General features: G+C 37.4%; 4 protein-coding genes, 1 long non-coding RNA gene, 2 other non-coding genes and 1 pseudogene across 12 annotated transcripts in view; 4 read left to right on the plus strand and 4 right to left on the minus strand.

Annotated features, from left to right (window-relative positions):
- The first annotated feature begins 627 nt into the window (after positions 1-627).
- Positions 628-700, plus strand: TRNAG-CCC (transfer RNA glycine (anticodon CCC)). The gene has a single exon. It is a non-coding gene; the product is annotated as a tRNA-Gly (tRNA).
- A 6,867-nt stretch (positions 701-7,567) lies between these two features.
- Positions 7,568-44,845, plus strand: MCMDC2 (minichromosome maintenance domain containing 2). 2 transcript variants are annotated; one of them, XM_060127813.1, is made up of 13 exons: positions 7,568-7,702; positions 7,790-7,920; positions 9,895-10,090; positions 10,701-10,823; positions 10,944-11,048; positions 15,551-15,676; positions 17,650-17,887; positions 24,279-24,484; positions 30,643-30,809; positions 31,324-31,503; positions 34,659-34,801; positions 38,447-38,556; positions 44,282-44,845. In XM_060127813.1, the coding sequence occupies exons 1-13, from the start codon at positions 7,609-7,611 to the stop codon at positions 44,446-44,448; spliced, it is 1,986 nt and encodes a 661-aa protein (XP_059983796.1). In that variant the 5' UTR covers positions 7,568-7,608; the 3' UTR covers positions 44,449-44,845. The 2 variants fall into 2 exon arrangements, with proteins under 2 accessions (XP_059983796.1, XP_059983797.1); XM_060127814.1 differs by lacking the exons at positions 38,447-38,556; positions 44,282-44,845 and adding an exon at positions 7,996-8,055 and having other exon boundaries at positions 34,659-34,805.
- Positions 44,846-44,978: 133 nt separating this feature from the next.
- On the plus strand, positions 44,979-47,876 carry LOC132508129 (large ribosomal subunit protein uL15-like; annotated as a pseudogene).
- Positions 47,877-47,959, minus strand: LOC132508473 (small nucleolar RNA SNORD87). Its single transcript, XR_009536608.1, has one exon. It is a non-coding gene; the product is annotated as a small nucleolar RNA SNORD87 (small nucleolar RNA).
- A 15,577-nt stretch (positions 47,960-63,536) lies between these two features.
- Positions 63,537-73,158, minus strand: TCF24 (transcription factor 24). Of its 4 annotated transcripts, XM_060127853.1 has the most exons (5): positions 72,875-73,158; positions 71,859-72,271; positions 68,316-68,366; positions 65,958-65,997; positions 63,537-64,501 (listed from the first exon to the last, which is right to left on the minus strand). In XM_060127853.1, the coding sequence occupies exons 2-5, from the start codon at positions 72,246-72,248 to the stop codon at positions 64,398-64,400; spliced, it is 585 nt and encodes a 194-aa protein (XP_059983836.1). In that variant the 5' UTR covers positions 72,249-72,271; positions 72,875-73,158; the 3' UTR covers positions 63,537-64,397. The 4 variants fall into 4 exon arrangements, with proteins under 4 accessions (XP_059983836.1, XP_059983838.1, XP_059983837.1 ...); XM_060127855.1 differs by lacking the exon at positions 68,316-68,366; XM_060127854.1 differs by lacking the exon at positions 63,537-64,501 and having other exon boundaries at positions 65,712-65,997.
- Positions 73,159-73,273: 115 nt separating this feature from the next.
- Positions 73,274-81,980, plus strand: LOC132508041 (uncharacterized). The gene is made up of 3 exons (XR_009536394.1): positions 73,274-73,541; positions 79,479-79,539; positions 80,825-81,980. It is a non-coding gene; the product is annotated as an uncharacterized LOC132508041 (long non-coding RNA).
- On the minus strand, positions 74,614-111,949 carry PPP1R42 (protein phosphatase 1 regulatory subunit 42). The gene is made up of 8 exons (XM_060127852.1): positions 111,821-111,949; positions 109,718-109,884; positions 108,182-108,320; positions 106,209-106,325; positions 90,062-90,179; positions 88,052-88,183; positions 81,207-81,366; positions 74,614-74,725 (listed from the first exon to the last, which is right to left on the minus strand). Exons 1-8 carry the CDS (start codon positions 111,947-111,949, stop codon positions 74,614-74,616), a joined length of 1,074 nt encoding a protein of 357 aa, XP_059983835.1.
- Positions 111,950-136,329: 24,380 nt separating this feature from the next.
- Positions 136,330-144,179, minus strand: part of COPS5 (COP9 signalosome subunit 5) — a 16,152-nt gene continuing 8,302 nt past the window's right edge. For both annotated transcript variants that reach the window (XM_060127850.1, XM_060127851.1), the window contains exons 6-8: positions 141,917-142,028; positions 138,263-138,411; positions 136,330-136,569 (exon numbers count right to left, since the gene is read on the minus strand). In XM_060127850.1, the coding sequence (XP_059983833.1) occupies positions 136,485-136,569; positions 138,263-138,411; positions 141,917-142,028 (346 nt within the window). In that variant the 3' untranslated portion in view covers positions 136,330-136,484. The remainder of the gene's footprint in view (positions 136,570-138,262; positions 138,412-141,916; positions 142,029-144,179) is intronic.

Genomic DNA, 144,179 nt, shown 5'->3' on the forward strand with positions numbered 1-144,179 from the left:
GCTTATGCTTTTACGTAAGTAAAACAAATGACCATGATACAAGGAATGAGGAAGAGGAAGTAAGATTATTTTGTTATTATAAGGTATTCACACTAAGGTACTTCACTATACTATGAAACAGTGTCGTTTGAAAGTGGGCCTTCACTAGTTGTAAATGTATATTTACAGTCTAGGACAATCAGTTTGAAAAAGGAGAAAAAAAATAACTGACAGCTGAGAAAGGAGAGAAAATGGAATGAATTAAAATCACAAAAGGCAGAAAAAGAAGAGGACAAAAATAAGAATGAGTAAAAAGGCAACAAATGGAAAGCAGTAACAAATATGGTAGATATTAATACAACTATATCAATAATCAATAATAATATCTGAACATCAGTGGTCTAAATGCACCAATTAAAAGACAGATTTTTCAGAGTGGATCAAAAAACAAGCCCCAACGACATGTTGTTGTCTATAAGAAATCCACTTTAAATATAAAGACATACAGATTAAAAGTAAATGGATGGAGAAAATAATATAGCATGCTTATATTAATCAAAAGAAAGGAGGAGTAACTATATTGATTTCAGACAGAGTAGACTTCAGTGAAAGGAAGGTTATCAGGAATGAAGAAGGACATTAGGGACTTCCTTGGTGGTCCAGTGGTTAAGACTCTGCACTCCCAATGCAGGAGGCCCAGGTTCGATCCCTGGTCAGGGAACTAGATCCCTCATGCCACAGCAAAGATCCCGCATGCCACGACGAAGATCCCACATGTTGCAACTAAGACCTGGCACAGATAGATAGATAAAACAAACATAATTATAAAGGAGTCAATTCTCCAAGACATAACTATCTTTAATATGTATGCGCCTAACAACAGGGTATATAAAGCTACGTTAGGCATGCTTCAACACCCGTCTCTCAGAAATGGACAGATCCAGCAGGCAGAAAATCAGCGAGGACCTAGTTGAACTCAACAACACCGTCAATCAACTGGATAGAAGTGACTTCTGTAGACTGCTTCATCCAAAAACAGCAGATAACACATTCTTCTCAAGTTCACATGGAACACTCACCAAGATAGATCAAATTCTGGGCCATAAAAAACACAGTTTACCAAATTTAAAAGTGTAGAAATCATATAATGTCTGCTCTAAAACCACAATGGAATTAAACTAGAAATCAATAACAAAAAATAACTGGAAAGTCCCAGTTATATACATGAAGATTAAACAACATACTTAAAAATAATACATGGATCAAAGAAGAAATATCAAGAGAAATTTTAAAATGCTTTGAACTAAATGAATGAAAACAAAATATCAAAATTTGTGGATACAAAGAAAGTAGTGCTTAGAGGGAGATTTATAGCATTGAATGCATATATTAGAAAGGAAGAAAGATCTAAAATCAGTAAGTTTCTACCTTAGGAAACTAGAAAAAGAAGGGAAGGCAGAGGGAACTCTGTAACTTTTACTCAGTTTTGCTGTGAACCTAAAAACTGCTCTAAAAAAATTAAAAGCATGAGAGCAGGTCCTGTGTAGCTGCTGAAAAAGAAAAATGGGAGAGGGGATGAGAATGGAAAGGGAAAGGACTTTGATTTGCATAAAGCAGTCCTCTTCCACACCACCACCCCCAAGTTAAAAAATTAAAATGAACCTATCACTTATGAAGTATTCATCTTTATGAATCTGCCTAACAAATGCCCTATATGAGTGTACCTAAAAATAACTGTTGCTTCTTGCATAAGTTACTAGTTTTACACATGGGATATCTACTTTAAAATTTAAAATTTTAACCTATTGGGGGGGCTTCTAATTCTCAACCTGCCACTGAAAATTTGTGATGTTCAGTGATATTCTGTAATAATAAAATGCTGAGTATTTACAGCAGTGTATCAATAAGTTTTGGTTAATCAGTTAACCATAACAATTCATTTCCATGCCAAAGTAATAATGGAGTTTTAAATCAACCAAGTCCAGTAGAATCTTCTAATAGGTTTTTATGTTTTTAGTAATACTTTAAAATATGTTAGACATAAGAAAAGCACTTAAATTTTTTTTTGCACTTAAATTTTTAAGTATTCAGTCCACTACTGCACATTGCAAACTCTCTGAAAATGATAGTGATATCTAGAATCAAAATTTCAGTGCTTCTTATTTGACTGGTAGGGGAGAAAAGAGAAGACTCCTCAGGGTTTCCAAGGAGGACTGGAGCGGCTGCTTTCCTTATTAAAAACAGATTGGCGGGACTTCCCTTGTGGAGCAGTGGTTAAGAACCCGCCTGCCAATGCAGGGGACACGGGTTCCCCTGCAAAACTTTAAACTATATATGAATGCCTTTTTGAAGAATTGATTCTACCATAAAACACAAGATCCATCAGCAGACCATAGCCTAGTTCTTCTCATCTAAAATATCAATAGTGTTCATGACCACAGAATTGTAGTACGAGACAGTTTTAACAGCCCTTTGCTGTTGCAAATTGATTTCTAGTTCAGCAAAATATTTTCCTCACCTCGTCACTCATATAGATTATATTCCCCCCAGAGAAACAAATTCTGTGGTGTTCTGTCAACCCTGTTAAATACTGAAGGGGTGGCTTCAATTACTTTTCCATGGCATGTGGTCCAACCTTCCACCTCCTGATGCCCCACCCCCATGCATAACCGCACCAAGAAATACTAACGGGGGAGGACTCAGCACAAGTTTTGGTTTTTTGCTAACAGCTTTATTGATATTTAATTCACATACCTTAGAATTAACCCATTTGAAGTGTCAAATCCACTGGCTTTTGGTTTCTTCAGAGTTGAGCAACTATCACCACAATCAATTTTGAACGTTTTCATCACCTTGAAAAGAAACCGTGTGTGGGTGGATAAACAAAATGTGGTATATACATAAAATGGAATATTATTCGGCCTTTAAGAGGAAGTACTGACGTGTTATGACATGGATGAACCTTGAAACATTTTGTCAAGTGAAATAAGTCAGTCACAAAGGACAGGTACTGTATGATGCCACTTCCATGAGGTACCTAGAGTAGTCAAATTCACAGAGACAGACCATAGCATGCTGGTTGTCAGGGGCAGGTGGGAGAGTGGGGAGCCTGGAAATGGGGAGTTATTGTTTAACGGGGGCCAAGTTTCCATTTGGGAAGATGAAAAAGTTCTGGAGGTGGATCGTGGTGAGGTTTCACAATGTGGATGTACTTAACATCGCTGAACTGTACACTTAAAAATGGTTAAAGTGGGGCTTCCCTGGTGGCGCAGTGGTTGGGAGTCCGCCTGCCGATGCGGGGGACGCGGGTTCGTTCCCCGGTCCGGGAGGATCCCGCCTGCGTCGGAGCAGCTGCGCCCGTGGGCCATGGCCGCTGGGCCTGCGCGTCCAGAGCCTGTGCTCCGCAACGGGAGGGGCCGCGGCGGTGAGAGGCCCGCGTACCACACACAAAAAAAATGGTTAAAGTGATGTTGTTTTTTTTTTAATTAATTTTTCTTGTATTTATCTATTCGTTTTATTTATTTTATTTTTGGCTGCTTTGTGTCTTCATTGCTATGTGCAGGCTTTCTCTAGTTGGGTCGAGCAGGGGCTACTCTTTTTTTTTTTTTTTTTTTGCGGTATGTGGGCCTCTCACTGTTGTGGCCTCTCCCGTTGCGGAGCACAGGCTCCGGACGCGCAGGCTCCGGACGCGCAGGCTCAGCTGCCATGGCTCACGGGCCCAGCCGCTCCGCGGCATGTGGGATCTTCCCGGACCGGGGCACGAGCCCGTGTCCCCTGCATTGGCAGGCGAACTCTCAACCACTGCGCCACTAGAGAAGCCCCCATGGGGGCTACTCTTCGTTGCGGTGCGTGGGCCTCTCATTGCGGTGGCTTCTCTTGTTGCAGAGCACGGGCTCTAGGCACGCAGGCTCAGTAGTTGTGGCTTGCAGGCTCTAGCGAGCGTACTCAGTAGTTGTGGCGCTCGGGCCTAACTGCTTCACGGCATGTGGGATCTAACCGGACCAGGGGTCGAACCCGTGTCCCCTGCATTGACAGGATTCTTTTTTTTTTTTTTTTTTTTTTTGTGGTACGTGGGCCTCTCACTGTTGTGACCTCTTCCGTTGCGGAGCACAGGGTCCGGACGCGCAGGCTCAGCGGCCATGGCTCACGGGCCCAGCCGCTCCGTGGCATATGGGATCTTCGCGGACCGGGACACGAACCCGTGTCCCCTGCATCGGCAGGCGGACTCTCAACCACTGCGCCACCAGGGAAGCCCGACAGGCGGATTCTTAACCTAAACTGGTAAGTTTTATGTATATTAAAGAAAAAATTTTTTTAATTAAAAAAAAAACAACATACCCAATAGCAGTCACTCTCCACCCCTTAAGCCCCAGGCAACCACTGATTTATTTTCGCTCTCTCAGATTTGTCTATTTGGGACATTGCACATAAGCAGAATCATACAATATTTGGCCTTTCCTATCTAGCTAAATCTTTTGCTTTACATAGTATTTCCAAGGGTCATCCATGTTGTAGCACATTATTAGGACCTCATTCCTTTTTATGGCCAAATAACATTACGTTGTATGGATATACCACATTTTATTTACCTATTTATCAGTTGTTTCCACTTTTTGGCTATTATAATACTATAAACATCAATACTCTAAAAATTCACATATAAGTACTTGTGTCAACATATGTTCTATATTCCCTCTCATATTATCTATGTATAATATGTAATATGTGACATGTAATTGTTGGGTCATATAAAGAACTCTGTGGTTCTTTATCAGGGAAAGTTTTCCAAACTGTCTCCACCGTTTTGCATTCCCACCAGGAGAGTTTTTAGTAAGTTTTTTTTAAACAAACAGGGACACCCTTGGCCTGCGATAACAACGAAAACCGAGGGTCTCTATCTTTCTTTCTATCCTTTGCCTGCAGGGAGGAAGCACGAGCGACTCTATTAATAAAGAGGGTGGAGGGCATGTCAGGGTAGTTGCCTTGGTGACCGGAAGGGGCGGTCCCGGAAGGCTCCACGCAGCCAACGGCCGGGAGGTGCGCGCATGCGCGCGTGGGCCTGCTGGTTCCCGGGCTCGGGCTCGAGGTGGCGCGCGACGGGCGAAGCTCGGTGGGTGCGAGAGTCGGGGGGCGGGGGGGGGTGGTCAGACACTGATGGGTTGGGGTCCGCAGTGCTGGAGGTTGCTTCTGAGGGTGGGACGGGCCCTGGAGCCCAGGGTGTGAGGCCGGATTCGCTTTCCATCCACTTTGGTTGTGAGGTGGTTTCCTGCTGCCGCGGCCCTCAGAGAAGACACGCCCCCGCGTCTGTTTCAAGGGAACCAACACTTGGGTTCTTTAGGCTGTGGGAAGACCTGCAGAATTTTATCCCGGTTCGCTTATTGGGTGCTTTTCCAAAGGCGTCCATGTCTTTTCCTCCACTTTCCCATACCTTGGAAATGCATCCCCTCCCAGGACGACGCCCGCTTTACCCAGGTGATGCCCAGAGCAGCGTTCTCTCTAGCCTTTTTTAAGTTCCTGAACGCTAGGCCCTGGTTTATGTCGCCCCAGTGCTTCTATTTGGATGTCCCAGGAGCCCGTCAGAGTCAGCATATTTCAAAGGAGCTTTACCTTATTATTTCCCTCGTCTTCTCCTGGCTTCCGTATTTCCATTAGAGCGGCATCATCCACCCACCCTCACAGACCGGGTACCATGTCCAGGGTGAAATCTTTAAAAAAAAAAATGTCCGGAATCCAGCTCCTCCATTCCATTTCACCCCTAATGCCCTAGATTGGGCCATCCATCTCCCAGGCCTATTTTCAATACTTAGAAACTGATTATTGACACTTCTTCCTCTATTCCAACCCACTTTCCGCACTGGCGGCAAGTACTGATTTACAAAATAAAAATCTGACCATATTACTCACCTGTTAAAAACTTTGATGGTTTCCCTTTGTCTGTATAATCATCGTGGACTTCAAAATTTTTCAATCTGGTTGAGCTCCACCCAGCCATTTCCTTTTTAGCAGCCTCCCTTCATTCGGCCCCGGAAACCTTATGTTCTCATGAAGCACAGATGGAACGTTCTGAACACAGCACACACTTTAAGATGGTTGAACTTAGGGCCACAGAGAAATAAACTCCGAAGTTTCTCTCCCCGCTCCCTCCCCCCGTGCGTCCCTCCACCCCTCCCCACCCCCCGCCATATAATAGGGAGAAGGACAGTCTCGATTACTTTTCTTTGGAAAGTGACCTGAACTCCAAGGAGCAGGGGTATGGATTCAACAGTGTGGGTCTGAAAATTAGGGGAAGGGGGATTACCTCTCTCCTTGGAAAACTCTCTTCCTCTCTTCACCTCTCCTTCAATTAGTGACATCTTACCTATCAAATGTCACCTTTAAAGTAGAATTTATCACTTCATGTCTATGTCCCCACTGTATTAAATCAAAATGTCCTAAAACAATAGAAAATATTATGACCCCTACACGAGGATGACCCCAAATTTTGTGAGCTGTTTCGTGTATGTTGTTCCTTCTGTGCTCTCTAGTACATTAATATTTCTTTAATAGCACGTAAGTTGTACAGAATTATAATTTTTTACATATCTATTTTCCCTCACTGTACTCTCTGAACAGTAGGGACTATATTTTACTGATCTTTGTATCCCCAGTGCCTAGGACAGTCTGATACCCAATAAATAGTAAATGCCCAATAAATACTTGATAATGAATACATGTGATAGTCATTATTTCTGACTCCTCTAAATTGGCAGCCATTGAAAGCAGGATTCAATTTTATTCATTTTATCCCTAGACCCTAATACAATGTTTGGCATATATTGTTTCCAATTGGTGTTTGCTGTCTTTAAATGAATTTTATGTATTCCACTCTCATTACTATGGTTTAGTGTTTTATGTTGGTCACTGATAGAAAATTTAAAGCCAGAAGAGGCCTTATCATCTAATACAACCCCTTAATTTCCTACAGATGAACCAAGAGAGGTTGGGTGATTTACCCATAGCAACTAGCAAATGCTGGATCTAGATCCAGGTTTTCAGACTTCTTAGGCTAGCTATACTTTGTTACTTATATTGAATTTGTGAAACAGATTTTACCACTTTCATTTTTTTAAACAACGCCTGCAAGGGGACCTCATTATCCAATATTAGTTTCAACAAGCATTTTTGGTATACCTACTCTGTAGAGAGACATTTGAGGCTCCTGTTCTTAAATTTGAAATCTTATGGAGAGGCTCATAACCTAGTGTTGATAAAAATATCATTTGGCAAGAGAAACCAGTTTTGTTTCTCTTTGAGTAGGAAATTTTTGTGTGTGCACCGCACGGCTTACCAGATCTCAGTTCCCGGACCAGGGATTGAACCCAGGCCATGGCAGTGAAAGCCCGGAATCGTAACCACTAGGACACCAGGGAACTCACAGGAATTTTTTAAGTTGGAAATTTTACCTCATTTTATTTCACCCTCAATTTTACATTTAATAGTTTAAACAGTTTTATTATAGATCCTTAAATGTAACTTTTATTTTATTTCTAGGTGTTCCTGTCTTTTCTATGAATTTCACTCTCTGTAGTCTTCACCAGCAGCTGTGATTTAATCATTCAGTAAAAGAGAAGAATCATTAACTAGGAGAAAATGTCAAATCTAAAAATGAAAGAGGCAGCCCTTATCTATCTTGACAGAAGTGGAGGCCTCCAAAAGTTCATAGACAGTTGCAAATCCTACAGTGGTATGTTCAGCAAAGTTGACTTTATTTTAGAAACTTTAAAGTCCTACGTATAACTGTCCTCATTTTTATACTTGTGTATTTTTACAGATTCAAAACAAAGTTATGCTGTCTATCGATTCAGTATTTTAATAAATCCCTCTGATATTATTGAGTTGGATGCTGAACTTGGAAATCATATTTTACACCAGCCTTTAAAAGCTGCTCAAGTTTTTCAATCAGTAAGTTAAAGAAAGATAATTTTATGCCACATGGAATTTTTGCTAACTTCTTTGATTTTTTGTTTGAAATCACAGGTCTGTTTTATTGCTGTTAAGACTCTCTCATTAATTGAACAATTACAGACTGAAGCTCAAGTAAGTTTTAGTTAAATTTAACAAAGAAAACTAAGGCACAATACTTTCATGATACCTTGTAAATAAATATTTTTATATTCATATATATTTTTTGTTTAAACATATTTTCAAAGTTTAATAAATTATCTTACATATGCATCTTTACTTCCTGTTTTATCACTTATAACATTAAACATTTTTATAATAAAACATTTCAAACATACCCCCAAATAATGAGAATAATACAGTGAACCTCCATATATCTATCACGCAGATTTAATCGTTTGCAATATTTTGCCATACTGGCATCATCACTTTTTTTCTGAAATGTTTTAAAGCAAATCTTTAAAATACATTCTGTATTTCACCCCTACATACTTCGGTATGTATCAACCTCTAAAAATTGTGGACATTTTTGTTATATAACCACAATGCCATTATTACCATTTACAAAAAAAATAATAATTCCTTGGTATCATCTAATATCCAGTCCATATTGAAATTTACCCAGTCGGGGTCTCAAGGCTGTCTCACAATTGATGTGTTCAAGTCAGAACTAAAACAAGGTACACACATTATAACTGGTTCTTACATCTCCCTAAGTCTCTTTTAATCTAGAGCCATTTCCTCCCCCTCCTTTTTTACGCCATTGAATTTTTGAAGAAGCTAGTTAATTGTCCTGTAAAATGTCTCATCTGGACTTGTCTGATTATGTTCTTGTAGTATTTAACTTATACCCCTAGACACCAAATTTCTGGAAAAAAAATTGGCTCTAAAGACTTGCTTAGATTCAAATTCAACTCATTTTGATGAGAATATATCATAGTGTCATGTGTTTCATACTGCCCTACATTAGGAGAACTGTCCTATTTGTTATCCCACTTTTAGCAATGCCACAATTGAGCAGTGGGTGCAGATGATGTCAGTCTGATTCCTCCAATATACAGTCTCCCATCAACTGTCACCTAATGGTTTTCGCAGCTATTGATAGTCACTGCCTAGATTCCATTATTTCATTAGGAGTTTCAAAATTGTGATTTTCCTAATTTTAGCAAACTTTCTATATTTACTGGCTGAAACTATCCTGTAAGAGAGGTTTTTCCTCTCATCAACTATTTGGTTACCCTGCAATACAATTTGTACAGGAAAAGTAGAAGGAATGTTTGATTCTTTCCAATCTATAAATTTTCATAGTGATGAGTTGAAATATAACAGCCTCCAATGATGACCAATATTTTTTGTTTGTTTTTCCTTTTTTAAATTATGAGGAATTACATGAATTTTTAAATATATCTGATAGGTTTCAATGAATCTTTGTCATTCTTTTTGATGCCTATATTATCTAACTTTGGTCATTGGGAGCTCCTTAAAGTTTCTTCTTATGTCCTTTTGACACATTTCATTAGTTTTTAAGCCCCCCTGGTTTCTATCACAAGGAGATGTACAAGGAGGTCCATCTGGTGTATTTTCTGCCCCATGGAATCAGCCATTTCCCCTAAGGAGCTCTGGTTCCTTTTCATGAGAAATTATATTTAGAGATCTGGGCACTAGAAGTGTTTGTTGCTATTGAGTTGTCATTGTTTTATAAATAACTCTTTTCAGTGAATATAGCGAGAAATGTGTATTTTTAAAGAAAAATGAGTTCATAATGATATTTTCAATTAAAATATCAGATTATAAGGATTTTGCATCTTTAATTTTATATCTAAATCACTTTTCTCTTAATGCTCAAAAGATTGTTTCCTAATACTACTAACAAATTATCTGTTTGATTTAACCTACAAATATACTTACTATATTGTAATGTAAGTCCAATTGGATCTGCAATTTTTATTAATACTATTTTTGTGTTCTTATTAGATTAATATACTGCTGAAGTTAACACATTTACCTCCTCTGCCAAGTTATAGTCTTGATCTTTGTGAGTTTCCGCTTGATTATACATCTCAAAGATTTTATATGATGCAAGGAATTGTGATTGCAATGACAACTGTAACCAAGTATACACAAGGTGCAAGATTTCTATGTTCAGATGAAGCATGCCCTCTTTCAAAAGGTAAATATTAAAATGTAAAATCAAAGCAATTTATTGTTTAATCTTAAATCATGTTTACAATTAGTTAAAAAACATTCACAGCATAGAAAGAATGGAGTAAAATTAGGTGTCTCCTAATGTTTACAAGTCTGCTTTGCATAATCTTGAAATTCGTTCTTTCTTCCACACCTCTCCCCTATAATTTAACAGATGCTCTTGTGTTGCTGAAGTACTTGTTTTTCTCACACGCTGTTTCATGACTGTTCATGCTGTTCCCTCTCCATGTAATGTCCTCTCTCAACCCTTTGGCTTAACTTCCAGGACACCTTTTCCATTCATCCCCACCTCTTATTGGGTTGGATGCCTCTCCTCTCTTCTCTCTGAACACTTTGTATATGAATACTGCATATTGAAATTATCTGTTTCTTATTGCCACCTATTGAAATTGTGTGCTTAAGTATCCATATCACCAGTGCCTGGCAAGAAATAGCCATGCAATAAATGTTAATTGAACTGCTATGAACCCACATGCAAAACTGATTTAATTGTATGTTGAATTAGATTCATTTTAAAGGATTGAAAATGGAAAGCTAAATCTGAAGGCAAATTTAGCTTAACTGTTTTCTTTCAGGATTTCAGTATATAAGAGTGCATGTACCTGGTGCTACAGAGTCTGCAACAATAAGAAATGACTTTTTGTGTAATCTATGTTCATCTTCACTTCAAGAAGACAGAAAATTTAGAGTACTTGGTGGTAAAAAATGCATTTACGTTTTACAATTACAATTTTTAAAATAATGTCTGATATTTTAATGTGGAAATTAAATTGAATATATATTCTAATAACTGATTCTTTTTTACTCTTTGCCTTAAGATAAACAGATAGTTGAAATAATTACCACAAAGGCACTTCGTGCTTTTCAAGGATATTCTAACAACCAGCCATTTAGGTTTCAATCTCTCACAGTCTTCCTCAGAGGTAAGTTCTATTTGCACTAAAATATATAAACTATATAATTGACTTGTTTATGCTTATATATTATAAATGGTACTTCAAAGCTTGAAAATAATAGGTCTTCTCTTTCTTGAGTATTTTAAAGACTCATATTTAGCTAATGTAGCAATTATTCATTCAGTCATACAACATTCACTTAAGATATTAGCACCTGCTATGTCTCAAGCACTATGCTAAGTCTCAGGGTCACAATTATTTACAGTAATAATCTCCCATTATTGTATGTGTATGTCTTATATAAATATTGGAGTTATTGTTTTAAACTATAAGCTTCAGGAGGGTAGGGACTTAGGTTTTTTACTGCACATAGTAAAAACTCAATAAATGTTTGTTAAATCAATGAATGAGCATTGACATATGATTAACTGTTGAGAACTGCATGGGTAAAGACCTGTGAGTAGACAGATTCTGCCATAAAGGAGGAAATCATTATCAGTATCAATCACCCATGGAAGAGTGAGTCATAGTTGAGAAGCCAGAACTGTGAAAATGAGGATGGGGTTCAGTCTCTTTTCTTGGGCTAAAATTGGAAGAATTAAACTTTTCGTAAAGAGAGATCTTGAATGTCAACCATGTGTAGGAAACTCAAGGGTTAGAAAGCAGAGACTCAAACAAGAAGTCTTTTTACCATGGCCTGGCAAGGACAAGGCAGGCGTGTAAGCCCAGATGATAATAGGTAATTTTTAATATCAATTACTATGTGCCAGGCACTTTTACATATATTAACTCATTTAGTCACAGCAACTCTTTCAAGTAGGTTCTATTGTTATCTCCATTTTACAGTGTAGAAATGGACACACAGAGAAGTTAAGTAACTTTTCCAAGGTTACACAGCTAGTACATGGCACAGCCATGATTCAAACTCAGGCATTCTAGCTTCAAAGTCTATGATTTTAACTACTTAATTCTATTATATACAAACCATACATTACAATATAGAAATTTAAGTGACTATCCAACTTATATTTTAGTAGAAAACCCTTTCTTCTAATAAACTCTTAATAGGACCCAAATACATTTTTAAAAGTTAAATTAATAAAAGCAGGCCTTTGGGGGTTCTCAGCAGAGATACCCAGACTTCCCAGCCTCCTAGCCTTCTTCTTGACCCTTTCTTGACTTCAGGACACATCCACGATTCCAAGGAACAGTTGAAAAATGATTTGCTTTAATTTTCTCCTTGTAATTCATACTGTATCCTTCATGGGTTTTTTGGGGGGTGGGACAGGGGGAATGTTTGTTTATTTGGTTTGGGGTTTTTATTTTCTCAAATCTTGGGGCTGATTCTTCCCATCTAGTTCTACAGGGTATATCAATATGCTCTCCGGCTCTAAAAGAGACAGAGAGACACAGAGAGAGAAACAGAGAGGAGGAAAGAAATGGAGATCAGTGTTTGATCACAGAGGGAAGTTAATCCTTGCTCCTCCTTGTAAGCCTTTCTTTCATAGTTTTACAACCATCCAAATTCTAACTGTATAATGGAGGCTCAAGATTTTTAGCGTATGTTTTTTAGAATAAATTTTGAACTTGTGCAAAAGCTTTGCTCAGTCTGTAGAGGTGAGAGAGGAACCTAGTAAATTGTCTTTTGGGTAGACTTTATTTATTTATTTATTTTGATTCAAAAGAGTTTATTTGTATTACAAATGGATACATTTTCATTGACGGTATTTGTTTTTCTTTTTTTTTTAATTAATTTTTTTGGAGCATAGTTGCTTTACAATGTTGTGTTAGTTTCTACTGTACAGCAAAATGAATCAGCTATACATATACATGTATCCCCTCTTTTTTGGATTTCCTTCCCACTTAGGTCACCACAGTGCATTAAGTAGAGTTCCCTGTGCTGGGTAGACTTTAGACATGGGCAGACCCAGATGGGAATTTCAGTTCTGCTACTTAACTACTTAGCCTGGTGCAAATCACTCTCAGTTTCTTCATATATAAAGTGGGGATAACAATATCTGTCTTATAGTTTACAATTAGATAATGTGTATAAAAGTGACTTGCCTATATTACAGACTGTGAATAATACTTTTTAAAATGATTTTCTTCCCAAATAAAATTATTACTTATAAGGTCATTTTTATTAACATCTCTTGTCATTTAATGGAAAGATGTTTAATTTTAAACACAATGATCTTATTTTGCCTTTTGACTATTATAGGACACTATCTAGTTGCTATGTCACATGCTTCTTGAAGTTAATTCATCACCTATAAGTATCAAAATTTATCAGCAACAAAATTTTCTCAATTTATATTAATAATGCCACTCAATATGCGTAGTATACTAAACAAAAGTAACTACTTAGCAACTAACTGAACTACTAAATTGTTGCTGGTTTTATTTGTTTTTAATTTTTAATTTTATATTGGAGTATAGTTGATTAACAATGTTGTGATAGTTGCAGGTGTACAGCAAAGTGATTCTGCTATACATACACATGTATCTATTCTTTTTCAAATTCTTTTCCCATTTAGGTTGTTACATAGTATTAAGCAGAGTTCCCTGTGTTATACAGTAGGTCCTTGTTGGTTATCCATTTTAAATACAGCAGTGTGTACATGTCAATCCCACACTCCCTAACTATCCCTTCTCCCCCCACGTCCCCCCTGGTAGCCATAAGTTCGTTCTCTAAGTCTGTGAGTCTGTTTCTGTTTTGTAAATAAATTCATTAGTATCATTTCTTTTTAGATTCCACATATAAGCAATATCATATGATAGTTCCCTTTCTCTGTCAGACTTACTTCATTCAGTATGACAATCTCCATGTCCATCCATGTTGCTGCAAATGGCATTATTTCACTCTTTTTAATGGCTGAGTAATATTCCATTGTATATATGTACCACATCTTCTTTATCCATTCCTCTGTCGATGGACATTTAGGTTGCTTCCGTGTCTTGGCTATTGTAAACAGTGCTGCAATGAACATTGGAGTGCATGCATCCTTTCGGACCATGTTTCTCTCCAGATATATGCCCAGGAGTGGGATTGCAGGATCATATGGTAGTCCTATTATTAGTTTTTTAGGGAACCTCCATACTGTTCTCCATTGTGGTTGTATCAATTTACATTCCCACCAGCAGTGTAGGAGGGGTCCATTCTCTCCACACCCTCTCCAGCATTTGTTGTTTGTGGATTTTTTTGATGATAGGCATTCAGACTGGTATGAGGTGGTATCTCATTGTAGTTTTGATTTGCATTTCTCTAATAATTAGCAATGTTGAACATCTTTTCATGTGCTTCTTGGCCATCTGTATGTCTTCTTTGAAGAAATGTCTATTTAGGTCTTCTGCACATTTTTTGATTGGGTTGTTTGTTTTGATGATATTAAGCTGCATGAGCTGTTTGTAAATTTTGGAGGCTAATCCCTTGTCAGTCACATCATTTGCAAATATTTTCTCCCATTCTGTGGGTTGTCTTTTCATTTTGTTTATGGTTTCTTTTGCTGTGCAAAAGCTTTTGAGTTTAATTAGGTCCCATTTGTTTATTTTTGTTTTTATTTCCATTACTCTGGGAGATGGATCGAAAAAGATATTGCTGTGATTTATGCCAGAGAGTGTTCTGCCTATGTTCTCCTTTAAGAGTTTTATAGTGTCCAGTCTCACATTTAGGTCTTTAATCCGTTCTGAGTTTATTTTTGTGTATGGTGTTAAAGAATGTTCTAGGGCTTCCCTGGTGGCGCAGTGGTTGAGAGTCCGCCTGCCGATGCAGGGGACACGGGTTCATGCCACGGTCCGGGAAGATCCCACATGCCGCGGAGCGGCTGTGCCCGTGAGCCATGGCCGCTGAGCCTGCGCATCCGGAGCCTGTTGCTCCACAATGGGAGAGGCCACAACAGTGACAGGCCTGCGTAACGCAAAAAAAAAAAAAAAAAAAAAAAGAATGTTCTAATTTCATTTATGTATATGTAGCTGTCCAGTTTTTCTAGCATCATTTACTGAAAAGACTGTCTTTCCTCCATTGTATAGTCTTATCTCCTTGGTCATATATTAAGTGACCATAGGTGCATGGGTTTATTTCTGGGCTTTCTATCCTGTTCCATTGATCTATATTTCTATTTTTGTGCCAGTACCATACTGTTTTGATGACTAGAGCTTTGTAGTATAGTCTGAAGTCAGGAAGCCTGATTCCCCCAGCTCTGTTTTTCTTTCTCAAGATTGCTTTGGCTATTTGGGGTCTTCTGTGTCTCCATACAAATTTTAAGATTTTTTGTTCTAGTTCTGTGAAAAATGCCACTGGTAATTTTATAGAGATTGCATGGAATCTGTAGATTGCCTTGGTTAGTATAGTCACTTTGACAGTATTGATATTAATGCCACTCAATATGCATATTATACTAAACAAAAGTAAATACTTAGCAACTCATTGAACTACTGAATTGTTACTGGTTTTAGATCTTTGAACCATATGATCATGTAAAAGTTTTGTTTAGTAAATAGTTATTTTCTTTTGTGTTTAACAATTTTAGATGAATTAGTGAATGAAATGAATATAGGAAATGAGTATAAGATTATTGGAATTCCAACCTGTGTAAAAACATCACAAACTGCTCTCTGTATAGAGGCAAATAGTATCACTTTTTTCAATCCAAAAGGTAAGAAAAATGTTAGTATCATATATTAACAAATATTTAAATTTAAATCCATTTGTTCAGGAAATAAGTATTGGTTGCCTATGTGCTGGACACTCTTCAAAGCACTAGGGATACAGTTGTGATGAGGACAGTCAGGGTTCCTACTCTTAAATCATATGGTAGACAGTCAATAAATCTGTAAACTAATTAATAAGACAATTTTAGATAATAAATGCTGCAAAGGAAATAAAGCAAGATAATGTGAAACCTTGCCCACAGGAAGGACTCCTTTCTTTTGGCTAAACCTTATTTTGATTTTTTTTTTTTTTTTTGGTGGTACGCAGGCCTCTCACTGCTGTGGCCTCTCCCATTGCGGAGCACAGGCTCCAGACGCGCAGGCTCAGCGGCCATGGCTCACAGCCCCAGCCGCTCCACGGCATGTGGGATCTTCCCAGACCAGGGCACGAACCTGTGTCCCCTGCATCGACAGATGGACTCTCAACCAGTACGCCACCAGGGAAGCCCCTAGATTTTTTTTTTTTTTTTAATAATTACCAACAAGGAAAATGTTTTAAGATGCCAAGAGTTAGAGATTAGTTAGAAGGTTTTTCTATCCAGCCCTTTGTTTTCTAACTAAGTAACTGTTGTGGTCTGAGAAAAAGAGCCGAATAAAATGGCATCCTTTTCCTCAGCTGAGTTTTGAACCAATTGAGAAATAAGACAAAAGAGAAAGGCAGTTGGTCCCCAAAATATCACCCTTATTACTGATAATTTCCTTGCAACCTAATTAAGAATTAAGTAAACAAAAGCGGAGAGCAGACCTACTCTTAACTTGGCACACAAATATCTAAATATAGGACAGGCTATTTAAATCTTAAATAATGAAGTTAGATTTTTTTTTCTATTCCCTAGATAACCATCTGCAATAACAGAGGCCCAAGTTGAATTTAAATGCAATGGATTCTAGATATCTCTGCTTATTTTGAAGAGAAAGCTTTATTTATTTATTTATTTTTTGGCTGCGATGTGTGGTTTGTGGGAATCTTAGTTCCCCGACCAGGGATCGGGCCCATGCCCCCTGCATTGGAAGCACAGAGTCCTAACCACTGGACAACCAGGGAATTCCTGAGAAAAACTTCTTAAAAGAATAAAAATATTGAAGAAAGAAACTACTAATGAACAATAGGCATTTTAAAGATATTTAAAATATTTTCTGCTGTGAAGTGCTTTAAGATTTACTGATTTGGTGGCAGAACATGATATATATGTAGGTGAAGTGTACTTTCTCCTGCTGAACTCCAGAATTAGGCAGATTTAACCACCCAAATGTGGCAAGAGCTACACTAATGTAGGCCTCCCTTGGTCCATGGGCATCGATGAGTAGAAGAAATCATTGCCCTGTGATGACAGCCTAAGAGGAAGGAGAAAGGGACTGGGTTACATGTGCGCAGCTGTTTCTCCCAAACTGACCAACTGGATTAAAACACTCATCTCTTTCAGGAGTTGGACAGAATAAGGTAGTGGAGAAGGTCTAGAATGTTACAGTATATGTTGAAGTAGTAGAGTATAAATCTCCCCTTTTAACAGCAATAATCAAATATTTCCCATTCTGCTTTTTAGACCTCACTAAAGGTGATAATATTTCAAACATAGATATGTAGAAGCAAACACTGCAGTACAAGAACCCCATGATCTGGCTTTGCTCACATAGGTCTTACTTAAAAGGAAAAAAATGAGAGATTTGCTTGCAACCCTCAGCCAGTCTATGTGGGCACAAAGGTTGACTGCTTCTTCTCACTGCATTCCTTGGGATAGAAATGATAGACCAGAGTGACCTCTCATCATAATTTAATATCATTGTAATAATTTGAATGTGGCATCATTAAAAGAACTGCAATTTGATAATATTTTAGATAAATGGAATTAGATGTCTATAATATCATTTTCTTGTTTTAAAAAACTCTTTTTAACATATATGTAATATTTACTTTCAGTTCCTTCAGGAATTAGCGACAATTTCAGGTGTCTCCTCTCTTTGACTTCCAGCTCGTACTGGAAGTTTACAGCAATACTTGCCAATGTCTTTGCATCACAAATTGTTCCTCCTGGGACTTACAATTTGCTCAAGCTCTGTTTGTTGATGAGTCTAGTACAGACAAGTGACCGTAACAAGGAACTGGAAGATTGCCTGGATCTTTTAATTATAACAAGTGATATTCTACTCGTAGACAGGTAAAATATATGACATTATGAATTGGTCACAGATTTGCATACATCTTTTCCATGAGCATTATTACAAGACAAATATTTGGAATTTATCTGAGCAGTATAAATATTTAAATAAACTTTTATCAATGAAGTTCAAAACTTTTTAAAACATGAATTGAGAAATGGGATATTTGCTTTCAACATTTTGAGAATCTAACCACTCGAAGTTTCAACTTGTTTCCCCACTCAGACCTTTTTAAATAAATGGCTCCTTTGCAGGCTTCCTTGTCCTCCATTCCCTAGATCAGTGTTCTGCTTTTGTACTTTGTTTTCACTTCAAAATAATCTCCCCGCTAGAGCTAACAAGCTGTTTTCTTCTTTTTCTTCAAGATTCCATTCAATAGTATTGATTCATTGTGCCCAAATAAGGCTGTTAAAAGTGGCAAAATTACTGTTTTGGGGGTGTCACTCTAACCTTGGAGTAAGCCTCTACTCAGCATATTGGGGCTCCCCACTAGCAAGTACCCTTTTTAAAAAGTTACTTAAATGTGCAAAAAGCTAGGAATAAGCTTCATATATTAAAATCATGTATGCAAATATAAAGCAAAAACAAATTTATAGAATGAATTTTAAATTAAAAAAATAAAATTCAAATTAGCTCTAACTTAATTGGACAGATGATGTTTTGCTAAAATTAAAATTAAATCACAATGTAAGTATAGTGCTAACTGCTACAGATTGCACCAATTTAATCTTACACTAATGAGCATGAGAATATTTGTTTCCTAACAGCCTCACCAACACTGGGTATTATCAAACTTTAAAATTTTGCCATTTGATGGATGGAAAGTGGTATTTTATTTTAATTTGCATTTCTTTAACTAGAAGTAAGTTTTAGCATCATTTAGAATTTGTTAAACACTTTTTATTATTTTTCTATGAACTCCTTGACCATTGTCCATTTTTTAAATTAAGTTGTTTATTTCTTACTGATTTGTGATAGCTCTTGTAAATTAAAGCCTTTGTCTCTTTTTCTGTTTGTCATTAATCTTTTCCTGTGGTATTTGGGGCTGTATGAGAGATTTGGTGTTTTGTTTTGTTTTTTAGGTAAAATTTACATAAATAAAGTGAAGTAATCAGATCTTAGGTATACAATTCGATGAGTCTTGACAGATGACATACACTCCTATAGCCATCACCTCAATAAGATATGGAACATTTCCATTTTCCTTTACCTTGGAAAGGTCCTTCATTCTCTCTTCCAATTAGTTCCTATTTCCACGGGTGATTTCTGTCACCATAGGTTAATCTTCCTGTTCTTGAACTTCGTATAACTAGGATCATACAGTGCACACTCTTTTGGGTCTAGCTTCTTTCGCTTAACATGTTTTTTGTTTTTTGTTTTGTGATACGCGGGCCTCTCACTGTTGTGGCCTCTCCCGTTGCGGAGCACAGGCTCCGGACGCGCAGGCTCAGCGGCCATGGCTCACGGGCCCAGCCGCTCCGCAGCATGTGGGATCTTCCCGGACCAGGGCACGAACCGGCGTCCCCTGCATCGGCAGGCGGACTCTCAACCACTGTGCCACCAGGGAAGCCCCGCTTAACATGTTTTTGAGATTGGCCCTGTTGTGTGTATCAGAAGTTCATTGTTTTTATTGATGAGTAGTGTTCCATTATATGAATATACCAGAATTTGTTTATCTGTTCTCCTCGTGATAGACATTTGGGTTTTGCATGTTTTGTTTTGTTTTTTTTTTTCATTATTAAAGCAAAGTCCTAGGACAGGGCATGGCACACAGAAGATGATCAATTGCTATTTGATGAATGAATCAATGAATGGATTTGTGGGGGTTTTTTGGCTGCGTTTTGGGTCTTCATTGCTGCGCGTGGGCTCTCTCTAGTTGCAGCGAGCAGGGGCTACTCTTAGTTGCGGTGTGCGGGCTTCTCATTGCAGTGGCCTCTCTTGTTGCAGAGCATGGGCTCCAGTAGTTGTGCCCATGGGCTCAGTAGTTGTGGCTCGCAGGCTCCAGAGTCCAGGCTCAGTAGTTGTGGCGCACGGGCTTAGTTGCTCCAAGGCATGTGGGATCTTCCTGGACCAGGGCTTGAACCCATGTCCCCTGCATTGGAAGGCGGATTCTTAACCACTGCGCCACCAGGGAAGCCCTGGGTTTTGCATGTTTTGACTATATAAGTAAGGCTGCTATAAACATCTCTTGTATAAGTCTTTTTGTAGACTTAGGTTTTTATTATCTTGGGTAAATACCTAGGAGTGGAATTATTGTGTCATAAGGTAGGTTTATATAACTTTATAAGAAACTGGCAAACAGTTTTTTAAAGTGGTTTTACAATTTTACATTCCTAAGGTTCCAGTTGTTTCTATCCTCACCAACATCCAGTGTGGTCAGTCTTTCTCAATTTAGCCATTGTAGTATATGTGAAATGGTGTCTCACTACAGTTCTAAGTTGCATTTCCTTGATGACTACTGATTCAAGCTCTTTTTCATGTGCTTATTAGTTACTCATGTATCTCCTTTTCTGAAGTGTCAGGTCCTTTGTTCACTTTTAAATGGGGCTCTTCCAGATGCACATCCATTATCACATATGTATCATGAAATTTTTCTCCCAGTCTAAAGCTTGAGTTATTTTCTTAAAGATATCTTTGATGAGCAGTCCTTTTAGTTTAGGTTATTATTTTCTTTTATGTTTAGTGTTTTCTGGGTTCTGTTTAAGAAATCTTTGTCTACCCCAAGGTCATGAAAATATTCTTTTATGTTTTCTTCTAGAAGTATTTGTTTTTACATTGGTCTGTTTTCTATTACAAGTCAATTTTTGTATGTGTTACAAGGTAGGAGCCAAGATTAATATTTTTCCTATGCATTTATCTAATTTTTCCATACCATTTGTTTAAAAGACTTTCCTTTCCCCATTGAATTGCTTTGCTACCAATGTTGCAAATTAGTTGAACTGGTTATAAACAGTGGTTATAAACTGGTTATAAACAATTTTAGGTGTAAAATTGAACTGGGTATATATCTATTTAAACGTTCTTTTCTGTTATTTTGACCTTTATGTCTATAATTATGCCTCACATTCTTGATTATTGTAGCTCTATATTAAGTTTTGAATCAGGTAGTGCAACTTTATTCTTCATTTTTAAGATTTGTTTGCACTATTTTAGGTCATTTACATTTTCTTATAAAGTTTAGAATCACTTCCCTGGTGGCACAGTGGTTGAGAGTCTGCGTGCCGATGCAGGGGACACAGGTTCATGCCCCGGTCTGGGAAGATCCCACATGCCGCGGAGTGGCTGGGCCCATGAGCCATGGCCGCTGAGCCTGCACGTCCGGAGCCTGTGCTCCGCAATGGGAGAGGCCACAACGCGTACCGTAAAAAAAAAAAAAGTTTAGAATCTATATGTTAATACCAGCCTCCATCCCCATCACCCCAAAAGAGCCTTTAAGGATTTTGATGGAACTGCATTTAACTTATAAATCAATTTGGGAAGAATTTACATCTTAACAATGTTGAGTCTTCCAATCTGTGAATATGGTATATATCTCCATTTATTTAAATCTTAATTTCTTTCAGCAATGTTTTGTAAAGGTCATGCACATAATTTAAGTTGATTTCTAAGTATTTGGTATTTTTGATGCTATGAAAAATGGCAGTGTTTTATTAATTTTATTTTTCAAATATTTGCTGTGAGTATATAGAGATACAATTGATTTTTGTATTTGGATCTTTTACTCTGTGACCTTGTATCAGTAGTTCAAAAAATTCCTCAGCTGATTCCAATGATTAGCCAAGTTTGAGGCCCATTGTTCTATATAACTAGGTTCTCAGCCTGACTGCATGTTAGAATCATCTGGGATAATATTAAAAAAAAATTTATGGGGCTTCCCTGGTGGCGCAGTGGTTAAGAATCCGCCTGCCAATGCAGGGGACACGGCTTCGAGCCCTGGTCTGGGAAGATCCCACATGCCGCGGAGCAACAAAGCCTGTGCGCCACAACTACTGAGCCTGTGCTCTAGAGCCTGCGAGCCACAACTACTGAGCCCGCAGTTCGCAACAAGAGAAGCCACGACAATGAGAAGCCCACGCACCACAACGAAGCGTGGCCCCCACTCACCACAACTAGAGAAAGCCCATGCACAGCAACGAAGACCCAACACAGCCAAAAATAAATAAATTTATTAAAAAAAAATTATGACTGTGGCTCACCCCTAGAGATTCTAATTTACATAATTTGGGATGGGGCTTGGCGTTAGAATTTTTTAAAAACCCCAGGCAATTTTTTTTTGTTAAAAAGTATAATTGACATGCAATATCATGTTCGTGTACATCATAGTGATTCAATATTTATATACATTTCAAAATGGTCACCACAATAAGTCTAGTTACCATCTGTCACCATACAAAGTTATTACAATATTATTGACCATATTCTCTATGCTGTACCTTACATCCTCGTGACATTTATTTTATAACTAGAAGTTTGTACCTCTTAATCCCTTTTACTTATTTCACTTTCCCAATCCCCCTCCCATCTGGCAACAACAAGTTTGTTTTCTATATCTATTCTGTCTTGTTTTGTTTGTTCTTTTTTTTTTTAGATTCCACATATAAGTGAAATCATATATAACAATTATCTTTTTCTATCTGACTTACTTTACTTAGCATAATACCCTCTAGGCCCGTCCATGTTGTCACAAATGTCAAGATTTCATACTTTTTATTGCTGAATAATATTCCATTATATATATACCACATCTTCTTTATCAATTCATCTATTCATAGACACTTAGCTTGTTTCCATATCTTGGCTATTGTAAATAATGCTGCAATGAACATAGGGGAGCATATATCTTTTCTAATTAGTGTTTTTGTTTTCTTTGGATTAATACCTAGGAGTGGGATTGCTGGATCATATGGTAACTCTATTTTTAGTTTTTTGAGGAACCTCCTTACTGTTTTCCACAGTGGCTGCAACAATTTACATTCCCACCAACAGTGTATAAGTAGTCCCTTTTCTCCACATTCTTGCCAACGCTTGGGTTGTTTTTTGTTGTTTTTTTTGTCTTTTTGATAACAGCCATTCTGACAGGTGTGATGTGATATCTCATCATGGTGTTGATTTGCATTCCCCTGATAAGTAGTGATTTGACCGTCTTTTCATGTGCCTGTTGATTCCCCAGGTAATTTTAATGTGAGCTAGGGTTGAGAACCACTGCTCTATAGGCTTGCAAATTTTCTTTCTAAATCTTACTCACCCATATTGTATATCTTCAAATTAGCATCTAAATTCTTTGGAATGACACATACACTAGACATTTTATAGCATCTACCTATCCACATTTAAGAGATACTGCTTCACCCTCTTTGGACCATGTCTCTACTCATCATAGTAGATTGCACCAGCAAGCTATGATTTCTGTGGCAAGGATTTAAAAGCTAAGCTAAGATAATCATATTCCTTTCTTATAATTTAAATTTGAGAAATGAAGAGGTTGAGGCAATTGGCAAAGAGATTAGAAAGCAAAAGGATGTATCAAGAGTTATCTTGATACATAGGTAACGGGTAGTCATGATGAACTATTGGCAAGCGTAAATGCAAAAATTTTGAATAAACGAAAGAAAGCAATTCATAAAAAAAGGAAGTCCCCGTTCAAATGTCATTTCTCTATAGCTTTCTCTGACTTCCATCCAGGAGGAAATAATGATCTTTTATGGATGTCCTCATGACATTATTTTAATACTTATCACATCGTGTTTTAGTTTTTTGTTTACATCTCTCTAGGCTGTGAGCTTTCCAAGTTAAGGACCAAATCTCATATATATATATTGTTAATAACCTGAGACAATACATAGCAGAGACAAATTCTTTTTTTTAAAATTAATTAATTATTTTTTGCTGCATTGGGTCTTCATTGCTGCGTGTGGGCTTTCTCTAGTTGCAGCAAGCAAGGGCTACTCTTCGTTGCAGTGAGCGAGGGCTACTCTTCATTGCAGTGCATGGGCTTCTCATTGCGGTGGCTTCTCTTGTTGTGGAGCACAGGCTCTAGGCGTGTGGGCTTCAGTAGTTGTGGCATGTGGGCTCAGTAGTTGTGGCTCACAGGCTCTAGAGCACAGGATCAGTAGTTGTGGCACACAGGCTTAGTTGCTCCGCGGCATGTGGGATCCTCCTGGATCAGGGCTCGAACCCGTGTCCCCTGCATTGGCAGGAGGATTCTTAACCACTGCACCACCAGGGAAGTCCTACATATACGTTTTTATCCATAACACTAGTGCTCAATAGACATTGAATCAAATTAAATCTAATTGTATAGCTATTATATATTATGACTTCTGAAAATCAAATATTAAATAAGTAATATTTGTAATGAATAAGTAATGAATAATTTATTTTTTCCCTTAGGCTTTTGAATTTTAGTATAAACCTTGTGCCCCGTGGTATACGTCATCCAGTCTCTACTGAAATTTTTCCTACTCTATCCAGGAATAAGTATGGAACTGGAGCAGTTAGCATTCAAGGTGGCAGTGCTTTGCTAGCTAAAGGTGGTATCTGCTTTATAGGAGACTTGGCTTCACAGAAAAAAGATAAACTTGAACAGCTTCAATCAGGTAAACAGTATTTTTTCAAATTAATTTTCACCTGTTTAACTTATAGTCATATCAGTGTCAAGGAGTTACTTAACAATTAAGATTGTATTGTACACGTTTTAGGAATAGAGAAATTATATTAAATGACATTTCTCATTTTACCTTTATAAATAAAAACAGAGGAATTTAATGTGCAAATGCATTGTTTTAGGCTTTGCTCTCAGTTGTGCTAACAGATGAGTTTGTATTAGACCAGATTTATTTCCTTTTCTTGTCTTATTGCATTAGCTAGGACTTCCAATATGATGTTGAAAAACAGTGGTGAGAAGGAACATCCTGATCTTGTCTTGCTCCTGATCTTAACAGGAAAGTTTCACGTTTCTCACCATTGAGTATGATGTTAGCTGTAGGTTTTTTGTAGAAGTTCTCTTGCAAGTTGAAGGAATTTCACTCTATTCTTAATCTACTAAGAGTTTTTAAATAATGCATTGGTGCTGAATTTTATCAAGTGCTTTTTCTACACCTATTGATATGATAATGTGATTTTTCAATCACATATTGAAAAATGTGATATGCCTGTTGATAAATGGATGCCTGTTGATATTATGGATTACATTAATTGATTTTCAAATGTTGAACCAGCTTTGCATACCTAACATAAACTCTACCTGGCTGTGGTGTATAATTCTTTTTATACATTGTTGGACTTGATTTGCTGTTATTTTGTTGAGGATTTTTGCCTGTATATTCACAAGAGATATTGGTCTGTAGTTTTCCTATAATATCTTTTGTCTGGTTTTAGTATTAGGATAATGCTTCTTGGGCCAGATTTATAACTAACAAGGATATGGACAGATAAGTATCGGGCCAAGAGAAGTTAGGGCCTTACACTCTTAGCATACCGGCAAGAATGTGCAGCAATACTCAGGGCACATAGTATATTGCCTCTCCCTACAAGAGAATGCAGAAATAGACCCACACTAGTATGCTTACTTGATTTTTTTTTAATTCATGTATTTAATTTACTTATTTTTGGCTGTGTTGGGTCTTTGTTGCTGTGCGTCGGCTTTCTCTTGTAGCGGCGAGCAGGGGCTACTCTTTGTTGCAGTGCAAAGCCTTCTCATTGTGGTGGCTTCTCTCGTTGCGGAGCACAGGTTCTAGGTGTGCGGGCTCAGTAGTTGTGGCTCATGGGCTCTAGAGCACAGGTTCAGTAGTTATGGCTCGCGGGCTCTAGAGTGCAGGCTCAGTTGCGGCACACGGGCTTAGTTGCTCTGCGGCATGTGGGATCTTCCTGGACCAGGGCTCAAAGCCGTGTCTCCTGCATTGGCAGGCGGATTCTTAACCACTGCGCCACCAGGGAAGCCCTGCTTACTTGATTTTTGGCCACAGCATCAAAGCAAGAAAATGGACAAAGGAAAGTTTTTTCAACAAATGATAGTGGAACATCTGGCTATATATATGGAAAAAATTAATATTGGCTCATACCTCACAACTGTATACAATAATTAATTAAAGATGGATCATAAACCTAAATGTAAAAACTAAAATTATATAGCTACTAGAAGAAAACATGGGAAATCTTCATGACCTTAGGGTAGGCAAAGATTTTTTAGACAAAACTCAGAAAGCAATAAACAGAAAATAATTGATGAATTGGACTTCATCAAAACTAAAAAGTTATACACATCAAAAAGGCCATTTAAAAAGTGAATAGGCAAGCAAAGAAAAAGAAAATAATTGCAATACATATATTTGACATAGGACATACACCTAGAACATAGAAACAATTCTAACAAGTCAGTAATTTGAAAAACAAAGAACCAGACAGCCTACAGAATGGGAGAAAATATTTGCAAAGGATGTGACTGACAAGGCTTAATCTCCAAAATATACTACAAACAGCTCATACAACTCAACAACAAAAAAACAAACAATCCAATCAAAAAATGCGCTGAAGACCTCAATAGACATTTCTCCAAAGAAGACATACATGGTCAACAGGCAGATGGAAAGATGCTCAACATCACTAATTATTAGAGAAATGCAAATCAAAACTACAATGAGATACCGCCTCACACCAGTCAGAATGGCCATCGTTAAAAAGTCTACAAATAACAAATGCTGGAGAGGGTGTGGAAAAAACAGAACCCTCCTACAGAGTTGGTGGGAATGTAAGTTGGTGCAGCCACTATGGAAAACAGTATGGAGGTTCCTCAAAAAACTAAAAATAGAGTTGCCATATGATCCAGCAATCCCACTCCTGGGCATATATCCAGACAAAATTATAATTCAAAAAGGTATTTGCATCCCTATGTTCATAGCAGCACTGTTCACAATAGCCAAGACATGGAAACAGCCTAAATGTCCCTTGACAGATGTATGGATAAAGAAGATGTACTTTGTCAATACTACTCAGCCATAAAAAAGAATGAAATAATGCCATTTGCAGCAACAGGGATGGACCTAGAGATTGTCATACTAAGGGAAGTAAGGCAGACAGAGAAAGACAAATATCATATGATATCACTTATATGTGGAATCTAAAGTATGATACAAACGAACTTACCTACAAAACAGAAACAGACTCATAGACTTAGAGATAAACCATAATGGAAAAGAATATAAAAAAGAATGTATATTTATGTATATATTTCTGTACAGCAGAAATTAACACAACATTGTAAATCAAACATTCTTCAACTTAAAAACACATACACACAAAGGACCCAGCAAAAAAATGGTCTAAAGACTTAGTGACTTCACAAAGGAATGTATACAAAATGACAAATAAGTGCATGAAATAGTGCTTAATATCATTAGTTGGATATTGGGGAAATGAAAAATAAACCACAATGAGATACCACTACTTACACATACTAGCAGGTGCTGCTTCATGGGTGGGGAATAAGTATAGCTCCCCCTAGAAGAGCCTGGCACTTGGTTAAAACTCTACTGTCACCATCTTCAAATTTTAAATGATTTTAGGGCTTCCCTGGTGGCTCAATGGTTAAGAATCCGCCTGCCAATGCAGGGGACACGGGTTCGAGCCCTGGTCCAGGAAGATCCCACATGCCACGTAGCAACTAAGCCCATGTGTCACAACTACTGAGCCTGCGCTCTAGAGCCCATGAGCCACAACTGCTGAAGCCCGCGCACCTAGAGCCCGTGCTCCGCAACAAGAGAAGCCACCACAATGAGAAGCCCGTGCACCCCAACGAAGAGTAGCCCCCACTCGCCACACCTAGAGAAAGCCCGCGCACAGCAATGAAGACCCAACACAGTCAAAAATAAATAAATAAATAAAATAAATTTGTATAAAAAGAAAATTTTAATGATTTTATCTTTGAAGTTGTTTTGTAAGGAAGACAGTGGAGCTTCAACGTGAGCAGAGGGGATACATCCATGCCTGTGTCCATCATGCCTTGCTGCCCTATTTCAAATAGCATTTGTGATCACTATGAGGCTTGTTAACACAATTTGTAATCAGTTTGATTCTTGCTGGACTCTCATGCATTGTGACTACACTGCAATTCAGTGCCCATGTTCCATTTCAAAACATCTTCCGCTGAGTGAGATGGGGAGCTGATAGCCCCAAGGAGGCCAAGCTTTCCATTTGAATCAGACTTGCTTCTGTAATAGGCAGTTGCATTCTAAGAAACACAAATGACCGAGGAACCCCATCATATCCTTTCTTACTTGGCTACTTCCCTGTATTTGCCAACCTCTTACACTGAAAATGATAATATAGGAGGGAAGGGAAAGATAGGGCAACCCGTTGTTCCTTTTCCTTTTAGTCCTTCCTTACTCATCAGTAGAGAGTGCTGGTGAAATGTGTGAATATCAAGAAACAAATTAAAAACAGTTTTGTGCAAAATAAAAATATTTCCCCTGTTCTGATAAGAACAAAAATACATAACTGTGTATTAATACTTCCTACAAAATACTGATGATGCTGCATATGAGTTAAATGCTCAAATATTTGACTGGAATTGTACAATATAAATGGTAAAATTCGTGTCAATAATTTAAAATTTTAGTATTAGACTGACAGCTACTTCTATTACATTTTCTGGTAATAGCTTTATTGAAGTATAACTTGCACACCATAAAATTCACCCACCTAAAATTTACAGTTCAGTGGCTTTTTGAATATTCACAGAGTTGTACAACCATCACCACTATCTGTTACACTTTCAGAACATTTTCATTACCCCAAAGGAAACCCTGTACTCATTAGCAGTCACCCCCCCATGCCCCCTCTCCCCAGAGTTCCCGGAAACCTAATCTGCTTTCTGTCTCTATGGATTTGCCTATTCTGGACATTTCATATAAATGGAATCATACAATTTGTGGTCTTTTATTACTGGCTTCTTTCACTTAGCATAATGTTTTTGAGGTTCATCCATGTTGTAGCATGTATCACTTCATTCCTTTTTAAAAAAATATTGATAAAATACACAATGTAAAATTGACCATTTTAACCATTTTCCAATGTACAGTTCAGTGGCATTAAGTACATTCACAATGTTACACAATCATCACCACTATCCATTTCTAGAACTTTTTCATAATCCCCAACAGAAAATCTGTACTCATTAAACAATAACTCTCTATTCCCCCCTATCTCTAGCCCCTGGAAACCTCTATTTGACTTTCTGTCTCTGTGAATTTGCCTCTTCACAGAATCTCATTCCTTTTTATGGCTGAATAATATTCCAATATATATAAGGGATTATATATATATATTTATATAATCACTTAAAAAATCATTCATCTGTTAATGGACCCTTGGGTTGTTTCTACCTTTTGGCTATTATAATGCTGCTATGAACATTGGTGTAAAAGTATCTGTTTAAGTGCCTGCTTTCAACTCTTTTGCATGTACACCTATAAGTGGAATTGCTGGATCATGTGGTAATTCTATGTTTAACTTTATGAGGATCCACCAAACTGCTTTCCACAGTGGCCACACCATTTTACATTCCCACCAGTAATGCACAAGGGTTCTGATCTCTCCACATCACCCCTATTACATTTTATAAGTAATAAAATATTCTTAAAAGAAAAAGCTGTATATAAAAAAAAGCATTTTCCCCTGCTTTTTGAATAAGAGGCCCATATTTTTATTTTACATTGGACCCTACAAATTATGTGGCTGGCCCTGGCTACTAGAATGACAAAAATTAAAAAGACCGACAACAACGGATGTTACCAAGGATGTAGAGAAGTTGGAGTTCTCATATATTGTTGATGAGAGTATAGAATAGTACAACCATTTTGCAAACTGCTCTGGCAGTTTCTATATAGTTAAATATATATTTACCTTATGATCCAAAAGAAAAATAAACATGTATACAAAAAACTCTTATCGTGAACGGAGAGAAGACTAATTTGAGAAATATTTGGGAGATAGCATCCTAGGAATAGAAATGAATCCATAGATTGAATGCTTATAAGGAATAAGGGGAGGATAGAAAGGAGAATGGGATGTTTCCACATTTTTTGTTTGGGTTTTAAGTGGATCAGTGGTGATTCTCCTAATTGTGAGTAATGCACAAGAGCCATTTGAGGAGGAGAAATGATAAATTTGGTTTCTCACATGTTGAATTTGAGATATATTTTCTCCTAGTCACTCCTACTTAGATGGCCCACTTTCTATTATTTGTTTTGGCACATAAAAGAACATTGTTGGGGACTTCCCTGGCAGTCCAGTAGTTAAGACTCCACGCTCCCAATGCAGGGGGCGTGGGTTCGATCCCTGGGCAGGGAACTAAGGTCCCACATGCCGCATGACACAGCCAAACAAAACAAAACAAAACAAAAAAACCCCCAGAACATTGTTTAATTTCAGCCTCCCTTGTAAGCCTGCACTACCTGCACTATATGACCATTCTCCTTACTCTCTGCCTATTCCTCCCAATTCACGATTCTAGCTACATGCTTTGGACTGATGATACTCATCGTCAGGGGACACATAAACATTCAAATGTTTTTCTTTCCTTCTTCTTTTTTATGGCAGATCCTCTAATTTAGCCATATCTTGTAAAACAATCAAATTTACTTGTGTTTTTACTATCCAAATTTAGACTGTAAAATTCTGTATAATAATATTTATTAATTTATAGACATATAGACCAAAGTGAACTTAAATAACAAATGGATAATGTCTTTTGACTTAGCTGTGGAAAGTAGAAGCATCACAGTATACATCTCGGGAAAGAAGTTTGGGGATGATATGGATCAGCAAATGACTTTTCCAGTTCAGTGCAGTTTTTGGTCTTTTGTTGATATGGATTCATCTTCAAGAAGAAATGTACAGAAAACCAATACTCTAATTGGTCAGATGGTAAAGTATATGTGTATCTTATTGTTAGAGTGTTGTTCAGGGAATTTAGTCACAGATTTTAATCTTAATGTTTTTATTGTTCTTAATGTTTTATTATTATTTCTGTGCTTAATTTCTATACTTAATTGGGTACTAGAACTAAATAATGACACAATTGTTTGAAAATTTTCAGTTTTTAGTCATGCAAAGCAGGTGTCTGCTCACTAGAAATTATTATTTGAATAGGTAGTGGGAGAGGCTTTAATGAATAATGTGTAAGAAGGTACTCAGTAAAAAGCATTTTAGAAAAATTTATTATCACAAAGTTCCCATGCTATTTGAGAATCACTTTAAATAATAATTAATAATAACAAATAATAAAATAATTATTACAATTATAGTTTCATAATTTAATTAATATTATAATAATATAATTCTAATAATTTAAATAATAATTCTAAATAATAGTTAATTTGAAGTGTTTATGAAAATGCCAGTGTTTAATATTTGCCTTTTACATTTTTGTTTGACGTAGGATTGCAGTTTGATTCCAGCTAATCTCATAGAGGCATTTGGATTATTGATTAACTGCAATGAGTCATCTCCTTGCCACCCACTTCTTCCTACTGTGCAACATACTTTAAAGAAAGCCATTGATCCTGAAGGGCTGCTTTATGTAGCTTCTAAACAGTTCACAACTGAAGATTTTGAAAAGGTAAAAGTATGTGCTGATGTTTCTCAATGTAAATAAAACTCCCTTTGAACATTTAATTTTCCTTATTTAGAATTCTTTTATTCTAATTTGCTTCCAGCTTTTAAGCATTTTAAGGACATTGTATAGAAAAAATTTAGGTTTATAATTAAACTAGAAACTGTAAGGACATAGGGACTTCCCTGGCCGTCCAGTGGGTAAGACTCCATCCTCCCAGTGCAGGGGGCCCGGGTTCGACCCCTGGTCGGGGAATTAGATCCCACATGCATGCTGCAACTAAGACCCAGTGCAACCAAAAATAAATAAATAAATAAATATTTTTTAAAAACTATAAGGACAAGAAGACATTATAACTAAAAGTAGAAGATTATACTTCTAGAGAGAGAGGACTATACTCCGACAGATAGAAGAAAATACTCCTAGACATAGAAGACTTTACAGCTAGGGATAAAAGATTATACTTCTAGTGATACAAGTATATACACCTAGAGATACAAGAGTATACTCCTAGTGATAGAAGACTTTACAACTATAGAGATAAAATTATACTTGAAGAGATAGAAGACTGTACACCCAGAGATAGAAGAGTATACTCCTAGAGATAGAAGATTTTACACCTAGAGATAGAAGAAAAAAAAAAAAACAACTATAAGGACATAGATATTAAAACATTGAGTTTATTCTTTGAACCACTGAGCAAATCACCATAGCTTAAAGCATTTCCATGAAAAGATTCAAAATAGAATATTTCTATAAAACATTATGTTGAGAGGCTTTATAAGTATACAGCTTTCTACATTTTACAGACTATTCAAAGGGAAACTTTATATGAATGCCTGCAGAGTTCTGACTATAGGGGATATCTCTCATGACTCACAAACCCATTTATTTTAATGTCCTGACCTGAAAACACGTGTGGTATGTTCAGAGAACCTGAGAGTAGATGATGCAAATTTAGTAATGCTTCTCATAGCTATTAAAGGTAGTCAGGTATTTACAAGTGAAGCCCTTTTAATATTAACTATTCAGAAATCTGTCCACAGTAGAGTTAAAGTATCTGTGTAGGATAGCTAAAAGGCATGGAATGTTGGGAAGTGGGAATCCATGGGTCATTAAATATTTGTTCATACCTGCCTTCCTTGTAGCCCAAATTGCATGGATAAAAGGTTGAAAGGTGAGGTGGATTTAAAAATGAAATATAAGCATGATTTATTCACATAAATTAGAACAGAAAAAGAATAATATTTTTGATAAGGTCTTTTTGTTTGTTTTAGTATATGAAAAAAAGTAGTCTCTAGGAATTGGGATACTAAATAATATAGACACGCTAATGACCTGGAGAAATTTTTGCCCAGTTTTTCCCTGAAAGACAAACAAAAAAAATCTATGGATTTATTAGTCAAGCATTTACTGAATACTTTATATATTTGAGCCTCTTTCTGTTCTTTTATATTCTCTAAGAAATGTACATTTTTCTTCCTTAAATAGTTTATTATTTAATTGAGATATGAAACAATTAGGGACAACTTAAGTGCTAAGCTGGGTGGTGCTGACTATAAGTATTTCATGAATTCAGAAAGAAAGATATCAAGTAGAATGCAAGAATTAGGAAGACTTCAGGAGGCGGTGAGATTTTAGTTGGGCCTTAAGAAAAGGTAAGATTTAGATGACAGGAAGGATGGGCATTCAAAAAATAAAAATAGGAGCAAAGACATAAAGTAGAGATGAGTATAAATGGAAAACTGTGAGAAAACCTGCCCGACTGGAGCAAAAATTGTATTATGAAGTCATCGAGGTAGGTAGTTCTTGCAGAAGTTGACAACTGGAGGCTAATGCTAACTGCCAGTGCTGCACTCTCAGTAGCAGGGACAACGGGTCCTTTACTGAAAGGGGATATAGATGGCATATCACTGTGCCCCCATAGCATAAAATCTAGAGAGAGCTACCAATGTTATTAATAGTTTTATTATTATCCAGTTCTGAAGGCCTGGAGGGAATTGTGGAGTATAAGGAGAATAAAGACAGGACATATCCAACCCAGGACATATCCAGATCTTTTTAAAAGGTTATATTTAAAATATAGATATTGGGACTTACCTGGTGGTGCAGTGGTTAAGAATCCGCCTGCCAATGCAGGGGACATGGGTTTGAGCCCTGGTCTGGGGAGATCCCACATGCCACGGAGCAACTAAGCCCGTGCACCACAACTACTGAGCCTGTGCTCTAGAGCCCATGAGCCACAACTACTGAGCCTGTGTACCACAGCTACTGAAGTCCACACGCCTAGAGCCAGTGTTCCGCAACAAGAGAAGCCACCGCCATGAGAAGCCCGCCCACCGCACCGAAGAGTAGCCCCTGCTCGCTGCAGCTAGAGAAAGCCCGCGCGCAGCAACGAAGACCCAATGCAGCCAAAACTAAATAAAAATTTATAAAATATAGATATAATAGTTAATAGCAACATTTTATTTTGGGTGATTTTTCCTTTTGGTTCTATGACTTGACAAACCAGAAAACAACACAGATGGTGAAAAGTCTGGAAATGATGTCATAGAATAAGGACTTAAGGAACTAGGAATCACTCAGAAAGAAAAAAGCACAAACCTCAGAGAAAACAGTGATAATCATTAAGTTGAAGACTTATTCTCTACCCAAAATCTTACTGAATCTCTAAGACCTACCTTCATAGTAGTTAACACAGTACATTTCTAGTGTTTGGTTGTGTTCTTTAAAAGGAAGGGAAGGAAGGAGGGCATGCAGCTCTAGGGCCAATGAGAGATAGTCTGATGGAAGTAAACTGTCAGAGAATTAAGGCTATTCAAAGGGAAATGAGATTCTGAGGGAAGCTCTCTCCCACTAAAAGGCTGTAAGTGAGCCTTTGTTCCACTGGAAGCAAAGATCTGATCGTCATTCAAGTACATTGCACAGAATATTTCTGTACTAAAAGGGAGGAAGAGATTATTCTGGGTAAACTGTGATATTCTTTATAAGACTATGATTTAAAGTGCTCAGTGACTTTGGGATGGCCCCAGATATTTAATCAATTTTGTTGTAAATAAAATATGCAAACTTTAAAAAAAATGACAGTATACTTTGGATTTTTGTAATATAGGTTCTATAATAAAGTTTGAATCTCTTAAATTTTCACACTTTCAATTTAGCTGCTTGCTTTTGCAAAGAATTTGAATGTCGAATTCAGCTTGGAGGCAGAAAGAATGATTCATGGCTATTACCTAGCAAGTCGCAGAATCAGAACAGATTCTATATGTGGATCAAAGCTGTCAGCATCTGCATTAAAATATTTGTAGGTATTCAATTTTAAAACCATTATTGACCTTTAAATGATGTGTTTTATTAACTGTCTCACTTGTTTTTTTTGTTTGTTTGTTTGATTGCTGGTTGGTTGGTTTATAATATACCTTGTTCCAAAAGAATTTAAGGTGACAATAATTCCTTCTGTTGTAGTATTGCATCATTTGAACCTCCAGCAGTTTGTTTTCACTAAATTAATTTTTATTGGATACCCTGTATCAGATATGTCTGAGAAAAATGCACTGAATTCAAATGAAAATGACTTTTTTAAAATGGGGCTGTTTACATTCTAGATATTTTGTAGTTGAACCTAGAAAAAAAGTTAAGTATATTGTTCCTTGTACTCTTATTATTTTTTAAGTGTTAACATCTGTAACACCTTTTTAAATTTTTAATTTATTTTAATTATTTATTTATTTGGTTGCACCAGGTTTTAGCTGTGGCAGGCGGGCTCCTTAGTTGAAGCTCATGGGCTCCTTAGTTGTGGCATGCGTATGGGACCTAGTTCCCTCACCAGGGATCAAACTGGGGTCCCCTGCATAGAGAGCTCAAAGTCTTAACCACTTTGCCACCAGGGAAGTCCCCTGTTCCTTGTACTTTTAAATACTTTAGTACACTCATGTATTATTGTTCCTTGAAAGGATTTTTTTAAACTAATTTTTATTGTAAAAGTAAAGTACAGACGTACTGAAAGAAAAGTCTAAAATAATGAGTAAAGTGCCCTGCTAACCCTACCTATTACTATTCCACTCCCTAGAGATAATCACTGGCAAGAGTTTTTGTGTATCCTTCCAGATATTATTCATTCAAATACTAGCGTATACAAATATGTAATTTAAATATGTGATGTATATCAAATACATATTTTATTTGACTATGTTATATATTTTAGATGAATATGTTATTTAAATATATTATATAAAAATATTTTTTATAATATATAAATCGGTATATACCTATATGGATAGATATTCTCTTTTTGCCCAAATGGAATCATGCAGGTATACATATCATGATGTCATACTATCAGCACATAAAGAATTACCTCATACTGTTTTAATAGCTGCATTACAGTTTTACTATGTTGTCATATGGCTGTACCATAATTTAAACAGCCCCCTGTTGATAGACCATTACTTCATTTAATATAGATTAACGTATAATCTCAACCAAATTATGAAGTAGGACCAGGGGTAAAATAATCCATTAAATAAATAAATAAATATCTTTTTATGACTGCAATACAAAATAAGACAAGTGAAGGACTGATAGGATGTGACAAGTATAAGACTATAAGAGATAAATATGTTCAGTTAATTTCTCCAACTGTATATTTATCTTCATAGAGCTAAAAAATTGCTAAAGATAGGGCAAGGAAGAAATTAATTGTGACGTTTTAAAATGGTAAACAGAATTGTATAATGCTTTCCATTTTCTGAAGTAATATTTCAAATATTCAATACTCAAAGCTTAAAAGGTTTGAAAGTCCTATTTTCTCATAATGCTTTTTCTCTGTAGTGAAAAGATATTTTTTATTTAAACTCACATAGCCTCAGTTTACATTTGACTATACTGATCCAAGAATAAAGCAGAGTTAATTTTAATATGACAACTCTACTTTTTCCTATTTTAGAAATAAACATTAGAGATGCAGATGGGTTTTATGAAATAGCAAAGTAAATGAAGCACTACTCAGAAGAGTCATAAACCTTGACTTTTTCTCCTCCTTCTGTAGACAGGTACCTAATAACACCAGCCTTGCTTTTCTAGAGAAGTGGAGCTGAACAATGCTCTTTTCTTTCCTTGAAAGGCTGTATTCATATTCTGTCCTGGTCAACAATTTTAGAAGAAGCTTGGGTGAGGACATCAGGAACATGATAATCAAATTTGTAAATAAACAACTCTGGAGAGATCTTCACAGGCTCAAATTATGATTTTAGTCTAGCAAGAAGAAAATTAATAGGACAAATGTAATGTCTTTTTTTTTTTTTTTTTTTTTTTTTTTTACTTTTGGCCTTGCTGTGTGTTTGTTGCAGCGTGCGGGCTTCTCTAGTTGCAGCTCACAGGCTCTGGAGCATGCGGGCTCAGTAGTTGAGGCATGTAGGCTTAGTTGTGGTATGTGGGACCTTAGTTCCCCGACCAGGAATTGAACCCGGACCCCCTGCATTGGGAGCTTGGAGTCTTAACCACTGGACCACCAGGGAAGTCCCTGTAATGTCTTTAATTAGGTCCCAACCTCCCTGGTATAAGTGTGAATACATTGGAAAGGGGTGATCTGGCTTAATATGAAGAAGATTTGAGATTTCATTATTTTTACATATAATATGAGTAAGCAAGGTAATATGGCTGTAAATAATACTGTGATTTGGGGTTGTAGTAATAGAACATAGTATCAAGAGTGAGAAGATGCTAATTCTGCCCCACCTGTACCCTGCTGATCAAATCACACCTGTAGCACTGTACTGAAAAGGAATATTAACCAAATCTGGTCACAAGGAGAATAGCCAAGATGACAAGGGGCTTGAAAATTATGTCACATGACATATTAAAAGAACTAGGAGGAACTTTTCTGGCGGTCCAGTGGTTATGACTCCGCGCTTCCAAAGCAGGGGGCACGGGTTCCATCCCTGGTTGGGGGAACCAAGATCATATGCTGCGTGGTGCAGCCCCCGCACCAAAAAAAAAAAAAGAACTAGGAATATTTATTTTGGAGAAAATAAAGCATGGAGCAACTAGAAAAGCTGTCTTTGAATATTTGAAGACCTGTCACATTTAAGAAGTATTAGACGTGTTTTGTAATCCCAGAAGACAAAACAGGGACCAGTTGGTATACATTGCAGTGAAACCAATTTCAGCTTACATTTATATAATTTTGTGGGTGAGTCCCAAAATTTTCAAATACCTTATTTGAAATCACAATAACCCTATTAATTAGTATTATCCCCATTTTATAGCAGAGCTTCAAAAAATCTCAGAAGTTAAATGATTTATACAAACTCACACAGCTAGTAAATTCTAGAGACATAACCCAGGTTTTCTGATTCCCACATCCAGCAATCATTCAAGTACATTAAAGCTAGCTTAAAAATAAAAAATAAAGGAATGGATTGCCTCATGATTCCTAGTGAATCCTAGGTGAAGTTCAAAAGGGACCGAATAATAAGTAGCCTGGGATGTTGTAGAGAAAATTCAGTTACATGATGGGATTTGAAATTTGCTCTCTAAAATGTCTTCCAACACTGAAATTTCAAGATTCTATGAGGACTTCAAATGGATTAAGAACTAGGAGAAAACACGAAGGATGTGTCTGTAAGAGATATTTAGTTAGGTTAATTTTTCCAACTGTGTATTTAACTGAACAGAACTTGGGGAGGGCGGGGTGTAGAATAATAAAGAAAAGCCAGGATAGAAACCAATTCTTTGATAATAAGTCAGGATACTTCCTTGTTCTGCAACAGTCTATTCAACTTGGTAGGAAAAAATGCTTTGAAAAGAAACTAAAATTTTTTAAAAATAAGAATATGCTGATATTTAAGGTGTGGCTTATGCTCACACATATCTTGGGTTGTTCCTGCCAAAATATATATTATCTTTATAATATCAACATATTTTGATTGGCATCAGTTTTCTTTTTTAGAGTTTCCCTATCTGAAGCCCATGCTCGACTGAACCTAAGGAATAAAGTGCTTAAAGAAGATGTACTTATTGCAGCCTTATTATTTGAAACATCTCTAACATTGAAATATGGTAATCTATTAAGTTATTAGTGATCACTACAAATAATTATATTTAAATTTGAATATTCTTAATCTGGTAAATTAAGATGTTACATATATTTTAAACAATATTTTAAAGAATAATAAATTTCTACCACGTAAGTCCTGTTTGAATTTAAACATTTAGTAATTATTTACAGGTAGTATCATTATCTGGTATCAAGTTCCTAATTGTGCATGATTGTTTCTATGCTTGAACTTTTGCATTGCTTAGAGAATTCTGAAAAAAAAGTATGACACATGAAATGATTTAAAATTTATCTTCCTTTTAAAATAGCATGCAACATTTAATTGTCAAGCAATCCCCCGGAGTGGAGTTAGACACATAGCCAAAGAAAATGTGATCATCTTGCATCACCACCTTCTCTCAATTGCTAGTTATAATACTGTGACTATAGCATTTAATTATTTGAAATCAAAGGAGCTTATCATGGTTTTGCTAATAAAAACATAAAGGGGCTCTTAAAGGTAAGAGTAAAGAGAATTATCCTCACAAAGTTCTTTTTGAATTATATGAGACATTAATTTCGATGAGATTTACCATCCTTCAAACCAAACTTTGGTTCTGCTAACCTAAAACAATAAAACAGCCAGTTATTTTATCAGCAAAACAGTTTTATTCAGGAACAGGAAAGAATTGCAATTCTGGACATTGCAACTATGGTAAATCACATGCAAGTCTGGTAAAGCAAAGAAGAAACTCTTCTGTAGAGGAGAAGTGGAGTTGGGAGGGTTGTTATAACAGAAAGTCCATTGGAGGAAACTGGGAGTTCCAAGTATAGTGGCTTTTCATTGGCTGCGTTGTGACAGTCTCTCTTTAGTGGCGCTATTGCCGGGCAAGAAGAAAATCTTTCTTCCTCCTGCTGGTGGTAGTAAAGTAGTGTGCAAAAACCAATAGTTACCTCCTACTGGAGATGCAGGGTATGTCTCTTCCTGTTGAGATCTGTATTGATGTTGAGAGGTACATGCATGAGAGCTCCCCCTTCTGGCCTCCCGACTCTATTTTAGTGAGATTTTTACTTTATTTCAGTTCCAACCCTGGGAGTGAAAGGATGTATTAACACTGACTTTCCTGTATGTATATGTTTAGTGTTTAAATTTGCTTCAAATTCAATTTATATTGTAATAACTTTTCACAGAGATACATTAGAACATTAGAACTTTGTTCTATAATTATCTAAATCAAGAATTCTTAACCTAGGATCCATGGATACTGAGAGAGTCCTAGGGGCTTGTGAATCCCTAAATTATATGTAAATTTGTATATGCATGTGCTTTCTACCTTTTTGCTTAGGGAGAGGAATCATAAGGTTTTTTTTATTTTTATTTTTTTATAAGCAGGTTCTTATTAGTTACCCATTTTATACATATTAGTGTGTACATGTCAATCCCAATCTCCCAGTTCATCCCACCACCACCACCCCTGCCACTTTCCCCCAATCATAAGTTTTTTGAAGTATGTTTTAGAGTTTCATAACCCCCAGAAAAGGTTAATTATCATCCTGAATTAGTTTTACCTACCAAAAGAGAAAATCGCTTGTTCTCAACCAGTATTAAATAAGAAGGATAGGGATTTTTGTTTTTTACTTGCTTTATCTTTATCTTCTTATTCTATATTTTAAAATATACTTGATAAAATCTAAGACATTATTTTACATACCATGAAGAAAAAATGCTGCCAATTTTACTGTGACATGCTATCACCATCAAAATTGTTAAGATACAACTAGATTTCAGTAAGAAGACAAAAATGTGTGTCTTTGAACTTAGAAACTGTGGTATTATAATATTAAGGACTCCTGTGACTGAATATGGCTATTTTCACTTGATAACTATTTTGTCAGGACTTTTTTGAAGCATATAAGAAAGCTTTTGTTGAGAGAAATAAAACTATATGAAGTTTTTATTCCTTTAGTTACTTTTTGTTTTCATAATAAGTTGCAGTTAGGTATATTCTTTTTCAAGTCTTAGCAAAACAATGTTAAGAGCTCCTTAAATTTTACTTTAAACATAGCAAGAAAATAATCCCTACTCAGGGACATTTTTCTTGGATGCAAAAACCAATAGTTACATTTATGAACTAGATTTAGGAGTTGGGCGGTGGGGAGAGGGAAGAATTAAGGAAACTCTCAGGTTTCTGCCTTGAGCAACTGAGTGGATCATGGTGCCATTTACCAAGACTAGGAAGAAAGAGAAAAAGGTTTGGGCTGGGGCGGGGATCAAATTATAGATATAAGTTTGAGACATCCTGCAGAGATATCAATAGACAGATATAATAATCTGGAGTTTAGAAGAGAGTTCTAACCTAGAAATACAATTTAGGGATCATCAGCACAGAGATGGTACTCAAAGCCATGGAATGGATGAAATCACAGAGAGAGAGACTATACGGAGAACCCCAGGACTGCCTTTGAAGAATTCCAGTACTTAGAAGTGGAGTTGAGGAGGAGGAACTAACAAATGAGACCGAGAAGCAGTTGTATTATAGAAGCCAAGAAAGAGAGTGTTTCAAGAAAGGAGTGTAGTGGTCAACTGTATCATGTGTTGCGAGTTTGAATAAGATTAGATTTGGCCATCTAGAGCTTGTAGGTGGTCGTGATTAGAGCTATTTCAATGGAGTGGAGATTCAGGTGGGGTAGAAAGTGAAGATATGGAGACAGCACATATAGACAACTTTGAGAAGTTTGACTATGAAGATGAGGAAAGAAATAGGGTATTAGCTGGAGAAGGATGCGTGTTCCAGGAAGGGATTTTTTTTTTTAAGATAGAAGATAATAGCTCATATGATGTGCATAGAAAGTAAACTAATGAAACTACAGAAAGAGGGGAAGATCAAAGGTGTAAAGTCCTTAAAAAGGTGAGAGGGGATGGGATCCAGAGCACATGTGAAGGTAAAGGCCTCTTATAGAAGAGTCACTTCATTTTATAGGAGGGAAAACAATGGATACAGAATCAGGTAGGTCTGTAGATTTGGTCTTTTACTCTCCACAAGGTCAACAAGGTCATCAGCTAAAAATGTAAGGTTTGAGGAGAAAAGAATGGAATGTAATAGTCATTGCGGGGTGGGGTGCGGGGGGGAAAGAAGAGCAAATGTGTTAGAGAAACTCAACAGGGTTGTCAGGCAGTACAACTGACCATCTCAGGTTTCTGTGATTCATTTAAAGTGAAACCAAGCAATGCCAATTATGTGTTTTTCTGCCTAGCAGCCTGAATGCAGGCACAAGGTAAATGGTTGGGTTCATGCAGAGTTGAGGTTTTGATAGATGAGTGTGGCAGAGTGTTGCAAGGGGGGCAAGGGAGTGTGGGGACTGGCAAGGGAGGGACTCAAATTGGCTAAAAGAGGGAAGTGAATTGAAGGAAGCAGATTGGAGGTCTCTGAGATAGAAGACCTGGAAGCATAGGAGGTAGCATAGAGAAGAGGGACATTTGAACTCATGGTTTTGAAGTAAGTTTCTGGAGATATTAGTTTCCTCTGATTCTGGGAATGTGTGGTGGAGGTAGAGGGAAAAGGTCAGGACACTTGGAGATTGGCAGTTAAATGGGTCATTCACATGGAAATCGCTGAATGGCAGGTATTAGGGAACAGAGGAAGATTGTGAGCCAAGTACTGAGAGCTGATTGTTGACTTCACTGTGGAAGGGGAAAGGATGATACAGCCCAGGTGGCACTGGGCATCAAAGGAAGAAAGATTTTTAACAAGAGGAAAGAACGGTCTGGAAGCCGCAAAGGTGCAGCAATTTAGGCACTGACTCTTTCTTGTGACACTAAGGTATGTGGGGTGTTTGAGAGCCACAAGGAAAGCAGTGTTCTCAAGGGACAGCAAGGTTTCAGGTAAGGTAAAGCAGTACAGGGAGCAGTCACAGAAGTCTGAGGCTACTTGTGTTTACTAATGACAGACAGCTCTAGGAAGGTAGGCACTGTCTGCTTGGCCAGCAGTTGTACTCCCAGCCAGTTACATTTAGATACTCATTTAGTGAATCAATGAAATAGAATTTAAGAGCTTAACTTCTGCAATATGAGTCAAAGGTTTTGTTTTGTTTTTTCAATTGTGGTAAAATAGACATAAAATTTACCTTCTTAACCATTTTTAAGTATACAGTTTATTGGTGTAAGGGACATTCACACCAACTCCATAACCTTTTCATTTTCCCAAACTGAAACTCCATACCCATTAAACAATAACTCTCTATTCTCCCCTTCCCCCAGCTCCTGGCAAGCACTATTCTACTTTCTGTCTGTCTGGACTTGACTTCTCTAGGTACCTCATCTAAGTGGAATCATATGTTTGTCCTATTTTGTCTGGCTAATTTCACATAGTATCATGTCCTTAAGGTTCATCCACGTTGTAGCATGCATTAGAATTTCGTTTCTAAGATTGAAGAATATTCCGTTGTCTCTCTCTCTATATATACATATACCACATTTTGTTAATCTCTTCACCCATCGATGGACACTTAGGTTGCTTCTGCCTTTGGCTATTGTGAATAATGCTGCTAATGAACATGAGTGTGCAAATATCTCTTTGAGACCTTGCTTTCAATTCTTTTGGGTGTATACCCAGAAGTCAAATTGCAGGATCTGTAATTCTGTTTAATTTTCTGATGAACTGCCATACTGTTTTCCTTAGGGGTTGCACCATTTTACATTTCCACTAACAGTGCACAAGGGTTCCAATTTCTCCACATCCTTGCCAAGACTTGTTACTTTCTTCTGTTTTATTTTGGTTTTGATAGTAGCCATTCTTACTGGTGTGAAGTGGTATCTCATTGTGGTTTTCATTTGCATTTTTCTAATGATTACTGATGTTGAGTATCTTTTCATGTACTTATTGGCCATTTGTATATCTTCTTTGGTGAAATGTCTATTCAAGTCTTTTGCCCATTTTTTAATCAGGCTGTTTTCTTGTTCAGTTGTAGACCCCCTATCTGATACATGGCTTGCAAATATTTTCTCCCATTCTGTGAGTTGCCTTTTCACTTTGTTGATTGTAACTTTTGATGCACAAAAGTTTTTAATTTTGATGTGGCCTATTTTATCTATTCTCTTTCATTGCCTATGCTTTTGGTGTTATATCATAGAAAACATTGCCAAATTCAATGTCATAAAGCATTTCCCCAGTGTGTTTTTCTAAGAGTTTTATAGTCTTAGTTCTTACATGTAGGTCTTTGATTTACTGAGCTAATTTTTATGATGTAAGGTAAGGAACCAACTTCATTCTTTTGCACATGGATATCACTTTCACAGCACCATTTGTTGGAAAGACCATCTTTTCCCCATTGAATGGTCTTGACACCCTTGTCAAAAATCATTTAAATATATATGCAAGGTTATTTCTCTTCTATTCCATAGATTTTTTATTGTTTCTCTACCTTCCAATACCTTCTCTCCTTACTTCTTCCACCTCCTCACATCACTATTCAGCTTCAGAACACTAATGGCTATTTCAATGGATGACAAATTTCTAGTTTCCAAACTTTAAAATTTAAATATCAATGTTTCTTCCATTGGCCCTGGTACCAGTTTGTGCATTTACTGAAACTGTTTCCTGGGTCTCAAAATTTTTTTTTAAATAATAGCTATTGAAATACTCTATTAGATAGATCAGAACTTAATTGTAAAACTTTCACTATTTTGTTGAAAATATGATTTCATATTTAGAATTTTTTCTCATTTATACTTTTTCCTTCTTCACTTAGGGGCCGCTGTACTTTGTGTTGCTCCAAATGCAGTATTTCCATTTGAACTGTATAATGAAGAATATTTAGAGCAAAGGGATATCTATCTGACTGAGTGCCAACAACAGCTCCAACAGTTTATTGCCACATATGGACCTGGGACAGCTATCTTTGCTAGCGATGAATAGGCAATCTGAGGAAATTTTTCCTTCATTCCTTTTTAAGCAGTGGAAAAAAGTGTGAGTGATTTTCAAGTAATGCTTCAGGTAATCTTGTGTGTAGGCGTACATTAGAATGCCACCTTAAAAAATATAAAATATGATTTCTTCAAATTAATTGCTAATGGAATAAACACTAATACAAATCTCAAAGCCAACAGCAGAAATTTATAATTTAGGATAATCTTATTAAAAAAACTTCTGGTTAGCCCAGTGTACCAGTGGTCCACAGATTAAAATATAAAGAATGTTGCAAACTAAGCAATGGAAAAAAAATAGTAACTTTTGTGTAGTTCCCTCTATTTGTCACAAGATGGCAATAACACTTTAAATATTTACTTACAAAGTAAAACGATTTTTTTCTTCATTTGTGAACCTGAAAAATTGATGAGTAAATAACAGCATTTATATAACCAGAAGCCTTCAATGTAAGGACTTTTCATGCTAGATACTGACATGTCTATTATGTTGTTTTAGAAGCCCTAATTATGGGATCAGGAAAAGCCCTGGAAATTTTCCATTTTTAAACCAGGTTAAATGAAAAGAAGTTCCATTGAATCAAGGAGCAGTAATTGGCTCCTTAAACCTAACTAGTTACAAGAAAGGTACCAAAAGCCAAAGAAACCAATTTGCAAACCGTCTTCATTTTTGGAGGGAAGATATTTGCTCTGAAAAGGTAGGAACACCGTGCAAAAATATACTTATCTTGTAAAATCCCCAAATCCTTGTTTTTATTTTCCAAAGTTTTAATTAAAAAGACAGTTCTACTCACTAATAGGAAAATGTCATCACAAAATTGCCACCTTATTAACCAAGACACTGTCATGCATCAATTCTTTAGAAATAGGTACTTCATGGAGTTTAACTGTGAAGGCAGACAGCTCTCTCACTCTCTAGAGGACTTTTTAACAAGTCACTTACTACTTTCTTTCCTTGCAGTTCATTCAACAGTATTTACTGAATATCCACTGGTGCCAGAGACTTTACAGTGTTGTTTTCAGAAGGCAAACCTAGTCTAAAAAAAAAATCATATATTACAAATTAAAGACCTTATTTTGTGGCTTCTTATATACTATATTTCAGTTTTTTGTTCTCTATGGGGTGAAGTCAAAACATGTTTTATAAAACTAGGATCCATAAAATAGCCCCCATTTTACACTTAATTGTGCAGTGTTCAGATTCTGTTGATGAAATGAAAGGACTAGTATCAAACACTGGGGAGGAAAATGGTTTTCAAATGTTAGGCAAACACTGTAAGCACCCAGGAGGCTGCAGTAATGCTGGTGGCATGCATCACCACAGGAACAATTTCGACAAATATCACCCAGGATACTTTGGGAAAGTTGGTATGAGGCATTACCACTTAAAGAGGAACCAGAGCTTCTGCCCAACTGTCAACCTTGATAAATTGTGGACCTTGGTCAGTGAGCAGACAGGGGTAAATGCTGCCAAGAACAAGATTGGAGCTGCTCCTATCATTGATGTGGTGCAATCAGTTACTACAAAGTTCTGGGGAAGGGAAAGCTCCCGAAGCAGCCTGTCATCATGAAGGCCAAATTCTTCAGCAGAAGAGCTGAGATTAAGGGTGTTGGTGGGGCTTGTTTCCTGGTAGCTTGAAGCAACATGGTGGGAGATTCATTATATAAGTGCTTTTCAAAAAAAAATGTTGCCTTTGATGGGAAGTGATATTGCTGTACAATTTATACTGTTTGACTTACCATATTGAAATTATAACCTTGATAAAAGCAAGGAATTTATGTACTGTGGGACTCAACAGGGGAAAAGCAAGATTTAGCTAAATTTAAATCTTCACCTGGCTAGGATTTCAGTTGTTTTTGAATTCTTGTAAATTTGCATGCCCTGGACAGATTGGACTGTCCAGTCATTATTTGCCTTAATCTAGATTATTACTAATACTAGGATTAGGACAAATCCTAATTTGTCCTAAATTAATTCCCAAATCCTTTTTTCTTCACAAATGTAAAAGCAAACAAAGAATAAAATTAAAAAATCTGTAGGTCATAGGTGAAACCTTTACTTATAATGGGTAATTTGAGAAAATTTCAACTAGTTAACCCTTGAACACAGCTTTGAACTGCATGGGGCCACATAAAGGGTGGATTTTTTTTATCAATACATACATACTACACTATACAATCTGCAGCTGACTGAATCAGAGGATGTGGAACCTTGGATACAATGGGTGGACTATAAAGCTATACTTGGATTTTGACTTTAGGGAGTGTTGGCGCCCCTAAGGGTCAAGGGTCAACTAATGCTTGTTTTTCAGGAACAACAGCAGGTTCTAAAGGGGAGGCCCTCATAGTTATTTAGTACGCAGTGATTAGCACCTCTCCAGAAACCCAGTAAAGCAAGAAAGGGTACGAGAACTGGATGTACTAAAAAGTCTCCCCAGCTGCCCACCACCTGACACTTCAAAGAGAATCACTATCCACAGAGAAGCTAGTTACTGACAAGAATATACTATCCCTAAAGTATGTTAAAAACAAGTCTGACTACTAACTATGAAAATGAAGCTGTTTAGGGGCTTCTCTGGTGGCGCAATGGTTAAGAATCCGCCTGCCAATGCAGGGGACACAGGTTTGAGCCCTGGTCCGGGAAGATCCCACATGCTGCAGAGCAACTAAGCCCGTGTGCCACAACTAAGCCTGTGCTCTAGAGCCCCCACGCCTAGAGCCTGTGCTCCGCAACGAGAGAAGCCACCACAATGAGAAGGCTGCGCACCGCAACAAAAGTAGCCCCTGCTCGCCACTACAAGAGAAAGCCCATGCACAGCAACAAAGACCCAACGCAGCCAAAAATAAATAAATAAATTTGTAAAATAAACTTATAAAAAAATCTAAAAAAAAAGAGAAAATGAAGCTGTTTAAAGACCTGATATATTTTAAAGAAAAGAGACTTTATTGCCCAGCAATTAAAATCATTTGAACTTATATTTTTCTACATAATTTATTGTGAGATGATCAATGTTAAATAAAATATTAATTTTCGTCATTTGCTTTAATTCATGTCTTCTTGACCAATTCTTCATTTTCCCTTCCAAAATGTTGTATGCCACACCTCTGGAAAAAAATCAGAAACCAACAGTGAAAATCAATCCATAATCAAATCTCGAAGAAAATCAAAACCTGACACACAAAGGCACCTTTAACAGGAAATGGCCTCAGCCCTTTGGAATTTATCAGGTACTTTCAAATTATCTCTAGATGCGGTTGCTTGATAAATCTTAATTACTTACTTGAGGCAATGAAGAATTTTTAAACACCACTGCTAAGGACTTGAACGTTCATCTGCAGGTACTTACATGCTGAAAAGAACATTTCATCCATTTTAATAAAAAACTGCATTATATTTGAGTAATTCACATAATATATATTATTGGCATCTCAGTCTTAAATTATGTCTTCAAAGATACCCTCAGCTGGGTAAACGGCAAAAAGTAAGTCATCATTGTGCCAGTTATTAAACATTTTTGGTACTGTGCTTCAGGAACAATACCACAAACACATAAAAAAGCACACAATTTACATTAAACTTTTGGTACCTTGTTACGTGCACAGCTGTCCTCCTGGTGGTTTTTTCACAGCCATCCTCTATGACAAGTTTTTGGAAAACATTTATCACAACGACCTTCATTCATCTTCAACTCATAAGCTCTGTTGTACCTAGAAATTAAATATATTTCATTGTGAATTCTCATTTGTATTTGTATCTGTTTGTCTGGCATCTTATATGTAGTACAGTCCAGTAGGATTTTTTTTCCCGTTCTTATCAGGAGCCATTAAAAAAAAAAAAAAAAACAAAACTTGCAATCTTCCTGACTCCCAATCAAATTTATAATAAAGCTACTAACATTAAGACTATATAGTGGAGTCATTTTCTATCTGTTGTTTAACACACCTCTGAAGGAACAAAAGAATGTGCTTGCTGCTTAATTATACTTTTTTTGGTAGTCAAACTGATAAGCCCCCAATTTTAAACATCTATAATGACTTGAGGATGTGTTAGTCCTTTTGACCGGTTAAGCCCTAATAATTCCATAAATGATCTTTCCAAGCTGGAAATGGATTCATTAGCATGGGCAAAAATGATGGATATATTTATGATGCTCTTTTACTGTGGCAGTACAGATTTTCAGACATGATGGTCCTAATGAGTACCCAACCATTGCTTTTCTGCCTCAGAGCTTGACAAGAATGAGATGAGCCAGGTTAAAGGTTAGATATATAAAAACAAGTGTGCAGACCTCTAACTAAGAGCATTATTATGGCATATCTAATATAGTTTCAGAGCAGAGATACATTATGTTGACATCATTACTGGACACAGTCCTGTAGAATTAAGTCCCAAGTTGCCTGAAAGCATATTTATGTACTGCAAAGGGCATGGCCAGGGCCACAGATCATGTCCTACAGAACCCCAGGAGGATAAATCATTGAACTGGACAGCTATTGGAAATGATTTATGAAGACATATCTAATGTTGGGCCTTGCAAGACAATTTATCATTTTCAAGTCTTGAAATGCTGAAATCTCTCACATAATATTAGGAACACATACTATTGTTTATGAATAATTCCAACTTGGAAAACTTCAGTTTAATATATGATTCATGGCACTTCTGACAACTATTGATACATGAAAGTCCTATTTGTTTAAGGCCTAAAACAAACAAAGAATGTTTAGGGATACGTATGTATAATAAAACTGCTATCCACCCTACTCCCCTCAAAAAACCTAGTCTGGGCACAAAATCCCAGATGATGGGCACTTCAGGATGGAAGGCATGGGATAGGAAGGAAGGAAGGGCTGGGATAGGGAAGCAAACAGATGTTATGGTATTGATAATATCCCAGTTCTTAAATGGATCAGTGGGCTTTTGTATATTTATTATGCTTAAGGACTTACATACATTATCAAAACTTTAATCAAATATTTATTTTGTAAAATTTAAAAAAATACCAACACTTAGAAATGAAAATAGTATTCAAGCCGCTTAGGCCTCAAAAAACGATGACTCTGATACCAAATATAAACTACCAGCCATCACATTTGCCTTGACAGCTAACCGTTGAATTGTTATAGATGAAACAACCTGTATTTCAAATTGGGGGGAGGAAAAAAAGAAACAAACGTATGACGATACCAAGTCCCATGGACGAGCTTCACTTATACCTTTGCTTTTGTAGAGGCAAAAGTTCTTCCAGTCTCCCAGCTCTTGACCGGTTTCTTCTGTATCGTATCGGGAAATACACATCTCTGTGACCCGAAGCATCTAAGGGTATAGCCGGCATTTACAGCCTCAGGGCCTCCTATACTGTACGGATTCTTCTGCAACTTCAATGCCACGTCTCCAGAGCATATTCACAAAGGAAGATCCGGGAACAAATGCCGACAATGCTCCACTGCGTCGAGAACTCATTGTTAGTAGGTAAACTGTGCTCTGTTAACAAATTTAAAAACCAATCACAAAGCCATGTCAAGGTTGTCTTGAGGCCTAAGATCCGTTCCCCCGCTATAGAACGTTTCCTTAGTAAGGATAAATGAGCGCCCATTTAAGGGACCCTGAAACCATCTAGGCCGCACACAAAGCTTTACTGGGGATACAAAAGGGCTCCGGCCAAGCCACCCGCCGCGCCTTCCAGCCGCCTCAGAACCAAGTGAATCGCAGAAGACCCTTACTTAGTTTGAGCTGAGAACATTCTTAATCGGCGCTTACTAAGAAGGGTCAGCTAAAACAGGTAACGGCTACTCACAAAATGCGACTGAGTAGAAGGCGCGGAGGAAAGCTCGAGGCTGCGTCAACTGGGGAGGCGGAGAGGAAGGGGCCTCCTGACATGACCTTGCGGCTGAGGCTGCGCCGACCGCTCCGCTGTGCCCGGCTGTGGACGGAGGGCACCGGGATGGAGGCCCCGGGCGCGGGACCCACAGAGCGGAGAGGCCCGAGGCGGACCCACGCGCTCTGGCTCAGAGCCAGGTTCCAGGCAGGAAAAAAGACGAGGATCTAACACCGCAGGGACTGGTACTTGTCAGACTGGTACTCCCCCCAGCCCCCTCAAAGAGCCCGGCGACAGGCCCGCAGGCGCTGCCGCCCCGCCCGCTAGGCCGACGGTTCCCGAGGCGCCTTCCTTCTCCCGCGGCCCGGCAGAAAAGAAAGCACCGCGGCCGGGAGGGGCGCTCGGCGCTCCGGCTCTGGCCCCGCCCCTTCCTGCTCTGGCCCCGCCCCCGCATCCGGAGCACTCCGGCAGCGCCGCAAGTTTACGTGGCCCGCAGAGGAGGCGCTTTGTGAATTTCCATAGAGGCTTTCGGGGCTCCTGAGGACCTCGCTGTGAGCTCTCCCCTTGAGTATGTAAGTGATTAGTCTACTAGTTTGTAATGGATCCAAGCAAGCAGAAAATGCTCTAAAAAGAAAGGGTCTCCCATTCCTAGTTACATTTGCTTGGTCTTCTACTTTCTTGGGTAGTTCAGTACTTTAAAAAGTGGTGGTATTGGACATCCCAATTTAGAGTAAGGGCATCTGGAATCGACCCCTTAACACACACAGAAGAACTAGTTACCAGAAAAAAAAAGGAGCTGTTACATTTCCTCTATATTATAACAATAGATATTGTTACTAATTTGATTGATAGTAATAGTAGAGCGTTAAGAAAAAGCATTCATAAAGCAGTCACTTGCCTTGTTTTTATGAACATGTTATAATTTGCTGTTGATTTTGTGTTTTATTACGCTTGTTTCTCGCAATCACTGTATCTTGAGTCCTGGCTGCATAGCATTAGGCTTAGTGCTAGAGGAGAGACAGGCTGATGATCTTGTTTCCAGAAAGAATACATATGAAAGCATATAATTAAACAGTTGAATCCGTAAAAGACACATCATCCCTCCTGTATAAACTGGAAGTTGTTGACATATTTTAAGTCATTTAAAAATCAAAATGGAGTAACTATGGTTTCAGGCATTCAAAATTGAGCTGGGTGGACAGTGTTGGGTGTGGTTTCAGACATGTTCCTGCATCACTGAGAACTTCAATTTTCTGCACTGTGTCAAACTCAGGACACCACCAGCTGTTTTCAAAACAGTATGTGCTAGCAGCTGCTAGCTGCAACCTTGTAGTCTCAAAGGTTACCTGCTACCTATGGCAGCTATGTAGTCATTTCAACGCCCAAACAATCCATGTTTAGCAAGCACCCTTACTTCTTGCCAGCTCCAATCCTAATTCTTGACAAACAATTTATGTAATCTTATGGTTTTCTGCCTTTATGAGCTTCCCCCATTTTGTAGTATGGCAGAACACAGTTCAAGTGCTCCCTGGAGCTGTATCTCCCGGGCTGCAGTCCTAACACACCCCAAATAAACGCCTCTTTATTTCAACCAGGTCTCTGTTCTTGGAATTCTTGGTTAACAAAATCCAAGAAATTGATACAAAATCCAGGGCAGAATATATTTGCCTCAAAGAAACATGGTGTGAAAATCTAAACCTAGCAAAACAAATTGTGATTATACTCACTTTATCAAAGAATTCATCTTTATGTGATAGGCTGGGACCTGGGACCCTTTAACCCAGTGCTTCCACCTGAAAGAAACTATAAGGGACTAAAAATAACTGCATACGTGTGCAGTTGGGGCAATTATGAGTAATAAGATACAAATTGGCCACAAACCAACTGCCACTTCTGAGGTGCTGGGAGCAAAAAGCATGATCCCTGCACAGGGCACCACCAAGGGGGTGGGCAGACCACCTAAGCCATGCCTCCTGACCAACCCACAGACCCGCCCTGGTTGTTATCCCATTTAAGCTCCCAAGCAGCTCCTCTCTGGGAGCGAACAAGGACACCTGTACTTCTTTTGCTCCCTCGTGCTGCAGCACAAGCCCCAAAAAAGCCTTGCCTGAAATTCTCATTTGGACCCTTATCAATATCTATTGATTAAAGAGTCCAAGAGCCCGGGTTGCTAACATTTACAGGGGCTTAAAATTCTTTGTTTGAAAAAGGCCACCGATATCATTAGCACTGAACTTTCCTCTGAACCCCTTCGTGGGGCTGGAGTGTGACACAGTGTGCAGGGCCTGATTGTGAAGCATATGATGGGTCATGGTGTAAGTTTTAGCCTTAAAAAATTATTAAAAGCACATGATTAGAGTTTTCATTTTAGAAAAATAATTATGGAAGTTTAGAAAGGAAGAACATATGTGATTAGGTGATCAAGTTGTGAGTGAACCAGACCTCAAAGAAAAGCAGATGGGCCTTACCATCATGCCAGCCAAGCAGGACATGGCCAATGTTTACTTAATACACAAGGGATGGAGTGAAGGTAGGATGTCATATCCAAGAAGGCCAAGAATAGGGGGGAAAATTCTTTGTTTGGGGCCCCAAGTGGGCACTGTTTCTTCCGTTAAGTAGTGACTTGGGCCTCAGCCTGCCATCACAGACTCCTGGAAGGATATTACTTCCACTACCTAATTTCAACATGGGCAGCCACCTTCACCAGGCCTTTGCTGGGTGGGCAGGTGTGGCAGCCACTATTACTGATTTGTCAATAATTTCTTGGAAATGACACAAAAGCACAGGCCACAAAAGAAAAACATAAATTGGACTTCACCAAGATTAAAAATTTTTGTGCATCAAAAGACACTATCAAGAGATTGTCAAAGACAATTCACAGAATGGAAAAAAATATTTGCAAAGCATATATCTGATAAGGGATTAATATCCAGAATATATGAAGAACTCCTACAACTCAACAACAACAAATTTAACCCAGCTCAAAAATGGACAAAGGACATGAAGAGACATTTCTCCAAAGAAGATATACCAATGGCCAATAAGCACATGAAACGGATGCTCCATGTAACGAACCATTAAGAAAATGTAAATCAAAACTAATCTCAAAAAGTGAGATACCACTTCACACCCATTAGGAGGACTATTATTTGAAAAACAATAGCAAAATAACAAGTATTAGCAAGGACGTGGAGAAATTGGAACCCATGCACCATTGCTGGTGAGAATGTAAAGTGGTGCAACCACTGTGGAAAACAGTATGGTGGTTCCTCTAAATGTTAAACATAAAATTACCCTGTGATCCAGCAATTCCACTTCAGGGTATAGACCTAAAAAATAGAAAGCAGAGACTCAAATACTTGTACAACAGCATTCATAGCAGCGTTATTCACAATTGCCGAAAGGTAGAAACAACCCAAATGCCATCAGTGGATGAATGGATAAACAAAATGTGGTACATACATATAATGGAGTATTATTCAGCCTTAAAAAGGAAGGAAACTCTGATATATGCTATAAGATGGATGAACCTTGAAGACATTATACTAAGTGAAATAAGCCAGACAAAAAAAGACAAATATTGTATGATTACACTTATATGAGGTACTTAGAATAGGCAAATTCAAAGAGATTGAAAGTGAAACAGGAGTTACCAGAGGCTGGGGTGAAGAGTGGATGGGAGTTGCTGTTTAATGGGTACAGAATTTCTGTTTGGAATGATGAAAAAGTTCTGGAAATGTATAGTGGTGATGGTTTGTGACTGAATTGTGAATATACTTAATGCCACTGTATTGTACACTTAAAAATTGTTAAAATGATAAATTTATGTTATGTATACTTTACCACAATAAAATTAAATACAAAATATTTTAAAAAGAGAAAAAAGATCCACACCTTTCACATGGTTTACCACATCTCTTGCTTCCCCTCTCTTGTTACACACCAGTCACCTTGGCCTACGCTTAGTTTTTGGAACATGCCGAACAATTTTCACATCTCAAGGCCTTTGCGCCTGCCTAGAATTCTCTTGTCCCAGTTTTTTGAGTGACTAATTATTTTCTTTGATCTCAGCTTCTATGTCAGTTTCCCAGTGAGGCCACACTTGCCCCACCTATCTAAAGTGGGTCTACTATAAAACATCCCCCTTTTTGTTTCCTTCATAATCTGTAATGATACTCTAAAAAAAAACATATACCATTGCTGCCCTCACTGGAATATACATTCTGTGAGAGGAAAGACCTTAATCTGTTTTGCTTACCTTTTTATTCCTAGTACCTAATACTTAATAAATATCCCTTGAATGCATAAATAAATGAATATGTGCTGATTTGGAAATTTTTTCAAGATATATTAAATTTTAAAAGCTAGATGCAGAAGGTATTTAGTAAAATCCCATTTTTGGTTAAATAAAAAGAACATGCATTTATATGACTATACATAAAATATTTTTGAGAGGTAACAGAAGAAACTTTACAGTGCATGCCTCTAGGGAGTGAAACTTGGGGCTTGTGGGGAAAGTGATATTTTAATTTTTTATTGTATACCATTCTCTACTGTTTGGATTTTTACGTGTATGCAATTTTATAATTAAATTAAATCAAGTTGAAAAATTATTAAAGTAGTGCATTTTCTTTTCTGACTGCAAAAATATATCATTTCTAAGATTTGCCCCTTCAGCCATCATTCCCTGACTGGTATCATAACAAGTGTTTGGTATTCTCCAGCAAGGAGCACATCCTTGGGGGTTGCTGGTCTCCAAGTTGCTGAAGTGAGTTAACGCTGCCAGTTGCAAATACATCTAAAACCACTTCAAGGGAAAAGTGTCATGGTTTAAATATGATATAGTGGTTTATCAAAAGTAACTTTTTTTTTTTGGCCACGCCATGCAGCATGCAGGATCTTAGTTCCCTGACCAGGGATTGAACCCGTGCCCCCTGCAGTGGAAGCACAGAATCTTAACCACTGGACTGCCAGGGAAGTCCCTATCAAAAGTAACTTTTAAAAAAATAGCTATTTTTTGATAGTATAACTTGGATTATCTTAGAAAGTTTACATTTCTTAGATAGACATACGTGTGGATTCAGGGCATATAGGATATTATTTCCTTATAACCTGTCAGAATCTATAGTCTGCACTTACACATGTAAATCTCATTAGTAAATTAATACATTTGGCCTTCAGTCTTTTTCATATTAGTGAATGACTTGGAGAACCTCCTGGTTCCCCTAGATGTTTGCAGCAAAAAATGAGGTTGGAACTGGAAGGAAGTTGGCTATAATAACCATATGCTTGTGCTTTCCCTTGCTCAATGGTAAGCATGTCAAAATAGAGTTAAGCAAGAGAAATGTAAATGACCCTAGTCATAAATGCATGACTTTCATATATATGATCCTTCTACCTCAGGCAAGATTATTTTTAAACATAATATTGACATTAAGATAATCATAGCATTTATACCTCTCGTCAAGGTTAAAGTTCTAAATCTGTGAAAAATACATTAAGTTGTCAGAATATAGGGCACTGATCTGAATGAAAGTTGATTCTTAAACACTTGAAGTACATGAACTTTACTGAGATAATTTCGGTGAAAATTACCTAAATTACTTATGATTTCTGCCCGGATCTAAAATAATGAGTGGCTTTAATTGTCAATGTGAGACCCTAGGGTTTTCCTTTTCTGTTTAAAAATTTAACTTTTATGTTACAAGTAAGCCTTGCAAACAACTACTTAAATCCTATGACAAATTCTGAATGTAATGGAATGTTATTAAAATTATTCAAGCTGACCAAAGGGACCTGAGGGGAAGTCTGCTAGGGAACTTCAGTGAGTTTTCTTCTTTGATGAAAAGGCACATGTGGGAAGAAACAGCTCTTCTTCCCCTAGATATGATCATCATCGATCAACGGTGAAAGAATTTCTGGCATCGCTGCAGCCCTCTTGTTAAATGAGGGGAGCTTCTGTTGATGGCAAAGTGGGAAGGAAAGGAACCAAGCAACTTAAAGACATCGAATAGTCACCAAGTTAAGCAGCCGGGGAGCCACTCCAGCTTCTTGTTATGTGAAATAATACACTTTTATTACTGTTCAAAAAAAATTATTTAAGAATGATTACATAGAGAGTTGAGAATGTGGAAGTAATTGAAAAATTCAAACTAAGGTTAAAGTATGATGTTATTTTACTTCAGTGATGATCTAATACAAATTATGTCCTGAAATTAACACCCCGTTAAACTTAAATACAGCGTAGATTCTGAATGTTTTTTCTACGATGTCTCCTTGTATTTATGCATGAATTTCTCTATGCCCGGTGGTATTTTGGTAAACAGGATCTCCAAAAAAAACAACAACAACAACAAACAAACAAAACCCCAAACCCTCTAAAACAAAACCCTGATTTGTAGCATTTGCAGATATCCACGCTATTAATACATTTTGCCAATTTCAAGCTACTAACAACTGGTTCACAAGATACCTGAATGCTTGAATAATTAACAATTAGCTTTCCCAGCACACCGTTGTCCCTAGAAGCTGAATTTCTGGGTTGAAGGATACATGCATCTTCATACATAATATAGTCAATTGCTTTCCAAGTAGTTGCTCTACTTCCTTGTCAAAACTTGCTCTTTTCAGAATTTAACATTTTTGTCAATATGATAAATATCAAATAGTATTTACTGTTATTTTAATTTGCATTTGCTATAAGGTTGAAAAGATAACTTTATGAATGTTTTGCTTTTCTCTTAAATTTTTTTTCACATTTTTAATGATTTGGGTTTTCTCTTCTGTAAATCATAGCCTTCAGAGCTTTGCCCGATTTTTTATTGAAGTATCTAATTTAAAACATTGATTTATGGGATTTCTTTCTATATTCTGGATACTAATCTTTTGTCAATTAACAGTTATATGCATTGCAAATAACTTTTCTCAGTTTGGTTTTATTTTTTAGTTATAGTTACGGTGTTTTATGTTGTTTGGAACTCTGTACTCTTCTCTCTGCTTAGGAATAGCTCCTTGGTACCCAATACCTCTGCATTTCTATGCAAGATTTCTGGCTACCCTTAAATCCAGATACTTTAATGTACCTTTCAAGGTCCTCCTTGATTTGAAAATTGGGAATAATATAACTGATTCCTAGGATTGTTGTGAGGATTAAATGAGATAATATATGTGAAGTATCCATCCTTCTTCCCCAGGCACTTTCTTTCAAAGCAGCATGTTCTTCTCACCTGGTTTTTCCTTTGCCTAGACTGCTCTTCTTGTCCCTCTTTGCCTTCTCAGGAAGCCTTCCTTGATTTCTTAAGACTGTGTCAGGTACCCTTATTGCCGTCCCGTAGCCATTGCCAGCCTTCTTCCCTGATAATGGAACCCTGATTTTGTTTGTGTTACGTGCCCAGTCCTTGGGCTCAGCCTATTATTTCAATGTTTGCCTGCTTCCCCTGCCTCCTGTGGTAGATGCTGAGAACTGGCTCACTCAGTACTTACTCCAGCCTCCTTTTATCTATGTTTCTGTACTTCAGAGGATGAAAAGCTAAGTATTATATAGTATTCCAAAACTCTTTTGCAGCTTGGATTATGGATGTGAATTTGGTCCTGCCAATCAAATGCATCTGTGCAAAACCTGAATTCTAACTTGAGTTATGAGAGGAGAAAAGCAGGCTGCAAGGCATCCGTTGTGCTGGCATTTATGCAGCAAAGCCCGCATGTTTCTGGAGTCAGTCACTGCAGGGGCAGCTTCCACTGGGCTGGCAGAGTCCAGGTCACGGCAGAAGATTAACTGCTTTGGCAGCCCAGTTGCATGGAATGACTTAGGAAATTGTTCCTGTAAATCCAGCCCGAGTTTGTTTCATCCCAATGATTCTGTAAGTCACTAATACCTTATAAGACACCCCTTTCCTTTTAAACTAGCTAGAGCAGATACCGCCACCAAACCCAGACTGATATTCCTTCCTTATAACTGAGGGTGACCTTGTGACCCACTTCTGGCAAAAGAGAAATAAGTAGAAGCCTTGGCCCCTGATATCTTTACGAAGCCATCTTACCAGCCCTGGACTGCCTACTTGTGGATTTTTTTAACATAAGAGAATAAAGTCCTAATTTATTTAAGCCAGTATGGTTTGGTCTTTCTTGTTAGCAGCTGAATGCAATTCCTAACTGATATAGTAAGCAATGAACAATGCCTGCCATAGTATTAAGAAAATATTTGTGGACCAACTGATGATTGATGAACAAAAGCACTGAAGCATGAAATAGCTCTGTGTGTGTGTGTGTGTGTGTGTGTGTGTGTGTGTGTGTTTACTACAACTTAAAGTATAAAATAGGCAGTGGTGGAGAACAGTGAGCAGTGATATAGGTAGAGGTTTCATAAGCCAAGTTAAGGGTTTAAACCTGCTCTTACATGATGGGGAACCACTGAATGGTTTTGCACAAGTAAATACATTACATCTTCAGGTTTGCATTTTTGATAGGTTACTTGGGTGCAGACAATACAGAAGGCAGGGAAAACTTCTAAGTTTACAGAGTGTGGGTGAAAGGTGATGAATACCTGCAATAATTATTCTCACAGACTTTTGTGAATGTACGTATATTATTAGTGAAATTCTTCAATGTGGAATTGCTAAGTCAGAACGTGTACACATAAAATATTGAGAGATACTGCAAAATTGTATTTAAAAAGCTCGTATACTCCAACAGTGCTATAATCCTCATTTCCCCACCCTCACCAAAACTGGGTATTTTACCTTTGTGTCATTCTTTTATTTCACATTTCTCCATTTAATATTAAAGGGAAAAAAAGGCAGGAGGATAAAAATTACGAAGATTAATTTTCATTAATAAAAACATACATGCTCAAGCATTATGGTTAAAACAAGTTAACTCTAGTATGCCAGAAAAATTAGTCATCATCACTTACCCATTTACCCCCCAGTTTTATTGAGATATAATTGGCATATAACACTGTATAAGTTTAAGGGGTACAACATAATGATTTGATGTATATCAAGATGATTCCTACAAGTTTAGTTAACATCCATCACCTCACATAGTTATATATTGTTTCTTGCGATGAGAACTTTTAAGATCTACTCTCTTAGCAACTTTCAAATACACAGTACAGTCTTGTTAACTATATTTACCATGCTCTCTATTACATCCCCAGGACTTATTTATAACTGGACAGTTTGTATCATTCTGATAGGTGAAATATGTTATTTCATTGCTTTTTAAATTTATATTTCTTATCATAGGTGAGTTGTATGTCTTTTCATAAAGATATTAGCTGTTTGATTTCTTTTTATGAACCACTTACTCATATCATTTGTGGAATTTTCTACTGAGTTGCTGGTCTTTTTAAATTCTGAGAGCTGCTTTTATATAAAGGAAATTACTACTGTGACTATCATCTGTTGTGACTTTTTCTCCAGGTTTTTTTATTGTTTGTTTTTGTCTTTTCACCTTGTTTACGTTTTTTTCTTTTGTTTTATGAATTTATTTTATTATAGTCAAAATTACCCAGCTTTTCCTTTATGGCTTCTTGTGTTTTTGTGTCATGTTTCACCTTGCCATCTTTAACCTTCTTCTAACATCTACCCAGCCAGAGAAGACAAACCTGTCTTGCTTTGAGCTGCTGACATGTATTTTCTTAGCTATTATTTCACATCAACTTTGTGAGCCTAGGGGAAGAAAGAGATAAGGCAAGGGAAGTTTATTGAGGGCAAACACTAGTGCTTATTACAGTGAGTGATTGGCCTTGGCCTGAAGTCAGGTCTCTTTTCCAAGGCAGTCTCTCCTGTATGTCCCAGAACATCACACTTGTAGCCTGATGGGACACGGGTGGAACAGGCCTCCTCTTTCTGAAAGGAGGATATGGAAATAGCTTCCTGCTTCCTACCTTTCTTCCGTCCCTTGGCTCTCCTGTCTCTGCCATTGCACCCCACTTTTTTTCTCTTGTTTATTGCCCACATTTCAAGAGGACTCTGGTCTAGGGGCTTACAGTCAGCAGGAGGTGCAGATGTGCTACACACAGAATAGAGACAGTCTTGCATGGGCCTTTAAAAATTATATAACTTAATTTTAAAAATTTGACCCACATGATATACCCATCTATGTAAAGTATTAAGATGCCTTATAATAGCACACATTTAAAGTTTTTTAATTGAGTGATTTCAGAACTTATTTGAAAATAAGGTTTAAAATCAGTTCTTATTTAGACCTCACATTGTTTTAAATGGCCCCCAGTTTTCAATGGCCATAAAAACAGAGACAAGTGATTTAAGCCCATCCCCAGACCTCCCCACGGACATAGTTCTTGGTCCTGAGAGGGCAGGAATGCGTGTTTCTTCAGGAACATTCATGTGCACAGGAAATGACTATTGACATAATCTTTAAGCCTAATAGTTAAGATTATTCTTCAGTTTATAATTTAAAAGCTTCTGACAGCTAAATGCTATGGTATAATTTATAATGAAAGAGTTTGAGTGATTGAGGTATATTTCACTGAGCTGGTTTCTCTTATGAGTTGAAACTAAGACTTGTGTAAACATAGGGAGGGAAGCCTTTCCCGGGTTTATGCAGTCGGGCAAGAATATTTAATGTCCCTCATTCCCAACTGTGCTGCAGTACCATCTGTGCTGTACTCAAAGTTTATAGGAAGCAAATCTATAGGATTTAAGGGGCATTTATTTTTTTCAGTAAAATAGTCATGTATAAGACCACGAGCCACCAGTATGTAACAAAATAAAATTACATATTAATTTTCTTTGAGATATACAATTTTATACTATTCCCCTAGTGCTCCTTTCAAACATTTGGAATCTTAGCTTTTGTATATTTTTGGTTACAATAACAAGAAAAACAAAACTAAAAAATCAAAAGTGTGTACCATGGAGAAAGACAGCAACAGTACACTACTAGTGGTAAGTCATCTGGGAAACTGTAGATATCACATCATGCATCAATGATTTTTTTTAAAAAAAAGAGTTTGTCATCAGATTAAGACAGAATCTGCCAATGCTGGAAGAGTTGAAGTTCATAGGTTTTCAAATAAATTACATGATTGATATAATTTGCAATGAACTATACAGAGTTGGGAAAGAGCATTTAGATTAAACCCTCTCTCAAAATAAGGTATCTAATACATGAATTTGGATCAGAAGCAATCTGTTTGACTTATCATTTCTTCTCCCTGCCAGCTAAGAATACAATTTTATATAAAGCCAGGAAGCAATTTGTCTTAAAAGATGCCAAATACGGTTCATGTGTTGATTTCTAAGGGAATTATGTTGGCCACGGTGGAGATGTTTTGTCTGTATTGGATTATTTCCTCAGAATGGCACTATTGACACGCCGAGGACTAAAGAAGAAGATTAAATACTGCTGGAAAATATATATAGAATTAACTCTATACCTCTCCCCCTCCCCCCTAAACGAACAAACAAACCAAACCAAAAAAGAGATCTTACTAGAGCTTGCATAATTTCTCTCTGATAATAACTGGTTAGTTGCTTTTGTGAATATAAAATGAGGTCTTTTGAAAGAAGGATAAATTACTGAATAATTTAGCCTAAAAAGCAATTTCAACTAAAATACTGTGTATTTCAGTGAGGACAATCAGCATTTATTTATTTATGTATTTCGTACAGCTTCTTCTAAGTTTAAATAAAATCTCCATGAATAGATAAGAAAATTACTGTTTAGGATATCTGTAACTCTGCAGATTGAAGTAGTTGGGTCAAAAAACCGTTATCAAAATGTAAAAGCAGTATTTTTTTTATCACCAAGTAACATGCGAAACAGATATCCTCACCTTTGTTCTATCCCAAACACCCACCTCCACTGTGGGACTTTTACTTTCCACTTCATTTCTTTTTGTTATTGTTTTTTTTTTTTTTTTCTTTTGCGGTACGCGGGCCTCTCACTGCTGTGGCCTCTCCCGTTGCGGAGCACAGGCTCCGGACGCGCAGGCTCAGCGGCCATGGCTCACGGGCCCATCCGCTCCGCGGCATGTGGGATCTTCCCAGACCGGGGCACAAACCCGTGTCCCGTGCATCGGTAGGCGGACCCTCGACCACTGCACAACCAGGGAAGCCCAAGTTTGTTTTTTAAAACAGGTACGTATATACTTTCTTTTTTCCATTTTTATTTATTTATTTCACATCTTTATTGGAGTATAAATGCTTCACAATGTTGTGTTAGTTTCTGTTGTATAACAAAGTGAATCAGCCATATGTACACATATACCCCCATATCCCCACCCTCTTGCATCTCCCTCCCACCCTCCCTATCCCACCCCTCTAGGTGGTCACAAAGCACCCAGCTGATCTCCCTGTGCTATGCAGCTGCTTCCCACTAGCCATCCATTTTACATTTGGTGGTGTGTACACGTCCATGCCACTCTCTAACTTCATCCCAGCTTCCCCGTCCCCTCCACCCGTGCCCTCAAGTCCGGTCTCTACGTCTGCGTCTCTGTTCCTGCCCTGCCACTAGGTTCATCAGTACTGCTTTTTAAAATCCCATATATATGCATTAGCATACGGTATTTGTTTTTCTTTTTCTGACTTACTTCACTCTGTATGACAGATTCTAGGTCCATCCACCTCACTACAAATGACTCAATTTCGTTCCTTTTTATGGCTGAGTAATATTCCATTGTATATATGTGCCACATTTTCTTTATCCATTCAACTATTGATGGACATTTAGGTCACTTCCATGTCCTGGCTATTGTAAATAGTGCTGCAATGAACATTGTGGTACATGACTCTTTTTGAATTATGGTTTTCTCAGGGTATATGCCCAGTAGTGGGATTGCTGGGTCATATGGTAGTTCTATTTTTGAGTTTTTTAATGTAGCTTTACTGATATATAACTGACATACAATAAACTGCACTACAAGTATTTTTACAACCAGGAAAAGAAACAATATTTTAAAGTCTGTTGGAACTAGTTCTGCTTCTAAAAAGGTATTTCCTTATTCCCCCAAATTATCACTATAGAGGAATTGTAAATGTTTTTTTTTGTGACTGTTACTGAGAGAGGTGAATGAACTGACAGAAATTTAAGTGAGAACTTCCCTTGCAGATTATGGGATAATACTGTGATCCAAATATACCCTCCTCCCCACGCTATTATATATACTCCACTAAGGACAGCATGCTGAAGAAGCTAATACCAAGTAGGTATCTATCTTCTAGAAAGATTTTCAAGTGTACCTTCATTATTTGTTAAATGACCATAGAGACAGATATAAATTTAGCAGACTAAATTACTTTTCAAATTAGTGCTTTATTTTATCTTATCCTTTATCTTGACCATGCACCATTAATCAAAGCAGCATGCTCCTTGGAAACTTTGGGTGAAAATATGCAATTTCACCTCAGATTTCCCAATCTACCAAAAGCTGTTAGCATATTTAGCAATTTAATAAAATGTTATGAAAACCTATGACAGAAATATAGTTCTTTGGCATTAAAACATTTGTAACTGGACAAGAAGAAATAAAAAGTAATACTGTTTAAGACAATGACTAATGATTTAACAGGAGGATTTAGAAAAGTCTGATAATTCAACAATAGTCATAATTTTTCCCCAGTTAAATGCTTTAACAACTATAACCAAATAGATTATTAGCGATAAAACCATTTTTTTCTGAAATTCTTGCTAGCACATTTAGTGTTTACAGTTCAGTTCCAGGTAACTTTAAAGAAGTTCTGATTTCATACCTTAAGATAAAAGATTATTCTTAGCACTTTTTATTCCAATAACTTATGATAGTGAATGGCTGAATCCATCTCATTTTACTTTTTATTCCTTTCAATGGTATATGAGTAGGTAAATATACTCACAAATATTTAAATATACAAACATTTTTGCTACATATTAATATGTAGACAGCTTTCATTGTATGGCTTTTCTTTTAAAGACATGCTTTGGTCACATTACAAGGAGTATATTCACATTAAAATAATAAAAATTACAAACTAACTATAAGACATGAGTCAAAACATGATCATCCTCGAATCAACTGAATGATAGTTTTTGCCTTCAGATAGTCTTTTACTTCATTTCACTGCCAAAAGCTGGAGTTAAACGGAGGAGAAAATGAAATGGTGGTTCTGCTGCTATCTTAATTCAACCAAGTCCATTCATACACATTTCTATTTAATAATCTTGGATGAAACCCAGCAACTTTAAAACTGTGGGTTATCGAGAAATGAATGAACTTTACACCTGGACAGTGGACTAGTAAAGAGTGAGGAGGAAAACAAGAAAGGGAGATAAAAGGGAATCTAAATCAGCAAAGACATGACAAAAGAGACTGATGATTTCTTTTTTTCCAGGTGTCTCTGTTGCACCGTTGTTCTGAGATTCAGTGTGTTCCCTGACAAATGTCTCCACTTCGTAGCTAGGATCCCCAGGCTCCTGGCGAAACTGAAAGCACTGGTTCAGTCAGGCAGAACAGCTGCTCCCTGGGCACTTCATGTGCAGGGTAGTGGGAGAGGCCCATAGCAGAGGGCTTTCCTTGCTTGTAGGTCCAAATCAGGGCATCCTGTATCACAGGATGGCCACTCTGTGTCCTCAGACCCCCTCAAGGTGCAGATCAGCGCCAGAATTCCCAAGTCAGACAGGATTTCTCCCATTTCATAAGGGCCAGGTAGGTAGACTGTGAACAGCAACTGACATGGGGAGAAGGGACTTGGCCGAAGCTGTGACTGTGAAGGTTACGGGGGTTCGCTGGAGGCCCCTGACAGGCCTGAATGTGCCACTCTCTCTACAGGGCTACAGCTGCACCTGTTTACCTAGTCCGGGACCTCAAAGAGAGTGGGGCGGATATGGAGTGACCGGGGGGAGGGTGACAAGCCCTGCTGCCCAGTGACACCCGTCTGCTGTTCACACAGGGCTGCAGGGTTTCCCAATGCCTTCCACAATTTGGAAACATAATAAGATATTTAATAATACTCTAGGAAGGTGGCCAAGCCCTGGCCTAGGAAGCAAACCATTTCTAATACTCCAAGTTTTCTAAGAGGGAAAAATAGTTATAGAAGTTGCTGCATTGTCATATTACCTCAACAGTCTTTTCACACATATTCAGCTAAAACTGAATAAATGATCTCAAGCCTTCCAAGTGGAACGGCTTCTTAGACCAATATTAAGCACAGACTGGTTTTCACAAAAGTGAAATACTGGTGTTTTACAAACCCAGCTTTTATTTTTTTTAAACCAGGAAGATTGTATACATAGATATTAGCTTTTCAGTTTGTAACAGATATACTACAGAAAATGTGTGTATTCTTTGGATACATACACAATTCTTTGCTTTCCTATGTCTCTTTCTTTTTTTCCATTAGTTTCTCCTGCACTATATAGTAGTGACTCTCTCACACTGAATAGATAAGCTGTGTGTTTTACATTATTATTATTACATTATTTACCAGACTGATTATTTCACTCCACATTTATTTAGATTAGATAAATCTGAACATCCAACTATGGATTCACATGTAAACTTTCAGAAATGATGTTTGTTAGGTCTGATGTAATAAATATAGAACTATTTCATATCATTTAAAAACAACGACATCACTTTCTACCAGCCTCCCTCAGGGGAGAGCCTAAGGCTGTGAGTCTGTTGGAATATTGTCATGATTTATTTTTTCTCCAGAGACAGAATGCTTCAGAAACTGACCAGTAGCACCAATGTACAATCTTGATCGCATGGGCCATTTCTGAAAAAGAATATTTAAACAAGAATCCAAAAGTTAGTATCTGTGACAGATATAGTGTATAATAGTAATATTAAAAATTCCAAATACCTCAATGCAAATGCAATATCATGTAGCTAGTAACGATGATAATTATGAAGTCTAAGTGATGACACAAAAAAGTTAATAATAAAAGTAAATAATGCTAATAATAAAATTATTAGTGCTAATAATAAAAGTAAAAACATACCCATACTTTGATTATAATTATATGAAATAATACGTGTGCATGTGGACCAGAACTGCAAAAAATCATGGAGAATGAATATATTTAAATGTAGGAAAATATATCTACCCACAATGTTTTAATGTTAAACTAAACCTAAAACAAAATTAAGCCTAAAACAAGATCCCTGGCTTTAAAAATATTTTTAAAAGTTATATGTAGGACTTCCCTGGTGGTGTAGTGGTTAAGAATCCACCTGCCAATGCAGGGCACACAGGTTCATCCCTGGTCCAGGAAGATCCAACACGCCACGGAGCAACTAAGCCCGTGCGCCACAACTACTGAGTCTGCTCTAGAGACCGCGAGCCACCGCTACTGAGCCCGTGTGCCACAACTACTGAAGCTTGCACGCCTAGAGCCCGTGCTCCGCAATAAGAGAAGCCACCACAATGAGAAGCCCGCGCACCGCAACGAAGAGTAGCCCCCGAGTGCTGCAACTAGAGAAAACCCGCGCGCAGCAACAAAGACCCAACGCAGCCAAAAATAAATAAAAATTTTTAAAAATACTAAAAAAAAAAAAGTTATATGTGTTAAGTATTATGCATCTACATTTGTCAAAGGACTACAATGAAAAGTGACTAATTCGACTATCTAAACATTTTATCTAGCTAAAAGCAATATCTTGAAGTTGCACATATTAGAATGTGTGGTGTTACATAGCTAGAACATCCAGGTTAAACGACTGCTTGTACTGGCATCACACAGCTCTAACCTTTCAGTAATCATCACATTTGTATTCTGATGGTGTCTTTTCTAAATTTACCTTTAAAATGGACAGCCTCTCAAACAATACAATCAATTTCCAAACAGGCACAATGATGAAAAAATATACTACATAGGTAGTAATTTTAAGATGGACTTTCTTTTTTTTTAAGAGAGGAGGGTCATATAATTTTAGTTCTAAGGTCCTTGGAATACTAATCAGAGAAATAGTGCTTTTTTTTTTTTTAATACAAAGATAAGTCCTTAGACAAAAAGAGTGCAACTCTTAAAGGTCAGCAGTGGCGTCCCACACTCTCCAGAGAGTAAATGATGCTGTGAGCAGCAGGCTCTTTTCACCAGCAAACATTCATGGGCAGACTGCTGGTTACACAGCACCATGAAATGTTCTTAAATGCCTCGCAGATGATCCACGGTGCTCAAACAGAGGTACAATTATTAACAATCCAAAGTCCGTAAGAGCTCTGGGTTTTCAACACAAGTTGCATATTAGAATCACATGGGAGCTTTAAAAAATACTGATGGCCAAGTCACACTCCAGGCCACTTAAATCAGAATGGACCTCTTTGGAGAAGTATAAGGTAGAGTCAGTTCTTATCTGGAATAATATAAGCCTTCCTTATACTTCCAAATACAGTTACTGTCACCTAAACTGGGATTCCAGATGTAAAATGTAGCCACAGGAATAATAAGTAGGCATGTGATTTTTATTTCTCCAGATAGGATAAGTGAATTTAAGAGTCCTAAATTCAGATTATTCTGCTGGGAATCTACACTTTAACACAGATTAAATATAACATCTGTGTTACTTGGAATTTAAATGATCCATTCCTATATAATCTTCCTATAAACAAACTTGTATTTTATGTTTGATACAGTAATAAGACTGACACTGTGTTACTTATTTTTGCAAATCCATTTCAGGTTTTGTTTTTTTAAATCATAGATGTGAATTCTTGTACTTTCTGGGCATATCATGTTGATCCTATTCTTGGGATCCCTGCTACCAGTTGGTAACATTAAGTGTTTTAGAAACTAGCCTGGGATTTTTTTATATGTTTGGATTTGGCATTGTTAGATCAGATTTAAGGCCTGCATTATACTAAAAAATCTAGTGTCATGGTATTATGTATTGAATGTTTGTGTTCCCCCAAATTCATTTGTTGACGCTCTAATGCCCAACGTGATGATATTTGGGGAGGTAATTTTGGTTAGATGAGGTCATGAGGGTGGGTCCCTCATGATAGGGTTAGTGGCCTTTTAAGAAGGGGGAGAGCTCCCCTTCTTTGAGAAAGAGTTATGTCGGCCAGCTGCAAGACAGGAAGAGAGCTCTCACTAGGAAGTGAATTGGCCAGCACCTTGATCTTGGACTTTCCAGCCTCCAGAACTGCGAGAAAACAAATTTCTGTTGTTTAATCCACCTAGTCTATGGTATTTTGTTATTGCAGCCTGAGCAGACTAATATTCACATGTAGCAAATAGTGTAGCGCATAGGTCATCAATTTCAAGTGCAGAATTTTAGGCATATTATAAACCAGTGCTTTTCAATCTTTTACATTCCTGCCACATTTTCATGAGCATAAAAATCTCATGCTCAAACCTCAAATGTAATGTGAGAATTCTACATTTGAAAATGTAGATAATAATTTGAGAATGTGAATTAAACACATCTAAGTATAAATAAAATAAAAATACTGCTGAATGCTCCCTGTTAGTTCTCTCTGCTACCTGGGTTCCACTGTACTGAGAATCACTCTAAATCATGCAACCAACAGTGGAGACAAGTGAAGGCATCTGTTTTTTACAGACTTGCTAGTATGTAAGTAATTTATGAAGCAAATCTAAAAATGTATATGTGGATTTTTGCTTGATTTTTCATGGACTTAATAAAACTTCCCTTTTTAATAACTTTGTGTCCCTGGATTTTCAAAACGTTTTCAAATGATTTTATTCAAATGAATTTAATGTAGATACATAAATAGTTTTAAGAGTCAGAAATAAAAATATAAATACAATATTGCTTAGGTTGCATGTCAGCCTCATGCCAAAAAAGCCAGGTGACTGATTTACATTTTACTTCTCAATGGTCTGTTTTAGCATTGTGTAGATTAACACAATCCTGACCTCTACTTTACCTAATAAGTCATACTTAAAATTATGTAGTTTCATTAGCTTAGAACAATCTAGCAAACTCATACAATTAACCAGAACTGAACCTGAAACTGAAGACTAAAAATATATTCCTGGTTTTTGGAGTTAAATGACTCCAAAATAACAAAACTTTGTATTTATTTTTTGAAATTATTGTTTATCTGTATTATCAACAATGATTCTCCAGGGGTAATGCAATTAATAAAGCCATCTGTGCTTTTCTTTCAATGTAAGTATCTGAAATATACCCCTGTTCCCTTGGAGAAGCACTGCCCTTTCAGACACTGGTGCTGATCAGAACTGCTCACATCCCAAAGGGATAAAAACTGCTGTTTTAGGCTATGCCCTGGGATTCCAGTCTCTTAAACCTTCCAGTTTCATTTGAGGTACTCATGATGTAAATTCCCAGCAATGCTAACAGTGCTAAATCCCCAATACTGATAATAAGAACTGATGATTCAAAATTATGGCCTTGAAATACTTGTTAATGGATCTTTGATCAAAGTAAAGACCCCCTTACGTTGTAAGGCAGAAAAAGTCATTTTGGAACACTCTTTAACTATGTAAACCAAAAAGTACAAATAATCAGAATATCTTTATTTCTTTGGCATTAGATTAATCAATGATAGACTTAATTTTTAAGCATTTTGGTAGTCTCTGTAAAATAATGTGTCACAGGCAGTTTCAATTATGTATGTAAAATCTCTTTCCTCTGCACCTCCACTGCATATGGTTATAGCCTCTCTTATGGCACATACTACATTCTCTCTTATAATACTGTTATTTATATTTCTGTCTTTGTCTCTATTATATGCTCATTTAGGGCAGGGATCGAGTCTTACCCTTAATTGCATTCACTCTCTTAACAGTGCTTTGCACAAAGCAGGCACTCAGTAAATGATTTTAAAATAGACTAGTCACTTGTTCAACCATCATCAATTTCATTTTTAAGAGGTAATCTTTGGCTTTCTTTCATTATCCCTAGAATTGTCTTTTAAAATAAAAATAATTGATTCAGAGGACAAATGAGATTTAATTTTTCTTTAAAGAGTTATATGACTACAAAAACATTTGGTACGGGAGTCAGGGCAAAAAAACTCTTGTTAAGCTTATTGTTACATGAAAATTATGGTTTTAACATTACTCATTCAAAAAAGCACTGCAAGAAACTAAGGTGAAAAACAACTGGATTTCTCATCTGATTTCTCTCTCCCACAAAGAGGCATTTAACAGATGTCTTTTGTATTAAAGCCTACTTAATGTTAAAATAAACTTCCTTAGAGTATAATGTCAAGTCAAAAGAAATCTAATATTAATGATATATTTGAATAGCAATCTAATGTACCTAATATCAATCTAATATTAACATATTAGTAGCATCTAATATCAATAGTAATACAAAACCCCTTAATTAATAATGAATAACTTTCCAGCTGAGGTTATACAACACATGAATGGAATGGAATAATCTACCATAATTATGAATAAATGATATCTCAAATTTTTATACTTAATATTTGAACTAGTTTGAGTCTATCATCATGTTGATTAAATGTGCAAAGTAAATTTTATTAAACCTTACCACAGAATTTTAAGTTCAGTAAATATTAGAGGATGTACTTTACCCTCAATTGATACTGATTATTCAATAATTTATTGAACATTGATATACTTAAGGCAAAGTCCTAATTTTGTGTGTGTGTGTGTGTGTGTGTGTGTGTGTGTGTGTGTGAGAGAGAGAGAGAGAGAGAGAGAGAGAGAGAGAGAATGCTTCAGAATGGTGGAATCAAAAATTTGAATATTTAGTTTTAGAAAACATAGGGAAGGTGATCCATTTTGAACAGAAAACCTGATCAATGTAAGATTTGAAAACAATCAAATCTAGGAGAAAAGGATGATGAGAGTCTAAATACTGCAATATAGGTAATGAATCATAATAATATATACCGTATTAAACAAAAACCCTGACCACTCTACCTATATGTAATGAAAAAATACAAGAGGAAGTCTCTTGGATAATTTTGTACATTATGTAATTTGAATATTTAATCAGAACACAACATATATGCTAACTTATTATGAAAATCACATAAACTCATTATAGTTTTTCTAACATTCTTGGTGGTTGTCTAGTCCATGATCGTTAACCTTCATTAAAACGGACTGAACATTTACTGTGTGGGGACGCAGAATCGTCTCCTTTTGTTTTTACCAGCTTTACAAAAAATTTTCAACATTGGTTTCCTAGCATTAGTTAGGGGCAGATACTTCCGTCACCCAGTTTAATTCCTGAAACTTTTCAAATATTTGATAAACACCACAATGGTAACAATGATATAAACTTAAAACCCTCAAAGGCTCATAAATGTAACTCGGACACTAAAAATGATCAGGACGTGCAACCAAGCACCCCACCAGGCACCCGCAAGAAACGTCTCATCTAGGAAAGGAATCCTGTAGGTTGCATCCTATAAGGGGCTTGAGACTCCCCTACCCAAGCCAGCCCGGGTTTAAGCCCTCTACCTGTAAACCGTCAAGGAGCAGCCTTGTGCAGTGTGGACCTCGCTACGGGTGCCTTCGCGGGCCAAGGTCGCTCTCCTGATCTGTTCCCCGCCTCACCCTGAAGGAGGGGTGAGAGCTGGGCGGTATCTGCCCAGGCGGGGGCAGACCCCGCGGTCAAGGTGCCATGCTCCCGGCCTCGGGTCCGCAGTGCGCCCTGCCCGCCTACCTTGACAGGGTGTAGGTAACCATCCCCGCGCAGAGCGCCCAGTCCGGGATCCGCCGGTGCGTCGGCGTCGTCCTGCAGGCTGCGAGTGAGGTGCGCGATGTAGGTGGTGGCCAGTAGCAGCACGTCCAGCTTGGACAGCTTGGTGTCCGGCGGCACCGACGGCAGCGTGCGCTGCAGCTCCAGAAAGGCGTGCCGCAGAGTCTGCACGCGGCTGCGCTCCCGCGCCGCGTTTGCTGCCGCCGGCCTCCCGCCCCCCGAGCGCGCACCGCCGCCTGGGCCCGCCGGCCCCGGTCCGGTCCGTCCCTGGCTCGAGTCTCGGGTGGCGGCTACCGGTGGCGCGGGCTCGTTGCTGGCGATCAGGTGGCTGCCTGCGGGGCCGCCGCTGTCCATAGCGGCTTCCGGCGCCGCGCGCCCTGCAAAGGACGGAAGGCGCGGTGAGGCCGGGGCGCCGGTCGAGTTTAACCCGGGGAGGCGCGGCCCTCCCGCTCCCCCTGCGCGCCGTGCCCGGCCGTCCGACATGGCTCCAGGCGATCTCAGAGTTGGGCACTTTTTGACTGGGGCGCTTTTGCCTCCCGGCGTCTGGGGAGAGTGGTGGGGCCCGAGTGTTCCTGGGCTGCTTGGAAGGGTGAGGAGGGGCGCGGTGCCGGCTTTACTTTCCGCCGACAAATTAATCGGAAGGGCTACGCTACCGCGGAAAAAGATTTCGGAAGCACAGCTCCGGTTCGGAACTTGTTAGCGCTTCTGGAATGCTATCCCGCCTGTCCAGCAGTAAAGATGAAGCTGGTCAACTCGTGGAGCGTGGCGGGAAGCCCTGCCTCGCCAGGGCCAGCCGTGCCCACGCCGGCCGCCCTCGCACCATCAGCTCCCGAGGCCCGGGGACCTGAGGGGCGACGGCAGGAGCTCAGTGCAGTTTCTGCCGGAGAAGCGGGGGACCGGTGGCCTCTCCCGGGACTAAGGCACCCGCTACCCCTCCAAGCCCGGGAGCAGCGCGGCGGGGGTCGGACCGGGGCCCTCACCTTTCCTGGAGCGGCCGTACGAGGTTCGGCTCCGCTGCGAGAGCAGGCGAGGAGCGTCGAGCTGGGTCTGCGTGGCCAGGACCGCGCCGGTCACTCCATCCTCGTCCAGCCGAAGGCTACGGCCGCTTCCAGCCTGGGCCGGACGCGCCTTTTATGCGGGCTCCTGCGAGGCGAGGCGTGCGTGCTGGCCAAGCTCGGCGTGGGATGACCGCAGAAGGACCAGCTGACGTCCGCAGGCACCTGAGGTGCCGTGCAGGGGACTCAGTCCTCTCCGAGCAGCCCGTCCGCCTACGGGAGAGTCATTAATGCAACCGTCCGGCGGGGAGGGGCCGGGCCAGAGGGGGCGGGGCGTCTTCTTGGCCCCGCCCCTCCGCGTCCAGGTTCTCTCCGGGGCGGGACTCCGAGAGCCGCACGTCCAGCGCCCGCGGGGTTGGCGGCCGGCTGGGCCAGAGCCGCGGTCTGGGCTGTAGGACCCCAGCGCGGCCTCGCAACTTAGCTGGCCTCGCTGCCGCCCTTCCGCCTTGGGCCCAGTCTGAGCTCCGGCACCTTCCAGGCCGGCGCCGAGCCGAGGCGGGAACGCGGCCGTTTTGTTGAGCGTGACGTAACTTTCTGTGAGGAACTGTGGAGTGTGCCGCCTCGAGGCGCTCACCTTTCACTCTACCACAAGGTAAATGTCTCCCGCTGCCCTAACTGCTTAAAGCGTAGTCCCTCCACCCTCGGGATTCCGTGACCAGTTTACTGAGCCGCCCAGAGATAAACTGCACTTAGTTCGAGCGCGCCCACTGTCTGTGGTACCTTAGGAAGTTCCCCCAGTCGCGGTCGCTTCTCCCCGAAGTTCCGGCGCCTCACCCGTCCCCCAGGGGCCCCCGCTTTGTTTCTCTATTTGGACGGATTTGGAGTTTCCCTGCGGGGAACTCGCCTGAAGTGTTTAGCCCTCGTGGCCCCCCCGGGGAGCGGGGCCGGCGGCCGTGCGGGGAGGGGCTCTCTCCGGCCTCCTTGAGAAAAGGGGGCGCTGCCCCGCGAGGCCCGTTCCCAGCCGCCCAGGAAGCCTGGGCCCTGGACGCCCCCCGACCCTCTGTGGCTTCCGCCCGTTTGGACCCATCGCCTTCAGAGGTGAAGTCTGAGCGGACGCCCCGTATTTCCCAGCGACGTGATTAGTCCATCCTTGAAAACAGTGCCTGCGTGGGGAAGAGTAGGACGTTAAAACACCTTCTTTGCGGTCAAGACTGAATATCGAATTTAAAATAGCATTAATGAAACCGCTCTTGTATACCTGACATAATTTCATCCTTTACCATAGATTTTAAAATTGGAGCTACAGACTAGTGCATGGTAATGGTGGCGCTTATTGTATTTGAGTGTAGAATTCCACACACTTTAAGTATACTAGTGAATCAAAAGAATCCTCAGGTTTTCATCTCAATTCCCATTCAGTAACTGTAGTTCGATTTACACTTTAGAAAGAAGCACACCAAAATACTATTGGTTCAAAAAAGGATTACTTTCTTTTGGTGAATGAGAAAGCACACCTTTATTTCCCCTGTAAATTGTATGTAATGAGGAATAAAGCAGTTGGAAAGCACTGTTTCGGATTCTATAAAGAAGCAAATCAAACAAGAACTCAAAAGGTTCTTCTTATATAATGAGATGCCATAAAGCTACAAACCACAAAGGATGATGTTGCCTAGTAATACTATAAAGGTAAAGAGTCACACGTTTCAGATCGCTTAAGGCTGAATTTACTGGTGTTTTACAAACACATTTTCTTTTACTTTTGAGTTATGAAGAAGGTGAGGTTCACATACATCATTTTTTGTCAGCAAGCTTTCAGATTCCTTCAAAAAGAGATTCCTGTATTGACAGAGAAAAAACAAAACAAAACAGCGTTTAAATTATTTCAAAAATGAAAGTTATCCACAACAGGTAGCAAACATATATAATCTAGGACACAATAACAATAGTGAGGGCTAACGATTAGTTACTAAACTGTGCATCTTCTCAGGCTTGAAAGGAAGCAGAAACAAAGATTTTTTCCTCCTGAGGAAGGGAAGAATGTGGAAAATCTGTGAGTTGGGAGCGATGTGGAAATAAGAATACTGGAGGGAAGGTGGGCCGACTAGGGTAGGCAAATTAGGTGCTCAGGGCTCCTTATGTTTTGCACCCTGGCACCTCACACACCTCACCCTAGCCTAGCCTGCTAGAGTCTCCTGCTGCTTTAGGAGGTGGGGTGGAGGTGCAGGCACAGCAGAGGCACTTCACTGCTAACAATGCCTGGCCAGTTGCCTGCTGAGTTGCCCAACAGTCAAGTTCCAAAGAAAGGACTGATGTAACAAGACCAGCCACTGCAGGCCACCCCCCTTGTCCTATCTGCTGCCACTCTAAGCAGCATCTCCGAATCCTCTGATGACTCTAGAGTAGTCCTAATTCCTGCAAGAAACCAGTATTTGCAATTAAATTCAAAATGGAAGATGAAAATCTTCAAATTTTCCACATTACATAAATTAGTAACAGGTACCTTATTTAGCACTTCTTAAGTGCTAAGTGCTTTACAAAAAGCACTTTCTCATTTTGTCTTTACAAAAACCCTTTGAGGACTTTACATTTACAGTCAAGAAAAATAAAGCTCAGAGGGTTGAAGTAACTTGTCCAAGGTCATATAGATAGTAAGTGGCAGAGACAGGAGTCAAGCCAGGCAGATTGACCCTAGCACTTGTGCTTTTTACCATACTATTCTATTTACTATTTGTAGGGTGTTTCATTATTTGCAAAACATTTTTTTTGTATCTGCTATCTCAATAACTTGACTCCCTATGACCAATCCAAATACTATTTTTATAGTATGTCTTTCTTTGGAGTTCTTGTCTAATCTGGTTTTAGAGTGCTGTAGATTTTATTTCACTGAGCGTGATGTAGGTCTTAAAATCATACTTATCTTTTTTCTAAATGTGTCAAATAGTTTGGCATCTTATCTTTATATTGTAAAATAATCACACATACCAGTGAAGAAAATATATTGTTTTGTTATATATCTATATCAATGGGTTTTATAGAGTTGGTGCTTTTTTTCACCTGTCAACTACTTCCCTCATTGTTTAATTAAGGTATAATTTACAGACTTAAATTCACTCTTTTGAGTGTATAGTTCAGCAGTTTTGAAAAACACTAACAGTCATGTAACTGCTACCACAATAAAGATATGCAACATTTCATCACCCCCCCAAAATTCCCTTGTGTTGACCCTTTGTAGTCAACCCGAGGTCCTCAGCAACTACCGATATTTTCTCTCTATAGTTTTGCCTTTGCCAGAATGTCATGGAATCATACAGTGTGTAGCCTTTTAAGTCTGTCTTCTTTATTTTATTATATTTTATTTTTTTAACATCTTTATTGGAGTATAATTGCTTTATACTGTTGTGTTAGTTGCTCCTGTATAACAAAGTGAATCAGCTATACGTATACATATATCCCCATATCCTCTCCCTCTGCGTCTCCCTCCCACCCTCCCTATCCCACCCCTCTAGGTGGTCACAAAGCGCCGAGCTGATCTCCCTTAAGTCTGGCTTCTTTTGATTAGCATAATGCTTTTGAGGTCCATCCATGTTGTGTCATGTATTGCTAGTTCATTCCTTTTTAATACTGAGTAGTAGTATTCCATTGGATGGATGTACCACAGTTTGTTTATCCATTCCCTAGTTGAGAGACCTTTGGGTTGTTTCCAATTTTCGGTGATTATAAGTAAGCCACTGAAAACATTAGGGCTCAGATTTTTGTGTGAGTATAGGTTTTCATTCCACCTGGGGAAATACCTAGGAGTGGGACTGCTGAATGTGGTGTGTGTTTAACTTTGTGAGAATATGTCAAACTATTTTCCAAATTGGCTGAAATATTTTTTGCATTCCCACCAGTAGTGTGTGAGAGTTCCAGTTGCTCCACATCCTTGCTAGCATTACTTGATTTATTTCTTCTTATTCACTTTAATGGACATTTTTAAAGAAAAAAACTTGATCCAATATTTAAAACATTTAAAAAATCAGATGATTTCACAATCTAGATATCTTGCTTGCTAGCTAGTCTCATTTCTCACCTTCAACATGTCTGCCTGGCTATACTGTTTTGGAGCTGAGTAGCTGCAGGCTGCAGCTGCCTTTAGTTGGACATGTGCTCTCCAGTTTACCTCAGTCACATTCTCACCTGCTTCCCTTACTTTATCTGCCTGTACTTGAGGGTGTTTTTGAGACCCCCTTGCAGTGTGGTTAAGAGCTTGGCTTTTGCAGTCAATGACCCTGGATACAAGTCCCAGCTCTGCCTCACGGCAATCCTGTGACTTTGGGCCCCTCTGACTGGGCTTCTGCAACACTCATTTTCCCCATGTATAAAATGGGGCTGATAGTATTCTTATCTCAAAGGGTCCTATTGTGTTTTATAATTTGTTTGGGTAATGAAGACTAAGCTTTCAAAGTAGACATTTGAAAATGGAAAATAACTAATACAATTTTTATAACTTAGATCTTACATAACTCTTGTTCACAGAGTAAGCCATTGACAGAGTTGAGACTAGAAGTCACAAAAGTGAGCTTACACTGTTGTAAAGAAACACTATGTCTCTCACCACTGTTGCTTTTTTTTGAGGGAGGTGGGGGTTGTCCTAATTTCAAAGGGTTCTTTGAGAACTGCAAACCAGAATCTTAATGTTATATCTACGTTACTGATACATAAATTTATTTTGCATATAAAAGTTAATTAGAGGTTAGGTTGAATACAGCAAAACTGAAGACATTTAGAGCTTTGCAGATGAGTTTATATAAGATCATTCCAGAGTTTTCATGACTAAAAGTCTTATCTAAGTTTTAAAAAATTCTTCTTGAAGCACATAGGAGATCTATTGTTACAACTGTTCAAACATAACCTTAACAGTGGTAAAAACAAATTATTTGTACTGTTTTTAAAGGTCATTTTTTAACTCAAAGAAACGTAATGCTTCCATATTCTAACTAAAGGTAGTAGGTATTTTATAAATAGTTAAATAACATACAGTGAACATTTCCTATGAATTATGGGTCCCAGGGATTCACATTCCTTAAAGGTATCTGAAGCTAAGGACATTCTAACCCATATAGAAAGTTATTATTTTTACATTAAGAAAAGAGATGGATTGACTCTATTGACATCGCTTAGGCTTGAAAGATAGTTAATCAAGTAACAGTTTTCTTTTTTCGTTGTACAGTGCTGTATTCTCAGTGGATCTTATTTACAATATATAACTGCATTTAATGTCTATTTTTAAATTACTAAGGCTCAAGTACCTCCTAGCATGTTTGAAAAGAGAGGAAACATCTGTCAGAAGTATTTACTGTGACAAACATAGAAAGAAGCAATATGTGCACATTTTTTGTTTAATACATATGTTATTTTTAATTGAACAGTGAAGGCATTTGTTCAGAATCAGCCTTTAAATAAAAAATAGTGTTGAACTAATCTTTAATTAAAGTGTACGTTGATAGTATCAAGTTCAGTTTGAGGGTCAAAAGCAACGTCAATGAGTCTGACTTTTTCCTCCCTGTAGGGAAAGCAGGCTTGTGTAAATATACATGAGCACAGACTGCATGCATTTATAAAGGAGGTGGAAAACATTCCCCTGTCATTGGACAGATTTTGCTTCACTGTGTTCCACATAGGATACAGGCACAGCTTTCAGTGTGTAAACCGTAAAGGAGTGTGGGGCACATACTTTTAGCGTTTTGGAAGAAGCCTCTAAGCTCCTTTCCACCTCTGAACAGGCTCCCCACCTCGAATCTTAAATATAGACTGTAGGGGACTCTTCTGCTGATGCCAGCTCATTATCCTCCTTCAAGTAATTAAGGGAAGGAATTGGTTTAATCAACATTTTTAGAAACTAAAAATCTGTTCTTTACATTTGGGCCGCATATTTTGTTTTTAATACTTTACTAACCTTCTAATTTTATCCTCATTGTCTCTTAGCCTTACACTAAATTAGTAAAATGTTAGCAATAGGCGTACCCTAACAATCTATTATCAAGAGCTTAATGAAATTCCGTAATATATTTGGTCATCTTTTATTAAAGAGAGGTAGAACTGATATTCCCATTTAATAAGATTTAGATCATTTGTGATACCAAAACAATATTTTGGCATGTCCTCAATGAAAATGTTACATGAGGAAATAAAAAATATTTAAAAGAAAATGTTTATGTAATACTTTTTCGCATTATAAAACTTAGCAATCAGGATTGAACATAATAAACTTCACTGATAGTGGCAGAAGCAGGGCATTCTTTATATTATTCTCACAGGAACCCCTCTATTCTGCTGGTTTCTTTAGGGTAGCCTATCTTAGCAGTACTTAGCAGTTAAAAATGCATTTAGCTCTGTGTTTAGTGTTCCTAGTTAGGAAAATGAGCATATAGTGATTTGTCAGTGCAGTCCAAGTGACTAGAGTTTTGCTTGGGGCTATAGAATATGTGGTATGTGCCATAGCTCGCAACTGATCTAACAGTGTGTGTGGCAATGTACAGATTTACCAATATTGTTTTCTGAGGCTCTGTTCATTTTTATTATTTTCTTTTCCACCTTGATGATATACTAGCAAGACCTTTCAAAATGCTTGGCAAAGAAACAAGACTCAAGAACGCTGTTGTGGAATTGACGTGAGTTATGTAAATCTTTAAGAAACTAGGGTTTCCCTGGTGGCGCAGTGGTTGAGAGTCCGCCTGCCGATGCAGGGGACACGGGTTCGTGCCCCGGTCCGGGAAGATCCGACATGCCGCGGAGTGGCTGGGCCCGTGAGCCATGGCCGCTGAGCCTGCGCGTCCGGAGCCTGTGCTCCGCAACGGGAGAGGCCGCAACAGTGAGAGGCCCGCATACCGCAAAAAAAAAAAAAAAGAAACTGTTGGGGTGCTATGAACAAACTGGCTATGGTTTTGATGGCAGTGATAATGGACATAATCAGTAAGGCAAATTCTCAGACAGCCTCTGTTTTTTATGTGTGTGAATGGAGAGGAGGCAAGACCAAAACTAGGACTCCTTATATATCCTATCGCCTCTCCCCAGATAAAGCGTTTTCCAGACTCATAGGACTCTCTCTCCCTTAAGCCTCTCCTGGCAAGCCTAAGCCACTCTTCAGGGAATGGGGGTAGGGTAGTGCAGCACTGTTGTTCATGGGTCTTCTTCAGGAGGGCTCCATTAAGGAATGCTAAATCACCATCCCTTGACTGGACCCTGCAGAGAGGGTCTCGTGACAAACCCACGTGATCTTCATCAGGCAGTTCTGGAAAAAGGAAATCTATTCCAGAGTACATCCACTGGCTCTGATTGTTTTCTCAATGAAATACACTATTGCCCTTTATTATATTGTAGTGACTACTATGGTATGATTGGAAAGATCAATAGAGCAATCATTGTATTGACTATAAATGAAGAAAAGTTGAATGGATAATTTGCAGGATGTATGAGGATCTGGTTTATAACGCCCATAGCATTTATCACAGTATATAGTAGCGGTATCACATTTGACTCTCACACTAACTTGTTGCAAGATCTTTGAGATCAGGACTATCTCATTTGAGTTTTTATTATATTGAGTATTGTCTGGCATATAGCAGGTGGCTGTTAGTTTTATGAATAAAGGAAGTTATTTTCTGGTATGATTTATCTTTACATCAGAGAAATAACATCTTTTTTAAAGATTAAAAAAGCAATTTTCTTCTCATTAGGAGACTCAGAGCTGATTCATAATGAGCTAAATTATGTATCTACTCAAGGTTTAGAATAGTGATTCTTAAACTATTTTTTGGATCATAAATCTCTTTGAGAATCTAATGAAACTTCTAATGTATCCTTCAGGGACACCAGATTAAGAACCTTTGGTTTGGAGAAGTGGTGAAAGTAGCCTATCTCTGCAGTGCTCTGGCTTCTCCTCCTTTCTGCCACCAGATGCCCTGCTGTAGCCATCTACTCACTAATGGACCACCCATTACCATCTGGGCCTTGGGCTCCTTTGATATGATCCCTGCTCATTCAGACATCTTTACATGCTGCTTCTGGGACTTTCCTGAGTCACCTGCCCTACCTCAGTAGGTGTATCTAGTCTGTGACTCCCAGCTCTTCCTGAATCAACCCTTCCACTGCAACTTTATGACTGTTTGGGCCGATGAACAATAAACTCTTTTTTTTTGGTGCTTGGTCAAGAAGAATTGAGAACAGAGAACGAGGAGACAGACGGAGGGGCTCTCTTCCTCTGTGCTGTTGACAGTGAGGGTGTCCCATCCTCCCCCCAAAAGATAAATCACACACAAAAATATTTGAAAGAACCTACCCCATGTCTTCAATAATTTTAGGGTTATCTTCTTGGGAGCTTTCTGGAGATGCATTTCCATTTGCAAGGCATCTTTGTGTATCAGAGAAAAAAACTAATTTTGGCTTACCCATCTGTGGGTAATAAACAGGAACTATGTGATACATTGTTTCAAAGTTACCTGTAACATACAAAGAATTAAAAGCATTCTGCTATGAAACTAATAACTAAATTGCAAACATGGCATAGAAAAGCATTAGACTATCTAAAATTACGTTTTATGAAATGGAATTCGATGAGGTTATATAGATCCACAGCAAAACTAATAAAAAATTAATATCCAAGATAAAAATATCACAGACTTTCATACATGAGAACCTACACAGCAAAATTTATGGTCAACTCTCAGAGACAAAATGGGTATACCAACATTAATATAAATATTAACTGCCCTTGCATTTTGCTGTTATGAGTTTATTTTTTCAGTGTGTTTAACCTCTAGGGAGTAGATTAGTCAATTATAGTTTTTGTAATATGTTCATACCTTTATTTCCAAACTTAACATTCCACATCATTTCCCTGTTTAAAGATCCTCCTTCCTTTCCAGCAATGATTTCCTTTCAAGTGGAGACTGCCTTATTTGCCTCTAATTCCCAGGGCCTAGCATAGTCTTGGGCACATCTAAGATGCTCAACAAATGTTTATTAAATGACTAAATGAATATTTCCATCAAAGCACTACAAAAATAAATGCTGAATAAAACAAAACCAGTTCAACCAAAAAAAAAAATGCTGAAGGGCATTCAGATATTTTGAATTTTGTTAAAGTGTTTGACTTTGCTTCTAATTTTGAGCTATATAGTTGTGTGACTATATTTAAGACAAGATTGTTTTATTGTAACATCCTTGAAGTCTGAGGTAATTTTACCATATAGAGCTCCAAATTTATAGGGCTACCAAAAATATGTAGTCAGGAAATACAAAGATGACTATCTTCCTAAGAATTCCTGTTCACTTATAATGTATTTGGTTGTACAGAGGTATCTTTAAATGGTTCGTCTTAGCTCTTCTAAAGACCTGAAGGTATATTGTAGATTTAAAAATATACACAGTATATCTTCTAGACTTTAAGTCATTCTTTCCATTTCTCCTGAATGGCAATAACAGACACTTTACATAAAGACTATAGTGTAAGCTATTGGCCACATACCTAAGGACAGAGTTATTGTGTGTTAAATACGTGTATCCAGGGATATCACAGGTTGTAAGCCTGGGAAGCTCAGAACTGTACCATTTGTTTGGATGGGGTTGGCAAATGTGTGTAGGTGGTGAGGAAGAAGGACATCTATAGATGGCCAAGAGAGAATAACTGAGTACTCCTGAGGAAAACTCACATAATTTCTATTACAGCTAGTCAGCTTTCAATTTCAGTTTAATTTTAATTTAATTGACCTTACAGTCTATTTTTCAATATAGTAAATCATATAATCTATTTGAATACTTTTTTTTTTTTTTTTTTTTTTAGCTGTACGCGGGACTCTTATTGTTGTGGCCTCTCCCGTTGCGGAGCACAGGCTCCAGACGCGCAGGCTCAGCGGCCATGGCTCACAGGCCTAGCCACTCCGCGGCATGTGGGATCTTCCCAGACCGGGGCACGAACCCGTATCCCCTGCATCGGCAGGTGGACTCTCAACCACTGCGCCACCAGGGAAGCCCCTATTTGAATACTTTTAAAATTTCAAAGTTCTTTCATAATATAGTCTCATTTTTCTCCCTAGTTCCTTTTTTGTTTATAAAAATTATATGTTTACATATCACATATTTACACATTTGCAGATTTTTCTAAATTCCCACTAAACTGAAGTGAATTTCTACGTAGAGCAGACATTATTATCCTTGGGTCCAAGCATGATTCAGCCAGTCATCAGTAGAGTGGTCACTAGAAGCCAAAGCTGTTTGATGAAGTCAGATAACTGATTAATCACTGTCTCCCTGCTATCTTTGTGACCTTAGACAAGTTATTTCATCTTTCTAAAACTCAGCTTTCTCAGCTGCAAAATGGATATAATAATTATCTTTCCCACAAGTTAAAATGATTAAAGCAGTAGTGCGCATAAATATCTGAAATGTTTGGCACAATAAATATTAGCTCTCTTTTCTTCCCTTGCCCCCTCTTCTTGGCTTCCTAGACTGGAGTGCTTTCCATTTTAAATTATTAATGATTATCATGATAGCAACTACAACAAGGTATGAAATGATGCTTCTGTACTATATAACATTCTGTATGGCTTTTAAAAAAAATTGTGGTAGAAACACTTAACATGAAATCTACCCTGTTTATTTTTTAAGTGTACAATAAATACATTATTGTTGACTCTAGGTGCAACTTTGTACAGCAGACCTCTAGAGTTTATTCATCTTGCTTGACTGAAACTTTATGCCTGTTGATTAGTAACTCCCCATTTCTCCCACCACCCGTAGCCCTGGGCAGCCACCATTCCACTCTTTGATTCTATGAATTAGACTATTTTAGATACCTCATAAATGTGGAATTATGCAATATTTGTCCTTCTGTGACTGGCTTATTTCATTCAGCATAATGTCCTCAAGATTCATCCACATTGTTTCATATTACAGAATTTCCCTTTTTTAAGGCTGAATAGTATTCCATTGTTTGTATATACCTTATTTTCTTTATCCACTCATCTGTCAGTGGACATTTAGGTTTCTACATCTTGGTTATTGTGAATAGTACTGCAGTGAACATAGGAGGGTTAACATGTCTTCAAGATCCTGATTTCAGTTCTTTTGGATAAATAGTCAGAAGTGGGATTGCTGGATCATACGGTTATTCTATTTTAAAATACTGAGGCACTGCCATACTGTTTTTCACATTGGTTGCACCATTTTGCATTCCCACCGACAGTGTGCAAGGGTTCCAATTTTATCCATGTCCTCACCAACATTTTTTTTTTTGTCATTTGATAATAGCCATCCTGACAGGTATAAGGAAGTATCTCATTGTGTGTTTTTTTTTAATATTTATTTATTTATTTGGCTTTGCTGCGTCTTAGTTGCGGCATGCGGGATCTTTGATCTTCGTTGTGGCGTGCAGGATTTTTAGTTGCGGCATGCAGGATTTTTTTTTAGTTGCAGCATGTGAACTCTTAGTTGTGGCACGTGGGATCTAGTTCCCTGACCAGGGATTGAACCCAGGCCCCCTGCATTGGGAGTACAGAGTCTTAGCCACTGGACCACCAGGGAAGTCCCATCATTGTGTTTTTGATTTGACTTTCCCTGTTGATTAGTGACATTGAGCATTTAAAAAATATACCTGTTGGCCATTTGTAGGTCTTCTTTGGAGAGATGTCTATTGGAAATGCTGTTGGGAAAATGGCGCCAATTAACTTGCTTGACAAAGTGTTGCCACAAACCTTCAATTTGTATAAAATGCATTATCTGTGAAGCACAATAAAGTAAAGCACAATAAAACAAGGTGTGCCTGAAATCACTTTATTTATTTATTGAAATATAGTTGATGTACAATATCTTGCTAGCTTCAGGAGTACCATGTAGTGATTTGACATTTGTATCATTGTGAAATGATGACCACCATAAGCCTAGTAACCATATGTCCTCGTGCAAAGTTATTATAATATTGTTGACCATATTCTTTGTGTTGTATATTACGTCCCTGTGGCTTATTCATTTTATAACTGGAGGTTTACCTCTTAATCCCCTTCACCTTTTTCATCCCGCTTCCCCGGCAACCACTGCTTCTCTGTTTCTATGAGTCTGTTTTTGTTTTGTTTTCTTTGTTTCGTTTTTTCAATTCCACATATAAGTGAGATCATTCAGTGTTGGTCTTTCTCTTTCTGACTTATTTTACTTAGCATAATACCCTCTATATCCATCCATGTTGTCACAAATGGTAATATTTTATTTTTATTTTTAATGGCTGAGTAATATTCCATTGTATATATCACAAATCTTCTCTATCTGTTCCTCTATTGAAGGATACTTAGGTTGCTTCCATATCTTGGTTATTGTAAATAATGCTGCAGTGGACATTGGTGTGTGTATATCTTTTTGAATTAATGTTTTTGTTTCCTTTGGGTAGATACCCAGAAGTGAAATTGCTAGATCATATGACAGTTCTATTTTTAATTTTTTGAGGAACTTCTGTACTGTTTACCATGATGGCTGCACCAATTTGCAATTGCACCAGCAGTGCACCAGGGTTCCCTTTTCTCCACATCCTTGCCAACACTTGTTATTTGTTGTCTTTTTGATAATTGCCATTCTGATAGGTGTAAGGTGGTATCTCATTGTGGTTTTGATTTGCATTACCCTGATGATTAGTGATGTTGAGCATCTTTTCATGTGTCTCTTGACCATCTGTATGTCTTCTTTGGAAAAATGTCTATTCAGGTCCTCTGCCCATTTTTTAATTGGGTTATTTGTTTTTCTGATACTGAGCTGTATGAGTTCTTTGTGTATTTTGGATATTAACCCCTTATCAGTCCTATCATTTGCAATTTTCTTCTCCCATTCAGTAGGCTGTCTTTTCACTATGTTGGTAGTCTCCTTCGCTATGCAAAAGCTTTTGAGTTTGATGTAATCCTATTTGTTTGTTTTTGCTTTTGTTTCCCTTGCCTGAGGAGACAGATCCAAAAAAATATTGCTAAGACCAGTGTCAAAGAGCTCACTGCCTATGTTTTCTTCTAGGAGTTTTATGGTTTTAGCTCTTACGTTTAAGCCTTTAATCCATTTTGAGTTTATTTTTGTATATGGTGTGAGAAACTGGTCCAGTTTGATTCTTTTGCATGTAGCTGTCTAGTCTTCCTCACACCATTTAATGAAGAGGTTGTCTTTTCCCCATTGCATATTCTTGCCTCCTTTGTTGTAGATTAATTGGCTATATAGGCGTTGGTTTATTTCTGGTCTCTCTATTCTGTTCCATTGATCTGTCTATTTTTGTGCCAGTACCATACTGTTTTGGTTACTGTAGCTTTGTAGTATACAGTAGTATACCCTTGAATGACACAGGTTTGAACTCCTCAAGTCCACTTTTATGTGGAGTTTTTTCTATAGTATATACTACAGTATTACACGATCTGAGGTTGGTTGAATCCTTGGATGCGGAACGAAGGATATGGAGGGCTGACTGTAAAGTTACATGCAGATTTTTGACTTTGGGGAGGGTCGGCACCCCTAACCTCCTCACTATTCAAGGGTCAACTGTAGTTTGAAATCAGGGAGTGTGATCCCTTTGGCTTTGTTCTTTCTCAACATTGCTTTGGTGGTACTTTGGCATCTTTGGGGTAATACTGAAAATATGCAAGTCCTTATCCTGAGTCTAGTTTTGCTCTTCACAGCCAGCCAGGTATAAGCAGAGGAGGAGAAATGCCTCCTGTCCATTTTATAGGTTTTAGATGTTGAGAAGTTCATATTGCCAACACAATATCATCACTCATGTGAATGTTGTCAGCTTAAAAAGTCCAATTCTTTGAAATAATGTTAACAATTCATATTCAGGGGATACAATATGGCAAAATCATCAGAGCTTTCCATCTCTGCTTCTCTTCACCTCAACCTCCTAGTCCTAGAGTGATAGAGCTCCTAGGATATGCTATCTATGCATAAAGCCTCACTACACTGTTTTGGTTTCCGTTTCCCTGTTCCCCTGGTCTCACCTCTTTCTGTGTCTCCATCCCCTGTTAGCTGTGGAATTAGAAGACCATTAGTGTTCAAACACTGTCACGGAACAGAGCAAGGGCCTCATTTCAGCCTTGTGGACTATAGAATCTGTGAAGAGTGAATTCTAGGATACTCCCCAGTATGCTAAAGATGATTGTTACACATCATACTTAGCTACATTTAGTTTCATTAGTTAGGCAGGGGAGGTTGGTGTGTCCTTGTAACACAACCTTAGACATATTATAATCAAAATATTCAAATGTTGGGGTGTGTACTTAAGAAAGAGGATAAGCCACAGAGTATAGGGAACATATGTGGTTGTGATACATTTTTATTTTTTATCCTGATGAAAAATGTGATTTTTGCACTTTTGCTAAACAAATATACTTGTGAATTGTTTCACACGTTACATAGCTGATTGTTGTTTCACCATTTATATAACTAGTGTCATGCACTTTTGCCAGATATAAAATTATACACTTTTCCCCACCCTCATGGCTCTCTGTTTATATAGCTGACATAGTTATACTCAATATGAACTAAACATAGCTTTTTTCATATATGGTAACTACCATTTTCATATATAAACATTATAGGAAAAATTTCCTAGGAATTGTAAACAAGTTAAAAAAAGCCCATAAAAAATCTAAACAAACCCCCATTATTTTTTTGTTTGTTTATATATTTATATTTTATTTATTGAATCAGTGATAAATAGTAATAGCTACAACTGTGATCTAAAAATCTAACAAACTAGAATTAACATTGGGTACATTTCACCATATTTGTTCCATTTGCTTTACCTTAAATAGAAATAGTTTATATAAAAATTTATCTACTTTTAAATAAACACACTCTTTTTCTTATTTTTTCAGTGCTAGTTCATAACAACATTGTTTTTAAGACTTTTTGATAATGCAAAGCTTAATTTTTAATTTTGTAACAAGGATTCTAATATTAATGTGAACACAAAATCTTAAAACACACAATTTCAGAATTCAAAAATTACAAATATTCTCCATTCCGTTCTATAGTTATGTGCCTTGGAGCACTTATACACACATGCATGTACCCACAAATCCCCCTTATTTCTGGTATTTTTTTTGTTGAGTAGAATATTCTCTTTGCTAGTAGAAGTGATTAACTAATGAATGACAGTCTACTTACTTATGTGTGAGTTACTTATATCCTCGTTCTTACTGTTCCTTTTTTTGCTGATTTTCTTGGCATCTTTGGATGCTTTCCAATTCATTAGGAATTGTCTTTCCATATTTTTAATTTCTTTTCCATCAAGGAATTCTAGAGAAAATATGTATGTTAAAAAATGTAGTATATAAATGCTATAAATGTTATGTATCAATACAGCATGAACATTATAAATACAATATATAAATATTATGTATACACATACAATATATATACCTCTGGTTTAGGACACATGAACAGCTACACGATAGGCTGAAATAAATTTATTTTTAAAATACCTTATTTACACAGCTTCTGTTTTTGTTGAGCTTTTATTTATTTTTAATTATTTTTTCTGATTTCAAAAAGAATATATGCATATTATAAACAACTGAAACATGATGGAAAAAACATAAAAAGGCTCTGTAATTGCTATCCATATCTCTCCTTCCCATCACTAGCAAAGGTAATCATTATAAACAATTTGATGCATGGTCACCCTTCTTGGATCATAAAGTATTTTAAAAAACAAAAACGTCATATTCAACAAAAATTAAATATTATCTATTCATTTAAATAATTCTATGATTATTCATAGGAAAAAGTAAAATATATTTTATGTTAATTTCATTAAGAAGTTTTATATATGTAACATGGTATTTTAAAAATACATACATTAATAATGCTTATTATATCCTAAGATATAGGATATAATAGGAATAATCGCATAGCTGGCCTCTTCGTTCTATGAAGTGAGATTTCAGTTATCTTTACATTTTGTTTCTTTAAAAAGTTTTGAAAATTGAGCATATTAAATAAGTTTGTGTGTTGTAAGATTTGGAAAATTCAAAGAAATGGAGAAAACAAAACATTGCCTGTATTCTACAACCAGAAATAATCACTGACAACCACGGATAACACTTTAGTATATTTCTTAGCATTGTTTTGTTTTCTAGGTGTGTATTGTGTGTATATGTGTGTATTATATAAAAATGGAATTCTCTATTTATACAGTATCACATTTTACTTTTTAATATTGTATTGTGAGCATTTTACCACGTCTTTCTTTAAACACAATTTTTAATGACTGATAGTGTTCCAAGTACAAATATACGAGTAATTTACCTTTAAAAATATACATGACTGTTATTCCTGTGTATTCTCTGTTTCCTACTCTTGGCTGGTGGGGTAGAGGGTAGGTAAGGTGTGACTCTCACATATGTGTTTTGAAAAATCGTCTTGGATGTTTCTGATATACCTTCTGTCATCCCCTCTTTCCCCCAAGAGAACCACTGTACTAGCATTATGATTAACCAAGGTTTACTATAGCTATGAGCTTTGAAGTGGTTTTGCCATACGTTAGTTTTTATACTCAAGTACAGCATGTCATAGAAACACTCTCACAAATCTCCTCTGTGAGAGGGCAGTGATTATCTCTCTGATACTGTATAACTTGGTACCTATTGAAGAGCATTGGTCCATTTCCCCTTATATAGTGCGGATTCAGGAATGTTATTATTTGTACGGATCTCATAAAGGGACTCCCCACCTTCTCCCCTTTCAAATGAAAGGAACTCCTGTATGTTCTTAAGGTGCCATTTGGCAAGTGTCAAGCAATGAAAACCTTGATCAATTTTATCTACGGAACCAAGAGTCTCCGGATCTTCAGAGGATTTGTGCCAGTGAAAATTTGGCAAACGGCCAGCACGTTCTACACATTTATGACTAACCATTTTTGTTGGTAACAGCCACATTTTCTTTTTAAAGAAAGAGTGTCTGATGTCTTAATTATTTCTGAACAGCAGATCTTTTTCATGTTTTATTTCTCAATTTTAACTTTTGCTTTTATTAAAATATCAAATTTAAAGTTGACCATTTTTGTAGATCCAGATGTCATATTCATATTTCTGAAGGCTTGCTGATAAATTAACTAAAGAGTTAACCAGCTCTCTTTCTCTAAGAAAATCATATTAATATAATATAAACATGTACCCAGTGATTTGGACACCAATATCAGTCTATCTCTGTATTTCGGTTTGAGACAAACAGGATTTCTGTTTAGATCCATTTTCCACAGCTTCGTCAACTTGTTCAGTAAACACTCCAAATCCTATCGTTAGAGAAGAAAAAAGCAAGACACAGGTATTTCATATTATCAATATTTCTTTCATGTCAGTTAACTGTTTTAAAAGGTAATTACTGTTTTCCATGGAGTTCTAGCTCAGTGCCAGGTACTTAGGTTACAATAAATGTTTATTTGATAAAATAGTCTATACTAATAATAGAGAGGACTAAAGATGAGGCAAAAAGTAGGGTCCTGAGTTGGGGACCACAGAACTCTACTGTCACACTCCCTTAAATGGACCCAACCTGCAGCTCAGAAACCACTTTGCCTCTGGCTATCCATGCTACAGAAGATGCCCTGTTCTTAGTGGAGCTTATGGAAGTTTACAGATTAAGGCCATTATGGAGTAGTAAGTAAGCAGTCCATTGACATTACAAGCAATATTTATTGTTGCTTTTTCTTTTTAAAAAATCTGTTAAAAAAATATCAAAGGGGAAAATAGGAGGAAAAAAAAAAAACTTGTGTGCTTATCACCCAAAGATCACTTTTAATATGTTATGTATCCTTCTAGTTTTCTTTTTGAGCATAGGGATTTCCTTTTTAATTGTCATCATACTGTAGGTACAGTTTTGTTTTATGTACATCATAAACATTTGCATGTTTTAATAGCTCATAAGAAAATCAGCTTATTGATATTTAAAGGAATAATTAAGTTATTCTGTGGTTGAAAATCCAAATAAATGTGAGAAAAACTGATTGCCTTTAAGAACCAGCTGTCTCAGTTTGCCCTCTTCACCTCCTCTCTCTCCCTATTTGAATTTTTTTTCAATCCAATATCTGTCTCCAATGCCTTGTTTTTCTCTCATTCCTTTTCTTGCTTTCTCCCCTTCCTCATTTTTTATGTGTATATTTTACTTTATCTACTATTTTTTAAAAAATTAATTAATTTATTTTTGGCTGCGTTGGGTCTTGTTGGTGTGCGCGGGCTTTCTCTAGTTGCGGCGAGCAGGGGCTGCTCTTCGTTGCGGTGCGCGGGCTTCTCATTGCAGTGGCTTCTCTTATTGCAGAGCACAGGGTCTAGGCATGTGGACTTGTAGTTGTGGCATGTGGGCTCAGTAGTTGTGGCTCGCAGGCTCTAGATCGCAGGCTCAGTAGTTGTGGCACATGGGCTTTGTTGCTCCACGGCATGTGGGATCCTCCTGGACCAGGGCTCGAACCCGTGTCCCCTGCATTGGCAGGTGATTCTTAACCACTGCGCCAGCAGGGAAGTCCCTTAGCTACTATTTAATGGAAGTGAAATATACTTTATACTTTATTTCTTATATCAATATATGCCCCAAACTTAATCTGTAAAGAATTACTCAAAACAAGTAATGGAAAAACTTTTTCTACTCTATAGCCCATGATTGATTTGTAAAAATTCAGTGGCCACAGGCAGAAAAATAAGAAAAGGAAAAATACCTTCAGTAGGGCAAAAACATTACTTTAAAGGAAATGTTTTGCTAATATTAATAATAAATACTGATAATAACTAATTCTGTGGAGAGCTTTCTGGTTGTCAGAGCACTGCCGTATATGTGATGTTGTACACATCCAGGAGGATTGCATTTCTTTAGAATATGGGTATGAGGATTTCAAAGTTAGTAAAAGTTCCAGAGGATAGCAGCAGACAAACACCTATGATTCTTTTATCTGTTTTCCTCAAGCCAAGACCAAACTTATCATAGGGTATAAGGGAAAATTGGGAAATAAAAGTTATGGATTAATTCATACATATTCTTAATTGCAAAGCTGAAAGTAATTGATAATGCATTGCCTGGTATTTTTATTCCCCATAGCATTTCCTCACCTGCAAAGCTTGATACCATTCAGCTTTGTATATCCATTTAATTTAACTATTTATACCTTCCATCTTATTCTTTGCTTGATCCATGTTTACTGTTGCTTAGATATTTCATTTTTCCACTTTTGGAAATTTTTCTTATGATAAGACTGCATTTACTCTTTAGGTTTTAGAAAAATTTTTTTTCTTACTATGAAGCTTTGACAGCAGTTCCCTTCTATGTATTAAAAATCCTTCCCAAACTTTCATATCCAGGAGGTAACAAATATGGAACATCCAGATATGTGCCTGCATCTACATGAAGAAATGCTGTCTTTTGGGGAATAATTAAAAGAACAGCCAGATGTCCAGAACCCACTGCAGAGCACTTTAATCTTGCTGAGACCAATGTCTTCGTATATAAAATGGTGGCTCGAGTTCTGCCTACTTCATTATTCATCAGATATTTATTGAGTCAAGGGCTAAGTTCTGTGCTAGACTCTAATGTATTCAAATAAATAATTTATGTGAAAAATATAAGGACTTGTTTTAAAAATATACAGGCAATCCTAAACTTTCTGACATTGCTTCTTACTATTTGACCTTAGGCAAGTCTGTATCCTCATTTATAAAGTAAGGATAATTAGGATTAGTTGTTGTGGGATATAAAGTGCGTGGAACAAAGCAGGTAAAGAATACATGTGTTAATTCTCTTCCTCTTTGCCTGCTCTGCCACCCCTCGGTTAATTCCCTTTCTCTTAATTTTGTTCAGCAGAGAGCAAAAATTGTTGTAAGGGAGAATAAGCTTCTGATCCACTGACAAGTAATTGACTTCGTAAAAGAAAGCTCTCTTCAGAAGTTGTAACTTCATCCTTCAGTCCTGGGCCCTGGATTATGCCCTCTTCACAGCATTTGTTCCACAGCTTTTGATACAGCCATAATTATTTTATGTGAGAGTTTCACTGTATTTCTCTTGGTTTAAAAAACTCTAAGGATGGAATTGTGCATTGCATCTTTGTACATCGTTGAATATGATGCCCATCATCCAAAAGTTAATAATAGCAGTAAGAGAACTTTAAATTTATATAGATAAAAAGAATCCTGTAGATTTTTGTTAATTGTTCCTCACTTGAGAAATTATCCTCAACATACTCCTTCCAGTGTATGTTTATTTAAGACTAAACTAATCCTGTGCTGCAATATGATTACTCTTTGGATAGGCTCTGGTTGTTCATTGCCTTCCTGTCTTTAATAAAATGCTTTCACTTTCCTGCCCTTCAATAAGTTACTAAAGGGAGCAGACACTTTTCTGGACAGTCTCTGTATGATAAATGATCATGTCACGCTATCACTTAGAGGAGTGCTGCAAAATACTAAAGAGCCAATTCTATTTCCCATGCAGGGTTGGTGCCTCAGCTCCTGTATAGGAGCCTGCTGCACTGGCAGTGCTCTCTCTACAATTAATGATGGCTGCTGATGAACCTGTATTGGACCAGAGTGCTCCAATCTTTATCGGAAACGTCTAGCCCAACTGTCCTAACTAAATCTAAAGACAGCCATTTGTCATCCCCCTGACTGCCTGTCATCATCTGCCTGGGAAAATCTATAATTTTTGGCTTGTTCCTGACTAAACTGTGGAGTGAATAAATTTATCTTTGGGTTACTCTGCTTGTCAGGATCAATATTGAGCAGAGGTTGAATAAATTAGAAACTGGAAAAACATGACAGGCTGTAGTGGTTTGTTCATTTGTGTCTTATAAATCAAATATTTAGTTTATTTAAGAGGCAAGCACGTCAAATTTTTGATTTCCACCATTCATTCTAAGATGCTTTACCTCATGATAAATGGTCATCAGAAAACCAATGAAGTAAATCACTGATATATCTGACTGTGAGATGAACTTTTCAGATCATTTTATTGATTTAGCAAACTTTGCAGAAATAAAAACTATAGGTAAAGATTAAAATTTTTTTCTTTCAAGTTTTTATACATTTTTGCAACCATGATATTTGACCTAATAGTGTCAGCAAGATATATAATGTTGGCCCTAGAAAAGTTCATGGCTCATCAAGCTACTTGTAGAACTCCAAGTTTTATTATAGTTATTAAAGAATTTAATATTTTAATACATTGCTGCATGCTTATTTAAAGGAGTTACAGAAAAAAAAGGAAAGAAATGTTAATCAAAAATAAATATCATTGAAACTAGAGCCGTAGAGTTAAAGAAGGGAGTTTCTAAAGTATGGAGTATTTGACTTACAACCTTTTTTTCTCCTCCTCAGTGATTGGTTTTGCCACCAGTTTTATTGGGGAGAACTGAGTCATCAAGCACAGAGTTTTCTCAGTTATCTGCCTTTGGTCTCACACTTCCTCTTCCATTCTTCTTTCCGATTTTTATTAACAAAGGAAAAGTCCCACCTCTTTTCCCAAACTAATCAGTTCTCTCTATCCCTTCCCCTCTCCACAGGCCTCCTCCTCTTGGGATCATCTTTCTCTTGCATTTCCATTTCCAGTCTATCCCTCACCTCTGACTTTTATCCTCTTACATACCATCACTACACTTCTTGAGTCCAGACCAGTTCTTCTCAAACTTTTATGTCCTTACAAATCACCTAGAGATCTTGTTTAAATGCAGGTTTTGATTTATTAGGTCTGGGGCAGAAGCTGAGACTCTGCATTTCTGATGCTGATGCTGCTGGTTCTAGGACCACATTTGGAGTTATAAGAGTCTAGGTCACTGCCTCTGCTTCCTCAGTCACTGGGCACTCCTGCAGCCTGGTGCTTTTGGTCAGGTACTGCTAACATTATCATTGAGCTACACATTGACAATTTCGGACTCTTTTTTTTTTTTGGCCACACCGCACTGCATGTGGGATCTTAGTTCCTTGACCAGATATCGACCCAGCACCCCCTGCTTTGGGAGTGTGGAGTTTTAACCACTGGAGCACCAGGGAACTCCCCGGACTTTCTTAGTCTCATTCTTTGGAGCAACTTACCCTATTGACCGCACCCTTTATGACTTTTCTTGCAGGCTCCCTGGATCCTGCATGAATCTTTGACCCACAAATAACAAACCTCTGGCCCTAGAAATCCCCAGTATATAAACAGGCTGCTTCCTAAAAGTTGCTTTTGAGAATGGAGAACACATCTTGTTAAAAAAAAACAGTGCTATGCCTGGTGGACTGTTGCCTGAATCAGCCCATAAAAATATTTAGTCAAGAAAAAGCCCAAAGAATATCTGTGCAGTGATAGTGCAATAAAACCTCCCTGTAATTTACCACCATGTTTCCCCAGCAGTGGAGCACCCTTTGGGGACAGAAGTAGGTGTCCCTGCAGCAGACAATCAGGGATCAGTTCTCTTGCGTCCTTTTCTGTAATCTACACTTATTCCTTTCAAACAGTGTTTTTCTTCCATGGACCACAGAAGAATGTAAAGTCATGGTTAGAAAAACTTTTTTCTCCTGTAACCCACCACCTCCTCCATTTATAAGCAGACCCTTTACAGAAAAAGGATGGCCAGATTGATGGAAATAGTAAAACATCTATTACACCAAGGAAGGAAGGGTCATCTGTATGTGAGAGGAAGAACCAGATTTTGTGGGAAGCCACATTGAGCATTTTATCGTACACTGTCTCCTCCCCTATCTAGGCAATCTCATCCATGATGACAGTTTCAGTGGGCACTTAACCAATATGCTGAAGACTCCCACATTCTTCTGTCCACTGAGCTCTGGCGTCATATAACCAATTGTCTTACTGATATTTTCTCTAGAACAGTTGAAAGACACCTCAGATTCTATGTGACCAAAACTCATGATCTCTCTCTCGCCTAAACCTGACTCTTGAGTTCCCTATTTTCCATTGTTCAAGGCAAAGCTATGGAACCATTCTTGACCTCTCCCTATTCCACACTCCCTATATCCAACTCATCATCAAGTCTTGTCCACTTTACTTCCTAAACAGATTTCCAGTCTGTCGGCTCACTTCATTTTTACCTGTTCAAGTTTCCACCATCTCTCACTTCCTAACCAGCCTGGCCTCTTTCAGTCTATTCTCCACACTGTATCCACACTGATCTTTTTAAAATGCTAATCTATAATTACATCACCCCTGGCTTAAACACCTTCAGTGGCTCCCTACTGTTCTTGGATAAAGACAAAACTCTCTATCATGGCCTATGCAGCTCATCTGCCCACCAGCCTCTATTTGTGCTATGCTCCGTCTTTACTGTCTCTGCTTCTCTTTCCTCATCTTTGTCATACTCTTACCTGCCCCAAGGCCTTTGCACATGTTATTCTCTTTACCTGGTAAGCCCTTCTGTTCTCTCAGAGGTCAGCTCTGCAATACCTTCCTAAGGGAAGCCTTCACTGGGCTCCCTAAGGCAAATCCCCCAGTTACAGGCTTTCAGAGCAACATACTTCTCCTTTGTTGCACTTGCCACAGGATGCAATTTTACTTTTGTTTTGGGGTAATTACGTGCTTAACGTTTCTCTTCCTCTCAATGCCGAGAGCTCTTTGAGTCCATGGACTGTATCTGTTTTTTGTTGTTGTTGTTGCGGTTCGCGGGCCTCTCACTGTTGTGGCCTCTCCCGTTGCGGAGCCGGACGCGCAGGCTCAGCGGCCATGGCTCACGGGCCCAGCCGCCCCGCGACATGTGGGATCTTCCCGGACCGGTGCACGCACCCGTGTCCCCTGCATTGGCAGGTGGACTCTCAACCACTGCGCCACCAGGGAAGCCCTGTATCTGCTTTTTGCTCACTATTGTCTCCCCCATTGTCTAGCAAGTGCTGCCACGTGGTAGGTGTTTTGAATGAATGAAGAAGAAGAAATAATGAATGCATATATGATTGAATGGTTTAGAAGCAGGATAAGAATTTTAAACAAGAAATTATATGGAACTGTTTTGAAAAATTTGCTGGTTAGAGGTGCTGCAGACATAGAGAAAGAGAGGAAAGACAGGATTTATCTTCTATTTTTTTCCTCTACTCCTCTGCCATTCTCACCTTCTCTTCCCCCACCCCAAGTCTCTGCCCTGGACTTTGGACTAGGGAATAGGAGAGATGATGGCAGGGTTAGAGGATCTTGGGGGAAGGAGTCCTTGGCAGCTGTGAGTCTGTAGAAGTGAGAGGGAAGGGAATGAAATCCCAAACAGCAGGAAGGACAGAAGCCACTTGGCCCAGCTTCTTCCAGGTCCTTATGCAACCATCCTAAGTGATCATTATTTTTTTCATTTTTTTCTTTTTTCATGTATTTTCTGTAGATGCATATGAGGAACCTACAATGGCTATTTAAAGGCAGCTGGTCTAAGTGCTAAAAACCTTTGGTAATTATAGTGGTTTTGTTAGAATTCTCTAATGACGTCCACTTCTTTTTCCCCATGGCACAAAGCTGTCTGTTGTTGAAGACTCTTAGTTAGGATGGATGTCAGCGACTTTATGTATGGCACATTGAGCTTTCTCTCCCATGGCACAGGGTTTGATGTCAGCAGCTTTTGGGCAACTTTAATCAATGAGTATAAAGAATGGAAAATTTAAATACAAAAAATGGAGACACTGATCCCAGGAATAAATACAGAGAAATAAGTTAATATTGTGATGCTAACATTCATGTCCTTTGACTAAGCCTTCAGAGGATGATTTAAAATGGACCACAAAAGCACATTTCCGATGACCCCTAGGCAAGTCTATATTCAGGCCTCCAAGAAGCTGTGTCTAGGCATTTTTAATTGCTTGTGTCTTCTTGCTGGAAGTAAAAGAACTTCAGATTTCATCCTCACTCCCTGAATATCTTTTCTCTATGGGAGGGAAAAGCAACTTTTGGCTTATCCCAGCCTCTGGAACTTGCTAAATGGTTTGCATTCCTTCCCCAGATAGTTGAATATTTTAAATTGTTCTTGTATTCATTCATTTTATAAACATGTAGTAGGTGTCTACTATGTGCCAGGCACTGGGCTGAGTTCTAGGGAATCCTGAAATCAACAAAAATTCCTTGCTCTTAAAGGCTCTCAGTCTAATGGGGGATATGGTGATATACAATAACAATGATATTAACCATTTGTTCCTTACCAACCATTCACTGTTTTTTAAATTATGTTTTTTTTTTTAATCAAAGCAATACAATCAACACAGTTAAAGAATCAAATAAGACCATAGGGTTTATAACAAAAAGTAAAGAGTACCTTTGGGCTTAAAACAAAACCACATTCAACTTCTTCAGCTGTTTCTTTCTTTCTTTTTTTTTTTAAAAACATACATTTTATTTATTTTTATTTATTTTTGGCTGCATCAGGTCTTAGCAGCAGCAGGCGGGATCTTCCTTGAGGCATGCGGGATCTTTCGTTGTGGCACGTGGGCTTCTCTCTAGTCATGGCGTGCGCTTTTTCTCTTCTCTAGTTGTGGCATGCAGGCTCCAGGGCGCGTGGGCTCTGTAGTTGTGGCGTGTGGGTTCCAGAGCCCATGGGCTCTGTAGTTTGCGGCATGCAGGGTCGGGTCTCTAGTTAAGGTGCGCGAGCTCAGTAGTTGTGGTGGGCATGCTTAGTTGCCCCATCTTAGTTCCCCAACCAGGGATCGAACCCACGTTCCCTGCATTGCAAGGCATATTCTTTACACTGGACCACCAGGGAAGTCCCACTTCAGCTATTTCTATGCACACTTACCTCCACATTGCTAAATAAAAACTGCTGTTTATTGAATTTTAAATCTTAGGTATTTACTGAATTCCTACTATGGAAGATGATGATTTAGTTTTCTTAAGTATTACTCCAACCCCTACGACTCTTCCCTTCCTCCATCCTGTCAACAGAGTCATACTTAAATTAATAAGATTAATATCCATTGACCATATTACTAAGATCACTTAAGTATTGTTCAGAGCTAAACCACGTAATGCACTATGGTTGTTTCTTATTTTCCCTAGAGTTAAAAATTGGTTGGTTATTTATTTGCTTAGTTTTCTATGTATTTATCACCAATTCAGCCTGAGGCAACCTGGGCTAGTAGATGTTTTCCTAGGACATTCCTTCACTTCAAATTCCCTTCAGATTCTTTCTGGGAATTCCCTTAACCTTTCTTCTGTTTCCTAGATCCCATGTCTTCCCTTTTCCTATTTTCCTCTCCTGTTTAGGTGGAACACATTTTCCAAGAGCTGCCTAAAAAACGTATGTGGGACATAAATTTTTTTGAAACCTTGCATTTTTTAAATGTTTCATACCTCCATAATTGCTTGAAAAATTGACTGAATATATAATTCTAGATAGAGAATATTTTTAACTCAAAAATTTGAAGACATTATTCTACTGTCTTCCAGATTGAAAAGTCTGATGATTCTGATTCCATTTTGATTTCTGATTCTTTGCATTATGATCCTCTTTTCCTCTGTAGAAGCCTTTAGGAACTCTTTACTCCTGGTGTTCTAAAAACTTTTAAGGATAGACCTTAAAAGTTTGTGTGAGTCAGTTTTCATCCACTGTGCTGGCATTTGGGAGACTGTTTCAATCTGGAAACTCATGTCCTTTGGTTCTGGAGAATTTTTCTAATATTAAAATTAACTATTGAATTATAATTTACATATAACAAAATACATTTATTTAAATGACCAAACCATGTACATCCATACAATGACCTCCAATCAAGAAAGAACATTTTCGGGCTTCCCTGGTGGCGCAGTGGTTAAGAATCCACCGGCCAATGCAGGGGACACGGGTTCGAGCCCTGGCCTGGGAAGATCCCACATGCCGCAGAGCAACTAAGCCCATGCACCACAACTACTGAGCCTGCGCTCTAGAACCCGCGAGCCACAACTACTGAGCCTGTGTGCTACAACTACTGAAGCCTGCGTGCCTAGAGCCCGTGCTCTGCAACAAGAGAAGCCATGACAATGAGAAGTCCACGCACTGCAACGAAGAGTAGCCCCCACTTGCCGCAACTAGAGAAAGCCCACGCACAGCAATGAAGACCCAACACAGCCCAAAATAAAAATAAATAAATTAATTAATTAAAAAAAAATTTTCATCATCCCAAAAGATTCACTTATGGCCCTTTCCAGTCAGCCTCTTACCATTCCCACCAGGCAGCCATTGATCTGCTGTTACCATATACATTTGTTTTTACTTTTCAAGAGTTTCATATAAATGGGGTCATACTGCATGTACTCTTTTTTTTTTGTATAGCTTATTTCACTCAGTATAATCGGATTTTTATCCGTGTTGTTGTGTGCATCAGTAGTTTATTCTTTTTTATTGCTGAGTGATATCCCATTGTATGGAACACAGTTTGTTTCTCCATTCCTGTTTGAGGAAGATTTGGTTGTTTCCAAAATTACAAATAAAGTTACTATAAATATTTGCATACAGGTATTTGTGTGAACATAGGTTTTCATTTCACTTGGGTAAATACCTAAGAATGGGATTGCTGAGTCATATGGTAAGTGCATTTTTAACTCTATAAGAAACTGTTAAACTGTTTCCCAAAAAGGTTGTACCATTTTACATTTTCCTCAGCAATGAATGAGGGTTCCAGTTGCCCCACATCCTCATCCAAAATTGATACTGCCAGTCTCTTTATTTTTAGCCATTCTAGTGGGTCTGTAGTGGTATCACATCTTTGTTTTAATTTGTATTTCCCTGATGAATAATGATACTGAGTATCTTTTTTTTGTTTATTGACCATTAGTATATGCTCTTTTGTAAGTTTTTGTTGAAATCTTTAGCCCATTTTTAATGTGTTGCTTGTCTTCTTACCATAGAGTTGTAAGAGTTTTTAAAAATATATTTTGGATAAAAATTGTTTGTCAGGTACATGATAGCTAATATTTTCTCTCTGTGGTTCACTGTTTCATTAATGTCTTTCAAAAAGCAGGTTTTAAATTTTGATGAAGTCCAGTTTATCAATTTTTTATAGGTCATGTTTTTTGTGTTCTTTTAAAGAACTCAAATGTATGTTTTTTTTCTAGAACTTTTATTTTTTAGCAGTTAAATTTGGATATGTTATATTTTGAGTAAGTTTTTGTGTATAGTATGAAGGGTGAAGGCTCACTATTTGGATGTCCAGTTGTTCCACCAGCATTTGTTGAAAAGATTATCCTTCCCTCATTGAATTATCTTAGAACCTCTGTAAAAAAAAAATCAGTTGAACATAGGTATAGATTTATTTATAAAGTCTTTAATTTGTTTCCTTGATCTCTGTATCCATCCTATGTCAATACCATACTGTCTTGATTATTATAATGTTAAAGTCATGAAATCAGGTAATGTAAGTTCTCCAACATTAATTCTTTTTACCAATATTGTTTTGGTATTTTAGGTCCTTTGCATTATCATGTAAATTTTAGAATCAGTTTGTCAATTAAAAAAAATCTGCTGGGATTTTGACTGGGATTATGTTGAATGTATACATTAATTTGGAAAGAATTAGCACCTTAATAATATAGAGTCTTCCAGTCCATGAAAATGTTATTTCTCTTCATTTATTTAGGTCTTCTTTAATTTCTCCCAGTATTTTATAGTTTTTATTCTATAGCTCTTGCATGTATTTTCGTAAATTTATTACTGAGTATTTAATCTTTCTTGACATAAATTGTAAATGGTATTTTTAAAAAATATCATTTTCCAGTTGTTCATTGCTAGTATGTGAGAATTGATTTTTTGCATATTGACCTTGTATCCTATGACATTACTAAATTTGTAAGTTCTAATAGCTTTTTGTAAATTTGTGATTTTAAATATATATCCTATCATGTAGTCAGCAGATAAAGATAGTTTTACTTCTTCCATTCCAAACTGAGTGTTGTTTCATTTTCTTGCCTATTGCACTGGCTAAGCCTTCTATAGAGCAGAGTAAACATCTTTGCTTTACTCTCTGTCTTGAGGGGGAAAGAATCCAGTCTTTAATCATCAAGTATGATATTTTTGTTGATTTTACATGAATGCCAATTATCAGGTTAAGTTCCCTTCTATTTATAATTTGTTGAACTGTTAAAAATGCATTTTGTGCATCTATTGAGATGATCATAGAATATTTCTCCTTTAATTTTTTTGGTGTATCACATTGATTTTTTAAAATATTTATTTATTTATTTGGTTGCACCAGGTCTTAGTTGAGGCAGGCGGGCTCCTTAGTTGCAGTATGTGGACTCCTTAGTTATGGCAGGTGGGCTCCCTAGTTGTGGCATGCAAACTCTTAGTTGCGGCATGCATGTGGGATCTAGTTCCCTGACCAGGGATCGAACCCAGGCTCACTGCATTGGGAGCGTGAAGTCTTATCCACTGTGCCACCAGGGAAGTCCGCATCACGTTGATTTTTTGAATGTCAAACCAATCTTTGATTTCTGGGATAAATCTCACTTGGTCATTATGGATAATCTTTTTATATATTGCTGGACTTTTTTTAAAACTTAATTTATTTTTGGCTGCGTTGGGTCTTTGTTGCTGCGCGTGGGCTTTCTCTAGTTGCGGCGAGTGGGGGCTACTCTTCCTTGCGGTGCGCGGGCTTCTCATTGCAGTGACTTCTCTTGTTGCAGAGCACGGGCTCTTGGCGCGCGGGCTTCAGTAGTTGTGGCAGGCAGGCTCAGTAGTTGTGGCTCGTGGGCTCAGTGGTTGTGGCTCGTGGGCTCTAGAGCTCAGGCTCAGTAGTTGTGGTGCATGGGCTTAGTTGCTCCGCAGCATGTGGGATCTTCCCAGACCAGGGCTCGAACCTGTGTCCCCTGCATTGGCAGCTGGATTCTTCACCACTGCGCCACCAGGGAAGTCCTATATTGCTGGATTTTATTTGATAATATTTTGGTAGGGACTTGTGAATCTATGTTCATGAGGGATATTGCTTTTATTTATTTTATTCATTGTAGTTTTCTTGCAATAGTGTTGGGGATAGGATAATGCTAGCCTGATAAGAGGAGTTGAGAAGTATTCCCTGCTTATCTATTTTTCTGAAGTAGTTTTTGTAATTTTGATATAATTTCCTTTTTAAGTATATGATAGAATACAGCAATGGAGCCATCTGGGCTTGGGGTTTTCTTTGTGGCAATGTTTTTACTTATAAATATGATGTATTTAATAGATTTATTTAATATGATTTATTTAATAGACACAGAGCTGTGATTTTTGAACCACAGCCTCTCTGGTTCAACTTCTTAACAAATTAAACGTGTCCCCTCTAACTTTGTTTTTAAGGTGTTTTAGCCTTTTAATTTTCCCTTCTCTTGTCCTTTAGTTTATATACTGAAATTTCAGGTATGGGGAAGTATTTCATGAAAAGCCTGAAATTTCTCAATCCATAACATGGAAAGAAGTTTCTAACAGGTATGTGGGGCTTTGGTTACAAGAAAAAACAATGCAAACACCTGTTAAATACTCTGTTCTGAAATATGCAAAAAACACAGTTGACCAGACCTAATCTCACTATTGCCAGATTCAGTGCATTTCTATTAACCTCTTATCTGCCCTCATGTCAGCCACTCAACAGCATTCAAGTCAAGTGGCCATTCCCTCTTCCTTAAACCTCCTTTTTCTCTTGTCTTCTCCTACATCATTGACTCCTACTAGTGCCTTCTCATCTAAATGATCTCTAAATATTGGAGTGGCCTCATTTATTCTTTATCTTTGTCTGTCACCCTGTCCCAAGACTCTAAATATCATTTACTCCCAAACTTTCCAATCTTGCTTTTCCTTTGAACTCCAGATGCCTACTTTACATGTGCATTTAAATATCAAATAGGCTTCTCAATAGAAGGAATTCTTTTATTCCTTCCCTTGTATCCCCCAACTTGTAAAGGCTACTACTGTCTCCTTAGTTCCTCACACAAAAACCTTGATTCTTGTTTTCTTTATTCCTACACATCCTACTAATCAGCAGATTCCATGAGTTCAATCTAAATGTGCCTTCAATCCATCCACTCCTTTTTATCTCCAAGCAGCCGTCTTCTCTTAATCTTTGCTGTAGTCTCCCAACTGATCTCTTTGCTGTCATTCTTGTAACCCATTCTTCACATAGCTGATAGGGAAATCTTTAAAAAATATAATCTTTCCAGTGACTTTCTGTTGCACTTAGAATATAGTAAACTTCATGACCATGGCCTAAAAGGACCTTTATTCTAAGTGCAGTGACTTTCTGTTGCACTTAGAATATAGTCAACTTCATGACCATGGCCCCTATACCTTCCTTTCTAATCTCACGTTAACTTGGCCTTAGAGAATCATTGTAGGCAAAATAGCTTGGTTTTAATGTCATTCAGAAAAACTTCCTTTGGGAGTATTTATAGGCTAGCATTTTTGTCCTGTTAAACTCTCCTCTTCTATTCAGAGTTTAAAGCATAATAGAATAAGACTTTAAAAGTAATGACAATAACTACATTGAATCTTGGTAATTATGATAATTAACAACTAACCAGATCTTTCAAGATGTATTCATATATTCAGCACTCATTACTGAACATTTGCCAAGCATTGTGCTTAGAACCTGGCCTTCAAAAACATTTAGGGAAAATACTTATCTTGAAGATTTGGGAGACCGGATTTCTCCACCATTCTCTCCCCAGGAAAGGTGAGCTGCTGTCTTTAGCCACTCTGTTCCCATTTCCTATGGGGTGAATGTTGAACACTGTGCACATCCCAGGTCCTCTCTACTTAATCAAATACCTAAACTCCAGGCTCTGTCACTTTGAATAGGATCATATATATAGTATACAGTATCTTATATAAGACTACCCATCTATCACAGTATGGATACAAATACTGTGAAATCATAGGAAAATTAAATAATTCTGATGAATACAAAATGCCCAGTGAAAAAGCATAGAAGAGCAGTCTAAAATTTAAAATATTTTGAATGCAGAATTTATCCCGTGAACTTCTTAATTCCTTCATGTTGTAAGTTGAAATGACTAATTGAGTCATGCTTCCTTATTTCTTTTTATTTTAAATATCTACCATGATTGTTTAATGACATTTTGAATATTTGGGGGAATTCATTTGTAGTAGAATAATATTTCTTTTCATAATTATCTACTGCTTACAGTAGTTATGAGATGAGCCAGGTAATAGTCCTGAATTTGTAAACAAGACCAGGGGTAACTTTTTTAGGGTCAGATGATAGCCGTCTGAAAGTGGTTTTGAAATAAGAGCTCTGTTTATGGGAGAAAGAAGCCTATTCTTCCTTCTATGGTCCTATGTAAAGAAATTATGTCACAGGGCTTCCCTGATGGCGCAGTGGTTAAGAATCTGCCTGCCAATGCAGGGGACACAGGTTCGAGCCCTGGTCCAGGAAGATCCCATGTGCCATGGAGCAACTAAGCCTGTGCGCTGCAACTACTGAGCCCGCGTGCCACAATTACTGAAGCCTGTGCACCTAGAGCCCGTGCTCTGCAACAAGAGAAGCCACCACAATGAGAAGACTGCACACCGCAATGAAGAGTAGCTCCCGCTCGCTGCAACTAGAGAAGAGCCCATACGCAGCAACGAAGACCCAACACAGCCAATAATAAATAAATAAATAAATTTATTTTTTAAAAAAATTATATAATAGCCCACCCCATTGCCAAACCAGAAGCTATGAGGTTTTGGCAATGGTTCAGCTCACAGATGACTGTTTCCAGGAAGCCTTCCCTAGCCCCAGGCTAAGTTAGTGATACCACAATACTTATGTTGTAGTCTTATCACTTGTTGACCATGGGTTTTTTTAAATCTCTGGGACTCTACTCTTTCTTCCTCTGTTCTTTCAATACATGGAGTAGTGTAGTGCCTGGCAAATGTGTAGGTGCCCAATACATGTTTGAATGAATGAGTAATGGAATGAATATGGCATGATATGGCATAACATGACATGAATATAGCTAGTGCAAATTAGAATAAATGAAAGATCCAGGTGTTCCCCAAGGAGGAGCAGCCGGGAGAGAGTTCAAGTCTAGTCACAGTTACTAGAAACTCATTCGCTGGGAGAGCAGAGTTAAGGGGCAAGAAATCTAGTCTCCAGAGGGAAACATTTGATAGAAAAATAATATAGAGTGCAAAAAGTATATACTTCCTTCTCAGAGAAACATTTTTCTGTTGGTGAGGGATGGAGGCATTGGGGTATGGAAGAGAAAACCAGGTAAGACACAGAATTATGCAAATAAATGCATTAAGAAGTAAAGATTCATAAACTTGTTTTAGGACAAATTCAGAGTCGTTTTAAAAGTAATACATTTTATAGTTATTTAGCAAAATAAGTATTTTTCAATCACAATTTCATGTAAATATTAAAGAATTTTTCCTTTACCTTACCTTCACATGCAGAAGTTGGTTATCAACTGCTATGAGCTGATTAAGATTCTCCAGTATTTCTAAGTCTCTTACATCATCAATATTATTATTGCTGATATTCAATATAGAGAGGGATTTCTGTAAGAAAGGTAACTAAATTAGGGTTAATAAATAGTCTAATTAAATACTATATATAGAAACCAGAAATCCTAATCTGTGAAAAATTAAAAATTTATCAGTTCAGGCTGTTTTGCTCTTTAGGCAAGAAAATAAAAATCCTTGGAGATTTTGTTTTTATGTCATACTTTTTTTCAGATGGAATTTTTAGAGCTATATAGTAATTGTAATGTAACTTACTATTTTTGTCTAAAGTTCCTTCGTAAGTCCAATTTTTCTCTTCCAAGATATAAGAGAAATTTATAGAAAGAAGCCAAGAAAGAAGCAAAGAGAGAACAAAGATATCCCAATAAGCAAATGATAACACAATATAGAAAAAATGCTTATTTCAGTTCAAGCAAATTATCATTTTGTGTTAAATATCACTAAGATTAGGGAGAAATAATTTTTGTTTGTTTGTTTGGGGGTTTTTTTGGCCACACTGTGTGGCATGTGGGATCTTAGTTCCCAACCAGGGCTCGAACCCGCGCGCCATGCATTGGAAGCGTGGCGTCTAACCACTGGACCGCCAGGGAAGTCCCTGGGAGAAATAGTTTTTATCTTTATTTTTCTAAGTAGGAAACATGACCAAGAATTGAAAGAATATCTGATTTTTATGTCTATCTCTCCATATAGTTTTCTCGGTAATCCATATGTTCAGAAACCAGTTAAAATAATAATTATCTAATTAACAAGAAGTTCAACATCAGCCGTTAATGAGGACATAAATATACAATAGAGCAATACTGAATCAGAGCCATCTTAAAATCTAAGGCCTGGGATTCTCTACCAAGATGGAGACTACCCACCCAGGTGTCCACACATGGCTAACCTTTAGAGAAGATACTTCCTGATACTTTTTAAGACCTGCTGTACAGCTTAAAAAGTATACCTTATATTTAGAATTTCAGAATCTGCTTGAATCTGCAAAAATGAGCAAGCAAAAACGTTTTCGGTCATAATCTGTAATAAAACTATCCATCTCCACAGTGGCATGAGTCTGCTTGGTTCAGCTGAGGTTGAGCTGAGACACAGTTGTTTCTATGGGATAGTAGGGAGGGTAGGACAGAAATCAGATCACTCCTTTCTTTTTCAATTTATAGCACTACCCCTCAATTGTTATAAATTTTGTTAAAAAAACCTTCTATTGCCCTCTGTTTTTGGGCCCTCTAAAGTAAAACCAACGAAATCTGTTCCATTTACATCCCTTGCTCCAGAATTGGAAGTAGCATATCCTATCAAATCTCATTTTGAGGATTGGCACCCTCTGGCTCCCTGCTTCTCAACTCATTGTGACACCTCTATGTGATTTGACCTGTTGTCAGGTGACAGCTGGAATCTCTTATCTCTGTTCCCAGTTCTACCTGCTTTGGATGAGGCAGAGCTGTACGTAATGCAACCTACAATCAAATCAGAATCCAGGGAGAAAATGACTTATCATTATAATGATTCTCTAGGTTGCTTAAAATTTTCCAAATAACTGTGCTTTCCTCTTTCCTGAGGCTTTTTTCCTAAAATTTTAAGTTTTGAGTCATCATGATCACACCAAGGTCAAAATAGGAATGAATTAACATCTGTATTAGAACTTCATACTTTATATAGACTTTTTGCATCCTTCTTTTGATCCTTCCAGTTACCCTAGGGGCAGGAATTATTATTCCCATTTTATAGCTGCTGAGTCTCTGAGAAATTATTTAGGAAAAATTAGTTTTAGCTCTCAAATTCTCAACTGGCCATATAAACATGCAGAGTATTACAACGTCCAGATATACCTTCCTTTTTTCATTATAAGCATTGATCACTATATTCTTTGTCAGAATACTCAAATTTGGCCTTACTGCCAGAGAATGAAGAGTTCTTGGATCAAACAGGAGCTTTTCTCCAAGGGGAAGCCTCTGACTCTCAACATGAAGCTCTCTTAGTCCTTCTAAGCCTTCTAAGCCTTCTATGACAGCAATGTAGTTGCCTCCCAGATATCTGCAAAATATAAACCATTTTTTTAAATTTATTTTTTTATACAGCAGGTTCTTATTAGTCATCCATTTTATACACCTCAGTGTATACATGTCAATCCCAATCTCCCAGTTCATCACACCACCACCACCATCCTCCGTAAACCATTTTAAAATAGACATTCTGAGAGCATCATGGTCTAGAAGTGATAAAAACATAATAACAAAATCATGGAGCTATGTGAAAATTATACAGTTGATCATTGAACATTGTTGGGGTGTGTGTGGTTAGGGGCGCTGACCTCCATGCAGTGGAAAATCTGCATAAAACTTACAGTGGGGACTCTGTATCTCTGGTTACGTTGCATCTGCAGATTCCACCAACTGTGGATCATGGCTCGTGTAGTCCTGTATTATTTACTATTGGAAAAAAATCCATGTGTAAGTGGATCTGCACAGTTCAAACCTATGTTGGTCACGGGTCAACTGTACGTGTTCTCTTTATATTGAATCAATGAAAAGTTTATTTATTTGATTCTTACACTTAATTAAGTCTGAGAAATATTTATTTTTTTGAAGTGAGAGAAATAGTCCTGTCTACCAGTGCTCCTGTTGTGTTGAAGTGCATAGAATCACCTGGGTCATAGGTTTAAAAATGAAGATTTCTGAGCTTAACCTCCAGAGATTCTGATTTGGTTACCTAGGTTGGAACCCAGCAATCTGCATTTTTTAATTGATATATAGTTGATTTACAATATTGTTTTAGTTTCAGGTGTACAGCAAAGTGATTCAGTTATATATATATATTTTTCAGATTATTTTTCCATTATGGGTTATTATAAGATATTGAATATAATTCCCTGTGTTACACAGTAAAGCCTTGTTGCTGATCTGTTTTGTATAGCAATCTGAATTTTTAATAAGCGTCTCCCACCCCACTTATTTTCCCCATTCTGAGGCCCTTGACCTGCTTTTTGAGAATCACTGATCGTTCCTCCAATCTGGGGAAATTGGATCCACTGGGCCTCATTGTTTAATTAAAAGCATCATAGGCAGTAAATGCCTTTTACAATCAAATCTATATCAACGTTATCAGTTCTATGACCCTGCCTTTTTGAGATGTGTGATTCTAAAAGGTACAGAACTCATTTGGGTTCCATGGAAACTTTTTTCACCAGTTGAGCCTAAATAAGCAGGTTTCAGGTATGTATCCCTATAAGCCCTTAAGACAACTCACCCTCCTTCAAAAGAAGTTATCAGGGTTAATAAAACACAAATTGTCAAGTATTACATGTATAACAGTCTATTTAGTACTAATAATACTGTAAAAGAATAAAAATGAGGCAGATAAAGGAAATGCATGAATGCAAAAATATTACTGTAATGATGACAATTACATTACTTAGAAATAAAAGCACTTACAGTTTTTCCAGTTTCTTTAATGACCCGAGGTTCTCTATACATGAAATACAATTGTTTTGTAGGTATAAGTGGGTCAGATTTGTGGCATAATTCAGGTTAGTGATTTGACTAATACAGTTATCATACAAATATAAAACGCTAAGATTTTTGCAAAGAGAGAGGTCTTCCTAAAAGAAAAATAAAAACAGGTGATAATTTCTCCTGAAAACTTGTGTTTTTAAGAAAGTTTTTCACTTAATCATTCTGCACATTTCGTTAAGGTTAATATAAAAGAATAGAATTCCTCTGTTCTTAGCACAGTCAAAACGAGACTAGAATGATTACAAAATTAGTGCTAGGTTTTAGTATTCTGTAACCTTATCAATAAAATTGTGTTTGTTAGGAAAGATTTTCTCAGGGCAAGCAGTTTTCCTTGGAAGCAATTAGGCTTCTCTGGAAGTTGAAGCATCTAACAAATAATTGCTTCAACATTATGAATCAGGGCTTAATCTTTCTGTAGGATTGGAAATAAATTGGAAATAAATTGGAAATAAACTGAAAAACCACTGGAAGTCATCTAGATATTCAAGAACAATGGATTAATAGAGAAACTATGATAATGCTATTGAAGGGAATACCTTATAACCATTAATTATCCTTTAATTTCTTTAGTAATATCTTGTAGATCTCATAATAAAATGAAAACAGTATATTCAACATGACCCATTATTGTAAAATTATGTGAATACATGCCTAGAAAAAAGACTGAAAGGACATCACCTAAATGTTAATAGTGGTTTTCTCTGCACGGATGGATTACAAGTCAATTTCTTTCTTTTTATATTTATTTTATATGTATTTATATGTGTTTTTTAAATGAACACCACTTACTTTTGAGGTAAGAAAACAAAGGTATTTTAAAAAGTCTGTCATTTCTTGTGTGGTGGTAGAGTTAGTCTAGAGTAAGTAGGTAAGAGGTAAAGTGAAATTCTGCTCAAAAATATCTCAGCTTTCATTAAGTCAACAAGATTTTTAAAATACAGCCACATCTTAGGAACTGGTTGAATTATTTTAACCAGTTTGCTTTCCTCCTAACAGAGGTCCTCTATATTGAAGGAGCACTGATTGTGAGGAGCCAAAAGTGCATTAAATGGAAGCTCTCTGGAGAAAGCTGTCTGTGGTGGTATGATGAGGCAGAGTTCTCTGGGCAATAAAAAGGAAACATGAGGTTTGGGCAGTTAGGGAAAAGGCTCACTTGGAAACTGGAAAGGAATATAGAATGGGAGCTGAAGAAGGTCTCTGCAAAAAAAAAACCCTGACTGTCTTAATTGACAATTTTGCCTGGAGCTTTTGTGTTTTTTTCATTCATTCATTCGTTCAGTAAATATTTATTAAAGCACTTAATATGAGTCGGGCACTGTACTGGATAGGGGATTTAGAGTGATGTGAAAAAAAAAAGACATGATCCCTGCCCTCATGTAGCTTATGCTTCCAAGAAAATTTTGCTTATCTGTAGTCTTTAGCATTTTATTGTAGACAATGGATACCAATACAAATGGCCTAAAAGGGTTATTGCTGCCTTTAAAATTTCCCAAATTATAGCCAAAAACTAGCTTAGCACAGAGAAAATTAGCTTAGCACAGAGTATATATCCAAGTTAACATAATCTTGTCTGATATAACTGACATGGTATAACCTACATTTATATAACCAGTCAAATTATGTGCAAAAAAGATGTCACTGTTCATGTTTTGAAATATGGTACTTACATATAATTCTTAATATTTTGATATGTTAAAAATTCATATTCCAAGGCTTTGGAATTATCCAAAACTAATTATCTTTGAAATTATTCCAGCATATACTTCTAAATCTAGTTTGCTACACTATAAAGAATTTTAGGGGAACATATGTATTTACCACATATATTTAACAATTACAATGGTGTATTTTATAGAGGCTTAATTTTTAAAGTTTAACATCACAAGCAGGAAACTAAAATAAAAACATAATATAAAGCTGACTAATCAAAATATAGTTAAAAAGAAAGTATGCCCTGATACCAGTTTCTAAACTTTACATTGTTAATTATATAAAAAGAGGAAATAATTTCACAGTTCTTACAATTGCATCTATATTTTTGGCTGAAAAATTTATATGAGTTATTTTCTTCAGGTATTGTAAAGTGGTTTCTTCTTTTCGGAGTTTAAGATTGCTCTTTTTGGCAATTAGATCCAAGGTCAGTCGAACCATGATTTCTCTATAAATCAAACTCTTGGCAATAGCTCTCTTCTGGTACCATGTTAAGAAGCAGGTTTAGGCGTTTTTTTATGCCCAACTTTCTAAAAATTAAAGAAAAAAAGTATTATGTACATAGCAATTTAGGAAAAAAAATTATTATTATTCTTTTTCCTTTTTTTTTTTTTTGCGGTACGCGGGCCTCTCACTGTTGTGGCCTCTCCCGTTGTGGAGCACAGGCTCCGGACGCGCAGGCTCAGCGGCCATGGCTCACGGGCCCAGCCGCTCTGTGGCATGTGGGATCTTCCCGGACCGGGGCACAAACCCGTGTCTCCTGCATCGGTAGGCAGACTCCCAACCACTGTGCCACCAGGGAAGCCCTAGGAAAAATTATTTTGACTCATTCTGTAATTTTCTTACATAAAACTGTTTGATAAACTAGTTCATAGACATTTTTAGGGATATTTAGGTTTTTTCTAAGTTTATAGCCTTAATTATTTTCATAAAAATATTTAAAACACCAAAATTGATTAAATCACTATACACATTCACTTTTACTTTTAAATCTTTTCCTCTCCCTAGTGTTGACTTGTTATTGTGGGCATCTCTTAAAGGATTATTTTTCTTTGAGTTGAAAATGACCTCAGTATCATTTAGTGTTCTCACATGAAGGAACTAAGGCCCAGAGATCTGTCTCAAACCACTCAAGTTAGTGACAGTTGAAAATGAGACCAAGTGTTCATATTTATTAGTCTCCCAAGTCAGAACACATGGTATGCAAACCTTGAGCATATTCACAGGATAGTGGTGAAAATACTTAAAAATGGAGCTGGCCTTGACATTTTATGTTACTACAACTATAATCCAGAAAGAGGCAACATAATGCAGTGTTTCTCAACCCAGACTGCCTGGGTTCAAATTTTGGCTCCACTGCTCACTGGTTAGGCAATCTTGGGCATGTTACCTCAGGTTCTTATAAAAGTAGGATAATGGTACCTACTTGCAAGGTATATTGTGAGGATTACATGAGATAATCATGTACAGAGTACCTGGTATATAGGTCAATAAACGTTTGCTGTCATTATGCTACAATTGTTTTGTTCACAGATAACTGTTCATTATTTCACCTGGAATATATTAAGGCTGCTGAATAAGGAAAACATGCTATTAATAAAATATTGCTTTATGTAAGATATCCATATGTGGTCCATAAGTTTGAGATAACCCATAGTTTTCAATCATCCAGAAAGTATAGCTATTTAAGTGATAAATATCCCAGTTTCCCCAATTGTGTTTTATATTCTCTTATTCAATATGTAACCAAAAATACAGTTTAAAATTAAGCATTTTTACTCCAATGTATCTGGAATTTCACCAACCAAACACCTCAATTTGTGTGGAATTCTGGACGTGAAATAAATGCTTAGGAGGAAGAAATGAATTCACTGAAAGATAAATTTGTGTTCTCACTCATTGGCATATAATTACCCAGGCTATATTATATAAAATACCCACAATAAAGTATTTTAAGATATAGAATGTATCCTTAGGCTCTTCAGAATGCAAGATATAATCTACAGAATAAAATTATGAAATCTTCATAGATTTTTGAAATTTCCATAAATTCATTATTTTTATAATAAAAATTTAAGCTTATTGTTTACAGATGAAATTTCAAGCATGACAAAATAATATTCTGAACAAAGTTTCTAGTTAAGTATAAGTAGCTTTTCTTAATCTGACCTTAAAAATATTTCATGATAAAGAATAACACCACACCCATGAATCCATAGGTCAGCTGAAAATATAAAACATTACAAATACATTTGAACCCCTCAATATCTTTCCCTTGCTCCATTCTCAAATTTAGGGTTTATTCTAAATTTAGACATCCCTATTCATGTCTTTATACTTTTGCTATAGATATGTGTGTATCTAAACAATACATGGTATCGTTTTTTACATTTTTACAGTCATAAATGGTATTATTTTGATTCCAACTTTCTTTTTTAAAAATATTTTGGTTGTGAGAATCATCAGAGTTGATGTGTATTAGCTCTAGGAAATATGCACTGTTGTATAAAATCCTATTGTAAGAAATGTATTTCTTCTGATGATAGATTTTTTTGTGTTTTAATTCTTTGCTTTTGCAGTGTTGCTTTTATGGTTCTTGTATATACAACATCTTTAGCACATGTGCAAGAGCTTCTTTAAGGTTTAAAACTAAGGATGGCTTTTCCTGACATTTTCAGCGTTACTGTATATTGCCAAATTGTTCTCCAAAGAATTTTACCACTGGCAGTTAAGAGAGTTTCTGTTGCTCTACAATGTGGTTTACACCACTGTCAACCTTGATATTTGCAGTTTTTAACTTTTTGCCAATCTGACGGGTGTGATATATCTCATTGTTTTTCTTTTCTTAGAGATTTTTATTTATAAAAATGAAACAAAAATGGATTTGAATTTGCCATTCGATGAGAGTCTTTTCCTGTTATTGACCATGTGGAATTCCTTTTCTGTTAATTGTGGTTTCTTATATTTTGCCTATTTTTCCTTTTGGGTTCTGTTTCTATAAATAATTTTTAGATACGTGTGTATTTCTATCAGATACTAATATTTTATTGATTTTATAGTAGCAAATATCTATTTCCAAGCTGTAGCTTGTCTTTTCTCCTTGATTTTTCAGTTTGGTTTTAATGGCATCTTATAAAAAGTGGAAGCCGTATTTTTTAATATAGTAAAATGTATCAAGAAATTTTTTGCTCATGTTTTAAGCTTTTTGTAGCTTATTAAGTAACTCCTTCCCTATCCTAATTTTAAGAGAAAGACCTATATTTTCTTCTAAATATATTAAAGTTTTGCTTTGCACGTTTTGGTCTTAATCTAGAATTGATTAATGTATAAGAAGTGAGATAGAGACTTAATTTTATTTTTTTCTTATGGAGAACCAATTATCCCAGCATATATGCATGGTTCATTTCTCTTCTATCGATTTATGTATCTATCCCCAGGTCAACCCTGTCTAAATTAGTACAGCTTAATAATATCGCTCCACCTTGGTTAGTCTTGGTTCTTAACTCTTTTTTATTTTCCAATTTTTTTATTGTGGTAAAATATAAAATTTACCATCTTAACCATTTTATAAGTGTACAGTTCAGTTTTACTAAGTACATTTATAATATTATACAACCATTGCCACAATCTATCTCCAGTATTCTTTTCACCTTGCAAAACTGAAATTCTATCCCTGTTAAACAATAATTCTCCATTCTCCCTCCTCCCCCGTGGCCCAGGTAACCACCATTCTATTTTGTCTCTATGATTTTGATGACTCTAAGAACCTCATATAAGTAGAATAATATTTTATTTTTGTGACTAAGTTTATTTCACTTAGCATAATGTGCTCAAGGTTCATCCTTATTGTAGCATAAGTCAGAATTTCCTTCCTTTTTATGATTGAATAATATTCCATTGTATGTATTTACCAGATTTTGCTTACCATTCACCCATCTGTGGACATTTGGGTTGCTTCCATGTTTTAGCTATTGTGAATAATGCTGCTGTGAACATGGTGTACAAATATCTCTTCGAGACTGTGTTTTCAATTCTTTTTGGTATATATACAGAAGCAGAATTGCTGGGTCTTATGGTAATTCTACTTCTAATTTTCTGAGTAACTGCTATATTGTTTTCCACAGTGGCTTTACCATTTTACATTCCAACCAACAGTGCACAAGTGTTCCAATAACTCCACATCCTTGCTAACACTTGTTATTATCTGTATTTTTGATAGTAGCCATCCTAATGGGCATGATGTGGTATCTCATTGTGGTTTTGATATGCATTTCCCTAATGATTAGTGATGTTGAGCATCTTTTCATGTGCTTATTGGCCATTTGTATATCTTCTTTGAAGAAATGTGTATTCAAGTCCTTTGCCCATTTTTTAATCAGGTTGTTTTCTTGTTAAGTTGTAGACCCCTATCAGGTGTATGATTTGCAAATATTTTCAAGTTCTTTGCCCACTTGAGGTTTAAGAGTTCTCTATATATTCTGGATATCAATCCCTTATCAGATATATGACTTGCAAATATTTTTTCCCATTCTCTGTATTGTCTTTTTATTCTGTTGATAGCACAAATTTAAAAAATTTTCATGAACTATAATTTGCCTATTTTTAATTTTGCTGCCTGTGTCAATGATGTCATTTCTAAGAAATCATTGCCAAATCCAGTACTGTGAAGCTTTTGCTCTGTGTTTTCTTGTAAGAGTTTTACAGTTTTAGGCCTTACATTAGGGTCTTTGATCCATTTTGAGTTAATCTGTGTATATGGTGTTAAATAAGGGTCCAACTTCATTCTTTGCATGTGGATATCCAGCTTTCCCAGCCTCATTTGTTGAAAAGACTGTCCTTTCCCCATTGAATGGTCTTGACATCCGTGTCAAAAATCACTTGACTGTATATGTCAGGTTTATTTCTACGCTTTCTGTTTTATTCCACTGGTTTATATCTCTGTCTTTATGCCAGTACCATGCTGTTTTGATTACTATAGCTTTGTAGTAATCAGGAAGTACAAGTCCTCTAGCTTTGTTCTTCTTTTTCAAAATTGTTTTGGATATTTGGATCTCTTGAGATTCCTTATGAATTTTAGGATACATTTTTCTATTTCTGCAAAAAAACAAAACAAAAAAAACCAAACCCATCTTTGGGATTTAGATAAGGCTTGCATTGAATCTGTAGATCACTTTGGGTATTATTGACATCTTAAACAATATTAAGTCTTCCAGTCCCTGAAGAGGGGATATGTTTTCATTTATGTCTTCTTTAAAATTTTTCAACAGTGTTTTGTAGTTTTCAGTGAATAAATCTTTCACCTCTTTGGTTAGTTCCTAGGTGTTTCATTCTTTTTGGTGCTACCGAAAATGGAATTTTTAAAAAATTTCCTTTTCATGTTGTTCATTGTTTGTGTATAGACACACAACTGATATTTGTTTGTTGACTTTGTATCCTGATACTTTGCTGGATTCACTTATTGGTTCTAACATTTTTGTGTGTGTGTATGTAATCTTTAGAGTTTCTACATATAAGATCATATCATCTGCAAACAGAGATAATTTTACTTCTTTCTTTCCATTTTGGATGCCTTTTATTTCTTTTTCCTGCCAAATATTTCTGGCTAGAACTTCCAGTGTGATGTTGAACAGAAGTGGTGAAAGTGAGCATTCTTGCCTTAGAGGAAATGCTTTCAGTCTTTCACCATTAAGTCTGATGTTCACTTTGGGTTTTTCATATATAGCTTTTATTATGTTGAGGTAGTTTCCTTCTATTACTAGGTAGTTGAGTGTTTTTATTGTGAAAATTCAGGTTGTTGAATTTTGTTAAATGTTTTTTCTGCATTATGTGTTTTTTTCCTTTCATTCTGTTAATGTAGTATGTTATGTTCATCAGTTTTTACATGTTGACCATCCTTGTATTCTAGGAATAAAACTCACTTATTCATGGTGTATAATCTTTTTAATATGCTGCTGAATTTGGTTTCGTAGTGTTTTGTTGAGGACTTTAGCATCAGTGTTTATAAGGGATATTGGTCTATAGTTTTCTTTTGTTGTAGTCTTTGTCTGGCTTTGGTATCACAGTAATGCTGGCCTCACAGAATGAGTAAGAATGTGTTTGTTTCTCTTCAAAGTTTGGAAAAGTTGGAGAAGGATTGGTGTTTTTCTTAAAATGTTTCATAGAATTCACCAGTGAAGTCATCAGAGCCAAGGCTTTTCTTTGTTGGGAGGTTTTGGATTACTGATTCAATTTCCTTCCTAGTTATAAGTCTATTCAGAGTTTTTATTTCTTTTTTAAAATAAATTTATTTATTTATTTTTATTTTTGGCTGCGTTGGGTCTTCATTGCTCTGCGTGGGCTTTCTCTAGTTGCAGTGAGCAGGGGCCACTCTTCATTGCGGTGCACAGGCCTCTCATTGTGGTGGCTTCTCTTGTTGCGGAACACGGACTCCAGGCGTGCAGGCCTCAGCAGTTGTGGCACACGGGCTCTGTAGTCATGGCTTGCGGGCTCTAGAGCACAGGCTCAGCAGCCATGGCACACGGGCTTAGCTGCTCCGTGGCATGTGGGATCTTCCACGACCAGGGCTCGAACCCGTGTCCCCTGCACTGGCAGGCGGACTCCCGACTACTGCTCCACCAGGGAAGCCCCAGATTTTTTATTTCTTCATGATTTAGTGTTGGTAGTCTTTGTGTTTCTAGGAATTTTCCCATTTCATCTAGTAATCCAAATTTTGGCATACAATTGTTCATAGTACTTGCATAATCCTTTTCATTTCTGTAGAATTGGTAGTAACATCCCTGCTTTCATTTCTCATTTTAGTTATTTGCGTCTTCTTTTTTTCTTAGTCCATCTAGCTAAGACTTTGTCAATTTTGTTGATCTTTTCAAAGAACCAGCTTTTGGTTTCATTGGTTTTCTCTCTATTATATTCTCTATTTCATTTATTTATGCTCTAATCTTTATTATTTTCTTCTTTCTGCTAGCCTTGGCTTAGTTATTTTTCTAGTTCCTTAAGTTGTAAAGTTAGCTTGTTGATTTGAGATCTTTCTTGTTTTTTCTGTCAGCATTTATAGCTATAAATTTCCCTCTTAGAATTGCTTTTCCTGTGTCCCATAAGTTTTGGTATGTTGTGTTGTCATTTTCACTCATCTCTCAGAATTTTCTAATTTCTCTTGTGATTTATTGTTTGATCCATAAATGTGTTGCTTATTGTTAATTTTCCAATTTTCTTTTTGTTATTGATCTTTAACTTTATCCCATTGTGGTTGGAGAAGATACATCGTATTATATCTATCTTTTAAAATCTATTGAAATTTAATTTGTGGCCTAAGGTATGGTTTATCCTGGAAAATATCTCATGTGCATTTCAGAAGAATGTGCTTGCTGTTGTTGTTGGGTAGAACGTCCTGTATATATCTGTTAGACCTAGTTTCTTTTTTGTGTTGTTTAAGACCTCTATTTCCTTACTTTTGTTTGGTTGTTTTATCCATTATTGAGAGTAGAATATTGAAGTCTACAATTATTACTGTAGAACTGTAATAATTTCTCTCTTCAGTTGTCAGTTTTTGCTTCATATATTGTGTTTTGATGGTTTTTCATTAGGTGCATAAATGTTTATCTCTGTCATCTTGTTACTTATTTTCTATATGTCTTATACTGTTTTTGCTCCTCATTTTCTGTCTTCCTGTCTTATTTTTGTTGAGTTGATTTTTTGCAGTGAAACTAAATTCTTTTCTCATTTCCTTTTGTGTATATTCCAGAGCTATTTTCTGTGTGGTTACCATGGGGTTACATTTACATGTGGTTACATTTACCATCCTAAAGTTATATCACTCTAATTTGATTTATGCCAGTTTAACCTAAATAATACATAAAACTTTGTGTCTTTATAGCTCTGTCCCCACCTTTTTGGTTGTTGATCTCACAAAGTTACATCTTTATACATTGTGTACCCAAAAATATAAACTAACAATTCTTTTAAATGCATTAGTCACTTAAATTATTTAACAAAATGTGGAGTTACAAACGAAAGTTACAATACTACTAGATTTTAGACTCATTGCTTTTTAAATGTATTAGTCTGTTAAATCACGTAGAAAAACAGAAAGTGGAATTACTAACCATTTTTACAAAAATACTAGCTTTTGTAGTTCCCCTTGTTTTTACATTTGTTGAGATCTTTATTTCTTCTTGTGGCTTCAACTTACTATCTAGTGTTCTTTCATTTTACCTTGCTGGACTCCCTTGAGCATTATTGCAGGGCAAGTCTAGTGTAATGAACTCTCTCAGCTTTTGTTTCTCTGGCAATGTCTTTATTTTTGCCTCACTTTTGGAGGACAGTTTTGTCGATATTGGATTCTTTGTTGGCAGGTTGTTTTCTTTAGCACTTTGAATATATTGGCTCACTGTCTTCTGACCTGAAAGTTTCTGATGAATAACATGCTGATAATCTTATTAAGGATTCCTTGTATGTGATGAGTTTTTTCTTGCTGCTTTCAAGATTCTTTGTCTTTTGAAAATTTGATTGTAATGTGTCTCAGTGTGGGTCTCTTTGAGTACATTTTACTTGGAGTTCATTGAGCTTCTTGCATGTTTAGAGTTATGTTTTTCATCAAGTTAGGGAAGTTTTCGGCCATTATTTCTTCAAGTATTCTCTCCTCTCTCTCTCTCTCTCTCCCTCCTCCCCTCCTCCCTCCCTCCTTTCTGGGACTCCCACAGTGCGTATGTTGGTCTGCTTGATGCTGTCTCACAGGTTCCTTAGGCTCTGTTCATTTTTCTTCAATACTTTTCAGCTCCAGAATTTCTCTTTAGTATTTATATGTTTATTGATATTTCCATTTTGTTCATACATTATTTTCTTGACTTTCTCTACTGCTTTAGATTTTTGAGCATCTTTTAGACAGTTGTCTTAAAGTCTTTGTCTAGTATATCTGCCACTGGGTCTTTTTCAGGGACAATTTCTGATTATGTAGTTTTTTTTTTTTTTTTTTAATAAACTTTAAAAAAATACTTAGGCTGCGCTGGGTCTTAGTTGTGGCATGCGGGATCTTTGTTGTGGCATGTGGGATCCTTTAGTTGCAACATATGAATGCTTAGTTGCAGCATGCATATGGGATCTAGTTCCCCCACCAGGTTCTGAACCCGGGCTCCCCACGTTGGGAACATGGAGTCTTACCCACTGGACCACCAGGGAAGTCCCTGATTATGTATTTTTGAATAGACCATACTTTCCCATTTCTTTATATGCCTTGGTTTTTTTTGTTGTTGTTATTGTGGAAAACTGGACATTTTAATTTAATAATGTGGTCGCTCTGAAAATCAGATTCTCCTCCTTCCCCAGAATTTGCTGTTTTTGGTTATTGTTTTTTTGTTTTTTTTAATTGTTACAGGCTATCTCTGTGCTGGGGATCAGCCTGAGGTATAAACTTAAGGTCTTCTCAGGTCTTTTCGAAGTCTGAACCTTTCTTTTGGCATGTACAGGTCACTTTCTGTTTTTCCCTTTATGTGGAGCTGCTTTTGAATGCCCTAGTGTTTAATGTCTGGTTTCCAAAAGGGGAAAAAGAGAAAAGTAAAGGAAGAAGGGGGAAATAATGGGCAGTAGCCCTTTACATCCTTCTGGAAGTCACTTCAGCCAGAGGGAGTGGGGCTTGTAACAGTGGGGAGAGGTACAGCCTCTTTGTCTGCATCTCTGTGATCAGAAGCAGCAATGAATGATTAGCGAGCAGATCCTCAATATTTGGTGGATAGTGCTTTTTGCCCACTTGGCTCTTGTAAGCTGTGTGCAAGATGCTCCAGAAGTCCCTGCACAGCTTCCTGCCACAAGGTTGGGTGTGGGGGATGGGCAGCTATTGCAGAGGTAAGATCTGAAACTGACCAACATGAACCACAGCTTATGCAGTCTATTGTCTAAGCCTTCCCCTGGAAGTTGTAAGTGTTCAGCAGACTCCAGCATTCTAAAATAGTTAACAGCAGACAGGTTCTGCCAGTGCAGCTGTTGTTTAGGTGGGGAGACAGATGCTCCCTATTCTGGCATATTCCCAGAATCCTCTCCTCCCTGACTCTTTCATATACATTTTAAAATCAACTTGTCATGTTCCATGAAAAATCCTGTCAGAATTTTGTTAGGAATTGCATTGAATTTATAAATAATTTGTGAAGCACTGACATCTCTCTAATACTGAGTTATCATTTCCATCACTATGGTATGTCTCTCCTTTTTTGGAGTGCTTCTTTAATGACTTTCAGTAGTTTTATAATTTTCTCCTAATTAAGGCCATGCATAAGGGGTTTTTTTAGAGTCATTTTTAGGGATCATATATTTTTGTTTATATTGCAAATGTCATTCTTTTAGGAATTACATTCTCTGTAGCTAATGTGTCGAAATGCAATATTTTAAAATTATTTAAATATTTAAAGTATTTTAAAAATATTTCTTTGGCCCATATTTTAAAATTTTAGATACTTTTCTAGAAATTTCAAATATATTTTTTACACGATAACTGTGGTAAAAATGCACATCGTAAAAAGATTATACATCCCAGGGTTTCTCCCTTACAGCTGAGGCAGGAGACTGCTGTGCAGGTGGCCATGCAGGAGCAAGCCTATACTATGAAGGAAGCAATGCCCTTTGGGAGTAACTTTTACTAATGGGAGACAGGAACCATGAATGATTTATTCTCCCTTCTTTCCCCCATAGACTTTTAAGAGACACAGCCATTTCAAAAGGTCCCTCTGAAAACATGCTGCAGACTTCTGCCTTACACATTCTCTTATATTTGCTCTCCTTCCATCTCTGTCTCATTCCTTTTTTCCCTCTCTCTTCCTTCCCTGAGATTACAGCCTCCCAAAAAGTGTTATCACATGAGTTTTTCCTTCAGGCTCTGTTTTCTAACCTGGGCTAAAACAGAAATTTTGGATCATCTGAATCCTCATAAATGACCATGCTATAAATGGACTTTGTCTCTAGGTTCCAGTGCACAAATTGGTGTCTGTATAGAAGTAAATTTCTCTCAGACAACTAGAAAAGGAAAGAGGCTAATGTAATATATAAGTGAAGTATTTATTAAACCAGGGTAAGGCCAATGGACCTCATCAACAAGCTATAGGCAAACTTTCCAGGGGTTTGAATGTGGAAAGGGAGAGAATTGAACCCATAACACACAATGATAGAGACTGTTAACTCAAAAGAATGTGCATTATAGCAATCAAATCCACAAGAAAGGATTTGGTTTCATCAAAACACCACCATTCATGTTGTTAATAGAATATTAAACTTTATTGGTACTATAGTTTGTTTCAGAGATATAAGCTTCAGGAGTTTAAACTGAAATAATTGTGCCAACACTTGTGAGATGTCCTTGATTTTCTTTTAAAAGTGGTTCATTATTTTCTAAAGTTTGAGAAACTGCTTTTCCATAATTTTTGCCTACTACGTATCTCTGTACTCTCAGGGCTCCATTTGCTAGGATGTCTCTAGCTCTCCAGATCGCTAGTGGGGACAGCTTAGAGCTGCTATACAAGTGCTTTGGAAATCCATTTTAGTAGACCCCTTGGCTTTCATCATTTGGGGCTCCTACTGGCTAGATGCGGGGGACGTTTCCGAATTCAGTTTGTATATTTCCCTTAGGTAGCCCCAAACCCAGTGGCTTACAGATGCTCTAAATCGCCGGCTGTGAGGCTTTCCTCTTTTCAAACCCACAAATCCCGCTTCCTCAGCTTCTTGGCTACCACTCCACCCGTGACTCCCTCCCCTAGAGCTGTTTCCCAACCTTGCCTGATTCTAGCCCTTTGTTTAAAATACAGACTTTCAGACTTTTTCTGGAAATTCTTGATGTCAGGAGATCTTACTGGCAGGTAAGTTTGAGAAACATGGCTGTAGGGTTTCCTCGGTTCCCACACTTCTCCCTTGAGGGCATCTCACCGTTCGCGGGATGAGCCGGGTCAGTAACTCAGGTTTGGTAAATTTCGCGGGTGCCCGGCCTCCTCGGCAGCAGGTGCGGTTGCTGGGCGACCAGACAGACGCGTCTGCTCGGCCGCGGCTCACAGGAAATCTCGCGAGGTCTCCGGAAGCGCTCTCCTTTGTGTCCTAGCCCGGGCCCAGCGCTCTGTGTCTTGGCGGCCGGGGGTTGATGGGAGCCACTAGGCAGGGTACGAGTGGAGGTTGGTTAGTGGGATGAGGCCGTAAGGCATCGGTCACATTAGCGTTTTCGTAGACCAACCAGTAGCCAGAACAATTTTTGGCAGGTCACCATTTCCCCCTACTGGATTATCCTTGCCATCAGCTTTGAACGTTTTAGTGCCCAGTTACCACGTTTTCCCAATAATAGGGCAGGAAACGAATTGTCTGAATCAAAGTCAGACATACTTCACCTTTCCTCTGATAAAATCCAAACTCCTTAGGGTGGCATTCCAGTCCGGTTATAATGACCAGCCTCACTGCTTGCCTCTTTCCCTCTTCAGTATTTACAATCTGGCACTTGGCCCAGTACTAAAAAAATTTTACCCGCTCTCTCCTGCTGCTCAGGATAGCAATAGGACACACCTTTCCTCCTTAATATTTGTTTTCCCTTTTAAGATTCAAGGACTCAGCTTGGAATTGGTGCATTTTTTCTGAAGCCTTCCTAGGTCATGTTAAGTGATGCTTTTTTCTGCCCCCCAAACAACTGGGATATGGTAACTTCTTTAGCATAGCACTTAACACACTACTGTCTATTTGTTACCCATATCTCCAATAAGATGGTAAATTCTTTGAGGGTAAGGATTATGTCTTTTACCTTGCTATTCCCAGGACCTGGCAAAGTGCTTTGTACATTAGCAGTCACTCCCAAACATTTAGAAAATATATAGTTTACAAATGAAGGAGAACAACAGTAGAACAAGTGGAAAGGCTTGTCATTAGGGGTATGGTAAAGTGAGCAATCTGAATTGAGGGACAGTACAAACCGGAAAACCGTAATAGCTCTGATCTTTAGGGTGGGGGCACTCTGGAAAATCATTGCTGTTCCTTGAACAAAGAAGTGTCAGAGTAGGAGATTTTTAGAATTACAAAGAGGCTTAGAGCCCACGTGGACAGTCCAATGTGCCATTTTGCAGATAAGGAAATTCTCAGGCCTAGAAAGAGAAAAGAAATATGCTGAAGGTGACACCTGAGGTAGCAGAGAGAGAATTTACCCTTGAGCCCCTAATTTCAAGCACAGGTCCCCCTTCCTTATATCTCACTGATTGTTGCAGTAAGAGTAGCCTAGAAAGAGGGACAGGGGCATGGGGACAGATATCCTAACCCCATTCAGGACACTGTTGCTAATGTCTAGTTGTGAAGCGGTGTTGGCCTGTATTAGGGTGAAGGCAAAGAAAATGACAAGGGATGAACAAATTTAGGAGGCATCTTGAAGCATGATTTAATAAAGAGAGATTGGATAGGATAAAGGGAGGGACAAGTTGAAGATAATTCCTGGGTGTTAAGTAGAATAAAGGAACAATCCTGGAGAAATTGGAGAGGGAGGCAAGTAATTTGGGGGGAAGTGAATGAATTTCCATTTACACATGTTAAACTTGAGGTGAGATAGGTTTAATAGTTTCCAGAATAGAACTAATCATTGAAACCATAGGGTCATAAATGGTGGTGAGGAAGAAAGTGGGGAAAAGAGAAATAGTAAGTTAATAACTATGCCAACTAGTTTGGATGGAAGAGGGAAGCAAAGCTAGTTAAGGTATCAGAGAAAGATTTATCAGAGGTGAGATTTGTTCTGAGAAGAACAAATAATAATTCAGTGATTTAGAAACCAGTAAATTAGATTCAGGTACTAGGGAAGGAAAGAATTTAAGAAGAGTACCTAACAGAATAAACAGCTACAGAAGGATATGACAAAGTAAAAGAATGATCAAAACAATATGGTTAAAACACTACAGCACAAATCAGGTGCCCGTCTTATCTATTTTAAAGGTCATTCATTTGGGAACAATAGATCCAGCACTATATGCAGGGCCATCCTATTGCTCTGTGTAGCTCTCATTTAACTTGCTGCTAACATTACTTTACATGTTTAGCAATGCCTCATTGAAAACCAGTTGCTCTGTTAATCTTTGTTTTATAACAGTTTCATATGTCATTGTAAAGAGGAGTATGATCTCATTTGTGGTAAAATTATATACATATTTAAATGTCTGAAAGGATATATGTCTATGTCTATACATGTATAGGTTTAGATGTAGAGCTGTAGATCTATACCTGTATCTATATCCCAAAATATTTAATAGTGGCGGGATTATGACTGTTTATTTTTCCTTCTTTTTTTTTTTTTTTTTTTTTTTTGCGGTACGCAGGCCTCTCACTGCTGTGGCCTCTCCTGTTGTGGAGCACAGGCTCCGGACGCACAGGCTCAGCGGCCATGGCTCATGGGCCCAGCCACTCTGCGGCATGTGGGATCTTCCCGGACCAGGGCATGAACCCGTGTCCCCTGCATTGGCAGGCGGACTCTCAACCACTGCGCCACCAGGGAAGCCCTATTTTTCCTTCTTTTTTAGTAATCAGGTTTTTAAGTATGATAACATTGTATTCTGAAAGTTCATTTCGTATTCTGCTGTTTGTAGAATTGAAAATCTCTTTGTGACAGCTAGTTTTTAAAATACTTTAAAACGGTTGAATTGCTAATTAATTTTTTAATGCAACAAGTTTGAGACAGTATTTTCTCATTAAGATGTGAAATATAATTCCTGTCTAGTGACACACAGTGTTAAACAGTCATCTGTGTATTTTCTAATATGGCAGAAATCTGGCAAACTGCAAGAAATACTTGTCTTCAGTGCCACATCTGTAAGTTCAGCATATAATACTCTAAGATTTACACTTTGACAGATGTTGAGAAATTTGTATTTGTTAAAAAAAAAATGTGAGGCCTTGAGAATAATTTTAAAAGACACTCTTGGAAGAATATGCTAAAGAGCACATTTTCTGAAGCCTCCAGTAGAGTTTCCAAGTAACTTTAGACAGAAACACATTTTTTATTTAGAATATTGTTCTGTGTATCTTTGTCAATTAGTATGTTTCCTGACCTTCTAGAGTACACACTACACAGAAAACACTTTAATTATTCCCTTCATTGAAAAACTAACAAATTAAAGGGTCCAGATATGTATATCATCACATAACTCCATACAGAAATATGATCATTTATTGGAGTTAGCTCCTCTTTTTATTTTGACCTTGTAGACTGGTAAATATTAGTAAGTATGGTAGGCAGACTTCCAACATGGTGTCAATGATTTCACCTCTTGGGATTCATGCCCTTGTGTGAACCCCTCCCCTTCAGTGTAGAATAGACTTAGTGACTTGTTCTAAGCAATAGAATAAGGCAAAGTTGATGAGATACCATTTCTGCGATTTGATTACAAAAGATTGTCTTGCTAGCAAACTCTCTATTGCATTTTTTGGCGTGCACTCTTTGATAGAGCAAGCTGTCACTTAGTAGAGCTCCATGTGGCAAGGAACTGAGGATGGTCTCTAGCCAACAGCTAGTAAGGAACTGAGACTCTCAGTCCAATGAGAAACTAAATGTCAACAACTACTGTTTAAGCTTGGAAGTCAGTCCTTCCCCAGTTGAGCTTTCAGATGAGACCTATTCCACACCTTTATTACAGCCTCATGAGGGACCCTAAAGCAGAGAACTCAAATTCCTGACCCATAAAATCTGTGAAATAATAAATGTGTGTTACTTGAAGCCACTAAGTTTTGGGGTAATTTTTTATGCAATAATAACTAACTAATACAGGGGACAATGGAAAACTTTTTTAAGGAGGGAAATTTTACTTAGAAATTTGGGACATGATTCCCATTTTCATAGGACCTTCTGAGGGGAAGCTCAGAGGAGAGAAATGAAGGTGATGATAGGAGGTTGTAGCTTAGCTGGAACAAAAGATTTTAAATTAAGTATCCATTTATAAAAGCTCTAAGTTGTAGAGTCTACAAAGGAAGCCTTTTTGTTCAGGAATGAGGCAGTTTCCATCCAAGGCTTGATAACTCTTGATTTCTGTAACCTAGTCATGATCGTTAAATTGAGAGCTTCATGGGTTTTTAATGGCTTGATGTACACATACACAATATGGGCACCAATAATAAATAATTTCTTTAAAACTTAACTTAGTAATTAAATGATTACTTAAACAATTTATGTCATTTATTATATAATGTATTCTATAAATGTAAATGATGATTATATAGGTTTTGTATAAAACAATCCAAGGTATTTCTCATGAGTTCCAGACCTATGCATGCAACCAGCTGCTGGACATTCATTCCACTTGAATATGAATGTCCTAGAGGGAAAAAACCCTGCACCTGTCAAGAACTGAACTCGTTTCTATCCTGCACAAATGTGATCTGCCTCCTTTAGTTCCTGTCTTGCCCACAGTTCCGCCCTGCTACTCAGAGTAGAGCCTGAATACTCTCTCATATACTAGTGCCCCCACGTTGGGTCACATCAAGTCCACTTAATCTCAGAAGCGACTGTCAAATCCAGCAGTCTCTCCATGCTCCCATCAGTACCTAAGAATGGACATGAAAGGACTTGGACAAGTTCTATTAATTTTTTAAAAGTTCTATTTTAGTACACAAAATTTTCTCAAGTTGTATTTTTAAAGTTCTATTAGATGTGACTGTAAATTAAAGGATCTAGGCTGAAAATCAGTTTCATTACCTGAAAGTAACATTTATGTCTAAATATATTTTAGAGTAAAATTGTTTTCTGAAAAGTATTTTTGTAAACATTGCTACAGATATTCTAATTGATTATTCAGGAATGAAGATTCCTGAAAAATCTATCGTCAGTAGAGCCTAACACTTTAGTTTGAGTCTTTGAGGAAGCATTTGCAAGAAAGGGACTTATAATTTTGGAACAAGTTTAGATTAGGTTTCAGGAACGGATCATTACTTATGTTTTAGGGATTTTAAAAAAAATTGTCTTTCGAAACAAGGGTGGGGAACCTCTGTCTTCTAATAGAGATCCAAGACACTGCTTAAGTTTATCAGGCCAATAATAAGTTCAGCAAAAGTTTAATTAGTTGGTGATGGATTGAAGCTAAGAGTGAAACTCAGCTATGTAATACACTATAGTCTTGTATTTTGCAAAACAATTTGTTAAAATCAGTGAAAACATCTTGTATATTTGTATTTAACTGCTTTATTTTTTTGGCTCCTGTCTGTTTTTTGGTTAGCTTGTTTGAAAAGAGTTCCATTCTTTCATGCTTGTTTTTGAAAATGGCTGGTGTTTTTTTTTTACTACTGTGTATAGCCATTTGCATATTTCTGCGGTTGTGATCCTTGATTGAAAAATAAAAAAAAAACTTTTCACTCTTGTTTTAAATCTGTTAAGAAGTTTGTGAAAAGATTTTCATTTTATCGTAATCTTATGGTGAAACAAGTCAGCTTCCCATAAAAAGGGATAAACATTTAATTTTGTTATCCTAAAAACACATATTGTTAATGTTTCTTAAAAGCAAATTGAAATGTCCATTGCATTTATTTCTTCATTGAACAGATATTTACCAACTGCCTACCATGTGCCATTGTTCAAGGTGCTGAGGATGCCGAAGGTATTCTGATCAAGTCCCCATCCCTGTGGCACTTACCATCCAGGAAGGGGAGACAGATAGTGAAAAAGTAAACAATTCAATGGTCAAGATGATTTCAGGTTGTGGTACATTCTGTTCAGGAAATAAATAGGATAAAATGACTGTATAACTGGGGTATAGAAGTACGGAAGAAGGAGGGAAGGAGAGAGGTGTTTTCTTTAGATGAGAGAGACACGCTAGGCCTCTCTGAAAGCAGAATTTGAGCTGAGACTTGAAGAATGAGCAGCTTAAAGAGCCAGGCCTTTGAGAGCCTGTGAGGAAGTGTTCCAGGCCCGGGAAGCAGCCAGTGTGAGGGCTCGGAGTTGGGAAAGAGCTGGATGAGCATAAGGACCCCAGGACACTGTGGCTGGAGCAGTGTGGAGGGGGAGAACAGAATGAGAGGAAAGCAGGAAATAGATCAGCCTTTAGGCCACAGTGATAAATTTGGATTTTGGTTTATAGCAGCATTTAGGTCATAAGGCAGAAGGCAAATTTTTCTTTTGTTAGTGAGAAAAATTATATTACATTTAGAGTTTGAAGGAAAGAACAGTGGCCACTTATTATTATAAGTTGAAATTCAAAGTCTTGGTTGAAATGTAATGTTCTTTTTTTTTTGCGGTTCGCGGGCCTCTCACTGTTGTGGCCTCTCCCGTTGCGGAGCACAGGCTCCGGACGCACAGGCTCAGCGGCCATGGCTCACGGGCCTAGCCACTCCACGGCATGTGGGATCTTCCCGGACCGGGACACGAACCCGTGTCCCCTGAATTGGCAGGCGGACTCTCAACCACTGCGCCACCAGGGAAGCCCTGTTCTTCTTCTTTGTTTTTAATGTAATGTTCTTCTAGTGTGATATTAATGTGATGAATATAGTATCATCAAAGATGTTCTTAGAAATCTGGTAGCAGGAGCCACCAGAAAATATTATATTAGAAAATAAAATTTCTACTTGTGCTCCCAAATCTCTAATTTAATAGAGCTTTTGTTTCAGTTTTGCTCTTTACTGAAATAGGTAAAACACTTTTTAAATTGAGTTACAGTTGATGTACAGTATTATATAAGTTACAGGTATACAATATAACAAATTTTAAAGGTTATATTCCATTTATAGTTATTATAAAATATTAGCTATATTCCCTGTGTTGTATATCATGTAGCTTATTTTATACATAATAGTTTGTACCTCTTAATCCCCTATCCTTCATTACCCCTTCCCCCTTCCCTCTCCCCACTGGTAACCACTAGTTTGTTCTCTATATCTGTGAGTCTGCTTTTTGTTTTATTCGCTAGTCTGTTGTATTTTTTAGATTTCACATACAAGTGATATCACACAGTATTTCTCTATCTGACTTATTTCTCTTAGCATAACACCCTCCAAGTCCATCCATGTTGTTGCAAATGACAAAGTTTCATTGGTTTTAATGGCTGAGTTGTATTCCATTGTGTGTGTATGTATGTATATATCTAAATGTACACATACAAACACCACATCTTCTTTATCCATTCACCTGTTGATTGATAGATAGGTCACTTCCATATTGTATTGCCAATTACATATTGGCAATTGTAAATAATGCCACTATGAACACTGGGGTGCAATTAGTGTTTTTGTTTTTTTCAGATATGTACACAGGAGTGGAATTGCTGGGTTATATAGTAGTTCTGTTCATTTTTTATTTTTTAAATATTTATTTATTTATTTTTGGCTGCGTTGGGTCTTCGTTGCTGTGCGTGGGCTTTCTCTAGTTGTGGCGAGCGGGGGCTACTCTTCGTTGCAGTGTGCGGGCTTCTCATTGTGGTGGCTTCTTTTGTTGTGGAGCATGGGCTCAGTAGTGGCTCGTGGGCTCTAGCAGGCTCAGTAGTTGTGGTGCACAGGCTTATCTGCTCCACGGCATGTGGGATCTTCCCGGACCAGGGCTCAAACCTGCGTCCCCTGCATTGGCAGGCACATTCTTAACCAGTGTACCACCAGGGAAGCCCTGTTTTTTTTAAAAAATACATTTCAGTTATTTTTATTATTTATTTTCTTTATTTTTTTTGGCTGTGTTGGGTCTTAGTTGTGGCACGCAAGATCTTTGTTGAGGCATGTGGGCTCTTTGTTGTGGCATGTGGGTTTTCTCTCTGTAGTTGTGGCGTGAGGGCTCCAGGGCATGTGGGCCCTGTAGTTTGCAGCATGTGGGCTCTCTCGTTGAGGCGTGCAAGCTCAGAAGTTGTGGTGTGCGGGCTTAGTTGCCCTGTGGCATGTGGGATCCTAGTTCCCCGACCAGGGATTGCACCCGTGTCCCCTGTATTGGAAGGCAGACTCCTTACCACTGGACCACTGGGGAAGTCCTGGTAGTTCTGTTTTTAGCTTTTTGAGAAATCTCCATACTGTTTTCCACAGTAGGGTAAAGCTCTTGTTAATAAACTATTTTTAGATCTTGGGATAACTAGAAGTCCATGGTGTTGATGTCTGCCTAAATAAATTACCATTACAACAGGCCACAGTTCCTTAGTTTTAAGTAATGTAGTGTTTTACCTTGAATATTAAGACCAGTTAGAAAGTTTAAAAATAATCTCCCCTAGAAAGTGGTATTTGTGTATAATTCTCACATCAGTGGCATATCAAGTTAACTTCTCTGAAGGTATAGAACTTTTCAGATGACTGTAATTATTCAACACGGTATGCCCTCATACGTAAGATCATAAATTAGTTTTTTATTTAGTCTAATTTTTGTTACTTTATTTGAGCCCAGAATCTTAATAGCCTCAATTATATTAGAAACACATGCAAGAAATGATAGAAGGATTACATATGAGTTGAAGTAAAAGATTAAAGCTAAATACATACATGTTTTAAAGGACTTATTTAGTGTTGTCAATCATGCAAAGAGTAAATTGAAGTTTATTCAAATAATAAATCGAGCATGGAGTATAAAGTCGAAAATTCTAGGAACAAAAATGAATCATTTAAATAAAACATTTATTTGCAGATGAGCTTGTAGAAACTAAATTTTCAGGAAGGTAAGTAGTTTGTTATGCTTTGTAATGGTAAGCAAATTCATAGTTATATGATAGATATTTATAACCCTCTATAACCTAACATAAAAGTCACAAAGCTCTGTTCTTGACAATATATTTCTTTATGCATATGCCTCTTAGGTTATGAAAAGTACAACTGTAGTTCATCAAAATGTGCCCCAAGGCACAATACCATTTTACTCAGTCATTAGAAAGTTTAGCATAATTGCCTAGTATAATCCAAAGAAAATATGAGTACTGACATCAGGGACTCTCCAATTTGTTAGGCAATTGTTCCATAATTTTTGGCACCAAGATAATCCACATTTGAAAAAGCAATTAATCATTGGTGTTAGTTATCAAGCTATGATTTTAGCTGTTTCCTCCCAAATTTGACCTGAAATGACAGAGTTCCTTATTTTATTTTTGTAATATTCTGATTTCTGAGATCAAACGTTTAAATATGCCAGTCTGGTTACAGTTGACCTGAGTTTCGTGTAACTAATTTTCTAAAATAAGTAGATCACAACTTTTTACTTATAAAGATAAATGGTATTTCTTCCAGTAATATTTGGATAAAAGGTTTAGAAATTTTTAGAAACTTACAGACTGATTACCTCAGAACAAATTACTTGAAGTCCTTAAACTAGCACTTGGCCCTAAGAAGGTAAATTTATTTGCTGCTAAAGATATTTGCTGTATTGAAAATTGACCAGAATGAGAGAACACAAAACTAGATTTTTAATTTTCAAATGCAGTGACATACACATCAATTATTAAACAGTGAATGAAATAATTACCCCATCGTAATTTGAACATAATCAACTTTTATTTTATATCATATGGATGAGCAAAACCAGAGCCATCATTCCGTGTAGTATATTTTTATATCTTCAAAAAACAAAAAAAACATTGCTCACCCATGTATGTATCTTTGGAGTTTATAGTTAAAACAATCCAGAAATTTAGAAAGAAACCTTGGAAACTCAACAGTCTGTGTTCAGTTCATTTCAGTCAGCTACATGTGGATACAATGCAGACTTAGCAATATAAAAGAACTCTTCTCTGCATGCATGACTTATGCATCTGTACCTCATCACTCATAGAACAGTTTTTGGAAACTCTGAACCTCTGCAGTATGTAGCATTCCAACTCCCAAACAGTTCCTCTGATTCGTTGTAAAGTTACTTATGTTCCTGCTCTTCTGTGTTTATTTTCAAGTGGCTGCACTATAGGGCAGTTTATTATTCTATTATGCAATGCAGTGATTTTTCAAAATCCTGAATACCAGGTAGTCATACTAATTTGTGACAACAGTCTTCAGACTTGATCCCTCAAATGGAGCACGTGATGTTTGGTCTCAGAGCCAATTTTCCAAATTCAGAAACAATGGAGCACAAATGGTTTCTCTGCCTCTGTTGGCTCTTTGTTCTTGGCAGTACTACTGATTTCAAAATAACAACTTGTGTGGTGTCTTATTGTTAATCAATAAATAAAATGTGTGAATGACATATAACTGGACAGTATAACCTAAAAATGATAGTAAATGCATAAATTCTCAACAATATATAGAAAAGTTAATGTTGTTGATTTGTTTGGAACTGGGACCTTGAGATATTAAAACAATCTGGAAAAGTTGGAACATCCTTGATTCTGGGATCTCGCTGTACCCATATCTGGTCCCAATCCCCAACCCATATCCACTGACTTCTCTATCTCTGCTCCAGCCTGTGCTTCTGGCTCCAGTTTTATTACTTGGACATTGGGATTAAGTTTTTGATAATGATTGACATTTCCTGTATATTATCACCATAGAGCTTGAGAAATTATCTCTGAAGAAATTTGAAGCTGAACAAAAACCAGACTTCACTTAGAAAATGGCCTTTTCAGCTCCTGAATAGCTCAAGGCTGTAAGATAACACTTTGCAGGAAAAAACAATGCCAATTCATGAGTTAGTTTCTGAATGATGGCTGCAAATTGACCCTTGATTTCCTAAAATCTCAGTATTATGAATTAGAGCACTTATGTCAAAAGTGATCATGACAATACATTAAAACTTAAAGATATACTTTAAAAATATTTATAAAGGTTCTTGCTTTTAATAAAGTAACTGCATTTACAATAGAATGCAAATACTCTTTTGTGGGGCTATTTTTGCGTGGGCTGGACTGTTAAGCAGAGGGGACGTTGTTGGTTGCTCTGTAGTATCCATGTAGCCTTAGTGTGTAGTAGTCCTGAATTTTGGGTGTTACTGACCCCACTCCCAGCTCCAGAAGTTACCCTTAATTGGTCTAAACCAGTCACTATATATATATAATCCTAGGAGTGGGCTCATGACCCAGATTAGACCAATCAGAGTGAAGTCAGAACCTTACTTTGAAAACCATGAGCAGCTTTTTCCCTGTGACTGGATGGTGTGGTGTACAGCCAATGTGGAGGAATCCAGCTTGAGGTTTAGGTCAACATGTGGAGGGCAGAGCTGTGAGAACCATTACTGGAAGCTTAATCCCAAACTATGCCTAAGCCAAATAAGTGTTTGGACTCTGAAGTTAGGTGAACCAACAAATTCTCTTTGTTTAAGCAACTGTTTTTGTTTGTTTTTGTCATTACTTGCAACCAAGGCATCATAACCGAAATACTGAGTCCAGTGAAGTTAGGACTGACAAGTTTTCTTTTTCTGGCAATTCCCTGTTGTTAGCATAGGCATTTCCCATCACACCAAGATATCTTAATTGATTAGATCACCAATGTCAAATTAAATGTGGATAACAGTCAAGTCTTGGAATGAAATCTGCTAGTATGTTTTCATGGTAACTTCAATGACTCACTCTTTCATGTCAAAACTTCAATCCTTCAATCATGTCTGTCAGAGAAACCTCAATGAGCTTGTTATTGTTCCTAATTGAATGGCTCGGTATGAGCTGGTATCACTGAAGGCTGTGGCAGTAAACACAGCTTTTAGCTGCTCACTGGAGGCAGTCATGATTTTTTTTTAAAAAGGCCTAAAAATGGAGGTGAGGTTGAGCCATCTGAAATTGGGATGCCTGCTTTTATTTAAAGGGATATAAAATGAGACCAAAAACGCTACTATATCATCAACTGTCTGAGAAAGTATTTGGATACTAATGTTAACTGGCATCCTCATCTTACCAAAGACCCCTCTTTGCTAAATCTAATCAAAAACTTTTAGACTTTGTTTTCCTTGACCTCTGGGCCACATGTGAAGTCACCTCTTGTAGTCTCCTCTTCCTCTGACCATTTTAAATTTGATGTTTGCCATATCTTGGGCCCTCTTCTCAGTCTTTATTTCCACAAAGCATCTCATCTGATCTCATCCAGCCCTCGACCACAGCTTTCTTAACAGAGTGCTCTTAGAAATATCCGTCTAGTACATTTCTGTTGTTTAAAACTCTTTTAACTCCCTATTGCTGTTAGGATAAAGTCCAAAAGGCCCCTGCAGAATCTATGCTCATCTTAATGAATAAAGTCATCTCTTGTCTCTCCCCACATACTACTCAACACTCTCAGATCTAAATGAATCTCAGTTCTTGAAGGTTCTAAGTTCTTGCTCTCTGCCTCAGGCCTTCCACATATCGCTGTACTCTTTGTTTAGAAAGTAATAGCTTCTCTTACGCTTTTTCTGGCTAGTCCTCCTATCTTTCAAATTTCAGCTTAACGTCAGGTCACTTGCTTCAGGAAGCCTACCTGGGTAACTCCTCTCTGGGGTAAGTGTTCCTCTTGAGAGTTCCCCAGCACACTTTATTTCTCCCTTCACAGCAGTATACTTAGGTTCTTGTTAACTTAGCCACCACTGGAAGTTCTGTGAGGACAGTGGCCAGGTCTGTCTTGTTCAGAATATCTCGAGAGTAAAACCGGGCCTGGTACAGTAAAGGCACTTGGTGAACATTTGAATGACTAGATACCTGTGCTAGGCTCTGTCTCAAATTTAAGTTATTTGATTTTCAGGAAAATAATTTATGGTGTGACAGTGTTTCACAGGAACATAAAAATGTTACATTAAATTGTATTTTTACTAACAGACTATCAAAAGAAGGTTTAGGCAAATTGAAAAGTGGCTCTGATAATATGGCAGTGAAATGCTGCAATCTTTTGACTAATTTATATAGGCAAGACTTTAAAAAACAGAAAGGTTCTAACAATATTTCTTTCTCTCATATTTAAGAACATTAAAGGATACTAGAAAAATAATGTAACCCTCCCACAAAACAATGAAAGAACCATTTTATTTTAAAGAATTTTATTATAGAATGTTAATATTTAGGATACTTCAGAGCACCTTATTCCTCTAATCAGATTTTTGGTAACTGGTTTCAAAGTGTTACTTGAGTATTTTTCTCATACTGGCTTTCAGGCAAAAGTACTACTTAGTGATTTTTTAAGAGATGTTAATTTGATTAAACAGTTTATCCTTAATAACCTGAGACATCAATCCATGGATAGCTTCTATGGTAGTTTTACAGCTGGAAAGAAAAAAATAGATCACATAATGTCACAAGAACTGAGAACTATTTCAAACATGCAAATCCCCCCTCCCCCATTTCCATCCTTGCACCCAAATAATGATTTTTGGTCCTATTCATACTCCGCAAAATATACTATACCAATTTATAGTTTACTCTTTATAGTATACTATAGTGATTTTTAGCCTTCTGCATGTCTTTTGATCATTTCACTACTTACTAACACCTTCCCAAGAGAATGACAATGTAAAATTTGATATAATTCATAACAGTTAATTTTGTTATTTGTCAGAAGGTTTGGGAAAAGTTCTGTTTTAGAAGGTTACCGAAGTTATTTACAATTTATAATTATAGATTGATTCCAATGTTACATCAAAATCTGCTATTCCTTGTTGTTCATTACTTAGAATAATTTTTAAAAATGATTTTAATGAATCTTATGCTTTTTTCCCTGAAATAATCACAAACATCCTTCAAACAATTCAAAGCCAAAGTTAGGTTAGTAGGTGAAGGACTTACATTTTAAAATTGATAAAAAGACAAAAACAAAAAAACACAATAAAAACCCACCAAAATTCAGAAGAGATGCAATTCTTGTAAAGTTATCCCCAGAAGGAAAATTTTCTACTTTTGTACTACTACTTTTCTCCTTCCTACTTTTCTTCTTATATAACTACATTCCCACAGTGAAATTTTTGCTTCATAAGAAATCGAGATGTAAATGCAGATAAAATTAGACACTAAAAAATCAGACACATGTAAAGACAGATGAGCAAAATGACATACTCAGAGCAAGTATCAAAAGTAAGACCTAATGCCAAAGAAAAATGTAATTTTTATCCAGGTTACTACCTCTATACCTTTTAAAAACCCATGGAGAAGAAGGGAATGAGATCATTCTAACCCAAGATGGCTTCTACTCCTAATACACTTTGCACCCGCCCTTCTCTCTTTTCTTTCCTATCAACTAGTCCAGTTTTTCTTAAAATGGATACCAAGGTACTGGTTTACATAGATGTCAACATAGTCTTCCCTTCCTCTCTACCCCTAATTATCACATTAAAATTCAAATTTTTGTGAAAGTAAATGTTATTTAGTAGCCTTCCCAATCCTGTATGCATCTGAAGGACCACATAATTATTTCATGAGTTATCAGAGAACACAGCCCAACTTTGTCCTTAACAAATTCTTGTAGTGAAATTTGGGATACTCAATTACTGTATAAAGGATTATTTCAGAAAAATAAGAGAGATACAATCACTTCTCTGATATTTAGGGGTTTAAAACTTTATAAAAATTTGAAATTTGATAAACTTAAATCCTAATTTAATCCTTCAGATGATGATTAGGTTAGAATAGCTGAGGACATCCTTTTGCAAGGTTTTGTTTTTGTTTTTGTTTAAAGATCCAGCAATGGATTGGTTTTCTTTCTTACACTTTCTAGCTGAACCTGGAAAAGGTGACTGCAAGTTTTTCATAACATTACCTAGACCCTTAACAGCCTTTAATGTACCTACTGTCTCCTAAATTTTCAAAGTCAAAACCTGCATTTGAGAACGCTTAAAGGTCCAAATAAGTTAATATTCAGGTACAATTGTAAGTTATAAGTTTAACCGTAAGGAATTTGAATCCTGTTATTTGAAAATCTTGAAAGAAAAAAACTTAGAGGTAGGAATAGATTTGCTTAACTTACCTGTCTCGTGTAGCTTTGGCAAGTTTGTCTTCTGACTTTCGGTCATGTGTTTCTAGACCCAACATGAAACTCCCTCGTCCCAGCTGGGCTTCTGACTGTTCTAATTTTTCAGACAAATCAAAGACCTGACCGGTGGTATAGTCTGCATTCTGTGGGGAAAATGATATTGTGTCAATATATGATACTAGTCTATCATTAAAAAAGTATGTAAATTTTCTTCCATATAAAACGTTTCATTTACGAATAATTCCACTATGAAATCTAAGTGGATAGTCAGTGAAGGAAGAAGTCAAATTATACTCGCAAAAACTGATTCCAAAGCTCAAGCAGTTCAAGTGTAGAGTTTTTCACCTTTTATAATTTCAAGATTAAATTTGGAATTGTTCTTTTTGACTGCTTAAATCTAATATTTGTTATTATGAGAGGCTTTGAAGTACACAGATCTGACTCCAGGTTCTGGCCTGCTGCAGATTAGCTGGGGGGCCTTGGGAGAACTCCTTTACTTTTCTGTGCCTTCAAGTCTTCTTGTGAAAATGGGGGAGGAAGGTGATAATTTCTATCTTAAAGCTATGTGAAGTGATGTATATAAAGCTCGTAGGACTGTCAATGACACCTGGTGAAGCCTTAATAACTGTTAGCTAATTTTGTTACTTTTTCATGTTGAACTTCCAGAATTAGTATTTATGACAGTATTTTAAAAATTACATTTGTTTTAGCTTTTCTGATTATAAAATTAATAGTTATACAGAAAATGTGGAAAATGTAGAGCAGTATAAAAAAAAAAAAGGAAATACCTCCAATCCCTCCACCTAGCTATAGCCATAGTTATATTTTAGAGTATTGCTGTACACTCACAGGGATACCCACATTTAGTAAGCTGAAATATTATATATGCTGTTACTATTTCATACATTTTAAAAACAAAAAAATTAATAATTACATATGTATACTTAACTGTAATATTTTTAAAAAACATTTTACTGGAATATCTTTATTTTATTCTATTTGCTCAGTCTGTAAAATAGTGTATAGGAAATACAGTTCAATCACAAGACATTTAAAAACATTATTTGCTGTCATCATAGTTACTACAAAGAGCCCTTTAAAATGCTACCAGCTTTCCAATGATTTTACAAACTTATGATATTTTTAAAAAGATGCAATTATATTCTGGATCTAAATGGTTTATTAGGTCACCAATACATTCTCCCCCACAGATTTGGAGAAAACACTAATATCTGTAGACCATGTCACATTTGGAAGATTTAGCTCAAGCCAATAAAAATGTAGGATGGCAGAAAGAGTTATACTATTAAAATGAAAAAATAAATCAATTACATTTCAAACACACAGAGAAATAATATAAATCAGAAAATAAATTTTTTCTTGTAGCTTTCAGATTACATGCTTTAGCTGGGGAAAGAGATGAATATATATTTATATATTTTTTCTTAGAATGCTTAGTAATGCAATGTACTAGGTATAAAACTACAAAAAAGGAGGAAATATAATTTAACCTTTTCTTGATTATTAATGTCCTCAATATATGCAGTTCTAGAATACAGGGACAGCCACAGGCTGAGTAAACAGGATTGTATGCTTTTTTTTTTAAAATAAATTTATTTATTTTATTTATTTATTTTTGGCTGCATTGGGTCTTTGTTGCTGCCCACGGGCTTTTGTTGTTGCAGCGAGCGGGGGCTACTCTTCGTTGCAGTGCGTGGGCTTCTCATTACAGTGGCTTCTGTTGTTGCGGAGCACGGGTTCTAGGTGTGCGGGCTTCAGTAGCTGTGGCATGCAGGCTCAGTAGTGGTGGCGCACGGGCTTAGTTGCTCCGTGGCATGTGGGATCTTCCTGGACCAGGGCTCCAACCCGTGTCCCCTGCATTGGCAGGCGGATTCTTAACCACTGTGCCACCAGGGAAGCCCAGAGCTGTATGCTTTTATACAAAGGTTCAGAAAGCTCCAGTCTTACTGTTTCCTCCCCTTGCCATCATGTGTCACTTCTGGCTGCTATTAGTATACTTGCCTCTAAGGAAACACCACACATGGGGCATTTAGCCATGCCTGGTACATAGGAAGCATTTAATAAATGTTTGCTATTATGATCACTCTCTTTCCTTCTAATTTGCTATTTCTGACTGTTGAGGATAAGAAATAACGGGGTCTTCCCTGGTGGCGCAGTGGTTGAGAGTCCGCCTGCCCCGGTCCGGGAGGATCCTACATGCCGCGGAGCGGCTGGGCCCATGAGCCATGGCCGCTGAGCCTGCGCGTCCGGAGCCTGTGCTCCGCAACGGGAGGCCACAACAGTGAGAGGCCCGCGTACCGCAAAAAAAAAAAAAAAAAGAAAGAAATAACAGGAAGCTTGTCAGAATTATATTTAAAACCATAGTAAATATGCTCAAGTGAGGTCTTTTCCCATGAATACAATGAATCAAACAAACAATAATTTATTGAGGCTTTACTATATGCCTAGTACTTTGCCAATTACTTTATATATAAAATATTTCATATAATCTCAGTGTACTTAACAATGTGGGTACTATTATCATTAGACTAGAAAAGCTTAGTCACATTACATAATGTTGTGAAGGTCACACACAGCTAGTAAAGTGGCAGAGTTGTTTCTGAACTGAGTTTATTTTATTCCAAATTTTGTGGTTCTAACCACTATGTTATACTGTGCTATATGAAGTAGCTTACTTAAAAAAAAAAAAAAAAGTAAAAAATCCAAAACAAAACTGTTCCTTACTAAGCTCTAGATAGAAGTTTGTTAAATAAATATTCTTCTAAATGTTAGATTTTAATGATATATTCACTACTATTTTTTTTTTTTTTCTGCTTAGCATCTGCTGCTTTAAGGTAGTGATATTCTGATTTCCTTCTGAGGACATTCTTAGTCCACATGCTCCTGAGAGTTTCTTCTACCCCAGCCCAGCAGTAAAGCACTTGCCCTGGCCCATGAACTCATGGTGTTCATGCCCTTCACCCAGAGCAGGTTTAAGGATGGGCATGTGACCTACAAAACTCCAGACACAATGAGGCTTTGCCTGGGAATATGTGGGGCTATGTGTGTATCTTGGTCTTTTCAGTGTGAAACTGAGAGGCTGGGAGATCTACGCTAATGCTGCCATCTTGGTTTCACATGAAGTCTGAAACTGAAGCCAACTGACTTGAAATCAAAGCTGAGAGAGGAAGACCAAGACCTCATAATATTGTCTGAATGCAAATTTAGGTTGTGCGTGAAGTAAGCCCTACTCCTGCACTTTGCAGTTTACATGATTCTCTTTTTTGTTTAAGCCAGCTTGGTTGGGTCTCCTGTCACTTGTAACCAGAGATACCTGACATACACAACAAAAAACAGTATTTGTATTTTTCTCTCTGTAAGTCTGTTCAAGGCAGGGGGAGACCTCACCCTCATCTGGCCACTATATTTGTATATATATTAGGCTTAGTCTCAGTGGTACACAACACAGATCTTGGCTTGGCCTAGTATCACAATCCACCTCTGGTCATATAGAATCTGCCCCCAGGCCTAATTAATATATTGGCCAAGTCAGATATAGCCTTTCCATGAAAAAGAGTTTCAGATATTAAACAACTTACATAGATTGATAAAAAATTCAAACACATTCCTTGCAAGTATAGTACTTACAGTAAGCAAGCTAGAGGAACTCAGCGTATTCACCCAGTATTTATTCCACAAAAGCTCAAGCAATTTGCGATCCAAAGAGGATTTGAAATATGAGACTTCTAAGGCATAATATCTATGAAACAAAAGCACAAATATAGTGAGTGAAAAAAATTCAACCACATCATATAAAGGTTATGGCCAAATTTAAGTGAATTACATTTCATATCCAAATAGTCATATTTTAATTTTTAGTCTAATAGAATAACAGGTAAACACGGTTTCCTTACTCTTTAGGGGTATGGTTTCAAATCTGATAACTAAATAAACATTGTTGTTATATTTCTCCCCTCTGTAGAGCCCAGAAATTCCCAAGAAATTATCAAGAACTAATCAACACTTCTGAATGACATATGTTTATCCATGTCATTGAGTTCATAAATTCCAGCCAATAGCACACAAACTTAATGAACTACCTCTCTAGGGTCAACTGTAACTTTTGTTAGGCTTTTAAAAATATCAAAAATATATAACTGATTCAGTTTGCTGTACACCTGAAACTAACACAACATTGTAAATCAACTATACTCCAATAAAAATTAAAAAACAAAAACAAAGGAAAAGCTCCTGAAAATGTCATGTGGACTCCCCATTCCTCCCTTTTTAATCCCCTAATAAGGACCTACTGCTTTTTGGAAAAGCAAACTTTAAGGTAGGTCCTTAAGCCACATAAAAGAATTACTGCTGCTTCCAAAGGTACCTAATTTATAATCAGGGATAGCAAGGAAAATTTGGTTAAATGTCTGAAATATATATATATATAAATTTTTTTTGGCAGTATGCGGGCCTCTCACTGCTGTGGCCTCTCGCGTTGCAGAGCACAGGCTCCGGACACACAGGCTCAGCGGCCATGGCTCACGGGCCCAGCCACTCCACGGCATGTGGGATCTTCTCGGACTGGGGCACAAACCCGTGTCCCCTGCATCGGCAGGCGGACTCTCAACCACTGCGCCACCAGGGAAGCCCTGAAACATATATATTTTTTTAAAGTAATAAATATTTAAATATCACAGGGGCTTCCCTGGTGGCGCAGTGGTTGAGAACCAGCCTGCCGGTGCAGGGGACATGGGTTCGATCCCTGGTCCGGGAAGATCCCACATGCCACGGAGCAACTAAGCCCGTGTGTCACAACTACTGAGCCTGTGCTCTAGAGCCTGAGAGCCACAACTACTGAAGCCCGCATGCCTAGAGCCCGTGCTCTGCAACAAGAGAAGCCACTGCAATGAGACGCCCGCGCACCGCAATGAAGAGTAGCCCCTGCTCGCTGCAACTAGAGAAAGCTCGCGCGCAGCAACAAAGACCCAAGGCAGCCAAAATTAAATAAATAAAATAAATTTATAAAAAATAAATAAAAATAATAAATATCTCATTATGTTCTGTACATCAGTGGATACAAAGAAACACAAGGGACTTGCTTACCTTAAGGAGCTTACCATTTTTATGGGAAATGTGGGGTGAATCCACAAAATGTTAAATATATAATGATATATGTTGAATAACAAGTGGTGCTATGGTGCATATTTAAAATTAATCACCTGCCAATTGAATGTTAGAGATAATGAGTACTCTTAGTATAGGCAGAACTGCCTGAGAAGCCCCAGGGAAAAGGCAGAATTTAGAGTAACCCTTACATGAGTCTATAGTGTGGATATGCTGAGAACGAGGAGGTAGTATTAGGCAGAGAGCACTGACTCACAAAAAGGAAAGTCGTGAAGGGAATAATAAATTAATCAGTTTGCCTGGACAGTTTAGCAGGAGCAGAAGAATTATGTGAAGGGAAACCTAGAAAGCTATGTTGGGGTCTAGCTGGCAGAGGACATTACATAAAAGGCTAAGAAATGATCTTCTAGGTACTTGGGACTCATAGAAGTGTTTGAGCAGATCAATGATATAGCCAAAGAGGTGGTTTAGAAAGCTGGCTGTGGTAAGATGTGTTAAAGGAGACAAAATGGAGGCAGGGATACCACAAGGGATGCCACAGCAGCGTGGCAGATGTGAGGAGATAAAGGCTTACACTCAGGTTGGTGGTGTAAAAGATAAGCACACATGGATACGACAAAAAATTCTTGTTCATTCAATTCAGGAGTGAAGAAATAAAAAAAGAGTAAGAATTTAAAGATAATTCTAAGTAAAGGCTTGTTCAAGATTAAGATATCCATGCATATGTGTATATGAAAGGGACATAGCTATAGTGAAATGTGGAAGTGGAATAGTGTATTTCTTGAGC

Source organism: Lagenorhynchus albirostris, chromosome 17 (assembly GCF_949774975.1).
Source record: "Lagenorhynchus albirostris chromosome 17, mLagAlb1.1, whole genome shotgun sequence".
Classification (NCBI taxonomy): domain Eukaryota; kingdom Metazoa; phylum Chordata; class Mammalia; order Artiodactyla; family Delphinidae; genus Lagenorhynchus; species Lagenorhynchus albirostris.

Coding starts and splice junctions, on each gene's coding strand:
- TCF24 (XM_060127853.1), bottom strand. CDS start 72,248: ATGGACAGCGGCGGCCCCGCAGGCAGCCACCTGATCGCCAGCAACGAG. Junction 65,998..68,315: donor GCTGGCCAATTCACTTCCTA/GTGAGAGCTCTC, acceptor ATTCTTTTTCAG/AAATGGCCCATGCGATCAAG. Junction 64,502..65,957: donor ATTGTACATTGGTGCTACTG/GTCAGTTTCTGA, acceptor TCCACTGTCCAG/GTGTAAAGTTCATTCATTTC.
- PPP1R42 (XM_060127852.1), bottom strand. CDS start 111,949: ATGGTTCGACTGACCTTGGATCTAATTGCCAAAAAGAGCAATCTTAAA. Junction 109,885..111,820: donor CCAAAAATATAGATGCAATT/GTAAGAACTGTG, acceptor TTTTTCTTTTAG/GAAGACCTCTCTCTTTGCAA. Junction 81,367..88,051: donor TATAAGTAACTCACACATAA/GTAAGTAGACTG, acceptor TGTATGTTACAG/GTAACTTTGAAACAATGTAT.
- MCMDC2 (XM_060127813.1), top strand. CDS start 7,609: ATGTCAAATCTAAAAATGAAAGAGGCAGCCCTTATCTATCTTGACAGA. Junction 7,703..7,789: donor CAGTTGCAAATCCTACAGTG/GTATGTTCAGCA, acceptor GTATTTTTACAG/ATTCAAAACAAAGTTATGCT. Junction 7,921..9,894: donor CTGCTCAAGTTTTTCAATCA/GTAAGTTAAAGA, acceptor TGTTCTTATTAG/ATTAATATACTGCTGAAGTT.